Raw genomic sequence first — 123,323 nt, forward strand, 5'->3', positions numbered from 1 at the left:
ATAATATACTGTCCACACACACTATAATATACTGTCCACACACTCTATAATATACTGTCCACACACACTATAGTGTACTGTCCACACACTCTATAATATACTGTCCACACACACTATAGTGTACTGTCCACACACACTATAATATACAGTCCACACACACTATAGTGTACTGTCCACACACACTATAATATACAGTCCACACACACTATAGTGTACTGTCCACACACACTATAATATACAGTCCACACACACTATAGTGTACTGTCCACACACACTATAATATACTGTCCACACACACTATAATATACAGTCCACACACTCTATAATATACTGTCCACACACACTATAGTGTACTGTCCACACACACTATAATATACTGTCCACACACACTATAGTGTACTGTCCACACACACTATAATATACAGTCCACACACTCTATAATATACTGTCCACACACACTATAGTGTACTGTCCACACACTCTATAATATACTGTCCACACACACTATAGTGTACTGTCCACACACACTATAGTGTACTGTCCACACACACTATAATATACAGTCCACACACACTATAGTGTACTGTCCACACACTCTATAATATACTGTCCACACACTCTATAATATACTGTCCACACACTCTATAATATACAGTCCACACACACTATAGTGTACTGTCCACACACTCTATAATATACTGTCCACACACACTATAGTGTACTGTCCACACACACTATAGTGTACTGTCCACACACACTATAATATACAGTCCACACACACTATAGTGTACTGTCCACACACTCTATAATATACTGTCCACACACTCTATAATATACTGTCCACACACTCTATAATATACAGTCCACACACACTATAGTGTACTGTCCACACACTCTATAATATACTGTCCACACACACTATAGTGTACTGTCCACACACACTATAATATACAGTCCACACACTCTATAATATACTGTCCACACACACTATAGTGTACTGTCCACACACACTATAATATACTGTCCACACACACTATAGTGTACTGTCCACACACTCTATAATATACTGTCCACACACACTATAGTATACTGTCCACACACTCTATAATATACAGTCCACACACACTATAGTGTACTGTCCACACACTCTATAATATACTGTCCACACACTCTATAATATACTGTCCACACACTCTATAATATACAGTCCACACACACTATAGTGTACTGTCCACACACTCTATAATATACTGTCCACACACACTATAGTGTACTGTCCACACACACTATAATATACAGTCCACACACTCTATAATATACTGTCCACACACACTATAGTGTACTGTCCACACACACTATAATATACAGTCCACACACACTATAGTGTACTGTCCACACACTCTATAATATACTGTCCACACACTCTATAATATACTGTCCACACACTCTATAATATACAGTCCACACACACTATAGTGTACTGTCCACACACTCTATAATATACTGTCCACACACACTATAGTGTACTGTCCACACACTCTATAATATACTGTCCACACACTCTATAATATACTGTCCACACACTCTATAATATACAGTCCACACACACTATAGTGTACTGTCCACACACTCTATAATATACTGTCCACACACACTATAGTATACTGTCCACACACTCTATAATATACTGTCCACACACACTATAGTGTACTGTCCACACACTCTATAGTGTACTGTCCACACACTCTATAATATACTGTCCACACACACTATAGTGTACTGTCCACACACTCTATAATATACTGTCCACACACACTATAGTGTACTGTCCACACACTCTATAATATACTGTCCACACACACTATAGTATACTGTCCACACACTCTATAATATACTGTCCACACACTCTATAATATACTGTCCACACACACTATAGTGTACTGTCCACACACTCTATAATATACTGTCCACACACTCTATAATATACTGTCCACACACTCTATAATATACTGTCCACACACACTATAGTATACTGTCCACACACTCTATAATATACTGTCCACACACTCTATAATATACTGTCCACACACTCTATAATATACTGTCCACACACACTATAGTGTACTGTCCACACACTCTATAATATACTGTCCACACACTCTATAATATACTGTCCACACACTCTATAATATACTGTCCACACACACTATAATATACTGTCCACACACTCTATAATATACTGTCCACACACACTATAGTGTACTGTCCACACACTCTATAATATACTGTCCACACACTCTATAATATACTGTCCACACACTCTATAATATACTGTCCACACACACTATAGTGTACTGTCCACACACTCTATAATATACTGTCCACACACTCTATAATATACTGTCCACACACTCTATAATATACTGTCCACACACACTATAATATACTGTCCACACACTCTATAATATACTGTCCACACACTCTATAATATACTGTCCACACACTCTATAATATACTGTCCACACACACTATAGTGTACTGTCCACACACTCTATAATATACTGTCCACACACACTATAATATACTGTCCACACACTCTATAATATACTGTCCACACACACTATAATATACTGTCCACACACTCTATAATATACTGTCCACACACACTATAATATACTGTCCACACACTCTATAATATACTGTCCACACACACTATAATATACTGTCCACACACTCTATAATATACAGTCCACACACACTATAGTGTACTGTCCACACACTCTATAATATACTGTCCACACACTCTATAATATACTGTCCACACACTCTATAATATACTGTCCACACACACTATAGTGTACTGTCCACACACTCTATAATATACTGTCCACACACACTATAGTATTCACTCCACACACACTATAATATACTGTCCACACACACTATAATATACTGTCCACACACACTATAGTATTCACTCCACACACACTATAATATACTGTCCACACACTCTATAATATACTGTCCACACACACTATAGTATTCACTCCACACACACTATAATATACTGTCCACACACACTATAATATACTGTCCACACACTCTATAATATACTGTCCACACACACTATAGTATACTCCACACACACTATAATATACTGTCCACACACTCTATAATATACTGTCCACACACACTATAGTATACACTCCACACACACTATAATATACTGTCCACACACACTATAGTGTACTGTCCACACACTCTATAATATACTGTCCACACACTCTATAATATACTGTCCACACACACTATAGTATTCACTCCACACACTCTATAATATACTGTCCACACACACTATAGTGTACTGTCCACACACTCTATAATATACTGTCCACACACACTATAGTATTCACTCCACACACACTATAATATACTGTCCACACACTCTATAATATACTGTCCACACACACTATAGTATTCACTCCACACACTCTATAATATACTGTCCACACACACTATAGTGTACTGTCCACACACTCTATAATATACTGTCCACACACACTATAGTATACTGTCCACACACACTATAATATACTGTCCACACACACTATAATATACTGTCCACACACTCTATAATATACTGTCCACACACTCTATAATATACTGTCCACACACACTATAGTATTCACTCCACACACACTATAATATACTGTCCACACACTCTATAATATACTGTCCACACACACTATAGTATTCACTCCACACACACTATAATATACTGTCCACACACACTATAGTGTACTGTCCACACACTCTATAATATACTGTCCACACACACTATAGTATTCACTCCACACACACTATAATATACTGTCCACACACACTATAATATACTGTCCACACACTCTATAATATACTGTCCACACACTCTATAATATACTGTCCACACACACTATAGTATACTCCACACACACTATAATATACTGTCCACACACACTATAGTATTCACTCCACACACACTATAATATACTGTCCACACACACTATAATATACTGTCCACACACTCTATAATATACTGTCCACACACTCTATAATATACTGTCCACACACACTATAGTATTCACTCCACACACACTATAATATACTGTCCACACACTCTATAATATACTGTCCACACACACTATAGTATACTGTCCACACACACTATAATATACTGTCCACACACTCTATAATATACTGTCCACACACACTATAGTATTCACTCCACACACTCTATAATATACTGTCCACACACACTATAGTGTACTGTCCACACACTCTATAATATACTGTCCACACACACTATAGTATTCACTCCACACACACTATAATATACTGTCCACACACACTATAATATACTGTCCACACACTCTATAATATACTGTCCACACACTCTATAATATACTGTCCACACACACTATAGTATTCACTCCACACACACTATAATATACTGTCCACACACACTATAGTGTACTGTCCACACACTCTATAATATACTGTCCACACACACTATAGTGTACTGTCCACACACACTATAATATACAGTCCACACACACTATAGTATTCACTCCACACACACTATAATATACTGTCCACACACACTATAGTGTACTGTCCACACACTCTATAATATACTGTCCACACACACTATAGTATACTGTCCACACACACTATAATATACTGTCCACACACTCTATAATATACTGTCCACACACACTATAGTATTCACTCCACACACACTATAATATACAGTCCACACACACTATAGTGTACTGTCCACACACTCTATAATATACTGTCCACACACACTATAGTGTACTGTCCACACACACTATAATATACTGTCCACACACACTATAATATACTGTCCACACACTCTATAATATACTGTCCACACACACTATAGTGTACTGTCCACACACTCTATAATATACTGTCCACACACACTATAATATACTGTCCACACACTCTATAATATACTGTCCACACACACTATAGTGTACTGTCCACACACTCTATAGTATACTGTCCACACACTCTATAATATACTGTCCACACACTCTATAATATACTGTCCACACACACTATAGTGTACTGTCCACACACTCTATAATATACTGTCCACACACACTATAGTATTCACTCCACACACACTATAATATACTGTCCACACACACTATAATATACTGTCCACACACACTATAGTATTCACTCCACACACACTATAATATACTGTCCACACACTCTATAATATACTGTCCACACACACTATAGTATTCACTCCACACACACTATAATATACTGTCCACACACACTATAATATACTGTCCACACACTCTATAATATACTGTCCACACACACTATAGTATTCACTCCACACACACTATAATATACTGTCCACACACTCTATAATATACTGTCCACACACACTATAGTATTCACTCCACACACTCTATAATATACTGTCCACACACACTATAGTGTACTGTCCACACACTCTATAATATACTGTCCACACACACTATAGTATTCACTCCACACACACTATAATATACTGTCCACACACACTATAATATACTGTCCACACACTCTATAATATACTGTCCACACACTCTATAATATACTGTCCACACACACTATAGTATTCACTCCACACACACTATAATATACTGTCCACACACTCTATAATATACTGTCCACACACTCTATAATATACTGTCCACACACACTATAGTGTACTGTCCACACACTCTATAATATACTGTCCACACACACTATAGTATTCACTCCACACACACTATAATATACTGTCCACACACACTATAATATACTGTCCACACACTCTATAATATACTGTCCACACACACTATAATATACTGTCCACACACACTATAATATACTGTCCACACACACTATAGTGTACTGTCCACACACTCTATAATATACTGTCCACACACACTATAGTGTACTGTCCACACACTCTATAATATACTGTCCACACACACTATAGTATTCACTCCACACACACTATAATATACTGTCCACACACACTATAATATACTGTCCACACACTCTATAATATACTGTCCACACACACTATAGTGTACTGTCCACACACTCTATAATATACTGTCCACACACACTATAGTGTACTGTCCACACACTCTATAATATACTGTCCACACACTCTATAATATACTGTCCACACACACTATAGTGTACTGTCCACACACTCTATAATATACAGTCCACACACACTATAGTATTCACTCCACACACACTATAATATACTGTCCACACACTCTATAATATACTGTCCACACACACTATAGTGTACTGTCCACACACTCTATAATATACTGTCCACACACTCTATAATATACTGTCCACACACACTATAGTGTACTGTCCACACACTCTATAATATACTGTCCACACACTCTATAATATACTGTCCACACACACTATAGTGTACTGTCCACACACTCTATAATATACAGTCCACACACACTATAGTATTCACTCCACACACACTATAATATACTGTCCACACACACTATAGTGTACTGTCCACACACTCTATAATATACTGTCCACACACACTATAGTATTCACTCCACACACACTATAATATACTGTCCACACACTCTATAATATACTGTCCACACACACTATAGTATTCACTCCACACACACTATAATATACTGTCCACACACACTATAATATACTGTCCACACACTCTATAATATACTGTCCACACACTCTATAATATACTGTCCACACACACTATAGTGTACTGTCCACACACTCTATAATATACTGTCCACACACTCTATAATATACTGTCCACACACTCTATAATATACTGTCCACACACTCTATAATATACTGTCCACACACACTATAGTGTACTGTCCACACACTCTATAATATACAGTCCACACACACTATAGTATTCACTCCACACACACTATAATATACTGTCCACACACACTATAATATACTGTCCACACACACTATAGTGTACTGTCCACACACTCTATAATATACTGTCCACACACTCTATAATATACTGTCCACACACTCTATAATATACAGTCCACACACACTATAGTATTCACTCCACACACACTATAATATACTGTCCACACACACTATAATATACTGTCCACACACTCTATAATATACTGTCCACACACTCTATAATATACAGTCCACACACACTATAGTATTCACTCCACACACACTATAATATACTGTCCACACACTCTATAATATACTGTCCACACACACTATAGTGTACTGTCCACACACTCTATAATATACTGTCCACACACTCTATAATATACTGTCCACACACTCTATAATATACTGTCCACACACACTATAGTGTACTGTCCACACACTCTATAATATACAGTCCACACACACTATAGTATTCACTCCACACACACTATAATATACTGTCCACACACTCTATAATATACTGTCCACACACACTATAATATACTGTCCACACACACTATAGTGTACTGTCCACACACTCTATAATATACTGTCCACACACACTATAGTGTACTGTCCACACACTCTATAATATACTGTCCACACACTCTATAATATACTGTCCACACACTCTATAATATACAGTCCACACACACTATAGTGTACTGTCCACACACTCTATAATATACTGTCCACACACACTATAGTGTACTGTCCACACACTCTATAATATACAGTCCACACACACTATAGTATTCACTCCACACACACTATAATATACTGTCCACACACTCTATAATATACTGTCCACACACTCTATAATATACTGTCCACACACACTATAATATACTGTCCACACACACTATAGTGTACTGTCCACACACTCTATAATATACTGTCCACACACACTATAGTGTACTGTCCACACACTCTATAATATACTGTCCACACACTCTATAATATACTGTCCACACACTCTATAATATACTGTCCACACACACTATAGTGTACTGTCCACACACTCTATAATATACTGTCCACACACACTATAGTGTACTGTCCACACACTCTATAATATACAGTCCACACACACTATAGTATTCACTCCACACACACTATAATATACTGTCCACACACTCTATAATATACTGTCCACACACACTATAATATACTGTCCACACACACTATAGTGTACTGTCCACACACTCTATAATATACTGTCCACACACACTATAGTGTACTGTCCACACACTCTATAATATACTGTCCACACACTCTATAATATACTGTCCACACACTCTATAATATACAGTCCACACACACTATAGTGTACTGTCCACACACTCTATAATATACTGTCCACACACTCTATAATATACTGTCCACACACACTATAGTGTACTGTCCACACACTCTATAATATACAGTCCACACACACTATAGTGTACTGTCCACACACTCTATAATATACTGTCCACACACACTATAGTATTCACTCCACACACACTATAATATACTGTCCACACACTCTATAATATACTGTCCACACACACTATAGTATTCACTCCACACACACTATAATATACTGTCCACACACACTATAATATACTGTCCACACACTCTATAATATACTGTCCACACACACTATAGTGTACTGTCCACACACTCTATAATATACAGTCCACACACACTATAGTGTACTGTCCACACACTCTATAATATACTGTCCACACACACTATAGTGTACTGTCCACACACACTATAATATACTGTCCACACACTCTATAGTGTACTGTCCACACACTCTATAATATACTGTCCACACACACTATAGTGTACTGTCCACACACTCTATAATATACTGTCCACACACTCTATAATATACTGTCCACACACTCTATAGTGTACTGTCCACACACTCTATAATATACTGTCCACACACACTATAGTGTACTGTCCACACACTCTATAATATACTGTCCACACACTCTATAATATACTGTCCACACACACTATAGTGTACTGTCCACACACTCTATAATATACTGTCCACACACTCTATAGTGTACTGTCCACACACTCTATAATATACTGTCCACACACACTATAGTGTACTGTCCACACACTCTATAATATACTGTCCACACACACTATAATATACTGTCCACACACACTATAGTGTACTGTCCACACACTCTATAATATACTGTCCACACACACTATAGTGTACTGTCCACACACTCTATAATATACTGTCCACACACACTATAGTGTACTGTCCACACACTCTATAATATACTGTCCACACACTCTATAGTGTACTGTCCACACACTCTATAATATACTGTCCACACACACTATAGTGTACTGTCCACACACTCTATAATATACAGTCCACACACACTATAGTGTACTGTCCACACACTCTATAATATACTGTCCACACACTCTATAATATACTGTCCACACACTCTATAATATACTGTCCACACACACTATAATATACTGTCCACACACACTATAGTGTACTGTCCACACACTCTATAATATACTGTCCACACACACTATAGTGTAACTGTCCACACACTCTATAATATACTGTCCACACACACTATAGTGTACTGTCCACACACTCTATAATATACTGTCCACACACACTATAGTGTACTGTCCACACACTCTATAATATACTGTCCACACACACTATAGTATACTGTCCACACACTCTATAATATACTGTCCACACACACTATAGTGTACTGTCCACACACTCTATAATATACTGTCCACACACACTATAGTGTACTGTCCACACACTCTATAATATACTGTCCACACACACTATAGTGTACTGTCCACACACTCTATAATATACTGTCCACACACACTATAGTGTACTGTCCACACACTCTATAATATACTGTCCACACACACTATAGTGTACTGTCCACACACTCTATAATATACTGTCCACACACTCTATAATATACTGTCCACACACTCTATAATATACTGTCCACACACACTATAGTGTACTGTCCACACACTCTATAATATACTGTCCACACACTCTATAATATACTGTCCACACACACTATAGTGTACTGTCCACACACTCTATAATATACTGTCCACACACACTATAGTGTACTGTCCACACACTCTATAATATACTGTCCACACACACTATAGTGTACTGTCCACACACTCTATAATATACTGTCCACACACACTATAGTGTACTGTCCACACACTCTATAATATACTGTCCACACACTCTATAGTGTACTGTCCACACACTCTATAATATACTGTCCACACACACTATAATATACTGTCCACACACTCTATAATATACAGTCCACACACACTATAGTGTACTGTCCACACACTCTATAATATACTGTCCACACACACTATAGTGTACTGTCCACACACTCTATAATATACTGTCCACACACTCTATAATATACTGTCCACACACTCTATAATATACTGTCCACACACACTATAGTATACTGTCCACACACTCTATAATATACTGTCCACACACACTATAGTGTACTGTCCACACACTCTATAATATACAGTCCACACACACTATAGTGTACTGTCCACACACTCTATAATATACTGTCCACACACACTATAGTGTACTGTCCACACACTCTATAATATACAGTCCACACACACTATAGTGTACTGTCCACACACTCTATAATATACTGTCCACACACACTATAGTGTACTGTCCACACACTCTATAATATACTGTCCACACACTCTATAATATACTGTCCACACACACTATAGTGTACTGTCCACACACTCTATAATATACTGTCCACACACACTATAGTGTACTGTCCACACACTCTATAATATACTGTCCACACACACTATAGTGTACTGTCCACACACTCTATAATATACAGTCCACACACACTATAGTGTACTGTCCACACACTCTATAATATACTGTCCACACACACTATAGTGTACTGTCCACACACTCTATAATATACTGTCCACACACACTATAGTGTACTGTCCACACACTCTATAATATACTGTCCACACACACTATAGTGTACTGTCCACACACTCTATAATATACTGTCCACACACACTATAGTGTACTGTCCACACACTCTATAATATACTGTCCACACACACTATAGTGTACTGTCCACACACTCTATAATATACTGTCCACACACACTATAGTGTACTGTCCACACACTCTATAATATACAGTCCACACACACTATAGTGTACTGTCCACACACTCTATAATATACTGTCCACACACACTATAGTGTACTGTCCACACACTCTATAATATACTGTCCACACACTCTATAATATACTGTCCACACACACTATAGTGTACTGTCCACACACTCTATAATATACAGTCCACACACACTATAGTGTACTGTCCACACACTCTATAATATACTGTCCACACACACTATAGTGTACTGTCCACACACTCTATAATATACTGTCCACACACACTATAGTGTACTGTCCACACACTCTATAATATACTGTCCACACACACTATAGTGTACTGTCCACACACTCTATAATATACTGTCCACACACACTATAATATACTGTCCACACACTCTATAATATACTGTCCACACACTCTATAATATACAGTCCACACACACTATAGTGTACTGTCCACACACTCTATAATATACTGTCCACACACACTATAGTGTACTGTCCACACACTCTATAATATACTGTCCACACACTCTATAATATACTGTCCACACACTCTATAATATACTGTCCACACACACTATAGTGTACTGTCCACACACTCTATAATATACTGTCCACACACTCTATAGTATACTGTCCACACACTCTATAATATACAGTCCACACACACTATAGTGTACTGTCCACACACTCTATAATATACTGTCCACACACACTATAGTGTACTGTCCACACACTCTATAATATACTGTCCACACACACTATAGTGTACTGTCCACACACTCTATAATATACTGTCCACACACACTATAGTGTACTGTCCACACACTCTATAATATACTGTCCACACACTCTATAATATACTGTCCACACACACTATAGTGTACTGTCCACACACTCTATAATATACTGTCCACACACACTATAGTATACTGTCCACACACTCTATAATATACTGTCCACACACACTATAGTGTACTGTCCACACACTCTATAATATACTGTCCACACACACTATAATATACTGTCCACACACTCTATAATATACTGTCCACACACTCTATAGTGTACTGTCCACACACTCTATAATATACTGTCCACACACTCTATAATATACTGTCCACACACACTATAGTGTACTGTCCACACACTCTATAATATACTGTCCACACACACTATAATATACTGTCCACACACTCTATAATATACTGTCCACACACTCTATAATATACTGTCCACACACACTATAATATACTGTCCACACACACTATAATATACTGTCCACACACTCTATAATATACTGTCCACACACACTATAGTGTACTGTCCACACACTCTATAATATACAGTCCACACACACTATAATATACTGTCCACACACACTATAATATACTGTCCACACACACTATAATATACTGTCCACACACACTATAATATACTGTCCACACACTCTATAATATACTGTCCACACACACTATAGTGTACTGTCCACACACTCTATAATATACAGTCCACACACACTATAGTGTACTGTCCACACACTCTATAATATACTGTCCACACACTCTATAATATACTGTCCACACACACTATAATATACTGTCCACACACACTATAGTATACTGTCCACACACTCTATAATATACTGTCCACACACACTATAGTGTACTGTCCACACACTCTATAATATACAGTCCACACACACTATAGTGTACTGTCCACACACTCTATAATATACTGTCCACACACACTATAGTGTACTGTCCACACACTCTATAATATACTGTCCACACACTCTATAATATACTGTCCACACACTCTATAATATACAGTCCACACACACTATAGTGTACTGTCCACACACTCTATAATATACTGTCCACACACACTATAGTGTACTGTCCACACACTCTATAATATACTGTCCACACACTCTATAATATACTGTCCACACACACTATAGTGTACTGTCCACACACTCTATAATATACTGTCCACACACTCTATAATATACTGTCCACACACACTATAGTGTACTGTCCACACACTCTATAATATACAGTCCACACACACTATAGTATTCACTCCACACACACTATAGTATACAGTCCACACACACTATAATATACAGTCCACACACACTATAGTATTCACTCCACACACACTATAATATACTGTCCACACACTCTATAATATACTGTCCACACACACTATAGTATTCACTCCACACACACTATAATATACTGTCCACACACTCTATAATATACTGTCCACACACACTATAGTATACAGTCCACACACACTATAATATACAGTCCACACACACTATAGTGTACTGTCCACACACTATAATATACTGTCCACACACACTATAGTATTCACTCCACACACACTATAATATACTGTCCACACACTCTATAATATACTGTCCACACACACTATAGTATTCACTCCACACACACTATAATATACTGTCCACACACACTATAGTATACAGTCCACACACACTATAATATACAGTCCACACACACTATAGTGTACTGTCCACACACTATAATATACTGTCCACACACACTATAGTATTCACTCCACACACACTATAATATACTGTCCACACACTCTATAATATACTGTCCACACACACTATAGTATTCACTCCACACACACTATAGTGTACTGTCCACACACTCTATAATATACTGTCCACACACACTATAGTATTCACTCCACACACACTATAATATACTGTCCACACACTCTATAATATACTGTCCACACACACTATAGTATACAGTCCACACACACTATAATATACAGTCCACACACACTATAGTGTACTGTCCACACACTATAATATACAGTCCACACACACTATAGTATACAGTCCACACACACTATAATATACAGTCCACACACACTATAGTATTCACTCCACACACACTATAATATACTGTCCACACACTCTATAATATACTGTCCACACACACTATAGTATTCACTCCACACACACTATAATATACTGTCCACACACTCTATAATATACTGTCCACACACACTATAGTATACAGTCCACACACACTATAATATACAGTCCACACACACTATAGTGTACTGTCCACACACTATAATATACAGTCCACACACACTATAGTATACAGTCCACACACACTATAATATACAGTCCACACACACTATAGTATTCACTCCACACACACTATAGTGTACTGTCCACACACTATAATATACAGTCCACACACACTATAGTATTCACTCCACACACACTATAGTGTACTGTCCACACACTATAATATACAGTCCACACACACTATAGTATTCACTCCACACACTCTATAATATACTGTCCACACACACTATAGTATACAGTCCACACACACTATAATATACAGTCCACACACACTATAGTATTCACTCCACACACACTATAGTGTACTGTCCACACACTATAATATACAGTCCACACACACTATAGTATTCACTCCACACACACTATAATATACTGTCCACACACTCTATAGTATACAGTCCACACACACTATAATATACAGTCCACACACACTATAGTGTACTGTCCACACACTATAATATACAGTCCACACACACTATAGTATTCACTCCACACACACTATAATATACTGTCCACACACTCTATAATATACTGTCCACACACACTATAGTATACAGTCCACACACACTATAATATACAGTCCACACACACTATAGTGTACTGTCCACACACTATAATATACAGTCCACACACACTATAGTATTCACTCCACACACTCTATAATATACTGTCCACACACACTATAGTATACAGTCCACACACACTATAATATACAGTCCACACACACTATAGTGTACTGTCCACACACTATAATATACAGTCCACACACTCTATAGTATACAGTCCACACACTACAGTATACAGTCCACACACTCTATAGTGTACTGTCCACACACTCTATAATATACTGTCCACACACACTATAGTATTCACTCCACACACACTATAATATACTGTCCACACACTCTATAATATACTGTCCACACACACTATAGTGTACTGTCCACACACACTATAATATACTGTCCACACACTATAATATACAGTCCACACACACTATAGTGTACTGTCCACACACTATAATATACAGTCCACACACACTATAGTATTCACTCCACACACACTATAATATACTGTCCACACACTCTATAGTATACAGTCCACACACACTATAGTATTCACTCCACACACACTATAATATACTGTCCACACACACTATAGTATTCACTCCACACACACTATAATATACTGTCCACACACTCTATAGTATACAGTCCACACACACTATAGTATTCACTCCACACACACTATAATATACTGTCCACACACACTATAGTATTCACTCCACACACACTATAATATACTGTCCACACACACTATAGTATTCACTCCACACACACTATAATATACAGTCCACACACACTATAGTGTACTGTCCACACACTATAATATACAGTCCACACACACTATAGTATTCACTCCACACACACTATAATATACTGTCCACACACTCTATAGTATACAGTCCACACACACTATAGTATTCACTCCACACACACTATAATATACTGTCCACACACACTATAGTATTCACTCCACACACACTATAATATACTGTCCACACACTCTATAGTATACAGTCCACACACACTATAGTATTCACTCCACACACACTATAATATACTGTCCACACACACTATAGTATTCACTCCACACACACTATAATATACTGTCCACACACTCTATAGTATACAGTCCACACACACTATAGTATTCACTCCACACACACTATAATATACTGTCCACACACACTATAGTATTCACTCCACACACACTATAATATACTGTCCACACACACTATAGTATTCACTCCACACACACTATAATATACTGTCCACACACACTATAGTATTCACTCCACACACACTATAATATACTGTCCACACACTCTATAATATACTGTCCACACACACTATAGTATACAGTCCACACACACTATAATATACAGTCCACACACACTATAGTGTACTGTCCACACACTATAATATACAGTCCACACACACTATAGTATTCACTCCACACACACTATAATATACTGTCCACACACTCTATAATATACTGTCCACACACACTATAGTATACAGTCCACACACACTATAATATACAGTCCACACACACTATAGTGTACTGTCCACACACTATAATATACAGTCCACACACACTATAGTATTCACTCCACACACTCTATAATATACTGTCCACACACACTATAGTATACAGTCCACACACACTATAATATACAGTCCACACACACTATAGTGTACTGTCCACACACTATAATATACAGTCCACACACACTATAGTATTCACTCCACACACACTATAATATACTGTCCACACACTCTATAATATACTGTCCACACACACTATAGTATTCACTCCACACACACTATAATATACTGTCCACACACTCTATAATATACTGTCCACACACACTATAGTATACAGTCCACACACACTATAATATACAGTCCACACACACTATAATATACTGTCCACACACACTATAGTATTCACTCCACACACACTATAATATACTGTCCACACACTCTATAATATACTGTCCACACACACTATAGTATTCACTCCACACACACTATAATATACTGTCCACACACTCTATAATATACTGTCCACACACACTATAGTATACAGTCCACACACACTATAATATACTGTCCACACACTCTATAATATACTGTCCACACACACTATAGTATACAGTCCACACACACTATAATATACAGTCCACACACACTATAATATACTGTCCACCCACACTATAGTGTACTGTCCACACACTATAATATACAGTCCACACACACTATAGTATACAGTCCACACACACTATAATATACAGTCCACACACACTATAGTATTCACTCCACACACACTATAGTATACAGTCCACACACACTATAATATACTGTCCACACACTCTATAATATACAGTCCACACACACTATAATATACTGTCCACACACTCTATAATATACTGTCCACACACACTATAGTATACAGTCCACACACACTATAATATACAGTCCACACACACTATAATATACTGTCCACACACACTATAGTGTACTGTCCACACACTATAATATACAGTCCACACACACTATAGTATACAGTCCACACACACTATAATATACAGTCCACACACACTATAGTATTCACTCCACACACACTATAGTGTACTGTCCACACACTATAATATACAGTCCACACACACTATAGTATTCACTCCACACACACTATAATATACTGTCCACACACTATAATATACAGTCCACACACACTATAGTGTACTGTCCACACACTATAATATACAGTCCACACACACTATAGTATTCACTCCACACACACTATAATATACTGTCCACACACTCTATAGTATACAGTCCACACACACTATAATATACAGTCCACACACACTATAGTGTACTGTCCACACACTATAATATACAGTCCACACACACTATAGTATTCACTCCACACACACTATAATATACTGTCCACACACTCTATAATATACTGTCCACACACACTATAGTATACAGTCCACACACACTATAATATACAGTCCACACACACTATAGTGTACTGTCCACACACTATAATATACAGTCCACACACACTATAGTATTCACTCCACACACTCTATAATATACTGTCCACACACACTATAGTATACAGTCCACACACACTATAATATACAGTCCACACACACTATAGTGTACTGTCCACACACTATAATATACAGTCCACACACACTATAGTATTCACTCCACACACACTATAATATACTGTCCACACACTCTATAATATACTGTCCACACACACTATAGTATACAGTCCACACACACTATAATATACAGTCCACACACACTATAGTGTACTGTCCACACACTATAATATACAGTCCACACACACTATAGTATTCACTCCACACACTCTATAATATACTGTCCACACACACTATAGTATACAGTCCACACACACTATAATATACAGTCCACACACACTATAGTGTACTGTCCACACACTATAATATACAGTCCACACACACTATAGTATTCACTCCACACACTCTATAATATACTGTCCACACACACTATAGTATACAGTCCACACACACTATAGTATTCACTCCACACACACTATAATATACTGTCCACACACTCTATAATATACTGTCCACACACACTATAGTATTCACTCCACACACACTATAATATACTGTCCACACACTCTATAATATACTGTCCACACACACTATAGTATACAGTCCACACACACTATAATATACAGTCCACACACACTATAGTGTACTGTCCACACACTATAATATACAGTCCACACACACTATAGTATTCACTCCACACACTCTATAATATACTGTCCACACACACTATAGTGTACTGTCCACACACTCTATAATATACTGTCCACACACACTATAGTGTACTGTCCACACACTATAATATACAGTCCACACACACTATAGTATTCACTCCACACACTCTATAATATACTGTCCACACACACTATAGTGTACTGTCCACACACTATAATATACTGTCCACACACACTATAGTGTACTGTCCACACTCTATAATATACAGTCCACACACACTATAGTATTCACTCCACACACACTATAATATACTGTCCACACACTCTATAATATACTGTCCACACACACTATAGTATTCACTCCACACACACTATAATATACAGTCCACACACACTATAGTGTACTGTCCACACACTATAATATACAGTCCACACACACTATAGTGTACTGTCCACACACTATAATATACTGTCCACACACACTATAGTGTACTGTCCACACACTCTATAATATACTGTCCACACACACTATAGTGTACTGTCCACACACTCTATAATATACTGTCCACACACACTATAGTGTACTGTCCACACACTCTATAATATACTGTCCACACACACTATAGTATTCACTCCACACACACTATAATATACAGTCCACACACACTATAGTGTACTGTCCACACACTATAATATACAGTCCACACACACTATAGTGTACTGTCCACACACTATAATATACTGTCCACACACACTATAGTGTACTGTCCACACACTCTATAATATACTGTCCACACACACTATAGTATTCACTCCACACACACTATAATATACAGTCCACACACACTATAGTGTACTGTCCACACACTATAATATACAGTCCACACACACTATAGTGTACTGTCCACACACTATAATATACTGTCCACACACACTATAGTGTACTGTCCACACACTCTATAATATACTGTCCACACACACTATAGTATTCACTCCACACACACTATAATATACAGTCCACACACACTATAGTGTACTGTCCACACACTATAATATACAGTCCACACACACTATAGTGTACTGTCCACACACTATAATATACAGTCCACACACACTATAGTGTACTGTCCACACACTATAATATACTGTCCACACACACTATAGTGTACTGTCCACACACTCTATAATATACTGTCCACACACACTATAGTGTACTGTCCACACACTATAATATACAGTCCACACACACTATAGTGTACTGTCCACACACTATAATATACTGTCCACACACACTATAGTGTACTGTCCACACACTCTATAATATACTGTCCACACACACTATAGTATTCACTCCACACACACTATAATATACAGTCCACACACACTATAGTGTACTGTCCACACACTATAATATACAGTCCACACACACTATAGTGTACTGTCCACACACTATAATATACTGTCCACACACACTATAGTGTACTGTCCACACACTCTATAATATACTGTCCACACACACTATAGTGTACTGTCCACACACTCTATAATATACTGTCCACACACACTATAGTATTCACTCCACACACACTATAATATACAGTCCACACACACTATAGTGTACTGTCCACACACTATAATATACAGTCCACACACACTATAGTGTACTGTCCACACACTATAATATACTGTCCACACACACTATAGTGTACTGTCCACACACTCTATAATATACAGTCCACACACACTATAGTGTACTGTCCACACACTATAGTATACAGTCCACACACACTATAATATACAGTCCACACACACTATAGTGTACTGTCCACACACTATAATATACAGTCCACACACACTATAGTGTACTGTCCACACACTATAATATACTGTCCACACACACTATAGTGTACTGTCCACACACTCTATAATATACTGTCCACACACACTATAGTATACAGTCCACACACACTATAATATACTGTCCACACACTCTATAATATACTGTCCACACACACTATAGTATACAGTCCACACACACTATAATATACAGTCCACACACACTATAGTGTACTGTCCACACACTATAATATACTGTCCACACACACTATAGTGTACTGTCCACACACTCTATAATATACTGTCCACACACACTATAGTATACAGTCCACACACACTATAATATACTGTCCACACACTCTATAATATACTGTCCACACACACTATAGTATACAGTCCACACACACTATAATATACTGTCCACACACACTATAATATACTGTCCACACACTCTATAATATACTGTCCACACACACTATAGTATACAGTCCACACACACTATAATATACAGTCCACACACACTATAGTGTACTGTCCACACACTATAATATACTGTCCACACACACTATAGTGTACTGTCCACACACTCTATAATATACTGTCCACACACACTATAATATACTGTCCACACACTCTATAATATACTGTCCACACACACTATAGTATACAGTCCACACACACTATAATATACAGTCCACACACACTATAGTGTACTGTCCACACACTATAATATACTGTCCACACACACTATAGTGTACTGTCCACACACTCTATAACATACTGTCCACACACACTATAGTATACAGTCCACACACACTATAATATACTGTCCACACACTCTATAATATACTGTCCACACACACTATAGTATACAGTCCACACACACTATAATATACTGTCCACACACACTATAGTATACAGTCCACACACACTATAATATACTGTCCACACACTCTATAATATACTGTCCACACACACTATAGTGTACTGTCCACACACTCTATAATATACTGTCCACACACACTATAGTATACAGTCCACACACACTATAATATACTGTCCACACACTCTATAATATACTGTCCACACACACTATAGTATACAGTCCACACACACTATAATATACAGTCCACACACACTATAGTATTCACTCCACACACTCTATAATATACTGTCCACACACACTATAGTATACAGTCCACACACACTATAATATACAGTCCACACACACTATAGTGTACTGTCCACACACTCTATAATATACTGTCCACACACACTATAGTATTCACTCCACACACACTATAATATACTGTCCACACACTCTATAATATACTGTCCACACACACTATAATATACTGTCCACACACTCTATAATATACTGTCCACACACACTATAGTGTACTGTCCACACACTCTATAATATACTGTCCACACACACTATAGTATTCACTCCACACACACTATAATATACTGTCCACACACTCTATAATATACTGTCCACACACACTATAGTGTACTGTCCACACACTCTATAATATACTGTCCACACACACTATAGTGTACTGTCCACACACACTATAGTGTACTGTCCACACACACTATAGTATTCACTCCACACACACTATAATATACTGTCCACACACTCTATAATATACTGTCCACACACACTATAGTGTACTGTCCACACACTCTATAATATACTGTCCACACACACTATAGTATTCACTCCACACACACTATAATATACTGTCCACACACTCTATAATATACTGTCCACACACACTATAGTGTACTGTCCACACACTCTATAATATACTGTCCACACACACTATAGTATACAGTCCACACACACTATAATATACTGTCCACACACTCTATAATATACTGTCCACACACACTATAGTATTCACTCCACACACACTATAATATACTGTCCACACACTCTATAATATACTGTCCACACACACTATAGTGTACTGTCCACACACTCTATAATATACTGTCCACACACACTATAGTATACAGTCCACACACACTATAATATACTGTCCACACACTCTATAATATACTGTCCACACACACTATAGTATACAGTCCACACACACTATAATATACTGTCCACACACACTATAGTATACAGTCCACACACACTATAGTATTCACTCCACACACACTATAGTATACAGTCCACACACACTATAATATACAGTCCACACACACTATAGTGTACAGTCCACACACACTATAATATACTGTCCACAAACCTCATAGTATACAGTCCACACACACTATAATATACAGTCCACACACACTATAATATACAGTCCACACACTACAGTATACAGTCCACACACACTATAGCGTACAGTCCACACACTACAGTATACAGTCCACACACACTATAGTATACAGTCCACACACTGCAGTATACAGTCCACACACACTATAGTATGCAGTCCACACACTACAGTATACAGTCCACACACACTATAGTATACAGTCCACACACTACAGTATACAGTCCACACACACTATAGTATACAGTCCACACACTGCAGTATACAGTCCACACACACTATAGTATACAATGCACACACTACAGTATACAGTCCACACACACTATAGTATACTGTCCACAAATACTATAATATACAGTTCAGAAATACCATAATATACAGTTCACAAGTACTATAATATACATAGAATCATAGAAAGGTTACAGCACAGAAAGAGGCCACTTGGCCCATTGTGTCTGTGCTGGCTGAAAAACAATCAACACATTCTAATCCCACCTTCCAGCATTTGGTCTGTTACCCTACAGATTACGATACTTGAGGTGCATATCCAAACTCCTTTTGAATGAGTTGAGGGTTTCTGTCTCAACTACCCTTTCAGGCAGTGAGTTTCAGACCCCCATCAGCCTCTGGGTGAAAAAGCTGTTCCTCATCTTCCCGCTAATATTTCTACCAATCACTTTAAATCTCTGCCCCCTAGTCACTGACATCTCTGCTAAGGTGAATAGACCCTTCGCATCCACTCTATCCAGGCCCCTCAAAATTTTGTTCATTTCAATCAAATCTCCCCTCAGCCTTCTCTGTTCCAAGGAGAACAACCCCAGCCTATCCAATCTTTCCTGATAGCTGCATTTTCCAGTCCCGGCAACATCCTCGTAAATCTCCTCTGTACCCTCTCTCGTGCAATTACATCCTTTCTGTAATGAGGTGACCGGAACTGCACACAGTACTCACATTGTGACTTAACCAATGAGTTATACAGTTCCAGCATAACCTCCCTACTCTTATGTTCTATACCTCGGCTAATAAAGGAAAGGATTCCATATGCCTTCTTAACCACCTTATCAATCTGTCCTGCTACCTTCAGGGATTTGTGGACATTCACTCCAAGGTCCCTCACTTCCTCTACACTTCTCAGTATTTTCCCATTAATCATGTATATCTTTGCCTTGTTTGACCTCCCCAATTGTATCACCTCACACTTCTCCAGGTTGAATTCCATTTGCCATTTTTCTGCCCATCTGACCAGACCATCAAGATTGTTCTGCAGCCTACAGCTATCCTCCTTGTTATCTACTACACAGCCAATCTTTGTGTTATCTGCAAACTTCTTGATCATGCCCCCTACATTTGCATCCAAATCGTTAATATATACCACAAAAAGCAGGGGACCCAGTACTGAGTCCTGCGGAACACCACTGGAAACAGCCCTCCAGTCGCAAAAACACCTGTCCACAATTACCCTTTGTTTCCTGCCACTGAGACAATTTTGTATCCACCTTGCTGCATTTCCCTGGATCCCATGGGATTTTATTTTTCTAACCAGTCTGCCATGTGGGACCTCATCAAAAGCCTTGCTAAAATCCATGTGAATCACATCAACTGCACTACCCTCATCTATCTTCCTTGTTACTTCTTCAAAAAATTCAATCAAGTTGGTCAAACAAGGTTTTCCCTTAACAAATCCATGCTGACTGTCCTTGATTAATCTGTGGCTTTCTAAGTGACAGTTTATCCTGTCTCTCAGAATAGATTCCAATAACCTGCCCACTACTGAGGTTAGACTGACTGGCCTATAATTATTCGGTCTATCCCTCACTCCCTTTATAAATAGAGGTATAACGTTAGCAGCTCTCCAATCCTCTGGCACCACACCTGTATCCAGTGAGGACTGGAAAATGATGGTCAGACCTTCTGCTATTTCCTCTCTTGCTTCTTTTAACAGCCTGGGGCATATTTCATCTGGCCCTGGTGATTTATCAGCTTTCAAGGATGCTAATCCCATTAATACTTCCTCCTCTCTCCCTATGGTTATCACATCCAATACTTCACACTCCTCCACCTTAACTACAATATCTGCACCGTCCCCCTCTTTTATGAAGACAAGACGCAAAGTATTCATGAAGAACCATACCAACATCTTCCACCCCTACACATAGGTTACCTTTTTGGTTTTTTATGAGCCCTACTCTTTACTTAGTTATCCTCCTACTCTTAATGTATTGATAAAACATCTTTGGGTTCACCTTGATTTTGCTTGCCAATATTCTTTCATGCCCTTTCTTTGCTTTCTCAATTTTCTTTTTGATTTCATCCCTCCACTTTCTATATTCCTCTCGGCTTTCTGTAGTATTGAGTTCTTGGTGTCGGACATAAGCTTTCCTTTTCTATCTTATCTTACCCTGTAGGCTCCTTGATATCAATGGGGCTTTAGATTTGGCCATCTCACCCTTTTTCTTTGTGGGAACATTTTTACTCTGAACCCCTTGAATCTCCCCTTTGAATGCTTCCCACTGCTCTGACACTGATTGACCTTCAATTAGCTGTTTCCAGTCCACTTTAACTAAATCACTCCTCAGTTTAGTAAAATTGGCCTTGCCCTAATTGAGAACTCTAACTCCTGTTCTATCTCTGTCCTTTTCCATAATTATGTTAAAACTGACTGAATTATGATCACTACCACCAAAATGCTCTCCCACTGCCACCCCTTCCACCTGCCCATCTTCATTTTCTAAAACTAAGTCTAAAACTGCGCCCTCTCTTGTTGGACTTGCTGCATACTGGGCAAAAAAATTTCTCCTCAATGCACCTCAAGAATTCTGCTCCCTCAATTCCTTTCACATTAAAACTAACCCAGTTAATATTAGGGTAGTTAAAATCCCCTACTATTACTGCCCTATTGTTCTTGCACTTCTCAGAGGTTTGCCTACATATCTGCTCTTCTATCTCCCTCTGACGGTTTGGGGGGTCTATAGTACACTGCCAGCAGTGTGATTGCCCCGTTTTTGTTCCTTAGCTCAATCCATGTGGCCTCATTTGATGAACCTTCCAACATATCATCCCTCCTCACAGCAGTAATAGTTTCCTTGACCAAAAATGCCACTCCCCCTCCTTTCTTACCCCACTCCCTATCGTGCCTGAAAACCCTGTAACCAGGAATGTTGAGCTGCCGTTCCTGTCCCTCCTTAAGCCATGTTTCTGTTACAGCTATGATAAGTTGCCACGTATCTGTCTGTGACCTCAGCACATCTGCTTTATTTGCTCTACTCCTTGAATTTACATAGATACCCATGAGCACTGCCAAACTCTCTTTTATTTTCTAACCTTTGTTTCCTCTGTCTTCTGGACTTATCCATTAACTTTCTGTTTTTCGTTTTCATTTCCGAATTTGTCCCAACTGAGTCTACCCTCAGCTCCCCATCCCCTGCCAAACTAGTTTAAACCTTCCCCAACAGCACTAGCAAAACATCCCGCAAGGAACTCCGTACCGGCTCTGTTCAGGTGCAACCCATCCTGCCTGTACAGGTCCCATCTCTCCCAGAGCCGGTCCCAACGTCCCAGGAATCTAAAGCCCTCCCTCCTGCACCATCTTTCCAGCCACGCATTCATTTGTCTTATCCTTCTATTTCTATACTCACTTGCACGTGGCACTGGGAGTAATCTGGAGATTACTACTTATGAGGTCCTGCTTGCTAATTTCTCACCTAGCTCCCTAAATTCTGACTGCAAGACCACATCCCTCTTTCTACCTATGTCGTTGGTTCCGATGTGGACCACGACTGCTGGCTGTTGACCCTCCCCCTTCAGGATGCTCTGCAGCCGCTCAGTGACATCCCTGACCCAGGCAACAGGGAGGCAATGCACCATCCTGGATTCACGTCTGTGGCCTGTCTGTTCTCCTGACTATTGAATCATCTATCACAATGGCTCTTCCAGTCTTCCCTGTACCCCACTGTGCAGCTGAGCCACCTGTGGTGCCGTGGACTTGGCTCTGGCTGCACTCCCCAGGTGACCCATCACTTTCCTCAGCATTGTCCACAAATACTATAATATACAGTCCACACATACCATAATATACAGCCCACTAATACTAAAATATACTTTCCACAGATACTATTACATACAGTCCACAAACACCAGAATATACAATCCACACACACTATTACATACAGTCCACAAACACTAGAATATATAGTCTACAAATACTATAATATACTGTCCACACACACACACCACTATAATATACAGCCCACTAATACTATAATATACAGCCCACAGATACTATTACATACAGTCCATACACGCAATAATATACAGTCCACAAATTTTAATATACAATCCACACACATTACAATATACAGTACACACTCTATAATATATAGGCCAAACACACTAAACTATACAGTACACATACACTATAGTATACAGTCCACACACACACCACAATAGTATACAGTCCACACAACTATAATATACGGTTCACAAACTGTATAAAATACAGTTCATAAATCCTATAATATATAGTCCACACAGCACTGTAATATACAGTCCACAACATGATAATATTCAGTCCACACACACTAAAACACACAGTTCACCAACACTATATTATACAGTCCACACACACTACAATATACAGTATATAATTAGTACAGGTTATGTGATAGAGTAGGGTTTAGGTAATAGTAGTGTTAGGTGATTCAGTACTAGTTATGTGATAGAACCGAGGTGATGTGTGATAGAGATGATGAGGTAGAGTTGGAGTTATGTGATAGCCCTGAGTTGACGTATGATACAGATTATCTGATAGAGTTGGGGTGATATGTGATAGAGCTTATGTGATAGGCTGAGGGTAATGTGATCAATATCACTAAGATTATCTGGTCATTATCACATTTGCTGTTTGTGGGATCTTGCAGTGCACAAATTGGCTGTCGTGTTTCCTATATTACAACTGCAGCTACACTTCAAAAATACATCATCAGCTGTAAAAAAAACTTTGGGATGTCCTGTGGTTGTGAAAGGTGCTATATAAGTGCAAGTCATTCTGTGATTTTAATCCAGCAAAGGGCAGACAGCCAGTTTACTGTGCTGCTGTCCTGAAGACTTGATGTGTAAATGTACCAGTCAGTGCAGAGCCTAGCCAGGAAATAGGGCAGTTGTATGGGAGAAGATCACAAAGAAATTCAAGCAGTGGGTGCATGGACTGAAGATAGATTGCACTCTCGAGGGCAGGGAGGATAATGTGGGGTGGAAATTGAGGGCACAAGTCACGGATGTGATGTCCTCTGGACTTGAGTGAGGTTTAGCTGAGTTTAGTATAAAGTATGAAGCAAAGACAGAGAGACAAAGACTGCAGCAGCTGAACATAAAGGCGTCTCCTTTTATTCTGTCTTAGTTTTACTTTCTCTTTGCCTGCATGTGTGTTCTACAGCAGCCTCTAGAATACACTAAAACACTACAGCAGAGGCAACAAGCATGCATGTAAAGCACTTCACTCCTGGGTTGCCAGCGTCTTGGAAAACACTCATCAATTCTAACAGATTCCTGACAGGAATCACAAGACTACTCAGATCCGATGGACCCCTTGAGAAAAGACTTGCATTTCTATAGCACCTTTCACAAGCCCAGGACCTCTCAAAGCACTTTATGGCCAATGAAGCACTCTTGTAGTGTAGTCACTGTTGTACTGTAGGAGAAGTAGCAGTTAGTGTGTGCACAACAAGATCCCACAAACAGCACTGTGTTAATGATCAGATAATCTATTTTTAGTTGAGGGATAAATATTGGCCCCAGGAATAACTCCCTGCTCTTCTTAGAAACAGTGCCATAGGATCTTTTGCATCCACCTGAAGGAAGGCAGGGCCTCAGTTTAACATTTCATCTGAAAGGCAGCACCTCTGACAGTGCAGCACTCCCTCAGAGTTGCCCTGGAGTGTCAGCCAAGCATGTTGCATTCTGTTCTCTGGAGTGAGATTTGAATTCACAACCCCTTGGCTCAGAGGCAAGAGTGTTACCCACTGAGCCATGGCTGGCACTCACTGACGAACACTCATAGAGTCAGAGTCGTTACAGCAAAGGGGGCCATTCGGAAATCAAAGCAGCAGTGGCTGCCATGGAACCCAACGCCAGAATTGCTGGGCCTGATCTTCCCAGCAGCGGGAAAGCTCTGTGGCGGCCCCTCTGTGATAGGACCTGAGTTAGCATACGTAAATAACATCTTTGTATGAATTAAACTGTAATCCACAGTGATCTTACCTTCAGTTCCAGATCTTCAGCATGGCGTGAGGCAATCAGGTCAGGGAAAGCTGGCGCCACCGAGGTAGGGAAGGGATCAACTCTGCACTCTGATTGGTAGAAGGTGAAGGGGTGAACTCTGCACTCTGATTGGTAGAAGGTGAAAGGGTGAACTCTGCACTCTGATTGGTAGAAGGTTAAGGGGTGAACTCTGCACTCTGATGGGAATGGGGGACCGGGTGAACTCTGCACTCTGATTGGTAGAAGGTGAAGGGGTGAACTCTGCACTCTGATGGGAATGGGGGGACAGGGTGAACTCTGCACTCTGATTGGTAGAAGGTGAAGGGGTGAACTCTGCACTCTGATTGATTGAAGGTGAAAGGGTGAACTCTGCACTCTGATTGGTAGAAGGTGAAGGGGTGAACTCTGCACTCTGATTGGTAGAAGGTGAAGGGATGAACTCTGCACTCTGACTGGTAGAAGGTGAAGGGGTGAACTCTGCACTCTGATTGGTAGAAGGTGAAGGGGTGAACTCTGCACTCTGATTGGTAGAAGGTGAAGGGGTGAACCCTGCACTCTGATTGGTAGAAGGTGAAGGGGTGAACTCTGCACTCTGATTGGTAGAAGGTAAAGGGGTGAACTCTGCACTGATTGGTAGAAGGTGAAGGGGTGAACTCTGCACTCTGATTGGTAGAAGGTGAAGGGGTGAACTCTGCACTCTGATTGGTAGAAGGTGAAGGGGTGAACTCTGCACTCTGATTGGTAGAAGGTGAAGGGGTGAACTCTGTGTTTTGTTGAACTGTTTGTGGTGCTGGCAGCCTTTTAAAAATGGTGCCAACACCTGCTCCTTCAATAGGTGACACCATGAACAGCATCACTGAGGCCGCCCCGGCCATGTGATTGGCGGAGAGGACAGGTGGCTGCTGTCAATATTAAACTGGCCGCCTGCCACATAATCGCAGTGGTGCGATGGCGCGGGTTCCGTGGGGGACTGCTGCCATGTTCTGCGCCCACCACCGCTCCCTGCGGCTGGACTACTATATTCATCCCGGAGAATGGCCATTAGGGAGCGGTACCAGAGACCAGTCAATGATAGTAGAGCAATACCCTGCTGTGGAAGGACCAGGTATTCACAATTGCAGTAATATATACCATAATGCAGTAACTCCCTGATATCGTCTCCACATCTGCCTCAGCCACTGAAACCACTGTCCATGCCTTTGTTAGCTCTACACTCAACCATTCCAATGGTCTGCTGGGCGGATTCCCAGCCAGTGGTCGTGGTACACTTTGGTACAAACGACATAGGTTAAAAAAAAGGGTAAGGTCCTAAATGCAGAATGTAGGGAGTTAGGAAGTAAGTTGAAAAGTAGGACCTCAAAGGTAGTGATCTCAGGATTACTAGCAGTGTCACGTGCCAGTCAGAGTAGAAATAGCAGGATATATTGGATGAATATGTGGCTGAAGAGATGATGTGAGGGGGAGGGTTTTAGATTCCTGGGGCATTGGGACCGGTTCTGGGGGAGGTGGAACCAGTACAAACTGGACGGGTTACACCTGGGCAGGACCAGGACTGATGTCCTAGGGGGAATATTTGCTAGAGTGGTTGGGGAGGGTTTAAACTAAAATGTCAGGGGGATGGGAACCTTTGCAAGGAGGCAGATGAGGTGGGATCAAAGACAAGAACAAAAGACAGTAAGGGGAATAAGAAAAGTGATAGGCAGAGAAATCAAGGGCCAGAATCAAACAGGGACACAGTGAAAAATATTGGGAAGAGGACAAGTAATGTTAAAAAGACAAGCCTTGAGGCTTTGTGCCTTAACGTGTGGAGCATTCGCAATAAATTGGATGAATTAATCACACAAATAGATGTAAACGGGTATGATATAGTCGGGATTATGGAGACATGGCTGCAAGGTGACCAGGGATGGGAAATGAACATCCAGGGATATTCAGTATTTAGGAAGGACAGACAAAAAGAAAAAGGCGGTGGAGTTGCATTGCCGGTTAAAGAGGAAAGTAACGCAATAGTGAGGAAAGCTATTAGCTCTGATGATGTGGAATCTGTATGGGTAGAGCTGAGAAACACTAAGGGGCAAAAAACGTTAGTGGGGGTTGTATATAGACCCCCAAACTGTAGTGGTGATGTTGGGAATGGCATTATACAGGAAATTAGAGATTCATGCGATAAAGGAACATTTGTAATTATGGGTGACTTTCATCTGCATATAGATTGGATAAATCAAATTAGTCACAATACCGCAGAGGAGAAATTCTTGGCGTGTATACGGCATGGTTTTCTGGACCAACATGTTGAGGAACCAACTAGAGAACAGGCCATCCTAGACTGGGTATTGTGTAATGAGAGAGGAATAATTGACAATCTAGTGGTGCAAGACCCCTTGGGGAGGAGCAACCATAATATGACAGAATTGTTCATCAAGGTGGAGAGTGACATGGTTGATTCTGAGACAAGGGTCCTGAATCTTAGTAAAGGAAACTACGAAGGTACGAGGCGCGTGTTGGCCGTGACGGATTGGGAAACGTTACTTAAAGGGATGACGGTGGATAGGCAATGGCAAACATTTAAAGAGCGCGTGGATGAACTGCAACAATTGTTTATCCCTGTCTGGAGCAAAAGTAAAACAGGGCAGGTAGCCAAACCATGGCTTACAAGGGAAATTAGAGATAGCATTAGATCCAAGAACGAGGCAGATAAATTTGCCAGAAAAAACAACAGACCTGAGGATTGGGAGCAGTTTAGAATTCAGCAAAGGAGGACCAAGGGATTGATTAAGAAGGGGAAAATATAGTACGAGAGCAAGCTTGCAGGGAACATAAAAACTGACTGTAAAAGTTTCTATAGGTATGTGAAGAGAAAAAGATTGGTGAAGACAAATGTAGGTCCTTTACAGTCAGAAACAGGGGAATTTATTATGGGGAATAAAGAAATGGCTGACCAACTAAATACATACTTTGGTTCTGTCTTCACACAAATATCATACCAGAAATGTTGGGGAACACAGGGCTTAGTGAGAGAGAGGAACTGAAAGAAATCAGTATTAGTAGAGAAATGGTGTTGGGGAAATTGATGAGATTGAAGGCCGATAAATCCCCAGGGCCTGATGATCTGCATCCCAGAGTACTTAAGGAAGTGGCCCTAGAAATAGTGGATGCATTGGTGGTCATCTTCCAAGATTCTATAGACTCTGGAACAGTTCCTACAGATTGGAGAGTAGCTAATGTAACCCCACTATTTAAAAAGGGAGGTAGAGAGAAAGCAGGGAATTATAGACCAGTCAGCCTGACGTTGGTAGTGGGGAAAATTCTAGAGTCTGTTATCAAAGATTTTATAGCAGAGCACTTGGAGAACAGTGGTAGAATCGGGCAGAGTCAGCATAGATTTATGAAAGGGAAGTCATGCTTGACAAATCTACTAGAATTCTTTGAGAATGTAACTAGTAGAGTTGATGAGGGGGAGCCAGTGGATGTGGTTTATTTGGACTTTCAGAAGGCTTTCAACAAAGTCCCACATAAGAGATTAGCATGTAAAATTAAAGTGCATGGGATTGGGGGTAGTGTATTGCGATGGATAGAAAATTGGTTGGCTGACAGGAAACAAAGAGTAGGGATAAATGGGTCTTTTTCTGAAAGGCAGGCAGTGACTAGTGGGGTACCGCAGGGATCGGTGCTTGGACCCCAGCTATTCACAATATACATTAAAGATTTAGATGAGGGAACTAAACGTAATATCTCCAAATTTGCAGATGACACAAAACTGGGTGGGAGGGTGAGTTGTGAGGAAGATGCAGAAAGGCTTCAGGGTGATTTGGACAAGTTGAGTGAGTGGGCTAATGCATGGCAGATGCAGTATAATGTGGATAAATGTGAGGTTATCCACTTTGGTAGCAAAAACAGGAAGGCAGATTATTATCTGAACGGCTATAAACTGAGAGAGGGGAATATGCAGCGAGATCTGGGTGTTCTCGTACACCAGTCGCTGAAGGTAAGCATGCAGGTGCAACAGGCGGTAAAAAAGGCAAATGGTATGTTGGCCTTCATAGTGAGAGGATTCGTGTACAGAAGCAGGGATGTCTTGCTGCAATTATACAGGGCCTTGGTGAGGCCACACCTGGAATATTGTGTGTAGTTTTGGTCTCCTTATCTGAGGAAGGATGTTCTTGCTATAGAGGAAGTGCAGCGAAGGTTTACCAGACTGATTCCTGGGATGGCGGGACTGACATATGAGGAGAGATTGAGTCGGTTAGGATTATATTTGCTGATGTTCAGAAGAGTGAGGGGGGATCTCATAGAAAACTATAAAATTCTAACAGGACTTGACAGGGTAGATGCAGGAAGGATGTTCCCAATGCTGGGGGAGTCCAGAACCAGGGGTCATAGTCTAAGGATACGGGGTAAACCTTTCAGGACTGAGATGAGGAGAAATTTCTTCACCCAGAGAGTGGTGAGTCTGTGGAATTCGCTATCACAGAAAGCAGTTGTGGCCAAAACATTGAATGTTTTCAAAAAAGAGTTAGATATAGCTCTTGGGTCTAAAGGGATCAAAGGGTATGGGGCGAAAATGGGAACAGGCTACTGAGTTGGATGATCAGCCATGATCATAATGAATGGCGGAGCAGTCTCGAAGGGCCGAATGGCCTACTCCTGCTCCTATTTTCTGTGTTTCTATGTCCCACCCTCCATAAAGCTGAGCTCACCCAAACCTCTGCTGTCCCAATTCCCATGAACCTGTCACCACTGTGTTCACTGACCTACATTGGCCCCTGGTCCAGCATTGCTTAATTTTCAAAATTCTCATCCCTGTTTTCAACCCCCTCCATAGTTAACAAGAAGCCAAAAAAAGTTTTATGGACTAAATCGCTGTAGAAGCTGATCCTGTGGCACTACTTCGAAGAAGAGCATGAGAGATCCCCCCCTGGTGTCCTGGCCAATATTTATCCATCAAGTGACATTATTGAAAAAGCAGATGATCTGGTCAGTGTCACCTTGCTGTTTGTGGGATCTTGCTGTGTGCAAATGGACTGCCTGTTTCCTACATTACAACAGCAATTACAATTCAAAAAGTTCTTCATTGGCCGTATTGGGACATCCTGAAGCTGTGAAAAAACACTTCAGAAAAACAAGTCTTTCTTTTTTCTTTACTACACTACACCACTAGGTGGATCAAGAGCACTTTGCAATGGCTACAGTTCAATAAACCAAGCCATTAGAAATAAAAAGTGGTGAAATTATATTACTTTCATCAGGATTATTGTTTATTTTTCCACTACAATTTGTTCTGCCTTTATTTCAGGCATCAGTGATGCTACGATATCTTTTTCTTCATTATAATTGTTTGTAAGTAATGGAGGATTCAGGGTCCTTACTCTTAAACCCCTCAAACCAGGAGCACCACCAGACACCGTCCAATTACACCACTCTGACAAGCTTTACATGGTCAAAACTGGGTCTCGTTTTCTGTGCTCAGGATCCCACCCCGCTTAGCTGACATACAATGGAACGTAAAATATCAAAATAACCCTCCTTTCTGTTAGTCCTTTCCGGTTATCTGTCACACACTATGATGCTGGAGATATTTTCCATTTCCTCTGCCAATTTCAACGAACTCTGGACTCTCAATGAAGTACTGATGAGTGAGGCTGGATCTCTCCCATCCATTTCAGAGCCAAACCACTGAAACTCTCATCCATGCCTTTGTTACCTTAACACTCAACCATTCCAACGCTCTCCTGGCCAGCTTCCCATGCTACATAAACCTGAGCTCACCAACTACTCTACTGCTGGTATTCTAACTCGCACCAAGTCCCGTTCACCTATCACCCTTGTTCTTGATGACCTACATGGGCTCCCAGTCCAACAACATTTCTATTTTAAAATTCTCATCCTTGCTTTCAAATCCCTCCATAGCCCCAGCCTTTCCCATGTCTCTAAACTCCTTTAAGTCTACAACCCTGCGAGATCTTTGTGTTCCTCTAATTCTAGCCTCCTGAGCATCCCCGATTTCCTTCACTCCACTGTTGTTGGCCGTGCCTTAAACTGTCTGGGCCCTAAGCTCTGGAATTCCCTCCCTAAAAACCTCTTCTAAGACACTCCTTAAAAATCTAAAATGGCCATGCTTTCCTCACTTATCCTATCATCTTATGTAGCTTGGTGTCCAACTTTGTTTGTCGATGCTTCTGTGGTGTATCAGGACATTTTACTGCATTAAAGGCGCTATATAAAAGCAAGTTGGTGTTGAATCAACCTTCTTTAGCTGGTATGTTTAGGCCTAACGCCATTCAATCCCGCCTCCTGGAAGGCAGGGATTAAGCTGCAGTAAAGTTTCTACCATTGCTGGATGCTCTTCATTGCACCATTCTTCATGGATGAGCCTGAATAGCAGCTGCTGGTTATCTTACTGTTTCAGTGCAGAGTCTGAATCCTTCATTCACCCGACACAATAGCAATCAGTAACTCTTGTCTTAATTTTCTGTTGCTCCCCCACGTCAGGGACACTCACGTCAACAGGTCTAAAGCCATCGCCCTGTCTGAGGTCAGGAATCATGGAACAGAGCAGGGATTGAAACAAAGAAGCTGCTGGGCTGTGTGGATCAGTGTTATATCTGGAGCAGAGCCATGGTCCTGTTTTAACCAATCTGCCATAATGTTGCCCATGGGTTAGTCTTGGCATTGGAGTTCACTGGTGTTGATTAGTTGTGAACCTGGCCTGTTCCTTTAAACTCACTGCTCTAAATAGACACGTTGAGGTAGCTGACATTGCTTCTAAACTGCTGAGGTCAGGGGGCAATTACCTGTAAATTCCAGGCTGGGTCAATGATGAGGTTCCTTTAAAAAAAAATGATTCTGCATCTGTAACCAAGTGTGACATCTGGATGTGACTGATATTAAGCTTGTTGTATATATTCAATCGAGGTCGAGTTCTCTGTGATGTTAATGAGTGAGTCACAGGTTTTTTTTTTATAAAGAATAGGGTGTTAAACATTTAAATGGCTATGGAGAATGGGATTAAGTGCATAGCTTTTTAAGAGAGCCAGCACAGTTAGGATGGGCCAGATGTTCTCCCATATTGTAAAGTTCTATGATTCATAGAATCATGGAATAATACAACACATAGAAACCATTCATCCCACTTTGCCTGTGCCAGCTCTTTAGTAGAGCTACCAATAAATCCCACCCCCCTGCTCTTTCCCCAAAGCTCGGTAATTTTTTGCCCTTCAAATATTTATTCAATTCTCCATTGAAAGTTACTATCGAGTCTGCTTCTACCATACATTTAGGCAGCGCATTCCAGATCGCAACAACTGGCTGTGTGAAAAATGTTTCCCCATGTCACTCCCAGGTTCTGCTGCCAAAGATCTTAAACCAATGCTCTCTGGTTACCAACCCTTCTGACATTGGAAACAGTTTCTCCTTATTTACTCTTATCAAAATCATTCATGCACAAGTAGCCAGATGGGAGGCAGTGGCACAGCGGAAATGTCATTGGCCTTGTAATCCAGAGGCCCAGGCTAATGCTTTGCACACACGGGTTCAAATCCCACCACAGCGGTTGGTGGAATTTAAATTAAATTAATTAATTAAAAAAAAAAATTGGAATTGAAAGCTAGTCTCAGTAATGGTGCCATGAAACTATTGATTGTCATTAGAAACCCATCTGGTTCACTAATGTCCTTTAGGGAAGGAGATCTTACCTGGTCTGGCCTACATGTGACTCCAGACCCACAGCAATGTGATTGACTCTTAACTGCCCTCTGAAATGGCCTGGCAAGGGCAATTAGGGATGGGCAATAAATGCTGGCCTTGCCAGCGATGCCCGCACCCCATGAAAGAATACCAAAAAAAATGATGTTGCGCCAATAACAGGTGCCTGGCTCAAAAAAGGACAGGACTGGGTACTAAATATTCCTGGATACAAGTGATAAGGAAAGAAAGAACCAACTAGAGAACAGGCCGTCATAGACTGGGTATTGTGTAATGAGAGAGGAATAATTGACAATCTAGTGGTGCGAGACCCCTTGGGGATGAGCGACCATAATATGATAGAATTCTTCATCAAGATGGAGAGTGACATAGTTGATTCTGAGACAAGGGTCCTGAATCTTAGTAAAGGAAACTACAAAGGTATGAGGCCATGATGGATTGGGAAACGTTACTTAAAGGGATGATGGTGGATAGGCAATGGCAAACATTTAAAAAAGCGCGTGGATGAACTGCAACAAATGTTTATCCCTGTCTGGCGCAAAAGTAAAATGGGAAAGGTAGCCAAACCATGGCTTACAAAGGAAATTAGAGATAGCATTAGATCCAAGGAAGAGGCATATAAATTTGCCAGGAAAAACCAACAGACCTGAGGATTGGGAGCAGTTTAGAATTCAGCAAAGGAGGACCAAGGGATTGATTAAGAAGAGGAAAATAGAGTACGAGAGCAAGCTTGCAGGGAACATAAAAACTGACTGTAAAAGTTTCTATAGGTATGTGAAGAGAAAAAGATTGAAGACAAATGTAGGTCCCTTACAGTCAGAAAGAGGGGAATTTATTATGGGGAATAAAGAAATGGCTGACAAACTAAATGCATACTTTGGTTCTGTGTTCACAAAGGAAAACACAAATATCATACCAGAATCTGTCTCGTAAACCTTCGCTGCACTCCCTCTATAGCAAGAACATCCTTCCTCAGATAAAGAGGCCAAAACTGCACACAATATTCCAGGGCCCTGTATATTTGCAGCAAGACATCCCTGCTTTTGTACTCGAACCCTCTCACTGTGAAGGCCAACATACCATTTGCCTTTTTTACCGCCTGTTGCACCTGCATGCTTACCTTCAGCGACTGGTGTACGATTATGATTTTGAATAGCTCCATCAAATCTCCTCTTAACCTTCTGAGGAAAACAACTCCAACTTCTCCAGATAATTGATGTCCTTCATCCCTGGTACCATTCTAGTAAATCTCTTCTGCACCCTCTCCGAGGCCTTGGCATGCTTTCCAAAATGTGGTGTCCAAAGGTGAACACAATACTCAGGTTGAGGTCTAACCAGTGTTTTACAATGGTTTAGCATAACTTTGTTGCTTTTGTCCTCCATGCTTCTATTTAAAAGCCTAAGGATCCCATATCCTTTTTTTAACAGCCCTCTCAACTTGCTCCTCCACCTTCAAAGATATATGAACATTGCCCCACCCCCTCACCCAGTCTATCTGTTCCTGCACCTGTTTGAAATTGTACCATTTAGTTTGTATTGCTTCTCCTCATTCTTCCCACCAAAATGTATCATTTCACACTTCTATGTAGTAAATTTCATCTGCCACCTGTCTGCCCATTTCAACAGTCTATGTCACTTTGAAGTTTGTTCCTATCCATCTCATTGTTTAATTCATACAAGAGTCAAGCCTATGAATTCAAATTCAGTTTCGAGCTAAGTTTAAGTCACCTGGAAAAACGGAAATATTATTCAAATTCCCCATTGAGAAGAAATACATTTTCCATAAACAATGTTTTGTTTTGAGAATATTAAAAAGCTGCCACAGGTGGTGTTAATTTGTATTCAGACTAGAAAAGGAGCAATTCTTATCATTTGAAATATAAGTTTGGGCTGAATAAAGTTTTGTGAATTCAATTTCCTGTTGGTTTCAAATAGCTCAAGGAAATAAACCCCTCTACCACACAAGAGAAACCTGACATATGCTGGGAAATGCTGGAAATGACACATGCTCAGAATATAGACTCCCTTTCATCTGTTCTGGGGAAATAAGTGATAGCTTTGACGTTTGAGACAAGTCAAGGCATCAGACCAAAACCTTCAATGAGGACAATTCCATTGGAAAATGTAATCTTGTTTTTATGTAATATGTATGTTTTTATTTTGTTTACAGCCTTACATAAGACATTAGACATTTCAATTACTGAGAAAAAGGATAGATTTCCCCCGCCCCGATCATAGATTTGATCGATAGATTCTCATTGATAATTCACGATTGATAAAATCCTTAGTTTCCCATTAGCAGTTTTGTACTTCCGTACCTCGGATTTTCTTCATACACTACCTACCCTGTCAGCTTTAACATACCATTTTTTAATTTACAGCCAATTAACAAAGTGGACTAGGGTAAATGCAGGCCCTGTGCACAACTACTCACCAGAATTTTAATTTATTAAATGATTGGTCATGAACTGAACGTTAAAACACTTTCACTTCCACACAACTAGGATTCTAAGATTTTAAATTACAATTTATTTCGCCTTTTGCTCTAAGTTCCCCAAAAGATTCTCAAGTCAAAACAACAAAATAACCCATCTGTAAGAAATGATTCAGCTGTTTTACACCTCAAAGGAACCACACAAATGCAAGTAGTTGTTGTCAGCCTGCGGTTAAAGTCTTTGAACAAAGCAAGTGAATAATCCACTCAATTCGTTTCTCCATAGGGCACACCCCGCCTACTTACCCTCAGAATTTAGATGTTCAGAGCGTCAGGATTAAGGAAACCCATGTGTGTGGAGGGGTATTACATTTAAGCATCTAAAACCACATATCTGATCAGCTCTCTCCACTGGTTAGCTTCTACATGTCCACCTAGGACCACCCATCCTAAGGGCGGCACAGTGGCGCAGTGGTTAGCACCGCAGCCTCACAGCTCCAGCGACCCGGGTTCAATTCTGGGTACTGCCTGTGTGGAGTTTGCAAGTTTTCCCTGTGTCTGTATGGGTTTCCTCCGGGTGCTCTGGTTTCCTCCCACATGCCAAAGACTTGCAGGTTGATAGGTTAATTGACCATTATAAATTGCCCCGAGTATAGGTAGGTGGTAGGGAATATAGGGATAGGTGGGGATGTGGTAGGAATATGGAATTAGTGTAGGATTAGTATAAATGGGTGGGTGATGGTCGGCACAGACTTGGTGGGCCGAAGGGCCTGTTTCAGTGCTGTATCTCTAAACTAAACTAAACTAGGTCACTGGCAGTCAAGTCATCTATACAGAGGCATGGAAAGAATCCAGCCTCCAATAACAGGTCTATGCAACCAGTCCCATTCATTATTAGGTCCCCTTATCAATCCAACAGTATCCTAGTCCTCCCTCAGGTATCAGACTATTGAGCCTGACACAGAAGTTGAACGTTTGAGGCAGAGGTAGATACAAAGCTGTGGATAGACCAGTCATTAGTTCTGGATTGCTCAGGCAAAAAGGTTGCCACACAGTGAGCCAAAGGACCTCCTTAACATTAAGTCCTACTGGTTCTAAGATGAACTTTGTTTCAACAAGAGAGACAATAATTAGAGTCAAAATTGTCACTTGGAAGAATGTGGGTTAATAAATCACGGATTTGTAAATGGAAAATTGTGTCTGACTAATTTGGTTGGATTTGTCAATGAAATAACGGAGGGCTGATGAAGGTAATGCACTGCGCGTTCTCTGTATGTCAAACTTTCTGAAAGTCCAAAGTGCCCGATAATATTCATTAGCAACAGTACTCACATTTTATGGTATGTTGTGCTGTTCACGTTGCCTCTGAAAGAGTTTCTGCCCTGAATTGTTTAGTCCCTTATTAAGCTTTGTCTTTTTAAAGATGAAAAATATGCAATTTTTTGGGGGGGGGGTTAGGGGTAGGTTGAAAAGCTACATTCAAGTCACAATATTAAGTTTGCCATAAACAGCTTTAAATATTATCTTCTTTGCAAATAAACTACCATTTTTTACTTTTTGTCTTAGAAGGAACTGAAAAGCAGGTTCCTCTTTTACTTCCACATTTGTTGGAAAATTGGACTTGTTTTGCAAAGGAACTGAATTCCCTTTGTCAGCACTCTCAGGAATCAGCATCATAACATCAAAAATACTAGCAGAAGTAGGCCCTCAAGCTAGCTCTACCATCCAATACGATCATGGCCAATCTTCTATCTCAACTTCACTTTCCCACCCGATCCCCATATCCCTTGGTGCCAAAACATTCATCAATCTCAGTCTTTGAATATACTCAACGACTGAGCATCCACATCTCTCTGGGGTGGGAATTCACAATCTTGAGTGAACAAATTCCTCATCTGAATCCTAAATGGTCAAATCCCTCGTCCTGAGACTATGTTCTAGACTTCTCAGCACCCACCCTGTCAAACTCTTAAGAATTTTATACATTTCAACAAGACCAACTTGAAACATTAACTCTGCTTCTCTCACCACAGACGCTGCTAGTGTTTCCTTCATTTTCTTTGTATTTCAGATTTCCAGCAATCATAATATTTTGCCTTAATTTTTTACTCTGCTATGTAAGAAGGCAGTGAGGGGGGAGAAAGAAACACGTCACAAATATGCGAGTCAACATTCGAAAGAGAAAGATAGGTTTTTATAAAGGTGCTGCACCACAGCTTAGTCCAAAAGAAGGGCTCTACCTAAACTTTAATCTCTCTTCTCTTCTAGAAGCATGGAGTCATAAATGGAACAGAAGGAGGCTGTTCGGCCCATCGACATACTTGCCGACATACTTGCCTTGGATTTGCAGCCTTTACTGTCTCAGATTTCCAGCATCTATGGTTCCTATTTTTAAAAATTATTCAAGAATGAGAGGTCATTTCGTGATCACCCTAGATGCTTTGAGGTGGTAGCTGTTGACCTATAAACTGAGTGGCCTGCTCAGCCACATAGTGTGGGGTTGGAATTGCATGTAGGCTAGACTGGGTAGGGGTGGCCAGTTCCCTTTCCTGAAGGACTATTAGTGAGCCAGTGGGTTTTTAAAGCAATCCAGCAGTTTTACTGATCATTTTCTTTTTCTGGTACTCTCCCAGAAATGAGCAGATTTACTGACTTCACAACTTTCCATGGTGAGATCTGAAATCACTACTCTCAGTTGCCAGGTCAGTGCCCTGGCAACAATACCACCAACAATGCTTACCAAAAGGTCTGTAAACTTGAGCTCATCCAAAACTTTTCTGCCCATACCCTAACATGCACCAAGTCCCATCATGCCTGTGCTCATTGACCTACATTGGCTCCTGGTCCTGTCATACATCAGCCTGTTCCTGGCCAGAATATCACCCTCCTGGGCTGAAGAACAAACCTCTGCTGCTGCTGGATTTTATGATGCCCTCCAACTTTGCCGTCATCTTTTTATCCTGAAAATGACTCTGTACACCTCCTGGTTCTTCATTCCTAAGAAGATACCTCCATCAGTGCGTCCTCTGATACTCTACCCTCAAACAGCTTCTGGATTTCACTCGCAACACCTGTCTGCAAACTCGGAGAATGATTTGTTGATGCTGCATGCTGATTCCACCCTACCTCCATCATCGTTATCCAACCATGGGACCTTTGACTTTAACTCCGGATTCCTTCCTATTATTCCCTATTTCCCGTTTACCATCAGGTTTTTTTTCACCCTAATTTTTGTATAACCTGCCCTATGTAATCGTGCCAACTTATTCCTGTCAAACTCACCCCTCCCATTGCTGATCCCGTGGACTCTGCCAGCGGCTCAGCTCTCACCACTCCTCTATGCATCACCCTCCAGAATGTCCATCCACTTGTGAATAATGCCCTTGCCATCTATGAACTTATGGTGGATGATTGTGTTGATATCATGGCCTTAACGGAAACCTTGCTGAATGATAATGACACCTTGCCCCTTATTGAAGTCCCCCTGCCTGGCTACATCTTCCCCTATTTGCCCTGCCAAGACCATCACAGTGGCAGTGTGGCACTTATCATTATATCACACCTTGGCCTGACCCCTATTCCTCTAGCACTTTCTCCTCCTTTGAGAATCTCACCTTTTTCCACCCTCCCACTTCTTTCAAAATCATTCTTCTGCCCTTCCAAGTACGCTAAAAATTATTTCACTTTCCTCCCTCATTCTCTCTGATTTTAACCTCCATCTCAACTCATCATGTTCTCTCTCCTCTGAGTTCACTGCCCTCTTATCCTCCTTACATCTCTCTCTCCATGTAAACTAATAAATCTATACACACCACCCCCTTTCCCTTGTCATTTCACGTCGTCTTGCTATTCCATCATATCAATTACAGGTAAGGCCATCTCTGATCACTCCTTTGTATGACTCACCACCCACATTCCCCATCCACACCCAACCCTACCTCCTCCTGTGTCCGTCCCTGGAAAAAACTATCCCCCTATTCACCTTACAACAATACTTTCAAAATCCCAACTGTCTAGCCATTGGCTTTGTTCACCACAACACTCTGCAGCTACTGATCCAAGGGATGCAGACTTGAAAGGATATGGTGGACAACTGATTTAGCCATCCACTGCCAGATCTGGCTGGACCACATAAACACTAATGGGTCCTGCGCTCATCTGCTAAAACTGCTCACTATTCCAGAATCATCTTGGATTGCAAAAGTAGCTGCTTTTCTCTACTGCAATCTGTCTTCTTAAACCCCTTGCTCATCCCCTCCAACAACATTTTATGGCACAGTTCTAGTGTGTGCAGGAACAGAAGTACCTGGGTTGCATGTGCAGGACATATTGAGCGAGTTTCATAGTAAAACATATGGCATCTTGGGCTTCATAAATGGAGGCATCGAATACAAAAGCAGGGAAGTTATGCTGAACCTAATAAAGATCTGGTTAGGCCCCAGCTGGAGTACTGCATCGGTGAGAAGTTCTCGCACCTACACTGTTTGGGATCTTCTTCTCACTGCTGCTCTCTCACGCATTTTTAAGTCTTCAGAAGAAGGAATTTTCCTCCACACAAGATCAGATGGCAGGTTGTTCAACTTTGCCCGTCTTAGAGCGAAGACCAAAGTACGGAAAGTCCTCATCAGGGAACTCCTCTTTGCTGACGATGCTGCATTAACATCCCACACAGAACAACGTCTGTAGAGACTCATCGACAAGATTGCGGCTGCTTGCAATGAATTTGCCCTAACCATCAGGTTCAAGAAAACTAACATAATGGGACAGGACGTCAGAAACGCTCCATCCATCAATATTGGCGACCACACACTGGAAGTGGTTCAAGAGTTCACCTATCTAGGCTCAACCATCACCAGTAACCTGTCTCTAGATGCAGAAATCAACAAGCGCATGGGAAAGGTTTCCACTGCTATGTCCAGACTGGCCAAGAGAGTGTGGGAAAATGGCCCACTGACATGGAACACAAAAGTCTGAGCGTTTCAAGCCTGTGTCCTCAGTACCTTGCGCTATGGCAGCGAGTCGGACAAAGTATGCCAGCCAATGGCAAAGTCTCAATGCATTCCATCTTCGCTGCCTCTGGAGAATCCTTGGCATCAGGGCCGTATCTCCACCACAGAAGTCCTCGAGGCAGCCAACATCCCCAGCATGTACGTCCTGAACCAACAGCGGACTCAGATTGAAAGTTTTGGACAAAAGATGCAGGGGGAATACGAGGAAGCACTTTTTTTATGCAATGGAACTGGAACTTGCTGCCCACAAGGGTGGTGGAAGTGGAGGCAATGACTTCAAAAAGAAATTGGATGGCTACTTGAAGGAAATAAACTTGTAGGACTACAGGGGCGGCACAGTGGTTAGCACCGCAGCCTCACAGCTCCAGGGACCCGGGTTCGATTCTGGGTACTACCTGTGTGGAGTTTGCAAGTTCTCCCTGTGTCTGCGTGGGTTTCCTCCGGGTGCTCTGGTTTCCTCCCACATGCCAAAGACTTGCAGGTTGATAGGTTAATTGGCCATTGTAAATTGCCCCTAGTATCGGTAGGTGGTAGGGAAATATATAGGGACAGGTGGGGATGTGATAGGAATATGGGATTAGTGTAGGATTAGTATAAATGGGTGGTTGATGGTCGGCACAGACTCGGTGGGCCGAAGGGCCTGTTTCAGTGCTGTATCTTAAAAAAAAACAGGGATTGAACAGGGGAGTGGGACTGATTGGATACCTCCGTGGAGAGCCAGCATGGGTCACATGGCCTCCTTCTGGACCTTAAATAATTTTGCATGACTAACAAGTGCAAGAATCTCATGGACTTGTCACTAAGATCAAAACCATTTGATCAGCTGCCACATCCCCTGCTTCCGCTAACCCATCTGACGAAACTTCCTTTAATGCTTCCCACTGAATTCACATCTTTCTCGAGTTTCTCTTCTATCTCCCCTAATGACCTTTCTGAACTCACCTTGCCCACAAGACCCTCCTTCTGCTTCCTCACCTCTATTCCCACAAAACTGCAGACCACTCAACTTCCCCTCCCAGTCCCCATGTCAGCCAATATTGTCAACGGTCTCTCCCTTTAAAGTGTTGCCCCTCCCTTTTAAATCTGCCATCGCCACCCTTCTTCAAAAAAGAAATTGACCCCAACGCCCTTGCAAACTACCGTCCCATCTCCAACCTCCCTTCCTCTCCAAAGTCCTTGAACATGTCGTTCCCAAATCCATTCCCATCTTTCCCAGAACTCCATGTCTGAACCCAATCAGGTTTCCTCTGCTGCCACTGTACCAAAACAGCTCTTAGCTAAGTCACAAATAATATCCTACATGGCTGTGACAAAGGTAAACTTTCCCTCCTTGCCCTTTTCAACCAGTCTGCAGCCTTTGACACGGTTGACCACACCATCCTCCTCCAACACCTCTCGGCTGTCATCCAGCTGGTTGGGACTGCTCCCATCTGGTTCCATCCTTATCCAATCGTAGCTAGAGAACCACTTATAACTGACTTCTCTCCTTGCTCCCATACTATTACCTCTGGTACCCAGGAATCAATCCTTAGTCCCCCTCCTGTAGTTCATCTACATGCAGCGACATCATCCATGTATGCCAACACCATCCACCCCCCCCCCCCCAGCTCTACCTCACCACCACCTGTACTATGCTAAATTATCAGACTGCTTAGCTGACATACTGTACAGAAAGACAAGTTTCCTCCAATTAAATATTGGGAAGCCATTGTTTTTGGTTCCCACTCCAAACTCTGTTCCCTAGCTAACAACTCCATACTCAGCCTAGCAACAATCAGATTAAACCAGTCTGCTCCCAACCTTGATGTCACAACATTTGACCCCAAGATATGGGAGACTGCTCACCCATATTTTACCCTCTAAACTTGAGGTCATCCAAAACACTGCTGCCCATTTCTTACCTCTTCGTACCCCTCTCACCCCCATTCTCACTGACTTACATGAGCCCCTGATCAAGCAACATTGTGACTAAAATTCTCACCCTTGTTTTCAATTGCTCATGGCCTCACCTCTCCCTGCTTCTAATCTCCTCCAGCCACACAACCCTCCAACATCTGCACTCCGAATTCTGGCCTCGAGCATCCCCGATTTTAATTGCTCCACCACTGGTGGCTATGCCTTCAGTTGCCAAGGTCCTAGGCTCTAGAATTGCCTCCCTCACCCTCTCCACCCCTCTACTTTGCTTTCCTCCTTTAAGGCACTCCTTAAAACACGTCTTTGACCAAGCTTTCAGTCACGTGACCTAATATCACTGTGTGATTCATTGTGTTTTATAATGCTCCTGTGAAGCACTTTGGGACATTTTATTAGAGATTTATATAGCCCTCGTTTTCCAATTTTTCCATGGCCTTGTCCCTCTCAATTTCCAGCCTCCTCCAACCATTTAGAATTTCTGCATTTCTCCCATTCTGATCTCCTGTGTTCCCAATTCCCTTCATTCCACCATTAGCAGCTGGACCTTCAGCTGCCTAGGCGTCAACCTCTAAAATTCCCTCCATAAACCCCTCTAAGTTGCTCCATACAAGCCATCTGACTTTTGGTCATCTGTCCTAATTTCCCATGTGGATTGCTGCTAAATTATCTGAGAATGCTCCCAACATACCTTGGAATGTTTTACTATGTTAAAGGTGCTATATAAATGCAAGCTACTGACAGACAAAAAAAGACAAGTATTTAGTCTCAATATTTTATTATATTTGCTGTGAAAATGATGGTACTGTTCTTTAACCTGTTAATGTCCAGTCTACACAGGAGTCATAAGAGAACATAAAAAAATCCATTATTGTAAAAGGGGAAGCAGGGATATGGCAAGACAAACAGGTAAAATTACATTTGGTCCCAGTTCTAACCTCGATGGCTACAGACTTCCAATGATGTATGCTGGCTGTTTAGAACGCTATTTCTTGAATATACCACAATCAAAAACTGAACTATTGAACTAAAATTAGCTGGACGATGGAGCACAGAATCCAGGAACAAAATACTGACGCAGATTGATGTGAGGCACAAAATACCAAGAGGCATAATATGATTTCCATCATCCCTTTCCAACACTTCGAAGCAATGCTTCATCATTTTGGCTGACACTTCATCTACCGCCGAAATAATGGTCAGGCAGTTCCATTTAGCATCTGCTACTTGCAAACTTTGCACAAGATTCCCTCTGTTGCAACATGCCAAGGCAGGATAAGAATTTCTCTTGGGAATGTAGGCCTTCAATACTCAATTTTGTACATCTGAAATACTACTTTTAATAGGTGTGCATTCACATCAGAAATGTCAGCACTGATCAAACTAGCTTCAGTGCAATGCTATCACACCCATAAGCATCTAGTAAAAGAAAATGGGTTCTGGATCCATGCTACAGGTATAAAAGACTCGACTAAGAAATTCGATCATGATTTTTCTTCTGTGATTACTTCCAAAAACAACTTAGCATACATAAGGCAACATGGTTACGCAGAATAAAAATTACAGGTTTTTTTTTAAATGAGAACTGCCTCTAAAGATTTATATTATATCTTTCGCCTGTTTGAAACATTATTGTGAACATTTAGATTTCCAGGCTTAGCACTGCGCTTATGAAATAGACAAGTGGTCAAATCCCCACTGCAGTCGTCAAGCCAAGTTTGATTTACTCATTATTTCCTCTTTTAAAACAAACCTGCAGCCCTCTCCCCCCAAGAGGCAGCTGTTGGATGAACAAAAACAAATTAAAATGAGACTGGGGAATGAAACATGTAGCCATGCCTCTGACCTGCGTCTTACAAAAAACATGGGTTTGATTTTCTTTTGCCAATGATCTCGCTGTGCAGTATAAATCAACACATTTTTTGTTCTTTTTCAAAAAAAAAAGATAACTTTGGTACAGGTGGTGTATTTTTTGTTTCCTCTATCAGATGAACTACGGCTGGTCTTGCATTGATTAATCTTTCCATTCCTTCTTGATGGTGAGCTGCCACTCCCATGAGAGGTGGTCGTGCTTGTCATCATCTGTGAACTGGGATTTGATAAGATAGTTGCCCCTCGCCAGAATTCCTTTGGGTGCTTCTTCCTGTGGTGTAAGGAACTCGTATTCGGCATCACGCGGACCATAGCTCCCCACCATGTATTGAGACTTATCAACTGTTCAGAATGCACAAGAAAAAGCATTTTAATGAATCATCCGTCATTTACTTTCATAAGAACTAGGAGCAGGAGTAGGCCGTCCGGCCCCTCGAGCCTGCTCCGCCATTCAATAAGATCATGGCTGATCTTTTCGTGGACTCAGATCCACTTACCCGCGCTCTCACCGTATCCCTTAATTCCTTTATTGTTCAAAAAGATATCTACCTTAGCTTTAAAGGCGTTTACTGAAGAAGCGTCAACTACTTCACTGGGCAAGGAATTCCAGAGATTAACAACCCTCTGGGTGAAGAAGTTCCTTCTTAATTCAGTCCTAAATCTGCTCCCTCTAATCTTGAGGCTATGCCCTCTTGTCCTAGCTTCACCTGCCAGTGGAAACATCCTCTCTACTTGTATCTTATCTATTCCCTTCATAATTTTATATGTTTCTATAAGATCCCCCCTCATTCTTCTGAATTCCAATGAATATAATCCCAATCTACTCAGTCTCTCCTCATAAGCCAACCCCCTCAACTCCGGAATCAACCTAGTGAACCTCCTCTGCACCCTCTCCAGTGCCAGTACATCCTTTCTCAAGTAAGGAGACCAAAACTGCACACAGTACTCCAGTTGCGGCCTCACCAGTACCTTATACAGCTGCAACATAACCTCTCTGCTTTTAAACTCAATCCCTTTTTCCTCACACTAGCAGATCTGTAAGCAAGTTCCGCATGAATCTGCTTCTGATACACAACTCCCAACATCCAAGCATGATACATGATTACTTAAAACATGGAAGTTTCTATCCACCCTCCAAGTTTGCATTCAAAAGACCACTATTGATCCCCTTTATCACGTAGAAATAGGGGAACAGCACCTTGAGCCTATTTCAACAGTCAATTAGATCATGTATCTTGCCTCTAGCTACCCACCTTGGTTCCATGACCCTAAATACCTTTACCTAACAAAAACCTCAGTTTTGAATTTTTCAACTCACCCAACCACAGATGTCTTAGTGTCCAAAATTCTATTGATCTCAGCCCTAAATACTCAATGATGGAGCATCCACTACCTTCTGGCGTAGAGAATTCCAAAGATTCGCAACCGAGTGAAGAAATTTCTCAGGCTTAAATGGCCAACCCCTTATCCTGAGACTATGACCCCCTAGTTCTAGAATCTCCATTCAGGGGAAGCTGCTTCTTAGCATCTACCCTGGCAAGCCCCTTCAGAATTTTTATATGTTTTGTTACGCCAATGTGCTTTGAATCATAATTTTTAATCCACTGACTGGAGATATGAATTTGTATTTTTTTTTAAAGACATTTTAAAAAGTCATCCTTTCTGCTTAAGATGATCACCTAATTTGCAACACTGTATCCTAGATAGACAAAATGTCTGCTAAGTCCCCAGCTAGAACCAAGACCCAGGAAGTTTACCGGAACTATCTGTTCCCTCAGCGAGAAGAAATACGGCTAAGTTTGAATCAAAGTGACTCATGTGACAAGCCTCTCCCAATCTGTTTTTTCTCAACTGGCGGTTTCTCTGCAGCAGAGGAGAAACAACTGGACTCTGACATGAGCAGACCCTAAGTGGGGACCCCCCCCACCCCCCCTCTCTCCATTCCAGCTTGAAAGCTTTCAAATTCTGCCTGCTTTTCACCTTTGCACACTCCAGATACAATCAGAAACCCCATTGGAGGAAATCATCCACATCGCTATCTTCAAGAGATCCACTGAGCTAGTCATCTACCTACCTCTTTAAACTAAAAGCCTCAGGACCACCGAATTCAGCTGGAAGCCAGCCAAATCACCGAACACCACAGACTGTATACCCCTTTTTTCTATGGACTTTAACTGAACCAATTTGCCTTTTCCCACTCTGCAACTTAATTGTGTGTGTAAACCTCCAGAATGAGAGTGAGTGAAAGTTGTCACGTTGTTTATTATTTTTATTAGTTCAGTTTAGGTACAATAAAGTTAACCTCTTTCTGTGTTAACTCAAGAAAACCTGTCCAATTGGTTCTTATGATCATAGCAAGTAAGTAATCAAACACCAACTGAATTGGCTAGTACATCTAATACTTTAAGAATTAAACCTGTTGTGGTCAAACATGGAAGGGGGTGGGGGAGAAAAGGAAGGAAGCCCTTCGACCCCCCCTCACTTGACTAACAGTTTCAGTGAGATCACCTCTCATTCTTTTAAACTCTGGAGAACATAGGGCCATCCACTCAATCTCTCTTCATAGGACAGCCCCCTCATCCCAGGAATCAATCTAGTGAGTCTTCAATGCACCCCCTCTAAGGCAAGTATATCCTTCCTTAACTATGGGGACCAAAACAGTAGAGAAAACTCCAAGTGTAGTCTCAAAAGCCCTGCACAATTAACTGAAGACTTGCTTAATCTTGCACTCCAACCCCCTTTCAATAAAGTTCGACATACCATTTGCCTTCCTAATTGTTTTCTGTACATCTGCATATTAACTGTGTTTTGTGTACAAAGACATCCAATCCCCTCTGAACACCAAAATTTAATCGTTTCTCACCATTTAAAAAATATTGTATTTCTATTCTTCCTACCAAAGTGAATAATCTCACATTTTCCCAAATTATACTCCCATCTGTCACCTTCTTGCCCACTCAATAACCTACCAATATCCCTCCGCAGACTCTGTTCTCCTCACAGCTTACTTTCCCACCTAACTGTGCAGCAAACCTGGATATATCACATTGTTTCCTCATCTAAAGACATTGATATAGATGCTAAATAACTGAAGCCCCAGCACCAAGCCTTGTGGCACTCCACTATTTACACCCTGCCACCCTGAAAATGACTGATTTTTTTCCTAGTCTCTCCATTAAGCAATCCTCAATCCTTGCTACTATATTACTCCCAATCCCATGAGCCCTTATCTTGTGTAACAACCTAATGTGTGCCACCTTATCAAGTACCTTCTGCAAGCCAAAAGTATACTGGATCCACCAGTTGCCTATCTACCCTGCTAGGTAAACACAACAAGCTAGATTTGTCGAACAAGATTTTCCTTTCATAAAACAGTGTTGACTCTGCCTAATCATAGTGATTTTCTAAGTGCCCTGTTACCATGTCCTAATATAACCTAGCATTTTTCTTACGATTTATTTCAGGGTAACTGACCTATAGTTCCGTTTTCTCTCCTTTTCCTGAACAGTGGGTTTACATTTACTGCCTGCCAATCCACAGGGACTGTTACAGAATTTAGGGAATTCTGGAAGATCAAAACCAATGCATCCATTATCTCTATGGCCACCTCTTAAAACCCTAGGGTGTAGGCCATCAGGCCCAGGGGATTTGTCAGTTTTTAGTCCCATTAATTTCTCCAGTACATTTTCTTTCCTAATACTAATGTCCTCAATCTCCTCACTCTCATTAGCCCCTTGTTTCTACACACCTTCCAATATGTTCTTTGTGTCTCTTATACAAAGTCAGATGAAGTATTTGTTTAGCTTCTCTGCCATTTCCATATTCACCATTATAATTTGTCTTGTTTCTGCCTCTAAGGGATCCACACTTACTTTTGCTAATTTCTTCCTTTTTAGATAGAAGCTTTTACAATCTGTATTTGTCAGCTGATTCTCATTCTATTTTCTCCATCATTTTCTTGGACATCCTTTTTGGATTTTTAAAAAAGACAGAGGCGCAAGGGGAGAGCCAACTGTGCAACAGCCCCAACAAACAAATTTCTCTGCAGCACCTGTGGAAGAGCCTGTCACTCCAGAATTGGCCTTTATAGCCACTCCAGGCGCTGCTTCACAAACCACTGACCACCTCCAGGCGCGTATCCATTGTCTCTCGAGATAAGGAGGCCCAAAAGAAAAAAGAACTACACTTTTGGGCAACATTGTCAGCTTCTTTTAACCTAATACTATTCTTAACTTCTCTAATTAGCCACAGCTGTACCAAATGGAATTTATTGCAGAAAAGATTCACAAGGATGTTGCCTGGTTTGGAGAGCTTGAGTTATAAAGAGAGATTGAATAGGCTGGGTCTGTTTTCCCTGGAACGAAGGAGGTGGAGAGGGGACATGATAGAGGTATATAAAATTATGAGAGGCATAGATAGGGTAGATAGCCAGAGTCTGTTTCCCACGGTAGGGGTGATTAAAATTAGAGGGCATAGATTTAAGGTGAGGGGGAGAAAGTTTAAAGGGGATCAAAGGGGTAAATTTTTCACACAAAGAATAGTGGGTATCTGGAATGAGCTGCCAGAAGACATGGTGGAGGTAGGAACAGCAGCAACATTTAAGAGGCATCTGGACAGGTACTTGAATGAGCAAGGCATAGAGGGATATGGAATTAATGCAGGCAGGTGGGATTGGTATAGATTTTTTTTTTTAATTTCCAAAATATACTTTATTCATAAAAATCTGTAAAAAAAATACACTACCGAACAGTTTCAAACAGCACCAAGTCAAAAAATACAAACAGTGCAAAGGTCAGCAGTTTCCTTCAATACAATCATGAGTTGCCTCACAACCCTTCCATTTCATTTGTCATGCCAGATGCATTTTTACATTTTACAGCACAGTTGAGGGGTTTTCCATGGACTCAGCCCCTCCGTTCAGCTTGGTGGGGGGACCTTACACTGTGGTCTTTCCCCATTAAGCCTTTGCTGCGGCTGCCCAAAGCTTTAGAGCGTCCCTCAGCACTTAGTCCTGGACCTTGGAATGTGCCAGTCTGCAACATTCGGTCGCAGACAACTCTTTGCGCTGGAAGACCAGCAAGTTTCGGGCAAACCAAAGGGCGTCTTTCACCGAATTGATAGTCCTCCAGCAGCAGTTGATGTTTGTCTCGGTGTGCGACCCTGGGAACAGCCCGTAGAGCACAGACTCCTGTGTTACCGAGTTGCTTGGGATGAACCTCGACAAAAACCACTGCATCTCTTTCCACACCTGCTTTGCACATTCCAGAAGGAGGTGGGCAACCGTCTCTTCCCCACCACAGCCACCGCGGGGCCATTGTGCGGAGGGGGTGAGACTTCGGGCGTGCAGGAAGGATCTGACAGGGAGGGCTCTTACCACCAGCCAAGCTACATCTTGGTGCTTGTTTGAAAGTTCTGGCGATGAGGCGTTCCGCCAAATGACTTTGGTGGTCTGCTCGGGGAACCATCCGACAGGATCCACCGTCTCCTTTTCCCGTAGGGCCTTGAGGACATTCCGTGCAGACCACTGCCTGATGGATCGGTGGTCAAAGGTGTTTTCCCGCAGAAATTGCTCCACGAAGGATAGGTGGTACGGCATGGTCCAACTGCATGGAGCGTTCCGCAGCAATGTGACCAGGCCAATCCTTCGCAACACCGGGGACAGATAGAACCTCAGCACATAGTGACCCTTGGAGTTTGCGTACTGGAGGTCTACACAGCTTGATGCAGCCGCACACGAAGGTAGTCATCAGGATGAGGGCCACGTTTGGTACATTTTCCCCGCCCTTATCCAGAGATTTGAACATCGTGTCCCTCTGGACCCGGTCCATTTTTGATCCCCCGATGAAGCGGAAAATGGCTCGGGTGACCGCCACAGCGCAGGAGTGGGGTATGGGCCAGACCTGCACCACGTACAGTAACAATGTGAGCGCCTTGCACCTGATGACCAGGTTCTTACCCACAATGGAGAAATCGCTGCTCCCACATTCTCAGCTTGTGTTGTACCTTGGCTACTCGCTCCTCCCAGGTTTTGGTGCACGCCCTAGCCCTTCCGAACCATATTCCCAGCACCTTCAGGTAATCTGACCCGACGGTGAATGGGACAAAGGATCGGTCAGCCCAGTTCCCAAAGAACATGGCCTCGCTCTTGCCGTGGTTAGCTCTGGCTCACGAGGCCAGTTCGAACTGGTCGCAGATGCTCATCACTCTGCGCACGGACAGCTGGTCTGAGCAGAAGACGGCGATGTCATCCATGTACAGGGGGGTTTTAACCTGAGTGCCTCCGCTGCCTGGGATTGTCACCCCTCTTATGCTCGCATTCTTCCTAATAGACTCAGCAAAAGGTTCGATACGATAGGTTAATTGGCCATTATAAATTGCCCCTAGTATAGGTAGGTGGTAGGGAAATATAGGGACAGGTGGGGATGTGGTAGGGCTATGGGATTAGTGTAGGATTAGTATAAGTGGGTGGTTGATGGTCGGCACAGACTCGGTGGGCCGAAGGGCCTGTTTCAGTGCTGTATCTCTAAAACTAAAACAGCAAACAAACAAGGCCGGGGAGAGAGGACAGCCCTGTCTGACTCCAGATTGGATCGGGAAACTTTCTGATTCCCACCCATTTATGGAGACTGCGCTACTGATGTTTGTGTAGAGCAGTTTGATCCAATTGCAGATTCCCTCCCCAAACCCCATTTTGGAAAGCATGTCCATCATGTAGGTGTGCGATATCCTGTCAAAAGCCTTCTCCTGGTCCAGGCTGATGAGGCAGGTGCCCACCCTTCTGTCCCATACATAGTCTCGCGCTACTCAGGGATACGATAGCCTATCAGAGATCTTCCTGCCGGGTACAGTACAGGTCCGATCAGGGTGAATCACCAACTCCAAAGCAGACTTGACTCGACTGGCTACGACTTTGGACAGAATCTTGTAGTCAACATTAAGCAGTGAGATGGGCCGCCAATTTCTGATTTCTGCCCTCTCCCCCTTCTGCTTGTAGATGAGGGTGATGATGCCTTTCCTCATGGATTCTGACATGCTGCCGGCCAGGAGCATACTCTCGTATACTTCCAGCAGGTCCGGGCCGATCCAGTCCCACAGGGCCGAATACAACTCGACCGGTAAGCCATGGCTTCCGGGAGTTTTACTCGTCTCTAAGGACTCGACAGCCTTTGTCAGCTCGTCCAGAGTTAGTGGTTTGTCCAGTCTCTCCCTCGTGCTGTCATCTAAGACCTCTGATAGATGACAGGAAGGACTGGGAGGCTCTGCTGTCTGCGAGCTTCGCGTCATACAGCCCAGCATAAAAGGATTTGCTGATCCTTAGTATGTCGGACTGCAAAGATGTTACCGAGCCATCCTCTTCCTTCAGGCTGCTAATAACAGAGCTCTCTCTCTGTACCTTTTGGAAGAAGTAACGCGAGCACGTCTCATCCTGCTCAACGGAGCGGACTCTGGACCGGAAGATGATCTTGGAGGCCTCCTTGGCAAAGAGCGAGGCCTGCTGGCTCTTCACCTCTTGGAGGTCCCCCTTGACCTTGACCCCCATCGACTGCAGCTGGAGCAAATTTTGCATACTTTTCTGGAGTTGGGATATTTTCCTCTGTCTATCTCTCGCTCTCTGAACACCTTTGAGGATAAAGAACTTCTTGATGTTCCCCTTGATCGCTTCCCACCAGCGAACAGGAGATTCAAAGAGGGGTTTCACGGTCCTCCAACCTTTGTAATCCCTTTTGAGTTCCTCAACGTTCTCTGGGGTTAGCAGTGTAGCATTGAGCTTCCACGTCCCCCTGCCAACCCGCTGGTCGTCCTGTAAGGGACAGTCGGCCAGTGAGAGGCAGTGGTCGGAGAAGAACACCGGCTTGACGTCGGTGGATCCGACCGTGACAGCATGGGACACAAACAGGAAGTCAATCCTGGAACGGGCAGACCCGTCCGATCTTGACCAGGTGTATCTACGGTGCACTCAGTCTGCAGATTTGAAGACGTTGTGCAATTTGGCATCTTTAACTGTTTCTATTATGAATCTGGACGTAGCATCCAGTTTGCGGTCATCTCTGCCGGATCGTCCAGCTGCATTGATGATGCAGTTGAAGTCACCGCCTAGGATGACCGGCCTGGATGTCGCCAGCAGCAGTGGGAGCTGCTGGAAGACGGTCAGCTGCTCGCTGCATTGAACCGGGGCGTACACATTGATCAACCAGAGCGGAGCGTTGTTGTACATTACGTCTGCCACGAGAAGGCGACCGCCCACCACCTCCTTAACTTCAGAGATGGTGAACTTACCTGCCCGCAGAATACCCAGGCCGGAGGAACGGCAATCATTACCCCCAGATAGGGATTATGGTCGGCATGGACACGGTGGGCCGAAGAGCCTGTTTCTATGCTGTACGACTCTATTGTGAGTTGGCCCATTAGAGTAAAGGTGACTGGAATTAACTTCGAATGGATTAAGGCTATATTAACTAGATATCACACTCTACTTCTGAGATAGTGAGAGTTCACTTATAGGAATGGTCTTTGAGCCAAGAGAATGAGAAATTTCTAGTTTAAATCTAAAAACAGAACATGCACCTTTGGATGCGATATTATAGCACCCAGTTTTATCCAAACTCTCCAAGTACTTTTTTATAAAAAAAAAAGTTTGTGGGATGTAGACGTTGCTGGCTAGTATAGCATTTATTGCCCATCCCCAATTGCCCTTGATCTGAATGACTCTTAAAATGGCCTAGCAAGCCAATCACATTGCAGTGGGTCTGGAGTCATATGTAGGCCAGACCAGGTAAGACAGCAGATTTTCTTCTCTAAAGGACATTAGGGAGAAGGGAGGGTTTTTACAACAATTGACAATGGTTTCATGGTCACCATTAGACTAGCTTTTAATTCCAGATTTATCAGTTGAATTCAAATTTCACCATCTGCCATGGAGAGATTCAAACCCATGCCCCAGAGCACAAGCTGGGCTCTGGATTACTAGTCCAATTATATTACCACTATGCCACTGCCTCCTGTACGTAGTACACAACATTGAGGCTGATGCTTTGTTTTACGCCTCACAAAAAAACCCCTAAAGAAAATATTTTTTTTAAAAACTGGGGAAGAGTTCTCTTTTTAGAGGCAGTCAGAGTTGCTGTGCATTTACAGCATTTATTTTTATTTTAGATTTTCACGGTGTCCAAGTCCAAATCAGATATCCCAAGTTTAAAATGCATCCTGGGTAACTTAGAACTCAAATTAGATTATAAACAAATAATAAAATCTATTACACACAACCAGAACCGATTTCTACCCCATCAACACAAGATTGAAATCAGAGCTATATTAACTAAATTCCAAATGCATCAAAAAAGCAATAAAATAACACGGATCGGTTTTGTCTGAAGTAACAAAGTTGCTGTATTTGAGATCAGCATTATTTTGAAGAGGAAGTAGAGTGTGTCTGTCGAAGAGGAGAAGACAGCTTTTTAGAAAAAAGGGTACATCAAGAAAGTTGAGCTTCAAAAAAATGATTTTCATGGCAAGTACATTACAGACAGACCTATAATTACACAAGATCACATTGCACACATGTACTCACTTCTTACTCCTTTCCTGGACGTTAACTGATTATATTTCAGCCCAGACACGATTTCTTTGTTAACCTGCAGAAATGAACAGGTTCAGTAAACACTTGGCCTCTCAGGTGATACAATAGGTACTAATCCTTACCGTGGTTTAACTATCAGAAGTCTTCAACATGAAACACATGTTCAGTTCTGAAAACAAACACTTGTATCTCAACACACTTAACATTGAAGCATGCCAGCAGTTAGCTTCACACAGCCACCCCACTGCTGGTGTAGGAACGGACCCAAAGTTAAAATTGCATATTAGATATAATTGATATAGGGATGGATTTCAAATCAGTAATCATTCCCCCCCTCCTCGCACGAGGATGGAGACTAATGCTGGAGTACCATAACACTGCATCTAGCAGCCCAACTGGCATTTTCTCATGTGAATTTCAACATGCATCAGCAACAGCCTATAATTCTAGAATACCTTTAATGCGGTAAAACGTCCCAAGGTGCTTCACTGGAGCATTAAAATTTGACTGCCACGTAAGATATTAGGACAGGGAAGTAGGTTTTGTCGTATCTTAAATGGGAGGCTGACTTGAGGAATTCCAGAACTTACAGCCCAGGCAGTTCAATGCACAGCCACCATCACAGAATGATTAAAATCGGAGATGCACAAGCCAGAACTGGAGGAGTGTAGAGAACTCAAGAGGTTGTAGGGCTGGAGAAGGATAGATATATAGAGGGCAAAGACCTCAGAGGGATTTGAAAACAAGGATGCGAATTTTCAAATTGAGGCACTGACAGACCAGTAGTGAAATTAAGTCAGTGAACAGAGGTTGAATAGGACTTGATGTGAGTTAGGATACAGGCAGCAGAGTTTTAGATAAGTTCAAGTTTATGGGAATGGAAGATGGGAAGCTAACTTGGAGAGCATTTGAATAGTCAAGTCTAGAGGTAACAAAACCACAGATGAGCTGATGGGCAATGTAATGATGGTGAAGTAGGCAGTTTTAGTGATGGAGCAAACACAGTCGAAAAGCTCAGGGTCAAATATGACACCAAGGTTGTAATTGGTCTGGTTCAACCTCAAGCAGTTGCCATGGATTTAAACAATGGCTTTGGTCTTCCCAATATTTAGTTGGAGAAAATTTTGATTGACCTAGTCTGGACTGGATAGCAGACAAGCAGTGTGAACAATCAAACAGTGTAGAGTCGAGAAGGGTGGTGGTGGTGGTGTAGAACAGGCTCCAGACATGAAGTGAAATCACTGCAAGGTCTAATCCTGTCCCCACACATGCAATTTTCAGCAGTGCTAACTGGATAGCGATCAGAAGCAGGAACTCCGGCTCATTTTTCTCCTGCCTAGTCAAGGGGCACTACAATTGTAGCTCCTGCATCGAGACACATTAGAAACCACGCATATAAAAACAAAATGACTTGCAGGTTGATAGGTAAATTGGCCATTGTAAATTGCCCCGAGTGTAGGTAGGTGGTAGGAGAATGGTGGGGATGTGGTAGGGAATATGGGATTAATGTAGGATTAGTACAAATGGGCAGTTGTTGGTCGGCACAGACTCGGTGGGCCGAAGGGCCTGTTTCAGTGCTGTATCTCTAAAATAAATAAATAAAAATAAAATACTGCAGATGCTGGAAATCTGAAATAAAAACAGAAAGTGCTGGAAATACTCAGTAGGTCAGGCAGCATCCGTGGAGAGAGAAAGAGTTAACGTTTCAGGTTTGTGAACTTTCATCAGAACTGGCAAATGGTTAGAAAGGCTCTTTACTTTTGCTATTTCATCTCTCCTGCCTTCTGCCCATCACACACCTTCCCTTTTATACTCTTCCCCACCAAAATCCCGGCCATTCACTTGCTTAAAACCCAATTCTTTTCTAACCTTTGCCAGTTCCGATGAAAGGGCACAGACCTGAAAAGTTAACTCCGCTTTTCTCCACAGATGCTGCCTGACCCGAGCATTTCCAGCACTTTGTTTTTAATTTCAGAAACCACCCATACTTTGGTTATGAAACCATCTGAAACTCTTAATTGCATTACTGCTATGCAACCAGAATACTTAAACTCACGATTTAAACAATAGCTGTTTGTTAATTTTGGATTATATTTTAAAAATGCAACCCAATAAGAGAATCACATGGTAAAGCAGGCCAATAACACTCCGCGTGCAGTGTTTGGTTAGCACAACTTAGCAGAAGTCAGTTGCGGTGCTGCAACTGGTCTCAGCACTTGTGGGTTGGGAGCTTCTAGTGCTGATTATCCAGTATTGCCTATTGGATGTCAGCCAAGGGCATAATCAAGCTCAGCCGAGATACTGCCCCTAGTCAAAATGCCTGCCAATGCCCATCAAGACTGTTACACAATTTGCTGCCTTGGGCAAGGCACCTTTAGGATATTGGCAGCCACTGAGAAACACCAATCACAATCCACAGGTGAGCACCAAAGGGCAGTGGAGAGGAGAGAAACCACAGAGTAGGCTGTTGCTGCTGTCAGGCTCACACATGCTGCAAGCTGAGAATTTTCAATCTGTTGGTGTGTTTCAGCCTACATGGGTGAGACCAGTAGATATTAAAACAACCTCCACGCCTACAGTAAACTGATGGATTTTATTTATAGTAACTTCCCAAATTTTAACTTTTCTGCCAGTTTTCCCAGCAAGTCCATTTTCTTTCATACAGGAAGGAGAGGTTAACAGGAACAAGTCTAAAAATAGAACCAAGCAGTCATAAATCTGAATTCTAAAGCTTCTTGAGCATAAAGTGGAGGCAGCTCTACAAACATCACAATGGAACCATTTGTTAACTTGACAAAGCTGCAAATCTGTTCTGAAACCAAGGAACTGCTTGTTCCAGGCGTTAATGGCAATCCTGGTGTTGCACTAAGAGGGTAGGGACTGCAGAGGGCGAGAAGTTGGAGGCTACGAGCAATAACAAGTAAACGTTTGCTTGAATTCACAAAGCCAGGTACAGCACAGTAACATTTAAAATATTCAGTGATCTCAATAGCGTACTACTGATTTCAAGTACAGAAACACACCTTGAAGTTGATTTTTATCTTGTATTCAACGCCCTCTTTCAGTACAAAAGGATTCTTTTTAAAGTTCTCAAGATCACCTGAAAATAAAGAAACTTAGTCATACACAAATACAAATTATTTATAAATTTAAGTTTTATTTTACATTCATGTAGTTTGGATCTGAGTGTAAACAAACTTACATTTGTAAAGTGTCCTTGAAGTGAAAAATCCCAAGGCACCTTTAAAGAAGGTCAGAAGCTAGTTGCTGAAGTGCATAACACGAGATGTTTAGAATATAGGTCTTTTGATGCTGAACTTAAAGCTCATCTGATGGCTCAGCAAGGAACCTACACCTTTGCAATATTGCACTAAGGCCAGTGCACGAAGGCCAGAAACAAAGCAGAATTTTGGGAAGCAGTTAAAGGAAGGTTACTGAAAGCACAATTGAAATGTATGTTTTGAGAAGGCTTTTCAAAGTACAAAGAGATGTGCCCTCAGGAAGAAAGCCCCAAACAGGGCATGATGACAGAAGGCTTGGTCACTGCGGGGAGACAAGGAGGACAGTAAGAGTAGCAACGTGAGCTAGGAATGGAGATTGTTGAAGTAAAGGATTTACAGACACAAACAAGGATTTTGAGTCCTAGTGGGAGTGAGCACAGACAATATTGCAAAGGTGTAGGTTCCTTGCTGAGCCATCAGATGAGCTTTAAGTTCAGCATCAAAAGACCTATATTCTAAACATCTCGTGTTATGCACTTCAGCAACTAGCTTCTGACCACTGGCATTTGCTGAAAACTCTGCAATTCATAACATGCTGGGTGACTGCTTAAAGAATACACAGGTTACTGAACTGTCCCACAATCCTGTATGTAATAAAGGAACCCAGCTCTAACACCCAACAGCTCTTCCTTTTTATTGCTGCACAAAGATGATTGCTCCCAAGTTAACTTGCACCAGCTACAACATAAAATGGAATATGAGGCAACCTTCCATTTTTGACTTGCATTTGTGGATTGGAATCAGAAATTCAATGCCATCTGATTAAATCACAGACATCAAATTAAAAGGGCAATTTAATTTGATGAGGCAATTCAGGAATACAAAATAAATTAGACTAGATATGTTAATGAACAGAATGACAACATTTAATGTGAACAAGTCTAAAATACTACCATAGGAATGAAAAATGAGCGTCATTGATAAGTGTTAAAATAGGTAAGGATGAAAAAGATCTAGGGTTTAACTAGATGTTCCATTCAACATGTCCAATCATTGTGGAGCTGTAAATGAATCCAACTGAATGTAGATTTATATATCTAAAACAGTACACTGTAAGCCAATATATTTATATAGTGCCTCTAATGTAATAAATCACAAATCACTTCATAGGAGCGTTATAAAGCAAAATTAGACAGTCACAAAAGGCAATATTAGGGCAGTTGGCCAAAAACTTAGTCAAAGAGGTAAGCTTTAAGGAGTGCCTTAAAAGGTAGAGGTTTAGGGAGGGAATTCTAGAGCTTAGGGCCTAGGCAGCTAATGGCGTGGCCACCAATGGTGGAGCAATTCAAACAGAGGATGCTTAAGAGATCAGAATTAGATTACCACAGATATGAGTGTTGTGGGGCTGGAGATGAGAGAGATAGGCAGGATGAGGCCATGAACGGATTTGCAAAGAAGGATAATTTTAAAATCAAGGTGTTGCTTGACCGATGTATGTCAACGTAGCCAATGTAGGTCAGCGAACACAGGGGGTAATAGGTGAATGGGAGTTAGGACACGGCCGCAGCGTTTTGGGTTTTGAATTATACACACTTGGACAGGTGAGCACATTTAATGAGTATTTTTTTAGTTTAGAGATACAGCACTGAAACAGGCCCTTCGGCCCACCGAGTCTGTGCCGAACATCAACCACCCATTTATACTAATCCTACACTAATTCCATATTTCTACCACATCCCCACCTGTCCCTATATTTCCCTACCACCTACCTATACTAGGAGCAATTACTAATGGCCAATTTACCTATCAACCTGCAAGTCTTTGGCATGTGGGAGGAAACCGGAGCACCCGGAGGAAACCCACGCAGACACAGGGAGAACTTGCAAACTCCACACAGGCAGTACCCAGAATTGAACCCGGGTCCCTGGAGCTGTGAGGCTGTAGTGCTAACCACTGCGCCACTGTGCCGCCCTGTAGGTCTCAAGCAGGGAGCTTTACTCACCTGTTAAATCCAGGACTAAGGCCTGAGGTGAAGTTGCACATACCAGTGTTAATCGAGTCACCTGAACATTTGGAACATTGGGGTCTGCAAATAAAAAACAGTACACACAATTTAATTAAGACTGTTTCCCATACACATTTCACAATACAACAAAGCAAATTTTTAAAAAATCAGAATAAGACTAGTTAAGATGTAAATGTCACCACTTCTCTGCTATGGGTTTATAGTTTTACCGAGTGGTATTCTCATGGAATTTTGTGTTTGAAATTGTTCTGAGTTCAACTCCATATAAAAAAGATTCTGGCCACATGCGACTGAAAGTTACTTGATCTACAATGCAACAGATTCAACCTACGTTAACACACCTCCTCCACAAGCACGACACATTTCATCCTATGTAAAGGGCCACATATAAATGTTTGTATCTTTGATCAATGGCTCTCAAAACTGGTGTTAAATAAAGAGGGAGCACGATTTTTAAAAAAACTCAGCCATTTATAAACTAACAGGCTGTGGTATTTGAAAACATGGTTTGCAGAACTGATGGAGGAATTGAGCATAAGTGATCTATCACTGCTGTGATAACAACACCCGACATCTCAACTAGAAGTTTAACATGAGGATATGAGCTTCCATGTCCTAAATCATTTCCACGCTGGCTTTTCATCTCCTCCTTCAAATAGAGGACAGTCTTGGATCTCAACTTTGATGAAACAGTTGTGAAACTTAGTTTTTCATCAGTCACCTCTCTAACCTCACTCCTGAACCCCTGTCCAGTGTCCGCCTGCACCGCACCATAAGTTATTCTGTGACTTTAGAAGCACTGTACAAGTTGCTCCAGAAGCAAATGGTGAAAATCTTTTCAAGTGGAGAACCAGAAAGCTGTGCAGTTGTCTGCAGTGAGTTAGACACTGTTGACCCATATAGCTTACACACACTGCCTGTGTTTTTTTAAATAAATGTTAACTGCACTTTCTTGGAACTACAATCTCCAAAAAGCCAATCAAATGTAGTTTAAAGACGTTAAGATGTCAGTTTTTATTTGGTCAAAGTCCATTTTTCCCATTTATGAACAAGTTCCAGGAAATGCAACTGAAGGATTTTGAAACAGTCACAGACTTGACACTTTCTACTCAGAAAATTTTAACCACTTGATTTTTAGCTAGTGTGAATGAGCTAAATGAAAGAAATTACTCAGTGCATTTGAAAGTAAATTTGCAATATTAAAAACACTTCTCTGCCCCAAAGCACAGAGTAGTTACAATCATTCTGGCACCACGCCAAGACTGGGGAAACTATATTTATCCTATGGTTGACTCTTATCCCATCTGAAAGATTACCTACAACAGAAAATCTAAGCCCAAACTGGAAATACGCTATATAACTGTCAGAGCAAAAAATAAAAACCTGAATAAACTGTACCCAGACTACATTTATATCCAGCAGATATACTGATGCTCTATATACATAACATGCAGTTGCTGAATACTAGAGTTTTAGTTACACGATTCCATGCTCAAAGAAACCATGGAAATTCCAATACCAGTAATAGTACCTTGGCCTGTCAGCACTGGCCTTTGATCTGTATTTTACTAAGAGGAACGGAGTTAAGTAAAAGAAATTCGGTAAACAATACCTGAAGACACTTTTTCATTTTAATTTTCTTTTCTCAAATTAGGAGCATCACTAAGTGTGACAACAGCATGGACTGATTTACTACTACCACCACCTGTCAGAATCCTGACTGACACTAAGAGCTCAGAAGGAAGAAGTTGAACCATCATCCACTGTCATAGCATTCTAAATCAAGGAACACATTGTGCCAGTTTTGCCTTGCAACAAGCATGGAACAAAATCATGTCAACCGCTTGCGCAGACTATAGAAAAATTGCTGTATTTAGACTTCTGCACAACCTGTTTAATACTCTGAGAAAAGTTACTGTTTTCCCTTTCCTCCTCCCACTTGAAATAGTAAATCCAACAAAACTCGAATGCCCTTTAAACCTCACACCCTACATTATACACCCTCAGCTTGATATGGACCCAGAAGTTCGGGAATGATCACAGCAGTTTGCCTGTGCTCTTGTTCTAACTTTCAACCCCATTGAGAGATTCATCCAGTTATTTGAAAAGAAGTTTCTCATGAGCGTGCAACTTTTGCTCAGGCACAATTCAAGAAGCACCTCCTGGATTCCAGCAGTTTTCCTAAATGCCAGCCTTCAAACATGTATCTCAACAGCGAGTGCTGACAGGTTATTGGCTATGGGGGAGGGGGTAAAACAACCAAGCTTATACCAATCTCACCTGATTGCAACACACACATTTTCCAGTATGAGTCACTGGATAACAACCCTGCCAGATTTCTCTCTTTCCGTAGTCCTGAGACAATCAGGCCCATTGTCATTTCTCCGATACCCCAAAGATCAACAAACTCAGTACTGATCAAAAATTGATCTTAGGAAGTGCATCTGCATTTTTCAGTATCACAAGTATTTAGCTACTGAGTTAAGAGTTTAACATACACCACCCTGTGCATTGAATGGGTGGGAAATTTCACTGTTAGTAATGAACACTGAAATCTATTGATCATACTGGTGCACATGACAGATTTTTAAAAATAACATCCGAGAAATCATTTTGCAGCAACTAATATGATACAATAGACTTAAGAGTACAGAGTTAGCATAATAGATTTAGTGGAAAGGCATCTGCTTTGAGTTCTGTACAACCTCTGAACATGCAAGTGGCAGCTTATCCAGTCAAGTAAAGAAAAAAACAATGATTTATTTTAATGAAATTTAGGACACCGCAAGCCACTTTGTACAAATGAAGACCATTTATTAAAAATCTACCAATGGCAAATTCACAAGCAAGTTGTGCACAACACCCTTGTTGTATCAAATGGCTCAATACATTACTACTTGGAAACTACATTTTATGTTTTACATCAGCTTCACACTCATTTCAAGCTCACTTTACTTTAAGAATTACTAAAGCATGGCCCATTGAGAATACAAACCACTAACAACTTAAATCACAAAGCATTGCAACACAAATAGGTGAACAATTTCACCTAGAAACACTTGCAAAAAGTTAAACACATCTAGACAACGGGAATAACGAGACATTTCAAAATATTACAAGGAACACGCAACATTAATTTTTTTAGATACATAGTTTTTTTTTTTGTGTAAATACTAACTTCCCCTAGAACAGCAAACAAAAATGACAAATGCAGAGGCTGAAAAAAAAACATTGACGGTGATAACTATTTCCCATCATATCGAAAGATAAGTGATACTAACCTCTTTCAGCAGAGAAGCGTTAAGCAAAAGTTCAAACTTAATCAACTTGCATTTGTACAGAACCTTTAATGTATAATATGACCCAAGGCATTTCACAGCAGCACTGTCAAATGTTGTTTGATAATGCTATACAAGGAGATATTTAGGGGAAATAATCAAAGACTTAGTCAAATCAATAGACTGTAAAGTGCATCTTAAGAGGATAGAGAGGTAGAGACAAGGAGAGCTTTAGGGAGGAAATGTCCAAGTTAAGGGCCTTGACAGCTGAAGGAACAGCTGTTGGTGGAGCAATGAAAATCAGGGATGTGCAAGAAGCTAGAACTGGAGGAATGCAGATATCTCAGTGATGTAGGGCTGGAGGAGATTACAGAGATAGGGAGAAAACAGGCCATAGCGGGATTTGAAAACAAGGATGAGTATTTTAAAATTGAAGCATTGCCGGACCAGGAGCCAACGTAGGTCAGCACACAGGAGTTCATGGGTGAATGGGGTTTGCTGCGAGTTCGGATATGGGCTGCAGAGTTTTCGATGAACTCAAGTGCGTTATGCAATGCACACAACTCAAGGTAGAACACATTCCAGCTCTGAACTGTCTTCTAAACAGTCTTCGGACTGCACTCTATGTATATTAATGTCCAAGCTAAGAATTTATTCATTGTAACCTAATAAGGAAAAACCTTTAACTATCCTTTCTCCCACCTGGAGAGCCATTGTTAGTGTTTTATTGCACAAACTACACACAATCCCATTTTGATGACAGTTAAGATTTCCACTACATAAATGCAAAAATGTCACTACCTAACCAGGCAAACTCCCTACAATATTTTAATTAAAAGGCAGTTCTATTTTGGAAAAAATAGGAATTATTTTACTGTGGCAACATGCTACTAGCTAGAAACTCACTAGACAGTTCACTTTCACATTGAAGTTTACATCACCATTGGCATTTCTCAGCCTGCTACAAAGATGGGATAATTTATGCAGCAATATGAAGGGGTGTCAAAATAATCCACCCAAAAGATGCAGCCAGTCCATGAGCCTCAGTTCCCATCAAATTACTGTCTTGACGAAACAAATACAAATTGCAGGAGAAGACTATTCTTAATCCATGCCTCGCTATTGAAAGGATCTATTTCAATTCAAACCATATTCCAAACAAGTGTTTTAAGGGATGGCTGGGTGCATCAAGCTAAAATGAGTTGTGGTACAGATCTAATTTTTTATTTGAAACTTTCATAGATTATACAAATGTTACACAATTTTAAGAAAACAATCAAGCTAAGTGCCAAAAACCCTTCCTTTACTTAGTATGTATTCAGATTCAGTCCTGGATTGAGACTAACAAGATGAAACCATATTTATTAAATGCTCTCGGCAAAAATACCGTAGCTGGAGTCACAATGAAACCACTGCAAAAATTATTTAATAGAATTATTATACAGGCAACAAATTTTGGCTGCTGCATTTGTAGATAAATGCTTGTGTTGTTACACTATGGGATTCAATATACAGGAGATACTTTTGTCTATGTCAGGCACATATCACATGCACTTTAATAGAAATACTCAAACCTTTAAAAGAACACTGCAAAACAAATAAAAATGGAAAATTAAAAATGTCCAACAGACCATCAGGCGAGGGGGGAAATGTTAAGCTTTTGTGTGTCCCTTCATCAGAACTAACAAAGGGCTACATCCAAAACATTTTGCCCATCTGTCAGGTCTAGATGCTGATCCGTCTTCAAGGAATGCCCAGCACCTTCACAGTGTCCATTTTACAATTATGTAAAATAAATCATAATTCCTTGGAAAATGTAACAAGATAAAAATGCAGATTACAAAAATCTAGAAAAATATTTGCACTTCTTTTAATGATATTTAAGAGTCCCAATGTGAAAGAACGGCAACACTCTTACTACAGTCACTTCAACCAAGAAAGCAGTATCCAACCCGGTCAAAGTGAGTCCATATTGCCTTAAGGTATCCCCAGCATCCACCAGAATCATAAGGAAGCTATTTAGATACAGGCTACATTGACTGTATAAGCAGCAAGGACATAATATAGCAAAATATCATGCTGAAGTGCACATGCCCAAGATGATCATTCACCCTGCTGTGAACAACAGATTCAAGAAAAACAGCATAAACATTTAAATTTTTATTAACTAGCTCAATGTTACAAGAATTCAGATCAGGTTTCCTGAGAAACGCCAGCATTCCAGTGACCCCCTTGACCGCAATCTCACAACACATTAAAAAAAAATCTTTTGACATTCGTATCAGTAGGATACTGGAAGAAATTGTCAGATGCTGCACTAAAAACCTGAAAGATTACAAGACAGAGCTTTGGATGCTGTCCAAAAATTTAACTTTAAAGAGAGACAATGACATGAAGATTTGATTTAAGTACTCTAAGCTTTGTAATAGATTCAAACCTAGATCTCCATGCAGCAATCAAGTAACAAATTGAAATGAGTGCATAAACCAGGTAAAAGTACAACACAAAAGTGCTGCCTGTTCTTAAATATCGCAATTCTGAAATATTTAACAGTAGGGATCTGATAATGGAGGCAGTGGGAGGCAGTCATGTGCATTTCCAGCTGCAATATTAAATTCTAACTTGTTATTTCTACAAAGATTAGCTTGTGCAGATGTGAAAAATATGAAGGCACTGGACGTGTCTATTTGGAGTGTATTAAAACAATCTCCAGGTAAGTGCATACTGTAATTTTTTTTGAGGGTGGGAAAGTGAGAGTACCTTTGATATATTGACCCTTAATCAGCCAAAAGATCCAGGAATATGACAGTCCCCCCGGTTCAGTTTTACTAGCTTTAAGTATAGACCTGAAAAAAATACCACTACAGAATTCTGGCCTTTATCTCAAGGGTTTTAAGAGTACAAAAGGTGAGGAAGTAATGCTTCAATTGTGTCCAGCCTTGGTCAACCCCTTTACAAGTACTGTATTCAGTTTTGGACACTACTTCAGGATAGATATATTGAGTTTACCAGGGGTACAACACAATCCTGTACCAGGGCTTAAAGGATTAGACTTAACAGCTTGCATAAATTTCAGTTAGGTTTTTAAAATATAAGAGATTCCATAAGGTAAATACAGAGAAACTATTTCCTCTGGTGGCAGAATCCAGAGCCATAGGGCATCATCTTAAAATTAGAACTAGGTCATTAATGAAATCAGGAAACACTTTTGCCAAAGTATCGTGCAAATCCAGAACATACACTCCCCCGAAAGAATGTGGATGCTGCCTTAATTGAAATTTCCAATTTTTTTTAGGTAAAGGTATCAACAAGTAGGTGGGAAGAGATGGAATCAGAATTGTACAGCACAGAATGAAGTCACACCTGTGCAGAACTCTGAAAGAATTATCCTCTTCGCCCCTTTCCCCCACCCTTAAATCTTTTCAAAGATTTATTCACTTCCCTTTTAAAAGCCATTATGGATTCCACTTCCACCACAAAAAAAACTCCTAATTTCTCCTTTTTATAATAAAATTATGTTCTGTAGATACCAACTCGCTGATCAGTGGAAACAGTTACCCCCCCTCCCCACAATTTACCTAATCAAAATTCAATGTTGAACACCTCTATTGGATCTCCTCCTAATCTCCTTTGCTCTAATGAAAGCAGCACCAGTTTCCTTGGTCTATCAAAAGCTGCAATAATACAAAAGGAATCGGTTTTATTCCACATTGTGAATCTGAATTATTGAACAATACAAATACTTGGTAATCTAATAGTACACAGGAAAGTGGCAATGCACACTTCCAGCTGTTATTGCCAGGGGAATTGTATCTCATTACCTTTAAATATAATAGTGCAAATTATCTTCTGTTCCTAAATAGTAATAGTAAAGCATCTCAACAGCAAGATTAGAAAAGGCTGTTCTTTTTTTCTCATCTTTCTTGCAGGCGTGGAAGTTTGCTCAACTCTTATGCTGAGAGAAGGTGGGAGGCAAAACCACAACCAAGCCCGTCTCAGTGTTTCGCAACATGTACATACACCCACTTCCAGCCTGCGTCACTGCAGTGATCAAGAAACTTCATCTTAACTCCTTCCCACACAGGGACAGAGAAGACAGTTGGCAGCACTGTGCCAGGTGAGATAAGCCAACACCTACAGCCTTCCTGTTCAATTGCCACACAAATGTATTTTGCTCACCAAGCCATTTGTCAGCATAAATATACAGGGTGAAAAGCAGACAGAGTTTTCTCCATGCATCCTCATTTATGAGGCCTTTTGTCACTTTCACATTTCACTTATGCATGCTTTGATTTTTTTTTTAAGTATTAGTTGAACGTAAGACATGTGCAGAACTCGAGCTGATTGTTGTTGTGGTAGTTAATCCTTGCCCCATCCAAACAGATTCTCTATTAATCATGCATCCTTTATTTACCAAAACACCCTGCATTTACATATATTTATATAGCCCCTTTAAGGTTAAAAGTAATACTCTGTAGCAATTCAGAGGCATAAGGAAAAAAACAATAAGCTTCGTCAAAGAAGTGGGCTTAAAGGAGTGTCTTCGAGGAGCACTAACACATGTATGCCATTTGCACGTAGACAGTCTGTGCTCAAACACATACAAATCATTTCTCTAGTAATACTCTCAGGGAAATAGAATTTTACTTTGCATATATATGGAAGTAGTTCACTTGGACTGGAAATGAAAATCAACAGTGGCAAATTGAAAATGAATTTGATAGTTGATGCAGAAAAAGCATGTGGAATGATTGATCTTAACTTGATTCGAATGTGTATCTTCTATGTGAGAATTCACTTTAGAAGAATTTTGACTTACTAAAGATGTTCAATGCTACATCCATGAAAGGCCAACATTACTCTTTGTCAATTAAAAGATCATACTCTGCAGGAGACACTCAAACTAAGCCTGATTACGCCATCATCAGATGTCTTTATATCCCATGCGAGGGGGAACTAACCAACTTTCCCTGCTGGTAGCACTCTTGCCTTAGTCACAAGGTTCTGTGCTCTAATCGCACTCTAGGACTTCAGCACAAAAAAATCAAGGCAGACACTCCAGTGCAGTACTGAAGAGTGCTACACTGTCAGAGGTGCCATCTTTCGGATGAGATGTTAACCTGAGGCCCCAACTCCTTGCTCGTGTGGATGTAAAAGATCCCATGGCACAATTTCAACAGGAGCAGGGGAGTTATCCCCAGTGTCCTGGTCAACATTTATCCCTCAATCACCATCACAAAAACAGTTCCTGCATCAACAGTGACTCCAGACCCCATGAAGTCTCATGGCATCAGGTCAAACATGGGCAAGGAAACCTCTGCTGATTACCATCTACCACGCTACATCGGCTGATGAATCAGTGCTGCTCCATGTTGAACATTGATTGGAAAAAGTGCTGAGAGTAGCAAGGGCACAAAATGTACTCTGGGTGGGGGACTTCAATGTCCATCGTCAAGAGTGGCTTGGTAGTACCAAGCTGGCCGAGTCCTAAAGGACATAGCTGCTAGACTGGGTCTGCGGCAGGTGGTGAGGAAACCAAGAGGGAAAAACTTACTTGACCCCGTCCTCACCAATCTACCTGTTGCAGATGCATCTGTCCATGACTGTATTGGTAGGAGTGACCACCGTACAGTTCTTGTAGTGACAAAGTCCCGTCTTCACCATTGTGTTGTGCGGCACCATGCTAAATGGGATAGATTTCAAACAGATCTAGCAACTCAAAATTGGGCATCCATGAGGCACTGTGGGCCATCAGAAGTGTATTCAATCACAATCTGTAACCTCATGGCCCAGCATATCCCCCACTCTACCATTACCATCAAGCCAGGGACCAAACCAGGTTCAAAGAAGAGTGTAGGAGGGCATGCCAGGAGCAGCACCAAGCATACCTAAAAATGAGTCGTCAGCCTGGTGAAGCTACAACACAGGACTACTTGCATGCCTCCTACTTGCAGAACCTCAGAAGCAGCAGGAGAGGAGCGGGAGGTTTGGAGGCAAACCAAAAATCGAAAAGTGACGTCACAATCAACAGAGAGCGCGGAAATAGAAAGGAGGCCGGGGTGAGTAGCTTTTAATTTAACCTAAGGTAATCAAATATAAAATACTTGATAGATTAGGAGCTGGGTAATTAAAATGTTTTCAGTCGTGGTAGTGTAGCAGTAAGTGTTACAAAAAGAGTATAAACAGAGAACAGGACTAGAAGTATAGAAGTATTAATTACAATTGATTGTTTAAGCAGGTACTTTTAATTTAATTTAAATCAAATATAGCATCAAACATCCAAATTATTTAATTATATAGAATAGAGATGGCAGGGCAGGCGATGTGTTGCAGCTGTAGTATGCGGGAGCTGGTGGACGCCGCTGCGATCCACGGCAGCCACATCGGCAGCGACTGTTGGTTGCTCGGCTGCTCGAGGACCTTCGGCTCAGAGTTGATGAGCTGGAGTCCGAGCTGAGGACACTGCGACACATCAGGGAGGGGGAAGAGTTACCTGGACACTTTCAGGCGACAGTCACACCCCTCAGATTAATTACATCAAATCTGGACCATGGTCAGGGAAAGGAGCGTGAGACTGGGTGAGGCAGGTATGGGGATCCAGAATTTAGCTTTGGAGGAGCCTCAGCCAGAGCCCTATCCAATAGGTACGAAGCTCTTGATCCCGGTGTGGACGAGGGCACAGACTGCATGGAAGATGAGTGAACTGACCACAGCACCATGATTCAGAGTGCCATTCAAATCGGGGGAGAAAAGAAAAATGTAGTAGTAATAGGGGATAGTATAGTTAGGGGAATAGATACTGTTCGCGGCAGCAAAGACAGGGAGTCCCGAAGGCTGTGTTGCCTACCTGGTGCCAAGGTTAAGGACATCTCTTCTGGGCTGGAGGGGAACTTGGAGTTGGAGGGGAAGAATCAAGTTGCCGTGGTCCATGTAGGTACCAACGACATAGGTAGGACTAGGAAAGAGGTTCTGCTGAGGGACTACGAGCAGCTCGGGGCTAAATTAAAAAGCAGAACCTCAAGGGTAATAATCTCCAGATTACCACCTGAACCATGTGCAAACAGGCGTAAGGTAAATAAGATTAGAGGGGTAAACGCGTGGCTCAAAGAAATGGGTACCGATTCATGGGGTACTGGCAGCATTCCTGGGGAAGGACAGCGCTGTTCCGTTGGGACGGGCTTCATTTGAATCATGCTGGGACCAGTGTCCTGGCAAATCGTATAACTAGGGTTGTGGGGGGGGTGTTCAATTGAAGGGAGGTTTAAAAAAATCAAAAAACGAGAGCGCAGAGGTGCAGGGTAGTGAAGAGGTGAAAGGTAATCAAAGTGCGACAGGAAGGAGCAGAAAACATAAGAATGCAGCAGAAATTAGAACCACAATGAGTAATCATGGTTAAAAAGTCAAAGCTTAAGGCTTTTTATCTGAATGCACGCAGCATTTATAACAAGATAGATGAGTTAACGGCACAAATAGAAATAAATGAATATGACTTGATAGCTGACACAGAGACGTGGTTGCAGGATGGCCAAGACTGGAAACTCAATATTCCAGGGTATTCGACCTTCCTGAAAAATAGGCAAAAAGAAAAAGGAGGTGGGGTAGCTTTGTTAATAAAGGAAGGTATCAGTGCAGTGGTGAATAGTGATAGAAGTGCAACAGATCATGATGCGGAATCAGTTTGGGTGGAAATAAGGAATGTCAAGGGGAAGAAGTCATAGGGGGCCTATAGATGACTCCCACCCAAGAGTTGTCTCACTGTAGGACAAAGTATAAATCAGGAAATAATGCAGGCATGTAAGAAGGGCGCTACAATTGTCATGGGTGATTTTAATCTGCATATTGACTGGACAAATCAGATTAGCAGAAGTAACATGGACGCCAAATTTGTGGAGTGCATCAGGGATGGTTACTTAGAGCAATACACTGCAGTCTTCTTCTTCTTCTTTGGCCTCCTTGTCTCGGGAGACAATGGGTAAGTGCCTGCAGGTGGTCAGTGGTTTGTGGAGCAGCGCCTGGAGTGGCTATAAAGGCCAATTCTAGAGTGACAGACTCTTCCACAGGTGCTGCAGATAAAATTGGTTGTCAGGGCTGTTTCGCAGTTGGCACTCCCCTTGCGCTTCTGTCTTTTTTCCTGCCAACTGCTAAGTCTCTTCGACTCGCCACACTTTAGTCCCGCCTTTATGGCTGCCCGCCAGCTCTGGCGATCGCTGGCAACTGACTCCCACGACTTGTGCGCTACAATTGTCACGGGTGATTTTAATCTGCATATTGACCGGACAAATCAGATTAACATGGATAATGAATTTGTGGAGTGCATCAGGGATGGTTACTTAGAGCAATACATTGCAGTATCTACCCGGGAACAGGCTATTTTAGATCTAGTAATGCGTAATAAGGTAGGATTAATAAGAGACATCGTAGTCAAGGATCCTCTGAGGGTAGCGATCGCAACATTTCAGATTCAGTTTGAGGGCGAGCAACCAGTGTCCTCAACTTAAACAAGGGAAATTACAGAGATATGAAGAAAGAGTTGTCTAAAGCGGGCTGGAAAAATAGACTAAGGGGAAGGTCAGTGGATGAGCAGTGGCAGACATTTAAGCAGATATTTCATAACGGTCAGCAAAAATGTATCCCGGTCAAAAAGGACTCAATGAGAAGGATGAACCACCCGTGGTTACAAAGGTGGTCAAGGAGAGTACCCAATCAAAAACTAAAGCATACGAAGTGGTGAAAACTAGTGGTAGGCCAGAGGATTGGGAATTTTTTTAAGGAACCAGCAGATGATTAAAAAGCTAATAAAGAGGGAGAAAACTGATGCAAGTAAATTGGCAAGAAATATAAAAACAAACAGCAAGAGCTTCTACAAGTATATAAAAAAAAGTAGCTAAAGTGAAATTTTTGCTTATTTTTCAGGAACATCGAATACCCTTGAAGGATGCGACTGGAGAATTGATAACGGGGAATAGGGAGATGGCAGATTTTAAACCAATATTTTGCATCAGTCTTCACGGTGGAGGACACTATAAACATCCCACAAATATCACATAAGCAAGGAGCTAATGCGAGGAAAGACTTGTAACAGTCTCTTTCGTGAGGGACAAAGTATTTGACAACTAATGGGACTAAAAGCAAACAAGTCACCAGGACCTGATGATCTGCATCCAAGGGTTTTAAAGGAAGTGGCTGCAAAGATAGTGGAGGCATTGGTCGAAATATTCCAGAACCCCCTGGATTCCGGGAGGGTCCCAGCAGATTGGAAAACTGCTAATGTGACGCCCCTGTTCAAGAGAGGGAGACAAAAAGCTGGAAACTATAGACCAGTCAGCCTAACATCGGTCGTTGGAAAAATGCTAGAGTCCATTATTAAGGGAGAAATAGCAGGACATTTAGAACAGCTTCACGCAATCAAACGGAGTCAACATGGTTTTGTGAAAAGGAAATCATGTTTGAAAAATTTGCTAGAGTTCTTTGAGGATATAACAAGTAGAGTTGATAAAGGGGAACCTGTAGATGTAGTGTATTTGGATTTCCAGAAGGCATTCAATAAGTAGCCACATAAAAGATTGCAAAAGATAAGAGCACATGGCAATGGGGGTAATGTGTTGGCATGGATTGAGGACTGGTTACCTCACAGAAAACAAAGTCGGGTTTAATGGGTCTTTTTCAGGTTGAAAAGACATAACTAATGGAGTGCTGCAAGGATTAGTCCTAGGGCCTCAATTATTTACGATCTATATGAAAGACTTGGAGGAGGGGGCAGAGTGTAAGATATCCGAATTTGCTGACGATACAAAAATAGGTGGGAGGCTATGTTGCAAGGAGGACATAAGGATTCTGTAAGCAGATATAGATAGGTTGAGTGAGTGGGCAAAAACTTGGCCGATGGAGTTTAATATAGGGAAGTGTGAGGTCATGCACTTTGGTAGGAAGAATCAAAAAGTAGATTATTTAAATGGAGACTCTCCAAAAAAAAAAGTGCACAAGAACACCCAGATCCCTCTGTGCTGCATGAAACACAAAAAGTTAGCATGTAGGTGTAGCAAGTAATTAAGGCGGCAAATGGAATTTTAGCCTTTATTGCTAGGGGGTTGGAGTTTAAAAATAGGGAAGTCTTGTTACAGGGTGATGGTGAGGCTGCACCTGGAGTACCGTGTACAGTTTTGGTCCCTGTATTTAAGAAAGGATATACTGGCATTGGAGGCAGTTCAAAAGAGGTTCACTAGGTTGATTCCTGGGATGAAGGGGTTGACTTATCAAGAACAGCTAAACAGGTTAGGTCTTTATTCTTTACAGTTAAGAAGAATGAGGGGTGATCTTATTGAAATGTACAAGATTCTGAGGGGGATTGACAGGGTAGATGTTGAGATGTTTCCAAAAGTGGGGGAATCTTGAACTAGGAGACATAGTTACAGAATAAGGGGACACATTTAAAACTGAAATGCGAAGGAATTTCTTCTCCGAGTGTAGTGAATGTCTGGAATTCCCTACCCGAGAGTTGTGGAGGCTAGATCACAAAGTATTTAAAGAGGAGGTAGATAGATTTTTTGAAATATTGGGGAGTTGAGGGCTATGAGGAGCTGGTACGAAAGAAGAGTTGAGATCTGGGGCAGATCAGCCATGACCTTATTGAATGGTGGGACAGAATTGAGGGGCCGAATGGCCTACTCCTGCTCCTATTTCTTATGTTCTTATGCCAAACAGCAGAGGCAGCATGCAACAGACAGGGCTAAGCGATCCCACAATCAACAGATCAGATCAAAGCAGTCCTGCCACATCCAGTCATCAATGGTGGAGGACGATCAACAAACTGACAGGAGAGGAGGCTCCACAAATATCCCCAATCCTCAAAGATGGGAGAGCCCAGCACAGTGCAAATGACAAGGCTGAAGAATTTACATCCATCTTCAGCCAGAAGTGCTGAGTGGATGATCCATCTCAGCCTCCTCCTGACGTCCCCAGCGTCACAGATGCCGGTCTTCAGCCAATCTGAATCACTCCACGCAATATAAAGAAATGGCTGTAGGCACTGGATACCGTAAAGGCTATGGGCCCTGACAACATTCGGACAATAGTACTGAAGACTTGTGCTCCAGAACTAACCGCGCCCCTAGCCAAGCTGTTCCAGTACAGATACAACACTGGCATCTACCCAGCAATGTAGAAAATTGCCCAGTTATGTGCTGTCCACAAATAGCAGGACAAATCCAACCCAGCCAATTACCGCCCTACCAGTCTACTTCCGATAATCAGCAAAGCAACGGAAGGGGTCATTGAGTGTTATCAAGCAGCACTTGCTCAGCAATAACCTGCGCACTGATGCTCAGTTTGGGTTCGGCCAGGGCCACTCAGCTCCTGACCTCATTACAGCCTTGGGCCAAATCTGGACAAGAGTTGAACTCCAGAAATGAGGCAAGAGTGACTGCCGAGTAAATTAAGAAGCCTTGGCAAAACTGGAGTCAATGAGAATCAGGGGAAAATTCTCCGTTGGCTGGAGTCACACCAAGCACAAAGGAAGATGATTGTGGTTGTTGGAGGTCAATCATCTCAGTCCCAGGTCATTACTGGAGTTCCTCAGGGTAATGTCCTAGGCCCAACTGTCTTCAGTTGTTTTATCAATGACCTTCCCTCCATCATAAGGTCAGAAGTGGGGATGCTCACTGATGATTGAACAATGTTCAGCACCATTTGCGACTCCTCAGATACTGAGGCAGCCCATATCTATATGCAGCAAGACCTGGACAACCTTCAGGCTTGGGCTGATAAGTGGCAAGTAGCATCTGCATCACACAAGTGCCAGGCAATGACCATCTCCCCTTGACTTTCAATGGCATTATGAGCACCGAATCCCCCACTATCAACATCCTGGGGGTCACTATTGCCCAGAAGCTGAACCAGACCAGCCACATCAATACCGTGGCTACAAGAGCAGGTCAGAGACTGAGAATTCTACAGCGAGTAACTCACTTCTCAATGCCTGTCCACCATCTACAAGGCACAAATCAGGAGTGTGATGGAATTCTCTCCACTTGACTGGATGGGTGCAGGTCCAACAACACTCAAGAAGCTCGACCATCCAGGACAAAGCAGCCCGCTTGATTGGCACCCATCCACCAATGCCAACACCCACTCCCTCCACCATCAACAGCGTGTACTATATACAAGATGCAATGCACCAAGGCTCCTTCAACAGCATCTTCCAAACCCATGACCTCTACCTAGAAGGACAAGGGCAACAGATGCATGGGAACACCACCACCTGCAAGTTCTCCTCCAAACCACACACCATCCTGACTTGGAATTATATTGACGTTCCTTCACTGTCGCTGAGTCAAAATCCTGGAACTCCCTTCCCAAGAGTACTGTTGGTGTAACTACACCCCAAGGACTGCAGCTGTTCAAGAAGGCAGCTCACCACCTTCTCGAGGGCAATTAGGGATAGGCAATAAACGCTGGCCTAGACAGCAAAGCCCACATCCCATGAACAAAAGAAAGTGGTTGCAAAAGGTGCTATATAAATGCAAATTTTTTTTTCGCTGAAAGGGGCGTTGAGGCCATTTCTACTGTTGCCACCCAATTTCCATCTAGGATAAACTAATAATACAAACTGGAGAATTGAGACGTCATTCTTGGCTGACATACGCTGTCCAGGCCTCGCTGCCGTCGAGCAAGGTACTGAGGACACAGGCTTGATACACTCGGACTTGTGTTCTGTGTCAGTGCGCCATTTTCCCACACTCTCTTGGCCAGTCTGGACATAGCAGCGGATGCCTTTCCCATGTGCTTGTTGACTTCTGCATCGAGACACAGGTTACTGGTGATAGTTGAGCCTAGGTAGGTGAACTCTTGAACCACTTCCAGAGCGGTGGTCGCCAATATTGATGGATGGAGCATTTCTGACGTCCTGTCCCCATGATGTTACTTTTCTTGAGGCTGATGGTTAAGCCAAATTCGTTGCCGCAACCCTGTCAATGAGTCGCTGCAGACACTCTTCAGTGTGGGATGTTAATGCAGCATTGTCAAAGAGGAGTTCCCTGATGAGGACCTTCCGTACTTTGGTCTTCGCTCTAAGACGGGCAAGGTTGAACAACCTTGTGTGGAGGAAAATTCCTTCTTCTGAAGACTTGAACGCACATGAGCGCAGCAGGGAGAAGATGATCCCAAACAGTGTAGGTGCAAGCCCTGTTTCACGCCACTCAGGATAGGAAAAGGGTCTGATGAGACACCACTATGCTGAATTGTGCCTTTCATATTGTCATGGAATGAGGTCATGATACTTAGTAGTTTTGGTGGACATCCGATCTTTGCTAGTAGTCTGAAGAGGCCACGTCTGCTGACAAGGTCAAAGGCTTTGGTGAGATCTATGAAAGCAATGTAGAGGGGCATCTGTTGTTCACGGCATTTCTCCTGTAGCTGGCGACGGCATCGAGGCCTGGACAACATATGTCAGCCAAGAGCGACGTCTCAATTCATTCATCTTCGCTGCTTCCCGGAGAATCCTTGGCATCAGGTGGCAGGACCGTATCTCCAATGCAGAAGTCCTCAAGGCGGCCAACATCCCCAGCATATACACCCTATTGAGTCAGCGGCGCTCGAGATGGCTTGGCCATGTGAGCCGCATGGATGATGGCAGGATCCCCAAGGACACATTGTACAGCGAGCTCGTCACTGTATCAGACCACCCGGCCATCCATGTCTCCGCTTTAAAGACGTCTGCAAACGTGACATGAGGTCCTGTGACACTGACCACAAGTTGTGGGAGTCAGTTGCCAGTAGATTGCCAGAGCTGGCAGACAGCCATAAAGGCAAGGCTAAAGAGTGGCAAGTCGAAGAGACTTAGCAGTTGGCAGGAAAAAAGACAGAAGTGCAAGGAGAGCCCCAACTGTGTAACAAGCCCCGATAACCAATTTTATCTGCAGCGCCTGCGGAAGAGTTCGTCACTCTAGAATTGGCCTTTATAGCCACTCCAGGTGCTGCTTCGCAAACCACTGACCACCCCCATTGTCTCTCGAGGCAAGGAGGCAGAGAGAGAGAGAGAGAGGCAAGGAGGCAGAGAGAGAGAGAGAGAGAGAGAGGCAAGAGGAGAGAGAGAGAGAGGGCCAGAGAGAGAGAGAGAGAGGCAGAGAGAGAGAGAGAGAGAGGGCAGGAGAGGAGAGAGAGAGAGTGGCAGAGAGGGAGAGAGAGAGAGAGAGAGGCAGAGAGAGAGAGAGAGAGGCAGAGAGAGAGAGAGAGAGGCAGAGAGAGAGAGAGAGAGGCAGAGAGAGAGAGAGAGAGAGGCAGAGAGAGAGAGAGAGAGAGGCAGAGAGAGAGAGAGAGAGAGGCAGAGAGAGAGAGAGAGAGAGGCAGGAGAGAGAGAGAGAGAGAGGCAGAGAGAGAGAGAGAGAGAGGCAGAGAGAGAGAGAGAGAGGCAGAGAGAGAGAGAGAGAGGCAGAGAGAGAGAGAGAGGCAGAGAGAGAGAGAGAGGCAGAGAGAGAGAGAGAGGCAGAGAGAGAGAGAGAGAGAGAGAGGCAGAGAGAGAGAGAGAGAGAGAGGCAGAGGCAGAGAGAGAGAGAGAGAGAGAGAGGCAGAGGCAGAGAGAGAGAGAGAGGAGAGAGAGAGAGGGCAGAGAGGAGAGAGAGAGAGAGAGGCAGAGAGAGAGAGAGAGAGAGAGGGCAGAGAGAGAGAGAGAGAGAGGCAGAGAGAGAGAGAGAGAGAGAGCAGAGAGAGAGAGAGAGGAGAGGCAGAGAGAGAGAGAGAGAGAGAGGCAGAGAGAGAGAGAGAGAGAGAGGCAGAGAGAGAGAGAGGAGAGAGGCAGAGAGAGAGAGAGAGGCAGAGAGAGAGAGAGAGAGAGAGGCAGAGAGAGAGAGAGAGAGAGAGAGAGAGGCAGAGAGAGAGGCAGAGAGAGAGAGGCAGAGAGAGAGAGAGGGCAGAGAGAGAGAGAGGGGCAGAGAGAGAGAGAGGCAGAGAGAGGAGAGAGAGAGAGGCATGAGAGAGAGAGAGAGAGGCAGAGAGAGAGAGAGAGGCAGAGAGAGAGAGAGAGGCAGAGAGAGAGAGAGAGGCAGAGAGAGAGAGAGAGGCAGAGAGAGAGAGAGAGAGGCAGAGAGAGAGAGAGAGAGGCAGAGAGAGAGAGAGAGAGGCAGAGAGAGAGAGAGAGAGGCAGAGAGAGAGAGAGAGAGGCAGAGAAGAGAGAGAGAGGAGGGCAGAGAGAGAGAGAGAGGCAGAGAGAGAGAGAGAGGCAGAGAGAGAGAGAGGCAGAGAGAGAGAGAGGCAGAGAGAGAGAGAGAGGCAGAGAGAGAGAGAGAGGCAGAGAGAGAGAGAGAGAGCAGGAGAGAGAGAGAGAGAGGCAGAGAGAGAGAGAGGCAGAGAGAGAGAGAGAGGCAGAGAGAGAGAGAGAGGCAAGAGAGAGAGAGAGAGGCAGAGAGAGAGAGAGGAGGCAGAGAGAGGAGAGAGAGAGGCAGAGAGAGAGAGAGAGAGGCAGAGAGAGAGAGAGAGAGGCAGAGAGAGAGAGAGGAGAGGCAGAGAGAGAGAGAGAGGCAGAGAGATGAGAGAGAGAGAGGCAGAGAGGCAGAGAGAGAGAGGCAGAGAGGCAGAGAGAGAGAGAGACAGAGAGGGCAGAGAGAGAGAGAGAGGCAGAGAGAGAGAGAGAGGCAGAGAGAGAGAGAGGCAGAGAGAGAGAGAGAGGCAGAGAGAGAGAGAGAGGCAGAGAGAGAGAGAGAGGCAGAGAGAGAGAGAGAGGCAGAGAGAGAGAGAGAGGGCAGAGAGAGAGAGAGAGGCAGAGAGAGAGAGAGAGGCAGAGAGAGAGAGAGAGGCAGAGGAGAGAGAGAGAGGCAGAGAGAGAGAGAGAGGCAGAGAGAGAGAGAGGCAGAGAGAGAGAGAGAGGCAGAGAGAGAGAGAGAGAGGCAGAGAGAGAGAGAGAGGCAGAGAGAGAGAGAGAGAGGCAGAGAGAGAGAGAGAGAGGCAGAGAGAGAGAGAGAGGCAGAGAGAGAGAGAGAGGCAGAGAGAGAGAGAGAGGCAGAGAGAGAGAGAGAGGCAGAGAGAGAGAGAGAGAGGCAGAGAGAGAGAGGCAGAGAGAGAGAGAGAGAGGCAGAGAGAGAGAGAGAGGCAGAGAGAGAGAGAGAGGCAGAGAGAGAGAGAGAGGCAGAGAGAGAGAGAGAGGCAGAGAGAGAGAGAGAGGCAGAGAGAGAGAGAGAGGCAGAGAGAAGAGAGAGAGAGGCAGAGAGAGAGAGAGAGAGAGAGGCAGAGAGAGAGAGAGAGAGAGGCAGAGAGAGAGAGAGAGAGAGGCAGAGAGAGAGAGAGAGAGGCAGAGAGAGAGAGAGAGAGGCAGAGAGAGGAGAGAGAGAGAGAGAGAGAGAGAGGCAGAGAGAGAGAGAGAGGCAGAGAGAGAGAGAGACAGAGAGGCAGAGAGAGAGAGAGAGAGAGAGAGGCAGAGAGAGAGAGAGAGCAGAGAGGAGAGAGAGGCAGAGAGAGAGAGAGAGGCAGAGAGAGAGAGAGAGGCAGAGAGAGAGAGCAGAGAGAGAGAGGGCAGAGAGAGAGACAGGAGATTAAACCTAGGATCTTGTTTGTATGGTTCAGTTTCTCCTTGTATATACTCATTAAGTCATCAGGAGGACTATTTGTGAATAAAAGCAAAATACTGCGGATGCTGGAAATCTGAAACAAAAACAAGAAATGCTGGATTCACTCAGCAGGTCTGGCAGCACCTGTGGAAAGAGAAGCAGAGTTAACGTTTCGGGTCAGTGACCCTTCTTCGGAACTGCTTGTGAAGCTATTTGTGAAGCCTAACATGTCCTTGCATTTGTTTTACGTTTTGGACCAAATTTACATCCCTGGAATATCTGCGTCCTCAGAAATAGAGTTGGGTCTGGAGATAGATTAAAAGGTAAAGGGTGCCTTATAAAAATGATATTCTTGTAACCTACCAGCAATTTTTTTGCAGTTTCCCAGCAGTACTTCTTTGTACTTCCTTAGGCTCTCGTCATCTTTGTCCAGTTCCTCAATCTCCTGAAGACTCTTCTGTGCTGGAGCCTTGTAAGTCACTACAGATTCATCATCCAGATTCTCAGCAGCAATGGCAGCCAGCTGTTCTGCGGTTGGCTCCTGTTCCGCCATTTCTACCTTCTCACCGCTATAAAAATACAATAAACAAATGGGTTTCCAATGCAACAAGATTGCTAAACATTTACACAAATGAACCACTGTTATTTAATAATCAGCACAGACAATAATTATAGACATGACATCCTGGAAGGTGCAAGAAACTTGGTTAACCAATTTAGTTAAATGGCTTCTGACAACATAGCAATAAACAGGAAGTCTGATAAATTCTGTTAAATGCTACTTTAATTCCAAATTAATGGTTCTCTTCTGTGTAGTCAAATGTGATCAACATTATGCATTGTTAAATTCAAGATTAATATATTCTAATACGGAATTTTTTCCATGAACAAAATGTTTTTAAATTCCATCTTAACAAGCACTGCCCTCTATCATTCATTAAAAAATGACAGTTAAAGTTTAGGTTTTTTTAAAAAAGCTAACATTAAATGTACAAGTTGTGAAGTATTATTAAACGTGACAGCAAAAGTGCTGAATATTAGTAGTGATTCAGCAGGGTGCTGAGATGAGGTCAAATATGTATATTTCAGATGCTTGAGACTTTTGGGGAGGGGAGCAGTGACTCCAAATCTATTCGTTTTGGCCTCTTTCTTCTCAACACATACAAAAATGGATGCAGTTTGAATCGTATAAGCAGTTTTGATGGAAAGATCATTTAAAAAAGGATTCCAAGAACATCTACAATGCACAATTATAGTAGAACATGGTGAGCTGGTTTATGCAGGAAACCTCAACTCTTTCACTCTTCCCATATATGGCAGCACAACCAATAAGACTGCAGCAGAACCAAGGTTTCAAAATGAGTTAAGAAAATTGAGGTGACTTTGACCCGAATGTTCTAACACAATGCACAAAAATCATGGCCTCTGGATGACAGATTATAGCTATTTCTAATGAGGTACTGAAAGAAACAGGTCACCATTAAGACTTGGCAAATCAGTGAGATTAAATAATTGAGCAGTAGGGCTAAGACATGATCTGCTACTGGCCTCAATTGCGAAGAGCTATGATAGGGTTAAAGAGAGAGATTATATGCAAGGTGAGATAGTTCCAGAAGGCACAAATTGAAGCTATTAAGAAAATTAAAGGGGTCAGATTAGAAAAAATCTTAAAGGATAGTTAGAATGTGGGTTTCTTTGCTGAAAACAATGTTGAAGCAGAGCCCCCTTATTGTTCTAAATTGAAAGCAGTTTCTGAGCTTTATAAGAGGAATATTAAAGGGCATGGAGGCAAGCAGGACAGCAAGATTACGAGAGAAGACTTACAGAGACCATCAGTACAGATCTGATGAGCTCATTCCAGAGCAGTAACATTCTGATATACAATCGCTCAGATGAGACATTAAATACAAGCCCTGTTCCTCTGTTCAGGTGGATGCTAAAGATTTACTTGAACAGCAGGGTATTTTGTTGGGTTCCTGTTCAGCATCCCTCGTCAACCACCATCAAAAATAAGTTACTGTTCATTCAGCTCATTGCTGTTTGTGGAGCTCATGAGCAAACTGACAGCCAATGAATTTCAAAAGTAAATACACGTGAAGCATTTAAAAGGTTTCCAAGAAATCTGATAAGGTACTATATACAATTAATGTTAATTTCAATTCATCATAGCCTATCACAGCTCCAGCATAACTAAAGGGAAAGGATGCAATGCAACCCTTTTCAGCTATCCAATACCAGTTTAAGATAACCACTGATGGACAAAGCTATATACAGTTAGGCTAAAGCTTCTGATGACAGCTTTCAATAGCTAAAAAACAGATATACTGCTTTCCTTCCAAGGGTGACTACAATGAATTTAACAGTTAATCAAATCAAAGCCTATTTTTTTTTATAAAAACACCCACCTGTATGGTGCTAAAGTGCTAGAATGAGTTTTGTCTTCCATAATTCACCAAATGGTAACCTCTCCATGCAACCCCAGTACCTGCGTCCACCACCGACCCCACCCCCCACCCCCCCCACAACTATCAGCAAAGGTGCCTCAGAAAAGCAGAAAAATGGAAGGTCAGGGTAGAGTTCATGCAGATGAAAAATTAGCGTTAGTCAACGCTGCTCCAGTGTACCCAGCAGCTAAAATGCTGACTGGTAGCCAGGAAAAGGGTATATGATTACTAGGCACACAGGTGGAGAGGAAAGAGAACACTTCAATTTATAGGTTCTAGCACAACAGGGTATTAAATTCTGCCCAGACACAGCTAAAAACTGAAGCAGAGCAGTCTTTCCTGGTAGAGGGAAAAAGAAAACTATAAAAAGACCTGTGTTCATACTTGGCTAGCCAACCAGAAAGTCTGCAGCTTCAAAGCTTATTAAAACACATTCTAAAAAAGGAAAATCTCCACTCTCCAATTTATAGTCATATTCTACCATGTCCAGTTTTCAGTGCTTTATTCACCCAATGAGGCAAGTGGAATGAGAGCAGTTTGTGACACGTGGCTGTCCCTGTACATTGTAATTTGGCAAGAGGGGTGACATTTCAGTTTCTTTTGGGCCTCCTTATCTCGAGAGACAATGGATACGCGCCTGGAGGTGGTCAGTGGTTTGTGAAGCAGCGCCTGGAGTGGCTATAAAGGCCAATTCTGGAGTGACAGGCTCTTCCACAGGTGCTGCAGAGAAATTTGTTTGTTGGGGCTGTTGCACAGTTGGCTCTCCCCTTGCGCCTCTGTCTTTTTTCCTGCCAACTACTAAGTCTCTTCGACTCGCCACAATTTAGCCCTGTCTTTATGGCTGCCCGCCAGCTCTGGCGAATGCTGGCAACTGACTCCCACGACTTGTGATCAATGTCACACGATTTCATGTCGCGTTTGCAGACGTCTTTATAACGGAGACATGGACGGCCGGTGGGTCTGATACCAGTGGCGAGCTCGCTGTACAATGTGTCTTTGGGGATCCTGCCATCTTCCATGCGGCTCACATGGCCAAGCCATCTCAAGCGCCGCTGACTCAGTAGTGTGTATAAGCTGGGGATGTTGGCCGCTTCAAGGACTTCTGTGTTGGAGATATAGTCCTGCCACCTGATGCCAAGTATTCTCCGAAGGCAGCGAAGATGGAATGAATTGAGACGTCGCTCTTGGCTGGCATACGTTGTCCAGGCCTCGCTGCCGTAGAGCAAGGTACTGAGGACACAGGCCTGATACACTCGGACTTTTGTGTTCCGTGTCAGTGCGCCATTTTCCCACACTCTCTTGGCCAGTCTGGACATAGCAGTGGAAGCCTTACCCATGCGCTTGTTGATTTCTGCATCTAGAGACAGGTTACTGGTGATAGTTGAGCCTAGGTAGGTGAACTCTTGAACCACTTCCAGAGCGTGGTCGCCAATATTGATGGATGGAGCATTTCTGACATCCTGCCCCATGATGTTCATTTTCTTGAGGCTGATGGTTAGGCCAAATTCATTGCAGGCAGACGCAAACCTGTCGATGAGACTCTGCAGGCATTCTTCAGTATGAGATGTTAAAGCAGCATCGTCAGCAAAGAGGAGTTCTCTGATGAGGACTTTCCGTACTTTGGACTTCGCTCTTAGACGGGCAAGGTTGAACAACCTGCCCCCTGATCTTGTGTGGAGGAAAATTCCTTCTTCAGAGGATTTGAACGCATGTGAAAGCAGCAGGGAGAAGAAAATCCCAAAAAGTGTGGGTGCGAGAACACAGCCCTGTTTCACACCACTCATGCTGTCAAAATGATGAATCAGGACAAAACAGCTTCTCTCCCAAAAATATTTTTCTTTGATGAAAAAAAACAGAGGCATGAAGAATTCCATGACAATAGAACCATATACATCAACTGTTCAGAAAGTGGCTATTTTGGCCACTGTTTCCTCACTGGGTCTATGCTACAGCAATCCAAAACAAATCCCACTGAACTATTCTCTCACCATAACATTGCATTGCATCTCTCTCTGCTTAAAACATTTATCCTTAAAAAGATGCAATGGTCTCTGCCTCGATCACTCCCTGTTGCAAAGCATTCCATGCTCCAACAACTATCTACAAAAAATTTCTCCTAACCTCTGCATTCTAATAATTTTAAATTAATGACTCTTCATCACCATGAAAATAGTCTTCCATATTCACTCATTCCACTTGTTCGCTCCTCTCCCCACCCACACAACAAAAACCCACATTTTTCTTTACTTGTCAAAATTGCTACCTATTCCTCTTCTCCTGATGCTGGGTATGGTTATTTGCACACTGGAAACCCTCCGGAATCTCATCCGAGGATCGGTCCATTCAGTGCACATCTAAACTGTGAGCCCTCGGAGGCACCAGGGCTGGATTTTTACCTCACCTAATACTTAACCATGCACAGATTTTCCAGCAAAGTCACCAAATCAGTAACAGAAAGCACGGCAATTTTTTCTGCCATCTCTGCAATATACAGCCTAGATACAACAAAGCCAATTGTACTGTGTTTCACTGCTTGAAATCTAGCTTATAAGACTACTGACTGAGTCTAAGACCCTCCGGGCCTGCATGGTTCAGTTTAACAGCAACTGAACAGATAACCAACATTCAATACTTACACATGCATAATGGCCAGTTATGCCAGGTGCCGCCATGGAACTCTACAGCAAGAAGTTAACACTTACAGCAGTGGATGGTTAAAACTAGTAGAGAATGAAAAAACTAATATAGTGTATCACATTTTGTCACAACAGAAAAATTGGATATTAGCTATTATGAAGAAAATCCAGCTTGCTTTTCACGAGGGCTTGCTTCAAACTCAGTCATAGGTTTCGTATTTGTTCCTGTTATCCAATGCAAAACAGTTTTAAGGGAATATGCAAAGGGAGGAAAGGCAGATATATGATATAAATTAATAAATTGTTTAGATTTTTGCATTTGTCAGAAGGAATTCAAAGGCCTATCTTCAGTCTACTACAAAGTGACATTATTGAAAGCTGAATAAACTTGACTTACAAATATCCTAAAGCAAATGAAGTGGGTGGGGTGAGGAGAAAAGCAACTTCTTTTTCCTTCCAATCTCCAGTGACGCATTGCAATTTAGTCAAAAGTACACAGAACTGCAGTTTCAATTTAGGAACATCTGAAAACACCACATCCACTTTCACATGCACTTCAGTAATAGACAATATGGAAATAAAAAGTAGGAAATACTTGTAGATTACTGAAATATACTCAGCTAATTGTTAGCTTTTCTCTGTGGGGGACAGGGGGAAATCTATGATTGTGTAAATAGAAAATCAAAATATATAAATTCCTGGCTGGCTCAAATGGAAATGTTACATACAAACATACGAATTAGGAACAGTAGGCCACTTAGCCCCTCGAGCCTGCTCCACCATTCAATAAGTTCCTGGCTGAACTGATTACTCCACATTCGCCCCTACCTCCGGTAACCTTTGACCCCCTTGCTCATCAAGAATCTACCGACCACTGCCATAAACATATTCAAAGATTCTGCTTCCACTGCCCTTTGAGGGAGTTCCAAAGACTCGACCCTCAAAAAAAAAATTAGGTCACCATTTAAGTCAGATGAGGAAAAAAAATTTCTAACAGTGACCCCGGTTCTAGATTATCCCACAAGGGGAAACATCCTTTCCACATCCACCCTGTCAAGACCCCTCAGGATCTTATGTTTCAATCAAGTTGCCTCTTACTCTTCTAAATTCCAATGGATACAAGCCTAGCCTGTCTGATCTTTCCTCACAAGATAGCCTGCCCATTCCAGATATTAGTCTAGTAAACCTTCTCTGTACTGCTTCCAACACATTTACATCCTTCCTTAAATAAGGAGACCAATACTGTACACAGTACTCCAGATGTGGTCTCACCAATACCCTGTATAACTGAAGCATAACCTCACTACCTTTTGTATTCAATTCCCTTCGCGATAAATAATATTCTATTAGCTTTCCTAATTACGTGTTGAACCTGCATACTAGCCTTTTGCGATTCATGCACTAGGACACCCAGATCCCTCTGCACCTCAGAGCTCTGCAAACTCTCACCATTTAGATAATATGCTTCTTTTTTATTCTTCCTGCCAAAATGGACAATTTCATATTTTCCCACATTATATTCCATTTGCCAGGTCTTTGCCCACTCACTTAAGCTATCTATATCCCTTTGTAGCCTCTTTATGCCCTCTTCACAACTTACTTTCCTACCTATCTTTGTGTCATCAGCAAATTTAGCAACCATACCTTTGGTCCCTTCATCCAAGTCATTTATATAAATTGTAAAAGGTTGAGGCCCCAGCACAGATCCCTCTGGCACACCACTCATTACATCTTGCCAACCAGAAAATGACCCATTTATGCCTACTGTTTCCCATTAGCTAGTCAATCTTCTATCCATGCCAATATGTTACCCCCTACACCATGAGCTTTCATTTTTTGCAATAACCTATTCAGCCCCCCAAAAAGTATCGACCAACTAAACTGAAGTTCCTCAGAACACTGTTCATAAAGCTGAAATACACATCGGCTGCACAATGACTACGTTACTCATCAATGTCGCAAAAACAAAAATCCAATTGTCTTCCATACTCACAGGAGGATTTCCACAATAGTACAATTTACTTACCAAACCATATGCAGGTTTTCAAAAAGCTGAACTATTAACTTTAAGGGAACTCATGGAACAGGTCTTTTGTACCATACATATAAGCTAGTTTGCTCTGTTATCCATCTATATACTACTAGCAGGCACAGTATTGCAACTTGTCCAAATTCAGTCTGGTAGTATAGCAAAATTTCAGTTACCTTACAATTAGAAAAAGGAAATAGAGACACATACAACTCAAAAGTGTATTATTTACAAAAAAATTATGTACTGGAAATCTGATTAAACCTGCCTATGTAGAGTATAATTCCATTTCACTGGCATGTTACAGCTGAATGCTGGGTAGAGCACAAAATATACAATTAATGCTCAAATGCTAAAAAGCCTCTCTCATGGTTCTCCTCTCTAACAGTACTTAAAGCCCTTAAAGTACTTAAATTCATCTGCAAGTTGGATTTTCTACATAAAAAACTAATATCCTCTTTGCTTTTGTGACAAAATGTGATACACTATTTTAGTTTTTTCATTCTCTACTAGTTTTCGTCCCTGCACTCTTGTAAGTGTTAACTTCTTGCTGTAGAGTTCCATTGGCTACCAACAGCACCTTGCATAACTGGTCATTATGCATGTGTAAGTATTGAATGTTGATTGTCTGTTCAATTGCTGCTGCACTGAACCATGCAGGCCAGGAGGGTCTTAGACTCAGTCAGTAGTCTGTTATGAACGATCACTAGGGGGTGGGGAAAAAAAAAAAATCAGCCTTTCCTACATTGTATTAATACAATGAAAAAGTTTTTCAAAAACTATACAAGACTAACATATGATTGCTTTTGCTATCAACCATTTACTAATATTGGCTTTTTATCCCAAACTGCACCTTCTGTTCAGTTAGTCTACTAAAAATTGCAGCTGGATCTCTCCATTATTAGGTTTAATGAACTTGAGTATTTGAAATACTCTAATTGGGTAATTTTATAAGGGGGTGCGGTGGGAGCAGGGACAGAAAAATCCCAGCCTCCTACTGGGGAATCACAATTCAATCTCATTCATTTGAATTCAATCTGTGTTTATAGCTCTAGTGTACAATTCTATCATTCCTTTGATAATTGCAAGTGGTAAATACTTCAAATGAAAACCTTAAATATGAGGAAACTGCCCCAATGGCCATAATTTGTTATAGTGCAAAGCAAGACTTCCTACATAATCTTGAACGCAAAGCCAAAGAAAGGTAGTGCATCATTGGTATTTGAAGCTCATGGCTATCTCAGCAGGCAACATTACTAACCTCTTTGTATTTCATTAGTTCTGTAATGCCAGCACATCTTAAAAGTTATTACTAACAAAAAACAGACTTGCATTTATATAGCACCTCAGGATGTCCCAAAGCACTTTGCAGTCAATGAAGTGCAGTTACTGTTGTATTGTAAGCAATGCAGAAGCCCTTTGCTCACAGCAAGTTCCCACAAACGGCAGTGTGATCAATGTTTTGGTGAATTTGATAGAGATCAATATTGGCCAGGACACCAGGGATAACTCTCCTGCTCTTCAAAATAATGCCGTAGGATCTTTTACTTCCACCTGAGGGGACAGACGGGGCTTCATTTTAATGTCTCATCCTAAAGATGGCATCTCCGACAGTGCAGCACTCCCTCAGTACTACACTGGAGTGATTGTGTGTCCTGGAGTGGGACCTTGTGACTCAGAGGCAAGAGTACTTTCAACTGAACTGCAGCTGACACTTACCACCAACAATTTAATTTTAGCTATATTGTTCCTCAGTGGAACAGTGCATTGGAAAACCAACAGAGTGGTGGCATGTGCGCATTCCATCTCGTTACGTTGGCTTTCTTTATTCCCTGAGCTGAGAGAGGAAAATCAGAACATTTATGCATCAGGGCACTTGCACAAACTTTCCTAAAGAACTACAACTTTACTGCCCTTTTGCGTGATAGTGTATGGCGCTGGTGAACAGAAAAAGGAGAAAATTAAACAACCTTTTTGATTTCTTACTGTACTCAAATACTTTCAAAAATATTTATAAGCCATAAAGATCAGGAAAGTCCCAGGTTTGAGGCCTGGAATAAGCTGAGTCTACTGCAGCACTTTGAGTAGCGTGGATGCTGAAGCCAGAGAAAGGGTGGAGAAGGAGAGAAAGAGAAGTAACCAAGAACTCTGCTCATCACTGCTCTGTGACCCTTTTTGTTAATGTCTGGTGACATCAAGTGGACATGAACAAGTTCAATTGTGATGGCTCCCACAAATAGCCTGCTGACATTTGCCAGAGACTTAGACAATGACATAAAACAGATCAGAATTAACGCTTCTCCTTGATGACCTGTTGTCAGTTTTGACCAGAAACATTACCTGTGCCTCTCTCCAGAGATGGTGACTGATCTCCTGTGTTTCCAGCATCCGCGGCATTTTGCTTTGTTAAAAAAATATATTTACACGGTCTTGGAACTAGAGAATACAGTATAAATAAGCAAATACAGAAATAAACAGTGTCATGTACAATACCATAGCAGCATCTGCTAGCAAAGGCATCCTTTTTTAAAAACTTGTTTCAAAGATAAAAATCCTGAACACAAATTTTGCCAACATTCCATTAATGGCTGAACAGAATGTAAAAATCATTCAAAAGTCAGCAATTTGAAATAATAAATTACTTCCACAAAAATTACATATATTTTACAAAACACATTACTGAATAAGCTGGAAAATAGCGGCTCTCCTCTGCACTTCTCCATTCCACCCACCACACTGAGCACTGGCTCATGTCCCATTTTGTGTCCTGCACGCAACAATACTAACAGACACATTGTTCAGCAATATAAAGCATTCCTGTGGGATTATTCTACCCCAGCACAATATTCCCTCATCCCAAACAAAAATAGAAAACTAGAAATACTCAGGTTGGGCATCTTCTGCGGAGAGGTCGAGAGACAGCGCAGTAAGATTAACCCTTCAGAACTGGAAGACATTAAAAACACAAGGCGAAAGTGAAAAATCAACCAAACACACAAGGAAACAGAATGAACTGTAAAGTGTTTAGGAGGGAACAGGAGATGGTTAAATGACAAATATTAGCATGAGACAAAAGGAGGCATAAAGAAGAAATTAAAGACAGGAGAGTTTCTGAATAACTAAAAGAGGATTGGTAGAAGAAAAGGAAACCAGTGGCAAAGGGTAGACTCCTGTCCAGGAGTCAAAGAAAAAAAGGTTGATACCAAGGGTGCAACCTCTCAGCAGTGTTCCGATGCAAGACCCCTACCACAAGCATCAACCTGTTCCTTGCCTCCATCCCTGGATACCCCAGCACACTTATGCTATTCCCTTATCTCTATGCAGAGTCCTGTTCATGTCTTGCTTTCATTCTATTCCCCCAAAATGGGAGCCTGCAATGGTAGGTAAAGCACTTACAGCTTGCTGTTAGGTGACTACCAACCTTTTTCTGATGAGGCAGTTATTAGGCAAAATTAGAAAACCATTTATTTTGTTGGCAAGTGGTGACACTTCACCCTGTAATAGCCAGTCCATTCTTATAGGTTTCTGCTTGATTACCTATGGAGATCAGCAAGTATTTATACAGAACTTCATCCTTAAAAGATTAAACAGTGGGCCTAAAGAGTCTAATGAAAGGGTAGATTGTATGTAGTCCATGGTAAAAGCCTAATGGCCCTTTCCAGTTCCATGTTTTATACTCAATCTTGTTTTTCCCAATTCTTTCCATTGGAATGTAGTACAAATATTTAAAATCAAAGCAGCACTGCAGATGACCACAAATGGCAGTACATCACTACTATAGGATGCATGACTCTATAGTCATAGGCGAAGCAACCACTCTCAAACTCAGTGTGGATAGCCTATTTTCACCTGGAACTAGAAAGTCTATTTCTACTGCTAGGTGCCACTGATTTGTAGTATTTCTATAGGTATTTTCTCTCTCTAAGATTTATGAAGGTAAACCAACAGCTTGTGACTAGTAAAATAAAAGCAAAATACTGCGGATGCTGGAAATCAAATAATAACAGTAAGTGCTGAAAATACTCAGCAGGTCTGGCAGCATCTGAGCAGAAAGAAGCAGAATTAACTTTTCAGGTCATGTTCTGATGAAAGGTCGCCAAGGTGTAGAATACAAAAGCAGGGATGTGATGCTGGAACTGTATAAAACACTAGTTAGGCCACAGCTGGAGTATTGCGTACAGTTCTGATCACCACATTACAGGAAGGACATAATTGCTCTGGAGAGAGTACAGAGGCGATTTACAAGAATGTTGCCAGGGCTTGAAAGCTGCAGCTATTAGGAAAGATTGGATAGGCTAGGGTTGTTTTCCTGAGAACAGAGGAGGCTGAGAGGTGACTTAATTGAGGTGTACAAAATTATGAGGGGCTAGACAGAGTAGACAGGAAGAACCTGTTTCCCCTATCAGAGAGATCAATTACCAGGGGGCAGATTTAAGGTGATTGGTAGAAGGATTAGAGGGGACATGAGGGAATTTTTTTTTCAGCCACAGGGTGGTAGGCGTCTGGAATTCACTGCCCAAATCAGTGGCGGAGGCAGAAACCCTCAACTCATTTAAAAGATACCTGGACATGCACCTGAAGTGCTGTAACCTTCAAGGTTACGGACCAGGTGCTGGAAGGTGGAATTAGATTTGGGTGGCTAGTTTATTCAGCTGGTGCAGACACGATGGGCTGAACGGCCTCCTCTGTGCCATAACTTTTCCATGGTTCTATGTGCTGTACCCTACCACTGTGACCACACAGTATAAATATCTAAGTAAATTATAAAGCAGTAATTCAATTGAAAAGTTCACATTCATTAACTCAAGTTTCATGATTGGCTAAACCCCAATTTTGCTTTACTGCCCTGTCATTTGTATCCATTTACAACGTACAGTATCATCTTAACTTGTCTCGTCAATAATCTAATTTCAACAGTATGAACTTTTAAAAAGAAAAAACCACAACAGTAGTAATGTACATTGCTATTGTAATCTATCCCTGCTTACAGAGAAAGAATGTTTTTACACTTTGTTCCAAATTCCACTGTTAGCCAGATTGTTCAGGGTGTTTGCCCTTCAATGTGAACAGTTCTAAATTTCCTTACTAGCTCCAAGCTATTCTAGCAATGGAAGCATGATCAGGTTTTCAAATTCTTGCCTGTGCACATGTGGAAATGCTATCACGTCTCTTGCATCCATTTCTGTGATTGGCTTTGCTACACTTGCACGGCACAACTGATTAAAATGGCATGTCTATTCCTGACTGCAGACTTGTCAGTGCCCATTTCTAGCCCAGTTTCTTCTGCAGACTTCTAAAGAGGGCACTTACACCATACAGTAACTGCTTTTAATTGTTTTACTGCCACTTCCTATTTAAGACATTGGAAAAATGTTCTTGTAAAAGATAAAACCTGAGAAGTGTGATGGACAAAGCACGTAGAACACACGACCCAATCTTTGGCATTCTGGGGGTCATGGAAACAATTAACTGTATTTATTTTAGTATGACACTAGTGATTAACAATTTCATCATTACTGAAGAGTTTTATGCATGATGTAAATGTATTAAGGGCAAGTTCCTAAGTGTATATAACTATGAAACTGCATGGTATACCAAGATTCAATTAGCAAAGCAAACATTTGATAGGGCAGAAAAGGTGTCTTCACAGGCCAAACTACTGGATTAGAACTCATCAAACCAATCACTGCTTGTAAAAAGGACTAATGGGTCCATAAAAATCTCTTGAAATGGCAACTGTGAATCAAGCTAAAACTGTAAATGCTCCATTTACCAGACTAGGGTATCTACGCCCTTGGACTTCATATACTTCCAAAATAATTCAAGGATTAGACATACACTGTATAGAGCACGCTCACAGCAAATTAAATAGATAGAACTAATTTTATCCTCTTCAACCATACAAATATTCATTTTAGATAAGGGGAGTCTGGTCCTGATAGAAGCAGCGCTTCAAGAAAAAAAACAGTATAAATGTTGGAGACTGGTTTATTTAGAAAAACACAGGCTGAACTGTTAATGCCTGTGAGGGAAGATGAGAATTTATTCTTGAAAAACAGTACTGTGTACTACAAAAGTAAAACTTTGTCAGAACTGGCTTAGTGACAACTGCTAAGCAAAATCACATACAAATGGCCACTCCCTATGCATACTGACCATATGGTTGCTGGCAGGGCTGATTTAAATAGGGTGCTTATTTTCATTACTGGAAGGCTCATTTTATATCCAGAATGCTGGTGGGTTGCAGGTAAATTTTGGTTGTTATGCATTAGGGTTCAATTTTCTAGTACTTCCCTTCACTGGCACAATTTTCTCCCTTCTCCTCAGGGTACCAACTCCTTGTTGATGTATAGTTCCCCAGGGACCAACTACCTCAAGATACTGAACCACTGGAGGCTGTATGCAATCATATCCTCATGCAACTGGTGTTCCAATTAGGAGTCACCAGATGATTATCAGCAGTCTAGCCATTTTCCTTGCATAGCCCCACAATTCACAGCATAAACCTAATCAGCTACCAAGAGGACCATTTCTATTTCATTTAGAATTAGGTGACCAGAGAGGGATGGGTAGTACTCAGACTATAGTGCCAAAATGAAATTGCAAGACTTTGGTTTCCCTATTAAGCAGCCATCCAAAGGTTGCTGTTATAAATGATACACCACTGACTATAGCCACAATTCAATCCATTTCAAAGCAGCTTCTTCCACACTAGAATGGCTTCCTTCTGTGCTGCATCATTCAGGTCATTGTTCCTGTGCAAACTTTACAAAAACAAAAATCATACTGCACTTGACTATTTAATAGTCAATTAATATAGCAATGGGGAAAAGAGATTTATTCAGGTGAAAACAGGTGGGCACCAATGTACCTGAGGGTTCAGAAATACAGCATAGTTGTGCGACACATTTGGTTATCACTTTGAATGCATCTTCCTGTCCATAACAATAACAATGGGCTGAGGTTATCTTTTTAAAATGGCTTCTGTAAACACATCCCAACAATAAGACACAAGTAAAATTAAAGTCTCATAACTAAAAAAAGATACAGACTCAACATTAGACTTAGCTTAAGGTGACAAATTCATAGAGGGCAGAGCACTAGCAGACATGTAATCTGCGCAGCTCAGTTCTAAACAGCAACCTAGGGTTCAACTGAGGTGTAAAATAGCTCTCAATCTAAAGGTGAATCCATGCAATTCATTCTCAACCATAATTATCCTGAAAATACTATCCCACCACCATTCTAGAGGATGCCTTCCTCACCCCAAGATACTTCTCTCTACTTTCATACTCAGTAAACCAAGCGATATTTAAATATACCAATATTTACCTTTATTTTGGGAAAAAATGCAACCTTTCAAAGATAAAGATCTAAAGATGCCAATCCACTGGTTTCAGTACCTTTTATCGCAGTGAGGACAAGAATTGGCAAAAGCTTGCCTGTTTCTGGGAACATGAGTTGCGACGTCTAGGACCCTTGGGAGGAGGAGGAGAAAGTGGTTTTCTAAAGTTGATTTTCTGTAGTGACAATCTGAAGTGCATACTGGAGACTTTAAGTAGGTTGTCATCTTTTGACATCAAATATTAGGAACAAATCTGACTGCAACTTATGAGAAAAATAATTACAAGAGTTTTTGAGCATTTTTTGAATGTATTAAAGTCAAATCATGTTTAAATGAAATTTGGTGCCCGGACTTTGGAGTTTCAGACTACTTCACAAGTTGCATCACCTGCTTATGTATAAATCTTTTAAAGGTTAAACATTCTTTGTGCCAAACACAGACATGTTCCCATTTGACTAATTTGATCAATGCTGATAAGCATACCCAAGCAGGAACTTCTCATTAATGGCTGAGTGCATCTTAAAACTTCAGGAGCGATATAGAATTGTTTAAAATTAATTCATTGTTCTTTAATGTTTTAAAACATTATATTGAAGCATAATAAATCCCTATTATTGCCCAATTTACTTTCTAACAAAAGTTTCTTGACAATAACTCATGCTGCCGTGGCAACTGTGATGAAAGCAACGTATTTGCCATGGACAGTCTACAGCCTCTCGATCATGAAATGTGCAAACAAGATGGGGTGGTTGCTTTCTGTTCTGCTAACTTACTTATCACCTTGGGGGATTATTGGACACATTTATAAAAGAGAGTTTATTTTAATTGAATCAATTATGTTATTGACTCTGCCCTTGAGATGTTCATTATGTAACTGGTTGTTAATTGTGTTCGTGAATCACAGCAATTGTCCCCAGCTGGCATTATTTGCACCCTACAATGGGAGAAGTCCATGCAGCACTTCTTCTGGGTTAAGGTTGTGAAATTCATTATATTCAGAGTCACCAACAATGCCACTTAAAATTTAAAACTTGAAACCAAAAACTGGCCACCTTAGAACAAATCAGGAGTCAAGGAATGCACGATTGCACTAAAAAGTCATCATAACCCTCAGTTGGTATTACAATCAACAGGAAGACAGCTAATTAGCAAAGATACAGTAGTTCTAATTGTTCACCTGAAATGCCATGGAATCAGAACTCTAAAACCATGCCCATTTATCTTTTAAGAACTGCAGATTAATCAAGGCAAAATATAATATTTTCAGAATCAGATTATAAAAAGGTGATCACAACCTTTTCCTCTTTAGCATGAAAATAGCTACAACTACCTAATCTCAACTGGGAGACAAGGTTGCAATCTAGGAGAAGTTTAGTTTAGGAGATACAGCACTGAAACAGGCCCTTCGGCCCACTGAGTCTGTGCCGACCATCAACCACCCATTTATACTAATCCCATATCCCTACCACATCCCCCCCTGTCCCTAAATTTCCCTACCACCTACCTATACTAGGGGCAATTTATAATGGCCAATTTACCTATCAACCTGCAAGTCTTTGGCATGCGAGAGGAAAGTGGAGCACCCGGAGGAAACCCACGCAGACAAAGGGAGAACTTGCAAACTCCACACAGGCAGTACCCAGAATTGAACCCGGGTCGCTGGAGCTGTGAGGCTATGGTGCTAACCACTGCGCCGCCCAGGCAGGTGAAAAGGAGAAAAAGGAAGAGAGTGAATTGCAGGCTCATAATTCCAATAGAAATGTCACAATATAAAATTCATTACAGAATTCCATTTATTATAGACCTTCCCAGGAAACTGATATATTTCATTTGATCACAAAAAAGATTGGCAGATACAATAAAACCACCATAGAGTACTACTGTATATTACTTTTAAGACAGCTCCGAAGCATTTGCTGAAAAGCTACAAAACATGGAGATAGGCATGCGAAACCCAGCAGTTTGTCATACAAACCCCTCAAGTGTCCAAGCTGGTAGCCCTTCCAGGTTCAAGCTGTTTCTCCACCTGTCTCTTCCATCAATGCCCAAGAATAGGGCGGCACAGTGGCTAGCACCGCAGCCTCACAGCTCCAGCGACCCGGGTTCAATTCTGGGTATTGCCTGTGTGGAGTTTGCAAGTTCTCCCTGTGTCTGCGTGGGTTTCCTCCGGGTGCTCTGGTTTCCCCCCACAAGCCAAAGACTTGCAGGTTGATAGGTGAATTGGCCATTATAAATTGCCACTTGTATAGGTAGGTGGTAGGGGAATATAGGGACAGGTGAGGATGTGGTAGGAATATGGGATTAGTGAAGGATTAGTATAAATGGGTGGTTAATTGTCAGCACAGACTCAGTGCTGTATCTCTAAATTGAAATAGCTTCCATTTCTCCAAATTGTACATAAGTGGTGGAGAGTCAGTCCCAATTTCTGTAAATTCCTGCCGCCTGATCCACACTCTGAACCACATCTTCCCATAGGTTTCAACTCTTTCTCCCCACTTGTCCTGTTGAATTCATAACCATAAAATGAAGGGGCAGGGAGACCAAAATTTGCACAAAAAAAATCCAACAGTTGATATGAAATTGAGGTAAAAGATGAAAATTGACAAGGGAAAATCTGTCAAGAGTAAAGCAACGTAAATCTAAAAGGCAAAGATTATAAAACTGATGAAAGGGATTTAAAAGTTAAAAATGAAAAATAAACAAAAGAAATGGTGGTTCTGATGGAATTGGCTTCAGTTCAAAAGGTGTTCCAACTGGTGTATATGAATATTGCCTCTATTCATTACAGGATGTTTGAATTACAATTATGACAAGCAATTCCAATATATTAGTACTCCCCTGCGATGTCACAAAAGTAAATGTCGCTGGCTTTGATGCAGACAAGCAACAAGATGTTTCTGTACCCAACTCATCCTATGTATTCAGATACTGGACAATGCAGAAGTGTTTTAAAAAAAAAACAAGTTCCAGATTCTAACATTTAATATAATTTAGAACACAAAAAATAGGAAAAAAACACTAAACTTGGACTTCCAATGGGCTCTGTTTTTAAACCGATTAACTCATCATTGTGCTCATTTATTCACTACTATATGTATATTAGTCTTATACTTGCATTGAGAAATGACATGGTTACAAAGTAAGAACCACATTAAGTTTATTCACAGGCTCAAAGCCTTGTTAGTTTAATGTCTAAGGAACACATTGGATCATTTACATGATTACAAATATCTTCCTTGACAATCACACTACTGGGACTGTACTATAAGACCCCCAAACAGTCAGAAGATAGAAAAGCAAATATGTAGGCAAATCTCTGAGAAGTACAAAAATAGGGCAGTAACAGTAGGGGATTTTAACTACCCCAATATTAACTGGGATAGTTTGTGTGTGAAAGGAATTGTAAGAGCAGAATTACTGAGATGCATTCAGGAAAACATTTTTGGCTAGTATGTAGCAAGTCCAACGAGAGATCAGAGTTTTGGACTGGTTTAGGAAATGAAGCTGGGCAGGTGCAAGGAGTGGCAGTAGGAGCATTTTGGTGGTAGTTATCATAGTTCAGTCAGTTTTAACAATTATGGAAAAGGATGAGGATAGAACAAGAGCTAGAGTTCTCAATTGGGGCAAGGCCAATTTTACTAATGAGGACTAATTGAGCAAAAGTGGACACAGGAAACAGCTACTTGAAGGTAAATCAGTATCAGAGCAGTGGGAGGCATTCAAAAGGGAGATTCAAGGGGTTCAGAGTAAACATGTTCCCACAAGGGAAAAAGAGTGGGATGGCCAAATCTAGAGCCCCATGGATATCAAGAAGCCTACAGGGTAAAATAAGGCAGAAAAGGAAAGCTGATGTCCAACACCAGAGAACTCAATACTACAGAAAGCGGAGAGGAATATAGAAAGTGGAGGGATGAAATCAAAAAGGAAATTGGGAAAGCAAAGAAAGGGCATGAAAATATATTGGCAAACAAAATCAAGGTGAACCCAAAGATGTTTTATCAATCCATTAAGAGTAGGAGGATAACTAAGGAAAGAGCTGGGCCCATAAAAAAACATAAAAGTAACCTCTGTGTAGGGGCTGAAGATGTTGGTATGGTTCTTCATGAATACTTTGCGACTGGCTTCACAAAATTGGGGGACGAATCAGATATTGTAGTTAAGGAAGAGGGTTATGAAGCATTGGATGTAATAAATATAGGGAGAGAGGAAGTATTAATGGGATTAGCATCCTTGAAATCACCAGGGCCAAATGAAATGTACCCCAGGCTGTTAAAAGAAGCTAGGGAGGAAATAGCGGAGGATCTGTCCATCATTTTCCAGTCCTCACTGGATACAGGTGTGGTGCCGGAGGATTGGAGGACTGCTAACGTTTTATCTTTTTAAACAAAGGGAATGAGGGTTAGACGGAATAATTACAAGCCAGTCAGTCTAACCTCAGTAGTGGGCAAATTGTTGGAATCAATTCTAGGAGACAGTCACTTAGAAGAGCACGGATTAACCAAGGATGGTCAGCATGGATTTATTAAGGGAAGATCGTGTCTGACTAACAATCGAATTTTTTTGAAGTAAAAAGGAGGATTGATGAGGGTAGTGCAGTTGATGTGATCTACATGGATTTTAGCAAGGCTTTTGACAAGGTCCCACATGGCAGCCTGGTTAAAACAAATCCCATGGGATTCAGGGAAATGTAGCAAGCTGGATATAAAATTGACTCAGTGGCACGAAACAAAAGGTAATTGTTGACGGGTGTTTTTGCGACTGGAAGGCTGTGTTCTGCAGGGTACTAGGTGCCCTGCTTTTGTGGTATATATTAATAATTTGGACATAAATGTACAAGGCATGATCAAGAAGTTTGCAGACAACACAAAAATTGGCCGTGTGGTTGATAGCGAGAATAGTTGTAGACTGCAGGAAGATATCGATGGACTGGTCAAGTGAGCAGAAAAGTAGCAAACGGAATTCAACCCGGAGAAGTGAGGTGATGCATTTAGGGAGGTCAAACAAGGCAAAGGAATACATGATTAATGAGAGAATACTGAGGGGTGTAGAGCAAGTGAGGGATCTTGGAGCGAATGTCCACAGATCCCTGAAGGTAGCAGGACAGGTCAACAAGGTAGTTAAGACGACATATGGAATCCTTACCTTTATCAGCCGACATATAGAATTTAAGAGCAGGGAGGTTCTGCTGGAACTGTATAAATCATTAATTAGGCCACAACTTGAGTACTGTGTGCAGTTTTGGTCACCTCATTCCAGAAAGGATGTAATTGCACTAGAGAGGGTAGAGGAAATTTACAAAGATGTTGCCAGGACTGGAAAAATGCAGCTATAAGGGAAGATTGGATAGGCTGGGGTTGTTCAGGAGGCTGAGGGGAGATTTGATTGAAATATACAAAATTGAGGGACCTGGATAGAGTGGATGTGAAGGGCCTATTTATCTTAGCAGAAGGGTCAGTGACTAGGGGGCATAGATTTCAAGTGATTGGTAGAAAGATTAGAGGGAAGATGAGGAAATATTTTTTCACCCAGAGGGTTGTCAGGGTCTGGAACTCATTGCCTGAAAGTAGGGAATGAAACTCTCAACTCATTTAAAAGGTATCTGGACATGCACCTCAAGTGCCATAACCCGCAAGACTGCGGACCAAATGCTGGAAGGTGGGATTAGGATGGGTGGCTCATTTTTCAGCTGGCGCAGACACAATGGGCCAAGTGGCCTCTTTCTGTGTCCTAATCTTTCTATGATTCTGTGATTTTCCATTTAAGACAACAGGACCAACCCCCTACAAAACTGCCAATGTAAAAATTAACTTGAATAATGAAAGCACATTAGGGAATGCTACACTACAGTCAACAGTAAAAAAAGTTAAAAGCTGACTTAAGTTTGACAGATTGATCCAAACAAAAACTAGAAAAACACTTCATACCCAGATATTATTAAAATAGCATATCAGATCATCAGAAATAACAGCAGTAGGCTATTTGGCCCCTCAAGCCTGCTCCGCCATTCAAGAAGATCATGGCTGATATCTGATTGTGGCCTTAACTCCATTTTCCTGCCTGTCCCCCCCATAACCCTCCACTCCCTTGTAGATCAATATCTAACTTAGTCTTGAATATATTCAATGACCCAGCATCCACTGCTCTCTTGGGGAAGAGAATTCCCTCTAAGAAATTTATGAAATGCAGGCAAAATGCTTCCTCTGTATCCAAACCAAGATGACCAGCAATGTTGCACTCCAACCGCTGGTCCATCTAACCAAACATTGTATTGCATTGTTAGGTTAGACACTATGGGCATGCATCAGTCATCACCTTCAAAACATTTCAATTTCAGTATCCTACAGTAACCGTCTCAGGTTTAGAACTGCTACAACAGATACTCCTGACTTCGCACCTATCAACTTAAATGATGTACATAATTTAAACATTGATTTAATTCCATCTGCCTTTTACTACATCTAGCTCCTGGTCATATACGACCTTAGCTGATGTATATTGTAGTACTCCGCAGGTTCATCTCAGTATTAATATAACAGCACTGAAATGTTAACACAAGAAGTTTTACTCAATACCTTCAGTACCAGAATATTTGGTTTCTGAAGCATGTCTGTTAAAATGTTACCACCCCATGGTAATGTAATACAATATAGTGTTACAAAGCATAATTACTGAGCCGTACAAAGGTTATGAATGGTATCGTGTCGATTTTAGCGGTGGGTATACTGTATAGAATATTTGTATAACTTTTTTTCTAGGGTAGTAGAGGCCTCCAACCTCTCACCAGAACATTTTGATTTGACTATATTTGATGCTTTTTCCACCATCCTGGAACAGACTTTTCAGAAATATACAACTTTATGTTTACTGCTTCATAAGAGCTTAACATAACACTTCAATGAATATTGGAAATTAAAAATTAACATTTGTTTCAGTTGTTCGGTTATATTGTTTCAAGCCCAGAAATTAGCGATAACAAATTATTACATTCAAATGATATTCCTTTGCCTACTATTTTAACACATTAATTATTCACCCACTAGTTCTGATAACAGAATTTTAGGCTAATAATTCATTAATAAAAATAGAATGTAAAGTAACTGCCACAGAATCGTACATCAGAATATTGCAGCCCGCATCATCCTGAGCATTTCATTTTTTGCATTGTGCTTTTGGAGCCTATACCAGTCCAATCTGGTTCACAACTTACCATGTTTGAGAGACAGATTACAATTTAATTGTAATCGGTGTATCATTACATCACCATTATTTTGCACCTTCATTAATATACAATGCTTCAAAATTAGGGTCTACGTAATTGAGCAATGCTCTATAGCATCACCTGAAAACAATTTTAAATTAGAGCCTTGCCTTCTGAAGAGACCGGTAAAGACAAAGACTACTAGAACAGGGCCAATCAAGGATAGTAGTGGGAAGTTGTGTGCGGAATCAGAGGAGATAGGGGAAGCGTTAAATGAATATTTTTCGTCAGTATTTACAGTAGAGAAAGAAAATGTTGCCGAGGAGAATACTGAGATTCAGGCTACTAGGCTAGATGGGATTGAGATTCACAAGGAGGAGGTGTTAGCAATTTTGGAAAGAGTGAAAATAGATAAGTCCCCTGGGCCAGATGGGATTTATCCTAGGATTCTCTGGGAAGCCAGGGAGGAGATTGCAGAGCCGTTGTTGTTGATCTTCAAGTCGTCATTGTCGACAGGAGTAGTGCCGGAGGACTGGAGGATAGCAAATGTTGTCCCCTTGTTCAAGAAGGGGAGTAGAGACAGCCCTGGTAATTATAGACCTGTGAGCCTTACTTCGGTTGTGGGTAAAATGTTGGAAAAGGTTATAAGAGACAGGATTTATAATCATCTTGAAAAGAATAAGTTCATTTGCGATAGTCAGCACGGTTTTGTGAAAGGTAGGTCGTGCCTCACAAACCTTATTGAGTTTTTCGAGAAGGTGACCAAACAGGTGGATGAGGGTAAAGCCGTGGATGTGGTGTATATGGATTTCAGTAAGGCGTTTGATAAGGTTCCCCACGGTAGGCTATTGCAGAAAATACGCAAGTATGGGGTTGAAGGTGATTTAGAGCTTTGGATCAGAAATTGGCTAGCTGAAAGAAGACAGAGGGTGGTGGTTGATGGCAAATGTTCATCCTGGAGTTTAGTTACTAGTGGTGTACCGCAAGGTTCTGTTTTGGGGCCACTGCTGTTTGTCATTTTTATAAACGACCTGGATGAGGGTGTAGAAGGGTGGGTTAGTAAATTTGCGGATGACACGAAGGTCGGTGGAGTTGTGGATAGTGTCGAAGGGTGTTGTAGGGTACAGAGGGACATAGATAGGCTGCAGAGCTGGGCTGAGAGATGGCAAATGGAGTTTAATGTGGAGAAGTGTGAGGTGATTCACTTTGGAAGGAGTAACAGCAATGCAGAGTACTGGGCTAATGGGAAGATTCTTGGTAGTGTAGATGAGCAGAGAGATCTTGGTATCCAGGTACATAAATCCCTGAAAGTTGCTACCCAGGTTAATAGGGCTGTTAAGAAGGCATATGGTGTGTTAGCCTTTATTAGTAGGGGGATCGAGTTTCAGAGCCACGGGGTCATGATGCAGCTGTACAAAACTCTGGTGAGGCCGCACCTGGAGTATTGCGTGCAGTTCTGGTCACCGCATTATAGGAAGGATGTCGAAGCTTTGGAAAGGGTGCAGAGGAGATTTACTAGGATGTTGCCTGGTATGGAAGGAAGGTCTTACGAGGAAAGGCTGAGGGACTTGGGGTTGTTTTCGTTAGAGAGAAGGAGGAGGAGAGGTGACTTAATAGAGACATACAAGATAATCAGAGGGTTAGATAGGGTGGATAGTGAGAGTCTTTTTCCTCGGATGAGGATGGCAAACACGAGGGGACATAGCTTTAAGTTGAGGGGTGAAAGATATAGGACAGATGTCAGAGGTAGTTTCTTTACGCAGAGAGTAGTAGGGGCGTGGAACGCCCTGCCTGCAACAGTAGTAGACTCGCCAACTTTAAGGGCATTTAAGTGGTCATTGGATAGACATATGGATGTAAATGGAATAGTGTAGGTCAGATGATCGGCGCAACATCGAGGGCCGAAGGGCCTGTACTGCGCTGTAATATTCTAATTCTAATTCTAATACTACTCAAGTAGGTGGAGGTATGCCAATTATGTATTAAGAACCATTCATAATTATCTTTATTACCTGCACTGGTACATTTATAATACTGACAAGGATGAAAAATCAAGAAAATATGGAACATGCATGAAGATTAAGCCTAGTATATGATCTGGTTTAGGTATGAAAATGGATAAAATTCAGCATGCAAATTTACAGGCAAAATCCATTTATGAGGAACAAACATCATGGTTAGTCCTCATTCAGACCTTAGCTTCCAAAAATACACCTCAGCTGGTAATTATGATTCAAATATATTTCCAATCTCTGCTATGCAAAATGGTGTGCAGAAGGTAGTGCAGATACTGAGCACTTTTCAATTGTGAGCAAAAAACCCCACAAAGTTCTCAACAGCAAGTTTGAGAACAGTGATGAAACGCAGGAAGCAGGTCATCTGCCTGTTAGAAAAGTGGAACTGTCAGTGACACTGCAGAACAGAAATACATTAAAAAGTACAAGTGATTGAACTGCTCTGTATTTCTAAATGTAATCAGATAGCTATCTATTCATCAGCAAGATCTACTTTTTTTTTTTAAAGTAGAAGACAAATCATTCCTGCCAACATCTTAAGGTGGATGACTGTTTAAAGGACTGATTGGGGTCCATTCCTTCCTGGTTAAAGCCAGAATTCAGTAATTTCTTTTGACTGAACATGCGACAGAGTAAAGCTGGTACATCCATACAGCAAGTGAACAACTAATTTAAAGAGTATTAATGAATATTAGTATAGAATCTTAAAGGGCTGTTAAATTTAGCAAAGACATTTAGGCCTGGTTTGTTACCAGTTTGCAAACCAATCATAACACAGCATGGTCTCCTCAAATAGGTTAAACTCACCAAGTGCTTTCACAATCCATCATATTTCTAACAGCACCAGGTTAAGTCACTGTCACCATTTTCTGGTTATACCCATCCAATTTAGGAGTAGTGGCATAAAATAAATGGTTCATATTTTATCACTTAAGTTTATTAGTTAAAAAATATACAACATTGGGAGCTAAAACATTAGCTCCAAGTTTACCAATATTTGTGAATTCCACTGCTTTCCAAGGCTGTAATATCAAACTGCAAGCTCAAAGCATACTTATTGAATGTGCTAAAAGTTTGGCACATAGCACATACTTCCTGTCAGTTTCTCACCTCCCCCTTCACATTGTTAACAGCACTATTGTTTCAAGACAGCACACATTACACAAGATCTGCTCCTATATTAGACAATTTCCACTGGTTGGGGATTGAGTGACAAGGGATCAGTAAGACTGTCCTAGAAATATGGGAAAAGAGATATTAAGACAAACTTTAGAGTTGGAGGATCATGAAACACTTTTCCAGAGGCAGGTGTTGATGCAGAGACCATTGCATCTTTGAAGCAAAAGATTGATAAATATTTGAAGCAGATGATATAGTGCCTTTGCTGAAAAATTAGGGCAGCAGGGATTAATTTGGTGTTTGGACAAAGCCAGCAGAGCAGATAAGATGGGTTGAATGGCCTCTTTCTGGTAATACATACCAAAACTTATTCAGTCAACTTGGAGCCACCAAAACATGAATGGTGAGGAGAAATGGAACTATGATCTGAAAGAGAATCACTACATTGCTAGCTAGATACCCCGATTACAAAGCAGTGTTTTGAGCAGGTTAAGAGGAAAAGTAAAACATATCAAAATGTATACTGCTGCTTTCTCGCTATAAACCCAGGATCCGCCTGTAATTGAATCTTATTTGCAAATCGTTACAGCAAAAATATGCACGAATATGGCCGGCTACCCAGTATGCTACAAGCTGCTTCCCTCTGCAGCTGTAAAAGGAAAAAAGACTAACACACGAGCTCAATAACCATAATACCCCATACGGCATTTGTAAAGTGGGGCAAAGCTCGTGCTCGTTACTCCAATGTACAACAAAAGCAAGTTTGTTTTGCCCTTCCGTGTTGATCGATTGATGAAACTTGTGCAAAGGTAACTTCCGAGCTCCGATTGAGGGAGATGGAAAAATGAATTAGAGACAGCAAATCGCCAATATCACATTTCCTTGTCACTGTAAAAGCTACGCAGCTGAACAGCCAAGACACCGCCCTACCCGTGAGGGCGGCCAGGAAATGGGCTCAGCGATACACACGAGGTTTCTTTCCAGTGCAGGTTAAAGAAAGCAAAAAAAAAAATACAATTAATTTGAACTACATTCGTGCCACTTCGATTTTTTTTTTAAAAAGAATTGCTAATTGAATCGGTGTTTAATTAGAATACAGTTAATAATACCCGGAGGACTGGTATCCGTCCTAATTATTATCTAATCCGAACGCCGCCAAGGTAATTACTCATTTCACACCTTTATTCAAAAAATTCCTGCAAACCAGGAAGTGACCCGCCATATTCCTGCTTCATCTCCATTACAGAAAAACTCTACACCGTGCAGGTCATCTTTCAGGCTCATTCCCCAAGCTCCCTCCCCAATCCCCAGACATTTAGCTGAATTTAAAATCATTTTATTCCCCCCATCCTTGTTTTTTTTACTGGGGTGCAGATTTCATTGAGGTAACAAGGCGCCGCGCGCTCCGGGGGGGGGGGGGGGGAGGGGGGTGCCGCGCGCTCCCGGGCGCTCCCGGGCTCCGAGGATGGGGGGTGGTAAAGGGCCGCGCGCGCCAGTTCTCCCGGGGGGGGGGAGGGGGGGAACGCCGCGCACGTCCGGGTGGCGACAAGTCCAGGTGGGGGAAAAGTCCGCGCGCGCTCCCTGTCTCCTGGGGGGGGGGGTTAAGGCGCCGTGTGTTTCCGGGTGGGGGTAAGTCTTCGCGCGCTCCAGAGCTGCGGGAACTAACAGCCGAGGGCCGCACGAGCCCCCGGACACACACTATTAACGGTCACCGCATCTCCACAAACACATTCCCACCCCCACCCCCACCCTCACCCTCCGGCGACCAACCCCACATATTGTCACCAAAATGAGTTCCTCCCCTTTCCTCTCCTTACCGTGCTCAATATAACAACCGTTAGAAAACGAATCTCCACCTCACACCAGTGCTCCACCAACACCCAAATGAGCGCAACTGCCCGACACTGCCTGGGAGGGGGCGGTGCCTCGGACCCGACGCTGCCTGGGAGGGGGCGGTGCCTCGGACCCGACGCTGCCTGGGAGGGGGCGGTGCCTCGGACCCGACGCTGCCTGGGAGGGGCAGGGGCGGGGCCTCGGACTCGACGCTGCCTGGGAGGGGGCGGGGCCTGAGACCCGACTGCCTCGGAGGGGGCGGTGCCTCGGACTCGACGCTGCCTGGGAGGGGGCGGTGCCTCGGACCTGACTGCCTGTGAGGGGGCGGGGCCTCGTACCCGATATCTCCGGTCAGGGTGGGGAATTCCGACCGGGCGTGGCAGCACCTAGTGGTAGCTTCCGAGTAACACGTCAGGTGCGGCTTGCAGGGACTGGGCCTTGCTTTGTCTTCTCCAAATTTAGAACCTTTGTACCTGTTTTATTTTTGTCCTTTTGCATGTTTATGCTAAAACTCTTATGGTCACTAGCTCCAAAATGGTCATCCAGTTGCTCAGCTTCATTTCCTAAGACTAAATCTATAATTGCACCCCCTCTCGTTGGGCTTGTTATGTGCTGGCTAAAAACGTTCTTTTGAATGCAGTTGAAGAATTTTGTCACCTCTGTGCCCTTCACACTGTATTCCAATTGATATTGGGGGTAGTTGAAATCCCCAATTATTATTGTCCTAAAGTTTTTGCACTCAGAAATATGCCTATATATTTGTTCTTCTATCTCCTTCTCAGTCTAGAGTACATTCCTAATAGTGTGGCTGCCCCTTTTTTATTTCTGAGTTCCACCCATATGGCCTTGTTTTATGATTCATTTAACATACCATTCCTCCTCAAAGCTGTTGATTCATTAACTAATAATGTTACACCCACTCCTTTTTTTATCTCCATCTCTATCACGCCTGAAAACTCTATATCCAGGGATGTTGAGCTGCCATTTTTGCCCCTCTTTAAGCCAAGTTTCCGTTATAGCAACAATATCGTGTTGCCATGTGTCCATCTGTGCCCTCAACTCATCAGCTTTATTTACTATACTCCTTACCTTTAAATAAATTCCCTTTAACACTGCCAAATTCCTGTGTTGCATACTTCTTAACCTTTGCTTCTTCTGCCTTTCAGAGTCACGTGCTAATTTTGCCCCCAGGATGATCACCGGGCAATGGGAAGGCGATGGGTCCTCCGCTCCACCGACCCCACCCCCATCCCCGCCACCTATTACGACACTCCATGTCCCCCTGCCTCCAAACCCGCCTCGGGGGGCCTGTAAAATCCCAGCCCAAGTGTTCCTTTAGGGTAATATTGATAAGGGATGGTCAAATCCATCTAAAAAGGTACCAAGATAAGTAGCAAGCCAAAATGATCTGCAGGAACTAACAACCTAACAAAGGTAGGGAGGAATGAAGAGAGAAGGGGATAATGGAAGGCTGAGAAGAACACAAAAAATTCCACTCCCCTTTACTGTTCAGGCATCTTTTATTAAAAAGTATGCCTTTCGAAAGGGACTTAGATAAGCATCAGAAGGGAAAAGAAATTTCAGGGTTCTGGGTAAAGGGCAAGGGAGTGGGACTAGCTAAATTGCTCTTGCAGAGAGCCGGCATGGACTCAAAAGGCTGAACAGCCTGCTTCTATGCTGTACAATTCTATGTAATAAAAACTAGAAATGCTGGAAATACTCAGCAAGTCTGGCAGCATCTGTGGAGAGAGAAGCAGAGTTAACGTTTCAGGTCAGTGACCCTTCTTCAGAACTGGCAAATATTAGAAATGTAAAAGATTATAAGCAAGTAAAGCGGGGGTGGAGCAAGAGATAACAAAGGAGAAGCTGCAGATAGGACAAGGTCACAGAATAGCTGACCAGAAGGTTATGGAGCAAAGGCAAACAATATGTCAATGGTGAGTTGAAAGACAAAGCATTAGTACAGATAGGGTGTTAACGGACTGGAAATTGAACAGCCGCAAGTACAAACATGAAAAAAAACAGTGGGTAAGCAAACTGAACAAACTAAGATGAAATAAAATAAAATAAAAATGATTCTATGTATCTATTTATGGAAGTTCTTAAAGGGCTGGATTAGACCAGACTGTAAGGACAACACTGTCCATTCAGTTCCATCACTCCGCAGGTCGCATAACATATCACTTGTAGCTTTCCCAATTCACAGAAAGCCACAGCCGAATTGAACAAGCTATTAACCCCCGAATGAGGCGAACCCAAACCAGGTATCTTTAGACATCAACAAATTAACTGTTTATTAGAAAAAACTAAAATATTAAACACTACTAAGATAAAACAACAGTTAAAAATAGAAGTAACAACAAAGTCCTTGCAGATTTACGCTTCCTGACGAATAGTCCTCTGATTCAAAGTCCACTCGCAATCTTCCAAGGTCCCATGAGGAATTTGGGAATCCAGTCCAACATCCAAAGCTTCAAACTCCTCTTCCTTCCAGCGATGACCACAGCAGATCAACAACTCACAACTACTTTCAAAAGAATTAATCTGGCTTAACTTTTAGAATTTTACGGGGTAAAAATAATCAGTCTAAATTCAATTCCTTCAGTTTAAATTAACTGAGAGATATCTTCAGTTCATGCTGGCCCAGCCTTGTCAGTGTCTGTCTCTCAACTGTCTCTGCCAAAAGCCAGTTATTTATCAGCTAGATTCAAAGTTAAATGGCAACATTGTATATCCTGCTCTCTGTCTCTGAAAGGTTGTATCTAGGGCAACCAAGATGCACCTTCACTTGGTCTCTGGAGCTAGCTTTTTCTCCCTCTCTGTATGGTTGTATCCAGGGCAATCCAGATGCACTTTCACTTGGTAACTTCTGAGGCTGCCTTAAAGCAGTACTGAACCTTTGCTGTCTTAAAGACACACCGCATATTTCCCAAAAAAAAACAGTATCATGACACCTCCGCCCTGGCGAAATTAAACGCCATTCCCGAAATGCGTTTCATTACAATGAAAAATATGGAAATTGAGAAAACGCTATCTTTTATTTTCCTTTTTAGATTTAGGGATAGGGAACTCCATGAAGGCTTGCACCTTTTCCGTTTTTGGCAATACCTGACCTTGCCCCACTATGTGTCCGAGGTGCCTTTCCAAATTCACTTTTTTCCAAATTTACCACTAATTCCGTGGCTTGTAACTTTTTAAACAAAAGTTTAATTGGTTTAAGAATTCCTCCCAAGTGTTACTGTATATTAGTACATCATCATGATATACTACAGTTGGGAACACTGGCTGCCACCTGATTCATTAATCTTTGAAAAGTTGCTGGGGCATTTTTTAGATGAATGGCATCACCCGGCACTGATAAAGACCGTCAGGTGTTACAAAAACTGATATCTCTTTGGCCCGAGGACTCAAAGGAACTTGCCAGTATCTCTTTAACAAGTCGATCTTGGTAAGAAACCCAGCGCTGCCTACCTACTCTGTTGATGCAGTCTTCTAAATGCGGAATTGGGTAGGAGTCTGCCTTCATTACAGCATTGACTTTTCTATAATCTATACAAAATCGGGTTGACCCGTCAGGTTTAGGTACTAGAACTACTGGCACACTCCAGCTACTCTGACTAGATTCAATCAAACTGTTTTCCAGCATGTACTGGATCTCTGCTTTCACTTGGGCCTGTCTGTCTGGACTCAAGCGGTAAGGATGTTGTTTTAAAGGAACGGTTCCCCCTGTATGATGTGGGAGCTGGCTGTCCCCATTGTGAACAGCAGTGACCACATCTGCAGCAAGTGTTGGTTGCTGGAAGAACTCCGGCTCAGAGTTGATGATCTGGAATCTGAGCTTCAAACACTGCGGCACATCCGGGAGGGGGAGAGTTACCTGGACGTTTTGTTTCAGGAGGCAGTCACAACTTGGTAGATTAAGTAATTCAAATTCAGTTAGTGATCAGGGACAACAGGGTCTGATTGCAAGTGAGGCAGGTAGGGGGATCCTGAGTTCAGGAGTGGAGGAGCCTCAGCCTTTGACCTTATTCAACAGGTACGAGATACTTGCTCCCTGTGTGGATGAGGAAAAGGGCTGCCAGGAGGATGAGCCAACTGACCATGGCACCATGGTGCAGAAGGCCATTCAAGAGGGGGGAGCAAAAAGACAAGTGGTAGTTATAGGAGATTCTATAATTAGGGGGATAGATAGTATCCTTTGCAAGCTGAATCGGGAGTCCCGCATGGTGTGTTGCCTGCCCGGTGCCAGGGTGCAGGACATCTCTGACCAGCTTGAAAGGATATTGGAGCGGGAGGGGGAGGATCCAGTTGTTGTGGTCCACGTTGGGACTAACAACATAGGCAAGGCTAGGATGGAGGACCTGTTTGGGGATTATAAAGCACTAGGAGCGAAATTAAGGAACAGGTCCTCGAGGGTCATAATCTCCGGATTACTGCCCAAGCCATGTGCAAATTGGCTTAGGGATAAGAATATTAGGGAGTGGTGTGGGAAAGAGGGGTTTCATTTCATGGGGCACTGGCATCAGTTTTGGAACTGGGGGGATCTGTACCGATGGGACGGTCTCCACCTGAACCAATCTGGAACCAGTGTTCTAGCGAAACGGATAAATAGGGTGGTCTCTAGGACTTTAAACTAGTGACTCAGGGGGAAGGGAGAGGGATAACAACAGGGAGTATGATGATAAATAAAAAGGTAAGCAGCAGGCTAACGTGTGCAGGAGGGTTTAAGTTCAAGGCAGACTATGAAAGACGCAGAAAGGAAGGTTAACTCAGGATTTATTATTAGAGATGTTGGAAATCATGAGGGTAAGAAAGCTAGCATAAAGGCACTTTACCTGAATGCTCGTAGCATTCGTAACAAGGTTGACGAGTTAACGGCACAAATCATCGCGAATAAATATGATTGGGTAGCCATTACGGAGACATGGTTACAGGTTGGTCACGACTGGGAGTTAAATATCCAGGGGTACCAGACTATTCGGAAGGACAGACAGGAAGGTAAGGGAGGTGGTGTAGCTCTGATACTCAAGGACGACATCAGGGCGGTGCTGAGAGATGATATAGGTTCGATGGAGAATGAGGTTGAATCCATTTGGGTGGAAATTAGAAACTCTAAAAAGAAAAAGTCATTGATAGGCGTAGTCTATAGGCCACCAAATAATAACATCACATTGGGGCGGGCAATAAACAAAGAAATAACTAATGCCTGTAAAAATGGTACGGCAATTATCATGGGGGATTTTAATCTACATGTAGATTGGTCGAACCAGCTCAGTCAGGGTAGCCTTGAGGAGGAATACGTTGAGTGTATCCGTGATAGTTTTCTTGAACAGTATGTAATGGAACCGATGAGGGAGCAAGCTATCCTAGATCTAGTCCTGTGTAATGAGACAGGAATAATTAATGACCTCATAGTTAGGGATCCTCTTGGAAGGAGTGATCACAATATGGTTGAATTTAGAATACAGATGGAGAGTGTGAAGATAAAATCCAATACCAGGGTCCTGTGCTTGAACAAGGGGGACTACAATAGAATGAGGGAGGACTTGGCTAAAGTGGACTGGAAACAAAGATTTTACGGTGGGACAGTTGACGAGCAGTGGAGGACTTTCAAAGCAATTTTTCAAAGTGCTCAGCAAAAGTATATTCCAGTGAAAAGGAAGGACTGGAAGAAAAGGGGTAATCTGCCATGGGGGTCTAAGGAAATAAGGGAGGCTATCAAATTGAAAGAGAAGGCATACAAAGTGGCCAAAGGCAGCATGAAACTAGAAGATTGGGAAAACTTTAAAGGTCAACAGAAAGCTACAAAAAGAGCTATAAAGAAAAGTAAGATAGAACATGAGAAAAAACTAGCACAGAATATAAAGACAGATAGCAAAAGTTTCTATAGATATATAAAACGAAAAAGAGTGGCTAAAGTAAACGTTGGTCCTTTAGAGGATGAGAAGGGGAATTTAGTTATGGGATATGATGAAATGGCCGAGGCATTGAACAGGTATTTTGTATCGGTCTTCACAGTGGAGGACATTAATAACATGCCAGTAATTGACAAAGAGACGAACGTAGGTGAGGACCTGGAAACAATCATTATTACGGAAGAGGTAGTGTTGGGCAAGCTAATGGAGCTAAGGATTGATGAGTCTCCTGGCCCTGATGGAATGCATCCCAGGGTACTAAAAGAGATGGCGGGAGAAATAGCAGGTGCACTGACGGTAATTTTCCAAAATTCGCTGGACTCTGGGGTAGTCCCAGCTGATTGGAAAACAGCAGATGTGATGCCACTGTTTAAAAAGGGAGGTAGACAAAAGATGGGGAATTATAGACCGGTTAGCTTAACCTCTGTAGTGGGGAAGATGCTTGAGTCTATTATCAAGGAAGAAATAGCAGGGCATCTCGATAGAAATTGTCCCGTTGGGCAGACGCAGCATGGGTTCATGAAGGGCAGGTCATGCTTGTCAAATCTTTTGGAATTCTATGATGTCATTACGAGCAAGGTGGACAATGGGGACCCAGTGGATGTGGTGTACCTAGATTTCTAAAAGGCCTTCGACAAGGTGCCGCACAAGAGGCTGCTGCATAAGATAAGGAGGCATGGCATTAGGGGTAAAGTATTAGCATGGATAGAGGATTGGTTGACTAACAGGAAGCAGAGAGTGGGGATAAATGAGTGCTATTCTGGGTGGCAATCAGTCACTAGTGGTGTGCCTCAGGGATCGGTGTTGGGACCGCAATTATTTACAATTTATATAGATGATTTGGAGTTCAGGACTGCGTATAGGGTGTCAAAGTTTGCAGATGACACTAAGATGAGTGGCAGAGCAAAATGTGCAGATGACTGTGAAACTTTGCAGAGGAACATAGATACATTGAGTGAGTGGGCAAAGATCTGGCAGATGGAATACAATGTTAATAAATGTGACGTCATTCATTTCGGTAGGAGTAACAGTAAAAAGGATTATTACTTGAATGGTAAAAAGTTGCAGCATGCTGCTATGCAGAGGGACCTAGGTGTCCTTGTGCATGAATCGCAGAAGGTTGATCTGCAGGTACAGCAAGTAATTAGGAAGGCAAATGGAATTTTGTCCTTCATTGCTAAAGGGATTGAGTTTAAAAGCAGAGAGGTTATGTTGCAGCTGTATAAGGTACTGGTGAGGCCGCAACTGGAGTACTATGTGCAGTTTTGGTCTCCTTACTTGAGAAAGGATATACTGGCACTGGAGAGGGTGCAGAGGAGGTTCACAAGGTTGATTCCGGAGTTGAGGGGGTTGGTTTATGAGGAGAGACTGAGTAGATTGGGATTATATTCATTGGAGTTCAGACGAATGAGGGGGGATCTTATAGAAACATATAAAATCATGAAGGGAATAGATAAGATACAAGTAGAGAGGATGTTTCCACTGGCAGGTGAAGCTAGGACAAGAGGGCATAGCCTCAAGATTAGAGGGAGCAGATTTAGGACTGAATTAAGAAGGAACTTCTTCACCCAGAGGGTTGTTAATCTATGGAATTCCTTGCCCAGTGAAGTAGTTGACGCTTCTTCAGTAAACATCTTTAAAGCTAAGGTAGATATCTTTTTGAACAATAAAGGAATTAAGGGATACGGTGGGAGCGCGGGTAAGTGAATCTGAGTCCACGAAAAGATCAGCCATGATCTTATTGAATGGCGGAGCAGGCTCGAGGGGCCAGACGGCCTACTCCTGCTCCTAGTTTTTATGATCTTATGATCTATATCCACATCATGTTAAGGTTGTACATCCTGGCTTATCCCTAGAAACTCTTTTAAACGTTGTGAAAAGCCTGGTTAGGTCTTCACGTTGTTTTGCATCTAAGTGCAAAAGCATATTGTTTCATTTTCCTAGCCATTCGGTATTTGCTAAACTGATAGTTGGAGGTTCAATCTGAGCATTTCCTAGGCCTGCTTCTGCCTCATCCTCACTGTCCTTTTCCTTCTCAACAGTCCTGATTACCTGACATACCTGTACAGGCTTATCCTCCTCCCTGCAGTCATATTGCTTTAGCGTATTGATGTGACAGAACTGGTTCTTTGTCCGGCAATCAGGGGTGTCAATCAAGTAATCTACCTTACCCACTCTTTTGATCACTCTATGTGGGCCACTGAACCGTGCTTTTAGTGGTTCATTCCCTGGTTGAAAATCACGGGCTTTTGCATTCTTGTCTGCCCATTTTTTCATATTGGCTTGGGATACTTTATGTGTTCCTGAGCCACATCACAAGCTTTCATGAGCCTTTCCCAGAACACAGTGTAGTATTGAAGATTCTGGAAAATGCTCACGAAAGCGAGAGGTTTTATATCCTGGAGCAGCATCAGTGTTGGCAGTGTACCCATGCAGTGTCAAGGTTGGTGAAGGGAATGTGGTGGATGTTGTTTATATGGATTTTAAGAAAGCATTTGATAAGATACCACATAAAAGGCTGGTTAATAAAATTGAGGCTCATGGAATAGGAGGATCAGTGTCCAATTGGATAAAAAAATTGGCTTAAGGGCAGAAAACAGCGAGTCGTAGTAAATGGCTGCTTTTCAGACTGGAGGATGGTAGACAGTTGTGTTCCCCAAGGGTCAGTGCTGGGCCATTTTTTTTTTGCTATATATAAATGACTTGGATCTTGGAATATAAAGTAGAATCTCAATATTTGCTGATAACACCAAACTTGGAGGTGTGGCAAACTGAGGATGGTATGAACCGCCTGCAGCAGGACATAGATAGGCTAGCGGAGTGGACAGAGAGGTGGCAGATGGAATTTAATACTGACAAGTGTGAAGTGATGCATTTTGGCAGAAGGAATAGGGAGAGGCAATATATACTTAATGGCACAGTTCCAACGAGTGTGCAGGAACAGAGAAACCTGGGGGTGCATGTGCACAGATCTTTGAAGGTGGCAGGTGATATTGAGAGTGTTTAGTAAAGCATGTGGGATTTTGGCCATCATAAATAGAGGCATCGAGTACAAAAGCAGGGAAGTTATGCTGAACCTTTATAAAGCTCTGGTTAGGTCCCAACTAGAGTATTGCGTCCAGTTCTGGTCACTACACTTCAGGAAAGATGTGAGGGTCCTTGAGAGGGTGCAGAGGAGATTTACCAGAATGGTTCCAGGGATGGATAATTTTTGTTACAAGGTTAGGTTGGAAAAGCTGGGGTTGTTCTCCTTAGAACAAAGGAGATTGAAGGGAGATTTAATAGATGGGTACAAGATTATGACAGGCTTAGATAAGTTAGACAAGGAAAAACTGTTCCTATTAACAAATGGTACAAGGACTAGGAAACATAGATTGAAGGTTTTGGGCAAAAGATGCAGGGGGTATATGAGGAAGCACTTTTTTACACAGCGGGTGGTAATGATATGGAACTCGCTGTCCACAAGGAAATAATCAGTGGCTTTAAGAGGAAGTTAGATGGCCACCAGAGAGAAATAGACTTGGAGGGCTACAGGGATCAAGCCGGAGAGTGGGACTGACTGCATAGCTCCGTGGAGAGCCAGCATGGACTTGATGGCCCGAATGAGCTCCTCCTGTGCCGTAAGTGACCCTATGACCCTACTCTACTTATGAAAAAGAGGTTGGCCTTGAAAGTTCTAGGGGAGCTGCCCTCTTTTGTTCCAGTGGTTGGACATCCCTCCCTCATCTGCCACTGGGACAGGAAATTCAACCCTGGGCGTGGACGGGCTATCACATCCAAACCCAATTCTGACCTTACCTAACGTCTGCACTTTTCAATGGAGGGTGACTGCCCACTCCCTAACCTGAGACCAACTGTTGTCTGGGATCACAGCAGCGAGTTAAGAATAAAGCCTTGTGATCTATGGCCATGTTAAAAGTTACCCCTTTGACTAAATTGGTCATCTGTCCTAATATCTCCTTGCATGGCTCGGTATCAAATATTGTCAGATAACGCTCCTGTGAACTATCTTACATTTTTTCCTACGTTAAAGGCACTATATAATTCCATTTTGTTGTTGTTGTAAGGATTAACAGAGCACCAACTAATCTATGTAACCAACAACCCATCAACTACCTTCCTGTTGCTATTTATCTATGATCAGATTATTTCCACATTCCAGGACTACTCAGTTCCATTTTCTAAATTGATTTTGTTAAATTGGAAAATTATTGAAAGTTTTATGCTCTACATGTTAAAACCAATACCACACACACAGTACAATAGAGAACATAAAATATCATACGGCTCAAGACCGTTAGGGCCAATACCCATATTAAATAAAATTGGAGTGCAACCTGGTTTTAAAGTTGCATAATCCAGTAACTCTCCACTGAAAAACACAATTCTGTGAATCAACAAGGTGCCCCCCCTGTCACTGTTGAGTTCTGATCAGGTCATTGACCTGAAATGTTAACTCTGTTTCTCTCTCCACAGATACTGCCTGACCTTCTGAGTATTTCCAGCATTTTATCATATCACAGTTTTAATGGGTTTAGTGAGAAAGATTTATCTGTACAACAGTTAAAAATCTATCTTAGATAAAGGCCCAAACTGGGAGATATATACCGTCTTACTAGGATCAATTGCCTCCATTGTAAAGGGTTTGTGATTTCCAGTTTCACGGTCCTGCGCACGGAGTCTTTTGTTTCCTCCTACTGTTCACCCTCCCAACTGCCCCTCAGAGTGCTCTACAGTCAGTCAGTGTCATCCTTGAATCTAACACCAGGGAGGCAACACACCATCCTGGATTCATGTCTGTGGCCACAGAAATGCCCGTCTGTTCCTCTAACAATATGGGATTCTACAGTTAGGGGAACTGACGGGTGTTTCTGCGGCCACTGATGTGAAACCAGGATGATATGTTGCCTCTCTGGTGCCAGCTTCAAGGTTGTCACTGAACGGCTGCAGAAAACTTTGAGGGGAGAGGGTGAACAGCCAGAGGTCATGGTCCATATTGGTACCAACGACATAGCTCAAAAAAGGGATGAGGACCTGCAGACAGAGTTTAGGGAGCTAGGAAAGAAATTACAGATGAGGACCTCAAAGGTAGTAATCTCTGGATTGCTCCCGATGCCACGCGCAACTGAGTATAGAAATAGGGGGATAGAGCAGATGACTGTGTGGCTGGAGAGATGGTGCAGGAGGGAAGGTTTAGATTCCTGGGACATTGGGACCAGTTCTGGGGGAGCTTGGACCTGTACAGACTGGATGGGTTGCACCTCAACAAGGCTGTAACCAATGTCCTCTCCAGACAGTTTGCAAGTACTGTGGGGGAAGGTTTGAACTAACTTGGCAAAGGGATGGGAACCAGGATGTAGCATCAGGAAGAATAAACAAGGTGCATGAAGGATTGGTAGAGGCAAGTAACAGTTAGGCATTAAGGGGGGTCAGACTAAGAGTAAGATCTAATTCAGATTTACAGTGCAAGTACGTAAATGCATGGAGTGTGGTAAATAAGGTTGGTGAACTGCAGACACAAATAGCCACATGGGAATATGATGTCATGGCGGTAATGGAGATCTGACTCAAAAAGGGGCAGGACTGTGTACTAAATATCACGAAGTACAAGTTGTTAAAGAAAGATAGGGAAGGAAAGAAAGGAGGAGGGGTGGAAGTATTTATTAAGGAGAATATTACAGTATTGGAGGAGAGGATGTCCTGAGGCAATCAAGGACAGAATCTATTTGGTTAGAGTTAAGAAACAATAGAGGTGCCATTACACTACTGGGTGTGTTCTATAGACCACCAACTAGCGGGAATGATATAGAGGAGCAAATTTTCAGGGAAATTACAGAGAGGTGCAAAACTATAGAATAGTGATGATGGGGGACTTTAATTATCCTAATATAAACTGGGATAGCACCAGGGTAAAGGACAGAGAGGGAGTAGAGTTTCTGAAGTGTGTTCAGGAGAATTTTCTTGATCAGTACATTTCTGATGCAACAATGAAGGAGGCATTGCTGGATCTGATTCTGAAGAATAAGGTGGGTCAATTGGACCAAGTGTCAGCAGCAGAACATTTAGGGGACAGCGATCATAGTATCATAAGGTTTAGGTTAGCTTAGGAAAAGGACAAGGAGAAATTTAGAGTAAAAATACCGAATTGGAGGAGGGCCAATTTCAGTGGGGTGAGAACAGATTGGTCCCTGGTAAACTGGAATCAAAGATTGGCAGGTAAAACTGTAATTGAATAATGCGCTGTCTTTAAAGAGGAGATGGTTCACGTACAGTTATGATGAATCTTTATGAATGACTGGTCCAGCCTTAACTGGAGTATTGTGTCCAATTCTGGGCACCACACTTTAAGAAGGATGTGAAGGCATTAGGATGCAGAAAAGATTTAAGAGAATGGTTCCAGCAATGAGGGACTTCAGTTACGTGGATTGATTAGAGAAGCTGGCGCTGTTCTCCTTAAAGAGAAGGTTGAGAGGAGATTTGATAGAGCTGTTCAAAATCATTAGGGGTCCAGATAGAGTAGATAAAGAAAAACTGTTCCAATTGGCAGAGGGATCAACAACCAGAGGACACCGATTTAAGGTGATTGGAAACAGAACCAACAGCGACATGAGAAAAAATTTTTTTTACGCAGCGAGCGGTTAGGATATGGAATGTGCTGCCTGAGAGGATGATGGGGGCAGATTCAATTCTGGCTTTCAAAAGGAAATTGGATAAGCACCTGATGATAAGAAACTTGCAGGGTTACGGGGAAATGGCAGGGAAATAGGATTAGCTAAATTGTTCTTGCAGAGGGCCAGTGGGTACTCGATGGGCTGAATGGCTTCCTTCTGTGCTGTAACCATTCTATGATTCTATAACAAATTTCCTGTGGCAATGCTCGCTGTAAATCGAATGATTTACTGTTTTATAAACAGGAAATGTTACGAAACGGGCTTCTTCGCAGCTTTGTCGAACATAAAAGCAAGTTCCTATCAGCAAGCCTGCATCTTCTATGAACTGAAGTAAGATCTTGTGCACACAGTGACCTGGAATAGTTTGTTCAGGGTGAACAATAAACCTGTTTATTGTTTTGGGGATTTTCACTGCAGACCCCTATCATTTCACAAAGTTATTACTAAGTCATACTAGTTAATTTTGTGACAGATTAAACTGGGACTCAGTAATGTGCCTGCAGCAAACAGTGCAGAAATGCCTTACTTTTAAAATACCTATCCTTACTTCCAAATCCTTCCACGTCCTCTTCCCTATCTCCATAGCCTCCTGCAGCCCGACAAGCCTCCAAGATCTCTGCACTTCTCCAATTCTGGTGCCTCACTGATTTTCATCACTCCATCACTGGCTTCAGCTGATGGGACTCTAAACTCTAGTGTTCCCTCCCTAGATCTCTCCACTTCCCTGCCTCTCTTTCCTCCTTTAAGATGCTTCTCAAAACCTATCTCTTTGACCAAGCATTTGGTCAGCTGTCCTAATATCTCTTAGTGTGGCTCAGTGTCAAATTGTATTTGATAACACCCCTTGGGCTGTTTTACCACATTGAAGGAACTACATAAATGCAAGTTGTTGCTGTTTTTGTTATTGTAACAGTGAGTTGTTGACGTCAGTCCAAAAAATAGAGCAGTTTCAAATCAGTTGATGAAAGGATTAAACAATCAGTTTAAATCCTTTGAATGGCTTTCTTCGATTCTCTTCCAAGCAAAAAAACAATTACTTCTCAGAATGGTTGAATCTGTCCAATCCCGAGTGGGTGTAGTCTTGCTTGGAATTTCATACATGTTCCTGCTGATAGTCATGTCTTGCCTCTGCAACTGTTGTACTCGGCAAAACCCATATCTACTCAGTTTATCAAAAGAGAATGATCTTAAACTCATTGAAACATTTTGAAATACAGACTTGCCTTTGAGAAGTCTACCTGTGATATTGAGATATTTTACTCAAGTGAAAAGCAAATTTGTCAATGCATGAAGAACTGCCATGCAAATAGTCACCTGTAGCATCTGACAATTACTGTTATATTAGAGCTATTTTGATTAGATTTTCTTGCTCCTTAATA

At 41.9% G+C, this 123,323-nt stretch overlaps 1 protein-coding gene across 1 annotated transcript; it reads right to left on the bottom strand.

Moving 5' to 3' along the window:
- Positions 1–46,994: 46,994 nt before the first annotated feature.
- Positions 46,995–109,452, bottom strand: arhgdia (Rho GDP dissociation inhibitor (GDI) alpha). The gene is made up of 6 exons (XM_068058451.1): positions 109,343–109,452; positions 83,103–83,308; positions 62,906–62,989; positions 60,706–60,782; positions 57,674–57,737; positions 46,995–48,447 (listed from the first exon to the last, which is right to left on the bottom strand). Exons 2-6 carry the CDS (start codon positions 83,290–83,292, stop codon positions 48,248–48,250), a joined length of 615 nt encoding a protein of 204 aa, XP_067914552.1. The 5' UTR covers positions 83,293–83,308; positions 109,343–109,452; the 3' UTR covers positions 46,995–48,247.
- Positions 109,453–123,323: the final 13,871 nt, after the last annotated feature.

Source organism: Heterodontus francisci, chromosome 26 (assembly GCF_036365525.1).
Source record: "Heterodontus francisci isolate sHetFra1 chromosome 26, sHetFra1.hap1, whole genome shotgun sequence".
Classification (NCBI taxonomy): Eukaryota; Metazoa; Chordata; class Chondrichthyes; order Heterodontiformes; family Heterodontidae; genus Heterodontus; species Heterodontus francisci.

Coding starts and splice junctions, on each gene's coding strand:
- arhgdia (XM_068058451.1), bottom strand. CDS start 83,292: ATGGCGGAACAGGAGCCAACCGCAGAACAGCTGGCTGCCATTGCTGCT. Junction 62,990..83,102: donor AAACTGCAAAAAAATTGCTG/GTAGGTTACAAG, acceptor TTTTATTTGCAG/ACCCCAATGTTCCAAATGTT. Junction 48,448..57,673: donor GTCCAGGAAAGGAGTAAGAA/GTGAGTACATGT, acceptor CATTCTGAACAG/TTGATAAGTCTCAATACATG.